This window comes from Botrytis sinoallii (genome assembly GCF_014898435.1).
Source record: "Botrytis sinoallii strain Bc 23 chromosome Unknown BSIN_018, whole genome shotgun sequence".
In the NCBI taxonomy this organism is placed as follows: domain Eukaryota; kingdom Fungi; phylum Ascomycota; class Leotiomycetes; order Helotiales; family Sclerotiniaceae; genus Botrytis; species Botrytis sinoallii.
The window spans coordinates 980,628-1,120,092 of record NW_024066045.1 but is presented as its reverse complement, the minus strand read 5'-3'; the positions used below and the strand labels follow the sequence as shown (position 1 = coordinate 1,120,092).

At 41.0% G+C, this 139,465-nt stretch overlaps 37 protein-coding genes across 37 annotated transcripts; 14 read left to right on the top strand and 23 right to left on the bottom strand.

Annotated features, from left to right (window-relative positions):
• Window positions 1-4,121: 4,121 nt before the first annotated feature.
• EAF02_009220 (uncharacterized protein) lies at window positions 4,122-6,642 on the bottom strand. The gene is made up of 5 exons (XM_038905268.1): window positions 5,675-6,642; window positions 5,202-5,600; window positions 5,053-5,139; window positions 4,584-5,001; window positions 4,122-4,534 (listed from the first exon to the last, which is right to left on the bottom strand). The coding sequence occupies exons 1-5, from the start codon at window positions 5,941-5,943 to the stop codon at window positions 4,193-4,195; spliced, it is 1,515 nt and encodes a 504-aa protein (XP_038755165.1). The 5' UTR covers window positions 5,944-6,642; the 3' UTR covers window positions 4,122-4,192.
• Window positions 6,643-8,479: 1,837 nt separating this feature from the next.
• Window positions 8,480-9,049, top strand: EAF02_009219 (uncharacterized protein; the record flags this gene model as incomplete). Its single annotated transcript, XM_038905267.1, has 1 exon — window positions 8,480-9,049. One exon carries the CDS (start codon window positions 8,480-8,482, stop codon window positions 9,047-9,049), a length of 570 nt encoding a protein of 189 aa, XP_038755164.1.
• A 766-nt stretch (window positions 9,050-9,815) lies between these two features.
• EAF02_009218 (uncharacterized protein) lies at window positions 9,816-10,800 on the bottom strand (the record flags this gene model as incomplete). The annotated part of the gene is made up of 5 exons (XM_038905266.1): window positions 9,816-9,910; window positions 9,975-10,373; window positions 10,450-10,598; window positions 10,675-10,715; window positions 10,789-10,800. 5 exons carry the CDS (start codon window positions 10,798-10,800, stop codon window positions 9,816-9,818), a joined length of 696 nt encoding a protein of 231 aa, XP_038755163.1.
• Window positions 10,801-11,635: 835 nt separating this feature from the next.
• On the bottom strand, window positions 11,636-12,673 carry EAF02_009217 (uncharacterized protein; the record flags this gene model as incomplete). Its single annotated transcript, XM_038905265.1, has 5 exons — window positions 11,636-11,703; window positions 11,758-11,886; window positions 11,941-12,199; window positions 12,260-12,457; window positions 12,542-12,673. 5 exons carry the CDS (start codon window positions 12,671-12,673, stop codon window positions 11,636-11,638), a joined length of 786 nt encoding a protein of 261 aa, XP_038755162.1.
• A 1,184-nt stretch (window positions 12,674-13,857) lies between these two features.
• On the bottom strand, window positions 13,858-15,318 carry EAF02_009216 (uncharacterized protein; the record flags this gene model as incomplete). The annotated part of the gene is made up of 3 exons (XM_038905264.1): window positions 13,858-14,048; window positions 14,106-15,090; window positions 15,217-15,318. 3 exons carry the CDS (start codon window positions 15,316-15,318, stop codon window positions 13,858-13,860), a joined length of 1,278 nt encoding a protein of 425 aa, XP_038755161.1.
• A 6,952-nt stretch (window positions 15,319-22,270) lies between these two features.
• On the bottom strand, window positions 22,271-22,966 carry EAF02_009215 (uncharacterized protein; the record flags this gene model as incomplete). The annotated part of the gene is made up of 1 exon (XM_038905263.1): window positions 22,271-22,966. The coding sequence occupies one exon, from the start codon at window positions 22,964-22,966 to the stop codon at window positions 22,271-22,273; it is 696 nt and encodes a 231-aa protein (XP_038755160.1).
• Window positions 22,967-24,030: 1,064 nt separating this feature from the next.
• On the bottom strand, window positions 24,031-25,591 carry EAF02_009214 (uncharacterized protein; the record flags this gene model as incomplete). The annotated part of the gene is made up of 2 exons (XM_038905262.1): window positions 24,031-25,224; window positions 25,391-25,591. 2 exons carry the CDS (start codon window positions 25,589-25,591, stop codon window positions 24,031-24,033), a joined length of 1,395 nt encoding a protein of 464 aa, XP_038755159.1.
• A 1,011-nt stretch (window positions 25,592-26,602) lies between these two features.
• On the bottom strand, window positions 26,603-28,357 carry EAF02_009213 (uncharacterized protein; the record flags this gene model as incomplete). The annotated part of the gene is made up of 2 exons (XM_038905261.1): window positions 26,603-27,985; window positions 28,208-28,357. 2 exons carry the CDS (start codon window positions 28,355-28,357, stop codon window positions 26,603-26,605), a joined length of 1,533 nt encoding a protein of 510 aa, XP_038755158.1.
• Window positions 28,358-31,576: 3,219 nt separating this feature from the next.
• EAF02_009212 (uncharacterized protein) lies at window positions 31,577-32,362 on the top strand (the record flags this gene model as incomplete). The annotated part of the gene is made up of 1 exon (XM_038905260.1): window positions 31,577-32,362. One exon carries the CDS (start codon window positions 31,577-31,579, stop codon window positions 32,360-32,362), a length of 786 nt encoding a protein of 261 aa, XP_038755157.1.
• Window positions 32,363-32,437: 75 nt separating this feature from the next.
• On the bottom strand, window positions 32,438-34,406 carry EAF02_009211 (uncharacterized protein). Its single transcript, XM_038905259.1, has 5 exons — window positions 34,125-34,406; window positions 33,676-34,026; window positions 33,350-33,624; window positions 33,090-33,293; window positions 32,438-33,044 (listed from the first exon to the last, which is right to left on the bottom strand). The coding sequence occupies exons 1-5, from the start codon at window positions 34,183-34,185 to the stop codon at window positions 32,472-32,474; spliced, it is 1,464 nt and encodes a 487-aa protein (XP_038755156.1). The 5' UTR covers window positions 34,186-34,406; the 3' UTR covers window positions 32,438-32,471.
• Window positions 34,407-35,295: 889 nt separating this feature from the next.
• Window positions 35,296-36,304, bottom strand: EAF02_009210 (uncharacterized protein; the record flags this gene model as incomplete). Its single annotated transcript, XM_038905258.1, has 2 exons — window positions 35,296-36,106; window positions 36,231-36,304. The coding sequence occupies 2 exons, from the start codon at window positions 36,302-36,304 to the stop codon at window positions 35,296-35,298; spliced, it is 885 nt and encodes a 294-aa protein (XP_038755155.1).
• A 1,368-nt stretch (window positions 36,305-37,672) lies between these two features.
• On the top strand, window positions 37,673-38,634 carry EAF02_009209 (uncharacterized protein; the record flags this gene model as incomplete). Its single annotated transcript, XM_038905257.1, has 3 exons — window positions 37,673-37,813; window positions 37,866-38,484; window positions 38,543-38,634. The coding sequence occupies 3 exons, from the start codon at window positions 37,673-37,675 to the stop codon at window positions 38,632-38,634; spliced, it is 852 nt and encodes a 283-aa protein (XP_038755154.1).
• Window positions 38,635-38,941: 307 nt separating this feature from the next.
• On the bottom strand, window positions 38,942-39,727 carry EAF02_009208 (uncharacterized protein; the record flags this gene model as incomplete). Its single annotated transcript, XM_038905256.1, has 4 exons — window positions 38,942-39,228; window positions 39,315-39,520; window positions 39,587-39,603; window positions 39,668-39,727. The coding sequence occupies 4 exons, from the start codon at window positions 39,725-39,727 to the stop codon at window positions 38,942-38,944; spliced, it is 570 nt and encodes a 189-aa protein (XP_038755153.1).
• Window positions 39,728-40,002: 275 nt separating this feature from the next.
• Window positions 40,003-41,123, top strand: EAF02_009207 (uncharacterized protein; the record flags this gene model as incomplete). The annotated part of the gene is made up of 3 exons (XM_038905255.1): window positions 40,003-40,271; window positions 40,326-40,404; window positions 40,458-41,123. The coding sequence occupies 3 exons, from the start codon at window positions 40,003-40,005 to the stop codon at window positions 41,121-41,123; spliced, it is 1,014 nt and encodes a 337-aa protein (XP_038755152.1).
• Window positions 41,124-41,638: 515 nt separating this feature from the next.
• EAF02_009206 (uncharacterized protein) lies at window positions 41,639-45,660 on the top strand (the record flags this gene model as incomplete). Its single annotated transcript, XM_038905254.1, has 3 exons — window positions 41,639-41,835; window positions 41,963-44,918; window positions 44,977-45,660. 3 exons carry the CDS (start codon window positions 41,639-41,641, stop codon window positions 45,658-45,660), a joined length of 3,837 nt encoding a protein of 1,278 aa, XP_038755151.1.
• Window positions 45,661-46,624: 964 nt separating this feature from the next.
• EAF02_009205 (uncharacterized protein) lies at window positions 46,625-47,748 on the bottom strand (the record flags this gene model as incomplete). Its single annotated transcript, XM_038905253.1, has 2 exons — window positions 46,625-47,315; window positions 47,402-47,748. 2 exons carry the CDS (start codon window positions 47,746-47,748, stop codon window positions 46,625-46,627), a joined length of 1,038 nt encoding a protein of 345 aa, XP_038755150.1.
• A 6,539-nt stretch (window positions 47,749-54,287) lies between these two features.
• EAF02_009204 (uncharacterized protein) lies at window positions 54,288-57,393 on the top strand. The gene is made up of 2 exons (XM_038905252.1): window positions 54,288-54,698; window positions 54,855-57,393. The coding sequence occupies exons 1-2, from the start codon at window positions 54,613-54,615 to the stop codon at window positions 56,908-56,910; spliced, it is 2,142 nt and encodes a 713-aa protein (XP_038755149.1). The 5' UTR covers window positions 54,288-54,612; the 3' UTR covers window positions 56,911-57,393.
• Window positions 57,394-58,229: 836 nt separating this feature from the next.
• On the bottom strand, window positions 58,230-60,219 carry EAF02_009203 (uncharacterized protein; the record flags this gene model as incomplete). The annotated part of the gene is made up of 3 exons (XM_038905251.1): window positions 58,230-58,316; window positions 58,386-60,031; window positions 60,078-60,219. The coding sequence occupies 3 exons, from the start codon at window positions 60,217-60,219 to the stop codon at window positions 58,230-58,232; spliced, it is 1,875 nt and encodes a 624-aa protein (XP_038755148.1).
• Window positions 60,220-63,459: 3,240 nt separating this feature from the next.
• On the top strand, window positions 63,460-64,849 carry EAF02_009202 (uncharacterized protein; the record flags this gene model as incomplete). Its single annotated transcript, XM_038905250.1, has 4 exons — window positions 63,460-63,627; window positions 63,696-63,941; window positions 64,021-64,311; window positions 64,403-64,849. The coding sequence occupies 4 exons, from the start codon at window positions 63,460-63,462 to the stop codon at window positions 64,847-64,849; spliced, it is 1,152 nt and encodes a 383-aa protein (XP_038755147.1).
• A 4,355-nt stretch (window positions 64,850-69,204) lies between these two features.
• On the top strand, window positions 69,205-70,335 carry EAF02_009201 (uncharacterized protein; the record flags this gene model as incomplete). Its single annotated transcript, XM_038905249.1, has 1 exon — window positions 69,205-70,335. One exon carries the CDS (start codon window positions 69,205-69,207, stop codon window positions 70,333-70,335), a length of 1,131 nt encoding a protein of 376 aa, XP_038755146.1.
• A 7,981-nt stretch (window positions 70,336-78,316) lies between these two features.
• On the bottom strand, window positions 78,317-80,095 carry EAF02_009200 (uncharacterized protein; the record flags this gene model as incomplete). The annotated part of the gene is made up of 2 exons (XM_038905248.1): window positions 78,317-79,384; window positions 79,439-80,095. 2 exons carry the CDS (start codon window positions 80,093-80,095, stop codon window positions 78,317-78,319), a joined length of 1,725 nt encoding a protein of 574 aa, XP_038755145.1.
• Window positions 80,096-87,143: 7,048 nt separating this feature from the next.
• EAF02_009199 (uncharacterized protein) lies at window positions 87,144-88,025 on the top strand (the record flags this gene model as incomplete). Its single annotated transcript, XM_038905247.1, has 1 exon — window positions 87,144-88,025. The coding sequence occupies one exon, from the start codon at window positions 87,144-87,146 to the stop codon at window positions 88,023-88,025; it is 882 nt and encodes a 293-aa protein (XP_038755144.1).
• A 1,577-nt stretch (window positions 88,026-89,602) lies between these two features.
• EAF02_009198 (uncharacterized protein) lies at window positions 89,603-90,723 on the top strand (the record flags this gene model as incomplete). The annotated part of the gene is made up of 4 exons (XM_038905246.1): window positions 89,603-89,697; window positions 89,753-90,042; window positions 90,098-90,309; window positions 90,379-90,723. 4 exons carry the CDS (start codon window positions 89,603-89,605, stop codon window positions 90,721-90,723), a joined length of 942 nt encoding a protein of 313 aa, XP_038755143.1.
• Window positions 90,724-92,929: 2,206 nt separating this feature from the next.
• On the bottom strand, window positions 92,930-94,214 carry EAF02_009197 (uncharacterized protein; the record flags this gene model as incomplete). Its single annotated transcript, XM_038905245.1, has 2 exons — window positions 92,930-93,757; window positions 93,828-94,214. The coding sequence occupies 2 exons, from the start codon at window positions 94,212-94,214 to the stop codon at window positions 92,930-92,932; spliced, it is 1,215 nt and encodes a 404-aa protein (XP_038755142.1).
• A 1,019-nt stretch (window positions 94,215-95,233) lies between these two features.
• Window positions 95,234-96,994, bottom strand: EAF02_009196 (uncharacterized protein; the record flags this gene model as incomplete). Its single annotated transcript, XM_038905244.1, has 3 exons — window positions 95,234-95,338; window positions 95,404-96,320; window positions 96,370-96,994. 3 exons carry the CDS (start codon window positions 96,992-96,994, stop codon window positions 95,234-95,236), a joined length of 1,647 nt encoding a protein of 548 aa, XP_038755141.1.
• Window positions 96,995-100,410: 3,416 nt separating this feature from the next.
• On the top strand, window positions 100,411-104,805 carry EAF02_009195 (uncharacterized protein). Its single transcript, XM_038905243.1, has 4 exons — window positions 100,411-100,932; window positions 100,983-101,348; window positions 101,447-103,260; window positions 103,316-104,805. Exons 1-4 carry the CDS (start codon window positions 100,531-100,533, stop codon window positions 104,052-104,054), a joined length of 3,321 nt encoding a protein of 1,106 aa, XP_038755140.1. The 5' UTR covers window positions 100,411-100,530; the 3' UTR covers window positions 104,055-104,805.
• A 1,990-nt stretch (window positions 104,806-106,795) lies between these two features.
• EAF02_009194 (uncharacterized protein) lies at window positions 106,796-108,157 on the bottom strand (the record flags this gene model as incomplete). Its single annotated transcript, XM_038905242.1, has 1 exon — window positions 106,796-108,157. The coding sequence occupies one exon, from the start codon at window positions 108,155-108,157 to the stop codon at window positions 106,796-106,798; it is 1,362 nt and encodes a 453-aa protein (XP_038755139.1).
• Window positions 108,158-108,176: 19 nt separating this feature from the next.
• Window positions 108,177-108,425, bottom strand: EAF02_009193 (uncharacterized protein; the record flags this gene model as incomplete). The annotated part of the gene is made up of 2 exons (XM_038905241.1): window positions 108,177-108,192; window positions 108,235-108,425. 2 exons carry the CDS (start codon window positions 108,423-108,425, stop codon window positions 108,177-108,179), a joined length of 207 nt encoding a protein of 68 aa, XP_038755138.1.
• Window positions 108,426-109,724: 1,299 nt separating this feature from the next.
• Window positions 109,725-110,537, bottom strand: EAF02_009192 (uncharacterized protein; the record flags this gene model as incomplete). The annotated part of the gene is made up of 2 exons (XM_038905240.1): window positions 109,725-110,278; window positions 110,423-110,537. 2 exons carry the CDS (start codon window positions 110,535-110,537, stop codon window positions 109,725-109,727), a joined length of 669 nt encoding a protein of 222 aa, XP_038755137.1.
• Window positions 110,538-116,585: 6,048 nt separating this feature from the next.
• On the bottom strand, window positions 116,586-117,414 carry EAF02_009191 (uncharacterized protein; the record flags this gene model as incomplete). Its single annotated transcript, XM_038905239.1, has 2 exons — window positions 116,586-117,257; window positions 117,346-117,414. The coding sequence occupies 2 exons, from the start codon at window positions 117,412-117,414 to the stop codon at window positions 116,586-116,588; spliced, it is 741 nt and encodes a 246-aa protein (XP_038755136.1).
• A 199-nt stretch (window positions 117,415-117,613) lies between these two features.
• EAF02_009190 (uncharacterized protein) lies at window positions 117,614-117,811 on the bottom strand (the record flags this gene model as incomplete). The annotated part of the gene is made up of 1 exon (XM_038905238.1): window positions 117,614-117,811. The coding sequence occupies one exon, from the start codon at window positions 117,809-117,811 to the stop codon at window positions 117,614-117,616; it is 198 nt and encodes a 65-aa protein (XP_038755135.1).
• A 1,927-nt stretch (window positions 117,812-119,738) lies between these two features.
• On the bottom strand, window positions 119,739-120,728 carry EAF02_009189 (uncharacterized protein; the record flags this gene model as incomplete). Its single annotated transcript, XM_038905237.1, has 1 exon — window positions 119,739-120,728. The coding sequence occupies one exon, from the start codon at window positions 120,726-120,728 to the stop codon at window positions 119,739-119,741; it is 990 nt and encodes a 329-aa protein (XP_038755134.1).
• Window positions 120,729-121,315: 587 nt separating this feature from the next.
• On the top strand, window positions 121,316-124,962 carry EAF02_009188 (uncharacterized protein; the record flags this gene model as incomplete). Its single annotated transcript, XM_038905236.1, has 3 exons — window positions 121,316-121,754; window positions 121,812-122,020; window positions 122,071-124,962. The coding sequence occupies 3 exons, from the start codon at window positions 121,316-121,318 to the stop codon at window positions 124,960-124,962; spliced, it is 3,540 nt and encodes a 1,179-aa protein (XP_038755133.1).
• Window positions 124,963-126,613: 1,651 nt separating this feature from the next.
• On the bottom strand, window positions 126,614-129,168 carry EAF02_009187 (uncharacterized protein; the record flags this gene model as incomplete). The annotated part of the gene is made up of 5 exons (XM_038905235.1): window positions 126,614-127,205; window positions 127,264-127,498; window positions 127,552-127,670; window positions 127,759-128,948; window positions 129,055-129,168. The coding sequence occupies 5 exons, from the start codon at window positions 129,166-129,168 to the stop codon at window positions 126,614-126,616; spliced, it is 2,250 nt and encodes a 749-aa protein (XP_038755132.1).
• A 991-nt stretch (window positions 129,169-130,159) lies between these two features.
• On the top strand, window positions 130,160-131,606 carry EAF02_009186 (uncharacterized protein; the record flags this gene model as incomplete). Its single annotated transcript, XM_038905234.1, has 4 exons — window positions 130,160-130,487; window positions 130,575-131,020; window positions 131,071-131,240; window positions 131,291-131,606. 4 exons carry the CDS (start codon window positions 130,160-130,162, stop codon window positions 131,604-131,606), a joined length of 1,260 nt encoding a protein of 419 aa, XP_038755131.1.
• A 3,266-nt stretch (window positions 131,607-134,872) lies between these two features.
• On the top strand, window positions 134,873-136,339 carry EAF02_009185 (uncharacterized protein; the record flags this gene model as incomplete). The annotated part of the gene is made up of 1 exon (XM_038905233.1): window positions 134,873-136,339. One exon carries the CDS (start codon window positions 134,873-134,875, stop codon window positions 136,337-136,339), a length of 1,467 nt encoding a protein of 488 aa, XP_038755130.1.
• Window positions 136,340-136,633: 294 nt separating this feature from the next.
• Window positions 136,634-139,039, bottom strand: EAF02_009184 (uncharacterized protein; the record flags this gene model as incomplete). The annotated part of the gene is made up of 8 exons (XM_038905232.1): window positions 136,634-137,116; window positions 137,216-137,556; window positions 137,624-137,786; window positions 137,840-138,097; window positions 138,188-138,433; window positions 138,487-138,615; window positions 138,672-138,906; window positions 138,993-139,039. The coding sequence occupies 8 exons, from the start codon at window positions 139,037-139,039 to the stop codon at window positions 136,781-136,783; spliced, it is 1,755 nt and encodes a 584-aa protein (XP_038755129.1). The 3' UTR covers window positions 136,634-136,780.
• Window positions 139,040-139,465: the final 426 nt, after the last annotated feature.

Here is a 139,465-nt window from a genome sequence, read left to right as displayed (position 1 = left end):
AAACTAGTTTTATATTTCCGTAACATTCTACCTTCTCGTGGATCTCCTTAATCGACATCATTCGATCTCATCTCGGGAAGCAACCCAGAGCTATCTCGGGATTTATAGCTCTAATTAGTTCTACGGAATCGTTCACTAGGAACTTTGGAAGATGAGATACTTGAGTGTTGCACATCTACGATATCATATAATCTACTGATTAAACTGCATTAGCAGGTGCATGTTGAGAGGTCTCAAAGTGAAGTAATGTAAAGAGTAGAAAAGAAACGAAACTAATTCCAGTAGTTACAACTAGCTTTCGAAGCCGTTCCTGATATTTCCCAATGAGCACTCGAATCAAGGAATATTCTGAAATGTTGCATTTCTTCAATCGGATATTATAAGGCCCGCCCTGGCAAGCCCGTAATTAGTTATCAGATAGCGAACTGGTGTTTGACAATATCTATCTTATTGGTCAAGGGAACTGAGGTCTTGTTTATATTAGAAGATCAAAATAAAGTTGTGACTTTGAAAGAGTTCGAGAATAACTTCGCTCTATAGTCAGAAGATTCATTTAGGTTGATCCAGGTATTCAACAAATCTGCCACTTCTACATTTTACCTTTTTGAGAAGATCATGTATATATGACGTTCAATTACTCCGATAAACCCACCCGAATCGTCGGAAATGTGTACAAAGTAGCCCCGAATACATCCATGATTTATCTCAAACAGGCTTCATAATGTCTTCTTGGGCTTCAATCCCGCACTCTGATGATGTGGGTAATACTTTCCTGAAATTAATATCAGAATCATGGAAATGATTCCTATTTTCGAACATCTTCTTTATTCACACATATCAAACTTTTCAACCAATTTCCGAGACCGCACAAGGATGAGAGAAAATTAAGATGATGGAATCTAATTATCCACTATGTTTTCCTCTTCAAAATGTCTCTTAGTGAACAACGGAAAATACGATTAGGGTATGGTATCATATTTCGAGGCTCAAAAATAAAACCAGGGAATCACAGCCATGTCAGCGAGCGAATGAAATGAGGCGAGGATTCGCTTGTGGATATAATCGGTAACAACATCAAATATATTGAACCAGATGTAACTTTCATTTGAATTGGGAAGATGCGAGTTGAAGGTTTATTTATGTGGAATTTCTACTTCTTTCATGATGATTTAATAGTAATCAGGGCTCACATCAATAATACCATGCACAGATGTCAATTATCTTTGTTTTTATTTTCTTGATTTTGTAGGAAATCGGAGGGTTGTAATGGACTTACTAGTTTCCGCTCATTACCTTCTATTCCTCCTGTATATCGAATCTATCCAGTAAAAGCCTTGTAAGTATTATATATCTGTACTCGGAGCATCGTATGCTTAACGTAGCAAATTCAGCAAATGATAGATTAATACATATCCCAACGCCAGAAGATAATCTTGATAATCAGAACTCTTCTCACTTCAACACTTCTCGGGTCTGCATTTGAGGTTTGTGAGTAGCCCGGATGATTCTCTTGTTTAGCACCAGGGTGTAATTCCAAACTTAGTAGAATGGGATTTCTGGTATCACAACCATCTCCTTCACTCAAAAATCGTCAGGATCAAACCAACGGTCACGGACTGGGTACTAGCTCTTAATATTTGATCAAATCATTCTACAAACGATGGATCGAGTTTGCCGGAAGCGAGTTCGGATCTTAAAGTCTTAGCGGAGACGGGGAGAAACTTGAAAAGAAACCTAGCCGGTTCAGAATGAACGGATTACATTTCTGGAAGAGGAAAATGGATTTCGGGAGTAATACGATAAAACAATCAAACTTATTATATCGAATCTTTGATAAAATTCAACTTCTGGGATGTCTAGAAGTTTTGGATTATAGTAATGACTCGGAACTATTGAGATCCTGTCTTCGACTCATCGTTCAGCATACATCCATTCATCGCATTTCTTCAATTTCACAAAAAAATCCATCTCCATCCCTCCAAAGAACTAATTGCAATCAAAATAACCACATACCAATCTCTCTTCTATTGCAAAAACTCATCCACACATCTATACATTTCTACGCCATCCATACCTTACCACCCCACCCCTTTCTAACCCCAAATATCATCAAATTTAAATCCTCCAGCATCAAAGCAAGTCCCAACCATCTCTTAAATTCGCAATCTAAAATGCATCCATCTCCTTATCTAATTGCAGTTATATATATATATATTGAAACTTCCCAAGCCCGGTTGAGTAATAAATATAACCACTGTATTCTCTCCGCACATGTACAAACTCCCTAACTAATTCTCGAATTTTCAATCTTTAATCTCGATAAAAGACAACCAAAACTAATCAAATACACAAAAAAAAGCTCCTCAACCCCAAACTCCAAACTTCAAACTCCAAACTCCCACCACATCACCATCTCAATCCTCCAAAGCAGCAGATCCCGAATACCATCCCAACTTTATATTTACAATCTAACTTCCAGGTCCATATGTAGTTAACTATATAGTAAATGATTGAGCATAGTGTTGGGGATTTGGTGATGCTTTTCGTTCTATTGTCCGGTCGAGCTAGTCATCTATCTGTATACAAAATTGGATTTATTTCCCTTCTTTAGCTTATTATTATTTATGTTCTATTTACTTATTTACTTACTTTCTTATTCACTTCTATTTATTATCTATTATTCATCATTTATAACACTTACTCCCTATCCCCCTACACCTCTCAAAAATACTCAGTATCTCGTTAGGTTCGCTTCTCACTCTTCGCTAAATCGCCCTCCCCCTCCCCTCTTTTATTTGTTGAATTATGTATATACCATTCTCTCCCCTCCCCTCTCTTTCCCTTCCCTTCCCATCATCCATCATCCTCTCACCCCCCTCTTAAAAACTATCCGAGAACCTTCATTCGACTCACAATCCCAAACTAAAAACCTCAAACTCTAAATATTTCCTTCTAAATTCTAACAACTCTCTCACCTGAAATCGAATTAACTCAATTCAATCTAATTATAAAAATGAAAAAAATCAAGAACTCAGCTTAATCCAACTCAATTCAAACTCTTATACATATCATCACCATCACCATCACCAACACTCCAACACTCCATCATCCATCACTCCATCACTCCATCACTTCACTTCACCACTCCACTACTCTCATCTCATAATCACCATAACTACAATTATTTAAATCTACCTATAAATCTACTTTCCTCTTCACTCCCCTCCTTTCCCTTCTCTTCCATCCCCATCTCCTCTCCCTCTCCCCTCTTCCCATCCCCCATCTCCTCCCTCTCCCCATACCCTCTCACTCCCACCACTCTCACCCTTTCCTCTAACTCTTCCCCCATCTCCCCCATCTTCCCCTCCCTCTCCCTTCATCTCTCACCCTCTATTCCCCTCTCCCTTCATCTCTCACCCCTAAACCAAACCTCTACTTTAACTTTCAATCTACCTATTTATTTATCTCTTTATATATCTCTTTATATATTCATCTATTTATTTATCTATTTATTCTATTTATTAACTTATCTATCTCTTTATATATATATCTATCGATCCATCCACCCATCTACCCACCCACCTATCTTATTTCCATTTCCCAAAATCCACAATCCTACAATTACTATTTATTTACTTACTCATTCAATCAATTATAATTCCATGAACAATACAATACAATACAACATAACACATTCTAACATTATTCCAATTCATCCCCATTATTCTTCCCCATCCTAAGAAAAATTCAAAATCTAAAATCTCAAATCCGAGAATCCTCACATATTACATCTTACAAATCACCCATCTACCCAAGATACACACCCCCCAAATCACAACCACAAAAACAAAATCAGACCAGGAGGAATCATTTTTGTGTTTCTCATCATGAATAATGAACAGTTTAAAAAAAAAGATAATATGCAACATCACATCCTTTACAATCCCATTTCTTTCCCATTCCAATTCCCCATCCCATCCATCCATCCATCCATCCATCCATCCAGCCATCCAGCCATCCATCATTCGATTCCTCTTATCATCACTCTCCATCCATTTCCATTTCCATCCCCAAAATAGGGTTCTCTAAAAACCCTATCCCTTCCCTTCCCCCCCCCTTCCAATATCATTCATGACATGACATGGTTTCCTCAATACATCCTATCCTATCGTTCACCCCTCGATTAATCTTCTCAAGGACTAGCCCAACCTCCTGCAACATCTACCCATTCTGCCAAACAACTTCCTTGTTTGCCTTCTACATCCACAATATCCGTGTCGCATCTACATCTACATCCAACTCCATTTTCCTTGACTGGATCCCAATTGTCCCAGTATTCATCTTCTTCCTTTCGTTTCTTCTCGTCTAATGTTGTCTTTTCAAGATAAGGTTCGCGCGCTCTTTGACGTGCGGGTGCGTTTGCTGGGCAATGTTGAATAGTTGTATGTCTATAGCCAAAATCACGAAAGTAATGAATATCGCGAGGGGCGAGGAGAGCACCAGCGGCTAAAGAATGGATGGGTGCATCACCCCACTGATTTATTGTTAGTCTAATACTGGAAACCTTCAAGATATTAACTTACTCTCTCCATCCAAAATCCACCACTGCGATCCATCATTTGGAAGAAGTCTTCATATTCCTTACTTCTGAACCAACTAAGTCTAGCAATTTCGAAATTCGACCAGAAATGACACATGTTGTACTTTTCTCCTTCCATAGCTTCTGGATCAATTTCTGGCAAAGATGCGCGAGATGGATCGCCTCGAAGAATTTCCTCAGGTAATGGTCTTTTATAAGCTGGATCATCTTCAGGGACCTCTTTGGGCTCCTCAGGAGGAGGCTCGACGAACATTTCCCATAGACCTTGAGATGTAATGTTATTGACTCGTTTATATGCAGATGCGTAACGGAAGATATTTGGAACCGTTTCCTTCAATTCCTTAACGGCAATAGTGAAACCATAAGTCTTATTCGAGTCGATCATCTTAAGGAAAGGATCACTATAAATTTGTTAGCTTGATCTATAGGTGCTCCATGAAAGTAAGACATACTATGTAATATCACAGAAATACTTAATTTCTGGTTCCAGTCGCCAGTACCACTCATATTTAGCCAGAAGCTCATGTTTGTAAAAGAATCTAGTCGCTTGTCAGTATTTCCTCATTTCCCTCAAGCTCATAATTGTGGTTCGTGGGCATACCCTGAATAAAATCTGCACATGGAATGGTAACTTTCCATACCACCATACATAATTGCAGCATCACCTTGTTTTGCAATACCCTCTTTGGCAACCTTGGGATCAATCCATTCTGGGAATCCCCAATGCTTAGGGTCGATGGTTCCAAATTCACATGGCGCACTGGTATAGTTTTGAATAACTTCCTTGAATGTCGAGTTGAATTCTTGATCGTTGAGGAAAACGTAGGGGTAATGATACCATCGATTGAAATGCCTTTCGATTGATTTCACTGATTGAATGACTCCCTCCAATTCCTTATTTCTTGCTAGCACAACGAATGCTGCATTGGCTCTTGGTTGACTGGTATCGGGCTCCGCGCATCCCGTCACGAAGACCTTATCATGTTGTTCACTGATCCTCCTACAATCACACAAAAAGGTTAGTGACCGTGGTCTTTCGAGAGAGAAGAAAGATTGATTGATCCCAAAACATACCTGATAGCTGGTGGTGCTCCAGCTGGCATTAAAATTCCCACACCCGATTTAGGATGGCGAACAAAAAGCACCAAAATCAATACAACGACAATACATGGAAATAATAGAACTACGCCGAGTGGTATCGAAATGCTGGAATTGCCCTTTAATCGAAGCGGCCGCCTGAAAAACGCCAATCTAGATGTGGTTTTTGGCTTCTCCTTCACATCATCCAATGGTAATTGTGTTGATGAAGGCATGCGCTTCATCACCCTCTGAACGAAACTCATGGTGGTTGTGGTTGAGATAGTTGAGGATCCGTTCGTAGACAAAATTTCGAGATAGATAGGGGGAATTTATGTCGACCCCAGGCCGTTAAAAGAAGAGGACACTACCCAGTGTGTGCCGTATCTGGATTAATTGATAATATTACAAAAAGTAATTGGAATAGAGTGTATAATGGAATCTCGAATCGAAATGATTCCAAGGGGGAATTCCTTTGGCAGAGTCGCTATTCCTTTCTCATAAAAAGCGATGATACTTTTTCTAATAACGAGCGACTTGGACCTTGGGTGTCCTCGAAGATAGAAGAAACACTTTTGCGATAACCTCAACGTGTCTATGATTATTTTGAGGAGTTTCTGCCGTCAACATAAAAGAAATAAATCTGTTCTGTTGATGGCGAGAAGAAACTTGAAAATATTATGACATGCAAATTTCCAGAGGAATTCGTTATTGTGAATTGACTGACTGACTGACTGTCTGTCGTGTGTTGCAATGCAATCAATCAATCAATCAATCAATCAATGGATGTGGATGGGCTAGAACGACTTGGGGGATTTAGAGAAAAGGGAAGTGAGATGAGGTGGACTGTGGTTATTTGCGGGTATGGAGTATTTCTGGAAGGGTTTGTTAGGCCAGAGAAGTGTTCAGATTTTGGTGTGTGGTGTGTGGTGTGTGGTGTGTGGTGTGTGGGGTATGTGGGTGTGGGAGTAGGTGTAGGTGTGCCAGTAGATGTGCCGTAGGTGTGGGATTATTGTTTTAGGTTAAGGTTGGAGGAATTGTAGGTAAAAAGTGGAGAGGAAAGTCCTGGGATGGATGAGCGAGGGAGAGAAATGATAGTAGAAGATGTTGGGTGTTGGATATTGGATATTTGATATTCAGATGTTCTATACGAAACGAGACGAGACTGACAAGATTGACAAGATTGACAGGAACTACTTAACAATACTAACAAAACGGATGGAATTGAATCCCGAAGACTGGACGATAGGATAGGTAGGTAGGTAGGTCACTTCAATCTTACTGATATGGTATCATGGAAAGGTTGACTTCTATTACTAGATAGTTAAGTAGGTAGTCAATAATACTTCGTACATGCATCCCAATAGCAGCTCACAAGCAATCACAGAGCAAAATGAATTACGACTAGAAAAAGTAATCCCAATTATTGCCTCTTATCCAAACCCCATTTCGATAACTGTACGTCGGTATCCTCATATGGAAGTTTTGACATAATCAATAACGGATAAATGAATAACGTGGTTTAACACCGAGTACACCATATCACCGAATGCACCACTTCAAAATACACCAAAATTAGCCTTTTCCTAATATTTATATTTTAATAATTAATCAATATTTTTTAAAAAGCAAAAAAGATTTATTAATAAGAAAAGATCTTTTATAAAAATATTAAGTTTTTATATAAAAATATCTGTTATATTCTATAAAAAGTAGAAATTGTCACGATTTTCGTTACAAGAAAACTATCTCTAACGTGGTTTAACACCGAGTGCACCATATCACCGAATGCACCACTTCAAAATACACCAAAATTAGCCTTTTCCTAATATTTGTATTTTAATAATTAATCAATATTTTAAAAAAGCAAAAAGATTTGTTAATAAGAAAAGATCTTTTATAAAAATATTAAGTTTTTATATAAGATATCTGTTATCTTCTATTAAAAAGTGGAAATTGTCACGCTTTTCGTTACAACAAAACTATCTCTATAATAACTACTATATTAATTCAAATTTTTGATAAATAATTAAACATTATAATATTTATATAATTAAATGTTACAATTTCAAAATGTTGAAAAATTATATTATTAAATAAAGAAAGTGCACGGTTACGCACAGACGTATTTTGTATGTAAAATTCGTGGTGCACTCGGTGATATGTGCACTCGGTGTTAAACCACGTTATAAGGATATCTTGGTGGGAAGATTCTTGATAACCTTAGGCATGGATCCATCATTGATATCGATATGTTTGACTCAGTTGTGAGCTTCATAGACACGAGGTAGCTTCGTACTTATACATATCACATACATACAAGATATACAATACGTCCCAAGCGCATAACATAAAATCATTCTAGAACCCCCTTCTTTTCCCATAGCGTACATGATAGATACATCGTCCACCCCAAAAGCCACACACATCAAATCGGAGATTTTCAATCCCATCCCAATCCAGTCATCCATCCTAAAGAAAAGCCAGTTCTCCTTTTCCATCCCAACTACGGAAAAAATGTTACCTATCCCCATTGGCCAATCGTTATACCTTCTTACTAATACAATCAATCATCCTTCAACCCCAACTCCAACTTCAATCTCGACATCCGTACCGTATAAAAACAGCACCAAAGCTATCTCCACCCCGCCGTACAATTTTTTAAAGCTTCGGATCTGTCTGGGGTCTCCCGTCACATATCGATACTGATATCAAAATCAAAAACAATACCCCATCCAACAAGTTAGTCAAAATCCACCATCAAACATCAAACCTCACCCACCACACCAATCCACCCCCACCATGTCAAAAATAACCTCCAAAAACCTCTCCTACGACAGCACCCTCCCCCCCTTCCTCCAACGTCTCCAATCCAACCACGCTTCCACCTCCGACGGGCGCCACGAATTCACCATTTCGCGTCCGCGCAAACCCATAGACGAAGACGCGGAGCGGGAAAGCGAGCCCGTGGTTTTCGACGAGGTGAGCGGCGAGACGTGGAGTAAAGAGGAGTGGGAGAGACGGGAGAAGGAACGGAAAGGAGAAGAAGAAGGGGGGGTGAAGGAAAATGAGGGTGAGAGGGGAGAGGGAGATGAGATGGAAAAGAAAGAGAGTGCGAAGATGGCGGTAGGGATAGGAGGGAGTAAGAAGAGGAAGGTTGGGAAGGTTATTGGAGGGTTGGAGGAGGAGGAAATTGAGATGGGAGAGGAAGAGGAGAAAAGTGATGATAAATCCTCGAGTAAAAAAGATACGGGGACTCAGAAGAAGAGCGAAAGTGGTAAAATTGGAGCTACAGCCACATCAAAGTCAAAACCTAAAGCTGCGGCGAAGAAGGGTAAAAAGATAAAGTTGAGTTTCGGAGATGACGAGTAAGAAGATATAGACTTGGGTATCTTGAAGGAATATTATGGGAGTCATTTGATAAAGCATTTTAGAGGAGCATATGGGGAAAATGGCGTTTGGATTTGGAATGATACCCGGCTATTATTAGTTAGCCAATCTACCTACCTAGGTAGTCCCGCTGGTCTGCAGCATTGATAAGAGAAATACATGGATAGAATCACGTATTCACGTATGAATACCACAAAATCACAACGAAATATACCAGTGTTTTATAAAGATTCCATTCCATTCCTATTCAATTTCCTCCTACCATCCATCCATTCGTTCATCCATTCATTCAATTTTGTCAGTTATGTATCCCGTGAACCACCATGATCTGATCAGATCCACCGTCCCGGTCACTGTGCTTCGTAGAAAAATATTGACCAAGAGCAAGTCATGTAACGCGATCTTCTGCAAGATGGACCTGACGGAATACGCCCACCCGCTCACGCCCTACCGCCTTCCTTCAATGAAGACGAGAAAAAGTAACTAAAAAATGAAGCAATCGAAATGCCATCCTATGCCCGATAATGAAAATTGGAACGCCGTGGAAGTTGGACTTGTGAATGATGAGTCCCCCCTTTGCTTGAGTAAAATGTCTGTGAAAAACGCTTTTCGAAGTAGCTGCCATAATTGAATGCATCCATCAACCATCCATGATCCAATTTCAATACCTACCTAGTATATTGCTTTCCTCCCAAATGTGTGTATTATCGCTAGCTTTCTCCATATTCGTTGAAATATCATCTCCTATCTAGTAACCTTTTCCTTGCGTGGTCTGGACGAAATCCCAAAGCATCTTCACTAATGAGTCTGGTAATGTATACAAATCGACATGGAACTCTCCCACTGCATTATTTGCGTTAGCATTACCCTCTTAGCTTTCATTAATAGCGCCTCGACTCGAACTTACTCTCAACATCATTCTTCGTATATGTTTCCTCGCTCTTATTATCATGAATCATTTGCACCACATGCAAGAGGTCATCCTCCTGCAATTTGACCAATCCTTCTGCCAACTTCTCCATATCTACCTGGCCAGTCCTCTTCCTCTTCTTTCCATCGGCGTCCTTCTTTCTAATGGCTCCATTTTCGTCTCCTGGAACTGGCCCGGTCTCTCTCAATGAATTAATCAGCTCTCGACTTGGGTTTTTGAATGTAATTGGATGTTTAGCTTCATAGCGGCTCTTGGCAAAGTTGAGATCGTGTGCAATGCTATGCTTGCCTCCCGTTGGAGTAGTGAATAAATCGATCGTCATGTCAAATTCTCCCCATCCCTCATTCTCACAGCGGAAAGGAGCCTCAGTAAAAGCTGTGTGGTGGCAAACGTTAAATCGAGAACTTGACAAGCTTCGCGTGCAAGAAAAATTTGTAGCTCGTAAACTTACTTTGGGTTGGATTTGGAAAGGTAGGATGTAGATTGTAAACTGCCTTTGTAAAGCAGGTCGCAGGCCTCTCGTTTCCACTTTCATCTAACATAAAGATTTCGATGTTCCATGATTTCATTGGAAACCCTTCTTGAAGCGCTGGTTTATCTCTGTGGGGTGAGTTTCAGCATGTATTCTCAAGATCCAGTATAAGATTGGTAAATTGAAAGCTAGATCGCGACCTACATGTTGCGCTGCTCTGTGACGAGCTTGATCATTCTTTTAATCTGCGCCGCAGTTAGTAATTACGTTCCAAGTGCTATTGGAGAACTGAAAGCTGAGCATTTTCAAATTACTCACTTCTGCCACCATCTTGACGGTATTTTGATGGTATAAGCTTTGTCGGATTTTCGAATTCTTGATGATGTCGTTCTCAATTGCGACGCGCCTGCAGTTGGCTGATCGTAATTTGAGTGGGGTACTGATACCCTTGCTAGTTCAAGCTCAAGACTATTGAGAATAGAGAATCACGTGTACCTGGAGAAGGAATTTATCAATTCTAGGGATTTGGAAGAGAATCAATATCCAAATCGTCGAAGATTTGAGTGAGTTTTGTTAAGATTTTGAGTACTAGTTGACTTCAGCTTTGTTTGTTCTCTTGATGAAATAAACCTCGAAGCTTATTCACTCAAAATAAGACATTCTCCTCAAGAGTCGAAAGAACGAACACAGTACCTACCTAGCTAGGTATACATTTGTCTATTCTACATCTGCTTCGAACAAATCCAGTCAAAAAAGGTCCATAATACATACAAGTCTCAATGTTCACATCTCAAAATATATACAAAGCAGTAAGTGCTTTGGGGATGAATGAAGGACTGGTATTTTTAGTCTAACTACATGCCATAGTCTCAAAATTGAGTACTAATCGAACCTTCCTATCCTCCATCATCGTCATCATCATCATGATACAATCTTTGGGGAAAACCTGACCACCAGAATGTCTAGGTATCGATTTGTCGATGTTTACAAAAGAGGTTTTCGACAACGTGCGCGTAAATGGTTAACGGGGTATGGAAGAAATGCGGTTTAATGCAAATGTGATCATAAATTCATTCCTTCAGGAAACGTGCTGTGCTGGATTATGCTGTGTCGATTGAGGAGTCGTTTTGGAAAGTTGAAGTAAATACGAGGACCAATCTATCGTTTAGGCCTTGAAGAAAACTTCGTTCTCTTGTTGAGCCTTGATGAAAGCCTCCTTGAAAAGGTTTGCGTCTAGGTAAATGTCAGCTTCCATATAATATTTGTATCTGCGGCATAGATGCTTACTCTCGGAGTTGGCAAAACGGATAGCCAAAGTTTGTGCCTCTGGCTCGCCCTCACTAACATCTGCTGCGGCATTCCAGACCCAACTTCTATCACTACCAACGTTTGGAGACAACTTCATGTCAGGAACAACTTTTAACCGTTAGCCCAAGTTCTATATAATACTGTTCAATGCCGCAAACATACCATAGTGGTTGGCGCAGACCTTCAAAGTCTTGTCTCGTCTCATAACCAATCTGGTCTTTCCGTTCTCCTTGTGCTTCAAGAATCGGACATCACCAGTACCACGCTCCTTCCACTCTTGAGTATCCTTGACGAACTTGAAGAGCTTAGCGCGCATCTTGAAGGTTTGTTCCTCGAGTTCCTCGTTGGTCTTAACATCGACTTTCTCGGTCAAACGAATAACTGGCTCGAAGTGAACATCCTCGGATTCTGGGGCCTCATCCTACGATATGATCAGTTCTCTTCTTGTGTGTGTGTGTGTGTGCATATTGTCCAACAATACCTCTGGGTTCTCCTCAGCAGCGGCGGCCTTTTGTGCCTTGGCAGATCCTGAGTTATCTCCTCGGTCCTCATCCTCTTTCTTCTCCTTCTTGGCTCCACCACCGAACATCGAGAAAACATTATCAGTGATACCAGTAGCAGCAGAAGTGACAGTCGCGGCGGCGGTAGATGCGGCGGCTGTAGCCTGTTCGGTCAAGGTCTGAACATGATTATGGTTAGCAAAGTGTAATGACACCGACGAAACTTCCAGAAAACAATATAAAAAAGGGAATTATCGACATACAGAACCCTCAGCTGGAGTTTCCTTGGCTGACTCCTCCTTTAAAGCTGCTGGCTCGGTGGCGAGCTTAGTCTCAGACTCAACGAGTTTGGGCTCATTGCTGGTGTTGATCTCTTGGTGTGCTGGTTCAGCCATGATGAATCGACTTATTTGGATATTTTGAAGAAAATGTAGAATAAAATCCGCAGGTGTATTTTTTTAATGCAGCTTTACTTGAGAAGCGTTATGGTTGGAAGGTACTTTTGGGGTGGGTAGTAGAAGTGGGAGAATGGAGGGGTCAAAAATCTGAGTTGTCAGGCAAAAATCCTTAAGTAGAGGTGGGTGAGCCCGAAATCAAAACAAACCAGTGTGGCTGAGCGATTTAGTGGGTTAGTGTCATTTTACTACGGTTCAAATCTTAAAATCTGTCATGGGTAAAACCAACAAGATGATTGTTTTTGATTGAATACGGTATGGTAAGCCATTGTGTGAACAAATAAGTGAATATGAAAATTTTACACTCTTTCCACACACAGTACAATATGGTTCAACTGATATCTAAAAGGTACCTAGGTAAGGAAATAGACATAAAAAAGATACCTGACAAATAAGTAGATGGACAAAACTATGTATATGTAAAGTATTAGTCATTTAGATAGACACTGTACTTGATTATGATGCACGGGATCTAGACTTAGCCTTATGGATTAACTGTCGGCCCGAACATCACTCAACCTTTCCTCGACTTGCTTTAACCTTTCAATTCTTGATCTCCACCAGATTTATGCTGTGTGAAGTTCTCTACATCGTAATGTCTGGCAACAAGATTGTCTCAAAGCTGCGGACCTTGTGTAAAATGAATTAATCAACATATATATGTTTGATGACTAGATGTGTCTGTTCCTGTTTGTAAATTCTGAATTCTGGGCATATAGTCTATACATCCAGGCTTGTCGGCACTCACCAATGCTAATTGGGTGAAAGCTTAGAATATATTCATACATACAATGCTATTATGCTACTGACACAAAGCCATTGTGGAGTATTTTCGTGTCAACAGAGACTCTTTTGCTCAATACAAGTTGTAGCCTGGACAGGAGTGCATGAGTAAACACTTGGTGATCTTGAGCCAGCACAATATACTCATCACTTGAGGTCATAAAACGCAGGAAGTTTTTGAAATCATTTTATAGTGGCTGTATTATTCATACGTTCATCTGCTATTAAGGGCTTTCCTGCCTACATGTCCCCGCCACTCATGTCCTGTATCCCATGCATGAAACGAACCTAGCTATCAATCAGAGTGGAGATTCTGTCCGCCATACAAACCAAACTAGCCATCAAAGTATCTCATCTTCTTCATCGTCGTCAGCGAACTTTCTCTTCTTTCGAGAGCCGCCTTCAGCATCAATTGAGCTTGTGCTGGCGGAAAGGGTAGAAGGGGTGGTCGGAAACGATGCAGAGGAGGTACTAGAGGATGTACCAGGTGCAATGGCTTCGCCAATGACTCTGATATCCATTGTCCTCAACGCTAAACCCATATATCAGTATCTATTATAACCATAATTTATTGAACGGTTTGACTTACCGTTCTTCAACTTTGACAACTCCTCGTCGCCCGGGTCTATCTTCGAATCCAGACTATCAAGGTACTCGTTCATCATATTCGCAATACCTACTCTGTCACGTTGGAGATAGAATACAAATGCGTAAAGGATCTTGGCCTGGCTGGTTGTGATGGGGTTTGTACCAAGTTCCACGCTAACATTATGGAGTATAGCTTCGGGGTCTTTCTCTGCCAAAGCAGCGATTTCATAAAATTCTTCATACTCTAGCGTTTGTTCTGGACCAGAAGCCAAAGCTGTTTTGTAGAAGTCATTGTTGAGCTTCCATTTGATCGCCTTATCGTCGACGCCTTTGATTGTACTAGCATCGCTGTCGTTATCGTCTCCGTCGACCAAATCTGTGGTATCTGTAGTCGCCGAAACATTTGATGGCTCAGTGTAATTTGATACGCAACCTTTCCAGTATGCAGGGTCCTTGTGGTTATTGCATGGTGTGCTAGCATCAGCATCAACTTCCATGTCGCCGACTTCATTCGTCAAAGCAGTCTTCCGATTGAGCAGCCAGCTTCGAATCTCTTCACAAGCATGTATGATGTCAAGCAATGGTACACATGCTTCATCCTCTCGTACCAACTCTTCTAGAGAAATGATTCGTCTTGCCACCCTCTCCGCATCATCAAGTCTTGCCTCAATCATCTTCTCATATGTGTTCTTGCTTCCAACACCGACCTCTTGGTTCAAGGTTGTTGTGAGGTGCGCTTGGATTTTTCGAGCAGTGCTGAGATAAACTTGAGCTCTGTGGTACTGACGAAGACCATTTTTAGAGCGTTTGTCAAGCAGCAAGCCGGCCAACGCAAGGTGATCTGGAAGAGATAGCTCTGCGACGAAAGGTGTTGTCGATGCTTTAGAGGAGGAAGCAGATGATGCTTTTGTTGGAACATTTGCGACGGCCTTGGCAGGGTTGAACTCATCCTCTAATTTCAAGATTGACTTGTGTCGGGTTACCATCTATCAAGCAGAGTCAGCATCTACCACAATAGAAGAATGATGAATTGGTAGTCACGATATTAGTCATGTAGAGCGGCGCTCTGAAGCACGACTTGAAGAGGTCATGGGGGATGAGATACAACTTACGGCGTCAATGCAAAGAAAGTGACTACGGCTGGCGACGCCGGGGCGGTGATGTCTCCTATTCATCTCCGCCTCAATAAGTGCGAACTGAGTGCGGGAAGTCATTATAATGACGATTGTCGTATCCCAGGGAGATTCGTAACGTATGATTGTTTGAAAAGTCTGGTAGAAACGAAGCTTTGCCGTTTGATATTGTGCGGAGGAAGTCTGAATTCGACGCAAGGAACTTGGGCGCAAGAAGCTTATCGAGTGTACAGCACGACTGAAGTAACTAAAAGAAGGCCAGTATGTTATAGTAAAGACAAAGTAGTGGTATGATACAGGCAGTCCATCAGTTGATGGATGCAAATGGGATGTTGTGGAAAGGAAGTTCTTGGAAACAAGATCGTGCGCGCAGAACTTATATATCGATCAAGGCGAGGCAAAGCACAGCATCACATGATAAGGCTAAATTCGCTTCCTCCTCCATTCAGGTACCTCCATCGTCCTTGTAAACTCCGGCAATACTGCGGAGGAAGGCCGGAAGTAGACCCGATGAGGATCTGTAGAGAGGTGTAGATAGATAGGGCCTAAATGAGTACAATATTGGAGGTTTACAGATCATTTTGAGCTTGATTAACGTGTGTTTGATGCGTGTATAGATGTAGTTACAATAGAAATGTATCAATTTTGCTTGTCAATCACTCATCGCCCTCCCTTCAGGCTTCTTGGGATCCCTTCCTAACGTAGAGTCTTCCTGTTCTTCTATCTGCTATCTGCTAGAAACCTATCCATTGTGATTACATCTGCTGCGCTGCTTAAGAGTTCCTTGCTAGGATTCTTGCATATCTTGTTTGTATTGCCGTAGGGCCGTCCACCTATTCTCAATCACAGCCCAAATTCTCCTTCATACCCACTTGTACCGCGCCAACAAAGGATTGATTACCCACCTCTCTATATTGGCGAGCTTTCCTCGACTCCTCTCTGCTTCATCATCATCTGCCTCGCGCATTGCGAGCGCTCAATTTGCTTTCGCAGCCTCGTGTGGCACAATCGTAACCCTTCCCATCGACTCCAACCCATTCTTTTGGCTCTACCCTTCTGTTCCTACTGCAACCTAGCCTCTGGGTCTCTTCATTCCCGCCTATTGTTACCCAGCGCCTCGATTTTCCTTCTATGCAGATATACTCCATAGCTCGTGCCCTCCATTGTTGTCATGGGGCCGTCTCCGTTCTCTGTTTACTACAGCACAATATGCTTCGATCCCGATCCTACTTCCAGCAATTGCGACATTAGCAGGTCTCCTAAGAAAAAGCAGCACAGAGTGCGGAAAGCCCATGGATTGTTCACCTACATTAGCAAGTTTAGTCGTGTCTTTATCCTTCAATGCCGAAGACCACAAGGAATCCCATCGGCAGACAAACCACACAACAGTAAACAGCGCACGGCAAAGAGAGTTGTATTTCTGCTATACAGCCATCGTTTCGTCGCCGGTTGTCGGTTATCAGGCTAGTTGAGTTGAGCGGTTATGAAAGACCGACCGATGCGCTCCATTTCCTTCTCCTGATTTCTCCGTGAGCATTCTCTATGCTTTCCTTGATAGTATGCCCCAATTTTTCAAAGAATGTTACTTTCTCCTTTATGATCTACATTCTGCAACTAAAACTAATCTGATCCCCAGTCTTCTTTGTATAGGCACAACGCGATCAACCTCTATGCCTCGAGATCCATGCCCCTACGACGACCACCATAATTCGCAGCATTATACAAACACTACGAATCAAACCCTCTACGTCTTGAAATGTATGCGCTCTAATTGCTATCACCTGCAATTGCACACTGTACAAACGCTTCGAAATGTACCCTCTATCCCTCAAGATCTAAGCTGTTACGAATGTTTTCCCCCATAACCCATACAAATACCCCGAATTAAGCCTCCGAAGCATAGATTGCTAGATATTTATGACTGGTGCCCTCAAAGATTTCACACAAGCGCGTTTCATACCGAGATCTTACCTCCGTGTCTCTAGACTCTGAATCCTTAGGCTCTGCCACCTCTATCCTCGACATTCTCTGTTCACATCATCGATTAATCTGCTGGACCTCGAACGGTATGCCCTCGAAGGATATTTACATTGGCTTTGACCTGCAATAATCTCCATAACAAAAGTACTTCGGGCATCATAGAGAGGAACCGGAACTTAAGCTACTTTTCGGAATATAGAGCCTGGTAGACCTGCCAAATGGCAGGTGCAGGATAGGAACCAAGTACGCGCTCAGGTGGGAGGTAGAGGCTGACGGCACTGGAGCAAAACACATTGATAGATGGGCTTGGTGCTTTAAGTAGTAAAAGGAACTTCAACCATAATGAAGGACTCTATGGTGTTGCTGTAGGCTACAAGGTCAGGTTGGATTAGAATGTTGTTTCATAGCTTCAGGTGGTATTTTTGCAACAAATCAAGAATCACAATGGAATTCTGACTTACATGTTTGATCTAGATACCATGTAGGTGACCGTTGCCATTCAGTGGGACGTAAATATGGCCATTTTGTGTAGTTGAAATAAACCTCAAAAATGTTCAACATAACAGGAATTAGATATTGGAACACAATGTTAGTAAGATACCACAATCATGAGCCTTCTAGAACCATCAATAAGATTATTTTGAAACACTCATACACACTCCTAAACACCCCCATATATCTATAGACATCTCAAAACCATGTAAAATCAACTTAAGGTTCCTCAAATCAACCTTTTCTACTTCCTCAATCATCAATATATATTATTTGGCGTTACATGACATCAATGTCTAGCAAAAGTTCCTTCATTTTTCAACGTAATTACCTTCATTTTATCATCATTGAGTACAGGAAACATCCAGTAAGCCTATGAAGAACATTAAATCAGAGGAAACATGCATATTTCATCAATTAGAACACATTTTAATCTCTTTAGTACATTCTGATGTACATCAAGATAGTTCTAACATCCACCTTAATCTGTCGGTTAGCTACCTCCGAAGTTCTGCCGCCCCTGACGTGTTAAAAGGTTCCCAAAAGTTCATCAACAACATGTCACATGTTCAAATTAAGCAATTTGGGGGCTTTATTTGGGAGACTAGTGATGATGACTATGAAATTTTGCGATTATTTGAATCAGAATGAAAGTTTGACTGCTATTATTTGTAATTTATAGAGAATAGCTTAGAGTAGACGAATTCAAGTGGAAGAAAGCAGGCTATCATTGATTGGGAAAAGAGAAGAACATCAATTGTTCAAGTTTGTGGTATGAATTAGAAATAATTACTATCAGATAAGAGAAATTTTCAATCATGATCTATCTCTCAGTCCTAACGATAAAATTATAGTTAATAAAGTAAAGAGGAGAGCTGTATTTGTAAAAGTTTGAGAGAAATTTAGGAAATCAAAATTCATGAGATTCAAGTCGAAAGACTTTAAATGTCCGACTTTAAAGTGAGAATTAAGAATGAAAGAGGCAAACAAGATAAGACGAGAGTAGAGAAATCTTTTTTAGGATTGAATATTTTATGAGTGTATATGACTAGAATACAACGAACAATTGAAAATTTTGAGGAGTATGAGTAAGAGTACTAGAGTAGGTGGTCGAAGAAGAAAGGATAATAGTTCACATTGTTCTAATGACTATTGAATGCCATCTGAATGAATCAGCAAGGATATAAGTGAGATGACAGTAATATTCTAAGAAAAAGAAGAGGTGTAATCCAAATTTTAAAGAAATACACGTCAAGAATAGGTAATTATCGACTAACTCGTAAAGATTATATGAATATAGAAATATAATTACAGATGAGTGACCTTAGGCATTTGGCAGTACTAAGAGGCTTTTAAATTAGGGGAGTAAAAGTCAAAAAGGAGAAATTCTATATTATTCTACTAGAATTTGTAGATTGAAGTTCTCTAATATGAAGATAATTAGGTGAGATATCTTGAAAGTCTGAGTATAAGGTAGAGATGGCATAGTGAATACTACAATGCTGTCTGACGTCAAATCTAGCGAATTCTAATATCTCAAATAGTTTCCATTTTATTAGGAATAAAAATCAAATTCATCTCTCCTTCAATACTCTTTAGTCCTTTTTCTCTTAGAGGTTTGAGTAGTATGAACAAGGGGTGTAAATAAGGATAATCAGATGATAGTAGCTATTTTCCTAATAAAAGACGAAGACTAGTTAGCCTTAAGAGGAGTTAAGGTATGAATACTCATGTAATACTAAAGGGGTAAGGGGAAAAGTAGTCCAAGTAGTTCAAAGTAGAAATTCTTTAGTACCTTGAACGTTCTTTAATTCAAAGTTTTACTATTGTATTCCACTAATATATATCAGGTGAAACTACATTATCTCACAAATCTCTAACTGACTCTGCTTATTAATTGTATCGAAAGACTTTGAGAAAAAAGGAAAGATATCAGGACTCCCTAATGTCAGAAAGTTTCATCATTCAATGAGAATGGTTCAATCACAAGATAGTATAAGAAAGATTTCTTGAGTGTGTAAAACTGATGGTTTAAATTTGATGATATTAACAACATCATCTTTCTTTTAAACAAAGAGCTGTTACTACGGGTAAGGAATCACACTTACACTTATAGAAGTTCCAAGTATATGAGCGTACAGACAAACTTTCGATTAACAAAGATCAACTTTGCAATCATTTTTCAAGGAAGAGTAAAGAAGGAAGGATATATGTCATTTGATGTGATCCACATAACCTAAATGGCACTGTAGTATAGTCTATGAGAAGACTAGTTCTATGATCATATGCTTATATTAGACTTCTTCATGCATCTAAGAGCCCTCGATGTCGTAGCTAGCTCTTAATACATACAAATTTATATCCATTCTTGTCGTGACAGGCTTCTCATATCTAATCTGAAAGCAGTTTCAAATACGCAACGCATTTATTCCGGACCAGTGCAAAATCTAGGGATCGCGAAATCAACTCAGCTCATTTCGAAAGATAAAGTTGCGCAATATGCTATTTGGTATCAAAATGGGCCAAAACAAAAGGTGCACTATGGACACAAAATTGATGAATGACACCACCCAATTTCATCCATTTCTTCCACTCACATTTCCACCCAAATCCTGCTTCGTTTTGTCATCTCAAATTTCTCAGACCAAATTGATCAAGAAGTGTAACCAACTCAAATCTGGAAAATAATATCATGGAGAATGCCTACCCAAAATCACCCTCAGAACCATGCTCGCACCTTTCTGCTACCCCGACTTTGCCACTGCCATACTCTTACGAAGATTGCTGACCCTAACCAATCTTGGTTCTCGGGTCAAATATTCACTCAAACTCATGTGCATGTATTTTGGACTTTGAGCGCACGGTTTTATTATACTCTGCCCGTGAGAATTACACGAGATGAGTGGTTGTGAAATATAATAATAAGTGTATGGATTGGTGATTGAGCAATAGTAATCACGGCTCATAATTTGTTACAGTGAATCAATCTCGAGTCTTCATACTAGAAGTGAATCGTCTGGAAGTTTCTTAATTCCATCGCAGAAATTTCTATAAAGGCGCTCCCGTATAGCAAGCTGCCACGGCCAAGAATGCTGGTAGAACTCGCCGTTGAGCTGACAGAGCAACCAAGTGAAGCAGGATGATGAACTGCCGACACCTTTCAACGCTGTGATTAATTTTCGAGGATTGGTTCGAGTATAAAGGGTTGACAGTAAGACCAAGCCAGGAATCATTTTCATGTTTCTAAAGCAAGGAGATATAAAAGATTTGGATTCATAGAGGTTGCTCAAAATTTTATAAGAATGTCGAGAAATGGAATTTTGATCCATGATTCGAGGTTTGAGATTCAAAGAGAGATTTCTCACACCATAGATGAGACGAAGTACTACCGCTTCCAAAACTTACAGAGCCTGCAATCTATTAATTTCCTTGAAAAATTCACTTCTATAGCTGGAGATGGTAGCAGCATAATTGATGTTGTCTCTTTTAGATCACCTACCTTTCGTTAATTGAGTGAGACATCTACGACGTTCTTTGAGATAATTGTCAATATAGCTAATGATATTGTGATGGTAGATGGCAATTTCTGACTTTCTACCGAGACGGTGACATCATACCATCGTTCTAAATTGTGGTGAATCATATGTCGCAGATATTTTTCCCGAAATGATGAGTTATGGTCGTAGATTTAGGGTCAATCACTCCCTTTCAAAGCACGTCTTCTTTCTGGAGTACTCCTGCCGGAAAGAAATCTTCCAATACGAGCTTTCAGAGCTTTCGAAAACTCAGAGCACTTCTGAAAGAGTGGTAGAAATCTCAATCTTTCACCTAAGTCCGCAAAAAAGACCTAAAATTGAACAAATTGTTGGGCAGATGATCCAGAGATCTACCAAAACTAAAATAATTTATAAATTCATACACAAATAACTGTGGGTACCTATTGGTAGGAATCTTAATTGCCAAGTCATGTAGAAGTTCAGGGGGAAAGGTTCTCATGGAATCCTGCTTCCAAGAGGCTATTCAGTGCCCATTAGTCCCTCATCTCATTCTAACAGAATGGTTCCGACTTTAAGATCCACAACTTATTCGCTTAACAACACTCCCAACCAAAGCTTTGCAGTACCAAATAATTTTTTAGTCGGCTGAGAACGATTCGGAGGGTACTTAGATCCATTACCCTCGCCCTGTTATTCTTATAGATGATCCAGCACCTCAATAACCAAGGAAGACTCTCCGCTCTCTTCTTGTTCACGCCAAAAGCCTTGGATGAATCGCAGAGGCAGAAATTCGGCAATGTCCAATCCCAAGTCCTGTGGATCTAAAACTGATGTGCTCTTGGGTTAGATTCTGATCATATCACATGTTTCGAAATGCTAGGCCACCACGGGATTACAGTAATTCCCTCCCACGCCCCTTAGACCAGAACGAAGAAAGAACCACGACAACAGTCGCCAAAAGCTTGCAGCAATTGGTTATCATACCTTCCACCAGAAATGTAGTCCACGCGCGGCTCTCATCATCTAGATCTAAAACTCTCAACAATCCTTAGAATATCGACTTATTATTCATCGGGACCCTCTAGATCCTCCATTTCTCGCAATTTTCTATCCTCCGCCCTGCAAATCCTTCCCAAATCCTCAATATTATCAAGATTGACATCTATCAAAGCTTTCCGCAATTTCAAATTGAGTTTCCCATACAAGTCATGAACCATCATCGCTTCGGTCATTTCGAGAACCGCACTTAGTCGTTGAAACTCTTTCCAGAATAGCGTAAATTGCTCATTATCCTTTTGAAATAGATGGCGATAAGCAACCTCAGCGGCTTCTTTTCGATCGGTGTTGCCATATATCTTGTTCAAAGCCTCAAGTATTTGTTCCGCTGTTTGATATCTCTTATCAATATATGCCGAAGGACCACTACCAAGTCGAGAGACAACGTATTCCATACGACTAGCTCCCAAATAATGGTCCATGGCTAATTTTGACTGCATTCTCTTTAGCCAATAATCGAAATCAATCGAATGCTTCGCATGCTCATCGACATCGAAAATGGGAATATGGGGCAAAATTTGTGAATGTCCGGCTACTAGTACCGTTGTGTTTTGTGTCGCGTTTCTTTGACATTCGTCTCGGAGGAATCCAATAACGACGTTCTTTTCATGAAGCTCTGAATTCTTCCTAGCCATTTCGCGCTCGAGAGAATTGACTCTATCCTGCAAGACCTGCGAAGCAGTGACGATCTCTTTGCTGTTCATCTTGGATTTTTTTTTCGTTGTTCGTTCGTCCGTGAAGTTGTCTTGGTCTTGGCAGGTTGATGTTCACGATTGTTGGGGGTTTGCCTCTGAGATGCATAGCATATGGTACTGTAACTCATCGTTTGTCTGTTTGCTCATGTGGAACCCGGTGTCGTACAAATTTACTGCCATGAGTGTAAGATCAATGGTCCATACCTAGGTAACACAAGGTGTCCAGGAATTCAAACTTAAGATTATACCAGAAGTGAATGAGTGATATTGAAAGTGGCTGAATACGGTATTAGATGAATCCGATCTTTAATAGCTTTACTACAACCCACAATGCAAAGTATGCGGAGCGACCATTTGCTTCTCAACCGCTCCGCTAATACCCACCTACACACATCTTACTGTACTTTACCAACTATCCAAAGCCAAGATTTTCCACTCATGAAAATGCTTCAATTATTCTCTCTCCCGAAGTTCCAGTCTGATCAGGAATCCTAGCACATAATAAAAGATTAGTATTCTGCCACCAATGCCCGTCATTTCCCTCAAGCCAAGGCTAGCGCTAAATCGTGTCACTTACAACTACACAGGAACAACCATAATTACAAGAAAAAACTGATCGAACGATATGCAAAGGTAGGTATCGAGTGCCGAATAAATCAGAAGAACATAAAAGTGTATTGTTCCATCGACTGAATATCACTAGTCGAAAGACCGGGATCCCGGTGAAATTGAGCTTCCAAGATACTCCAAAAATATAAATAATCAAAGTCTTGACAGTGTTCAAGTAAACCTTTCTACTCATTTGAGAGATTTACAGGCGCTAATTGTGGTTTCCGACCGGAACCAGACGATATGAGGGAAAATGACTTAAAAAAAAGAACAGCTCATAAATAACGGAAAGTATTAAAATGTTAAGTTGAAGATTAGTATTGCCACCTGTTGCCAATTAAATGCTCACATTCTGAGATATTTAACCTAGCTACATACATGTGAACCTCTTTAAGAAGTGCAATCAATCTGCCACAACAAGATTTTGAATTGTTCTGAATTATCTTGAATGATGAACTACAACTTTACATTGAGAGGCGCCGAGTCAGCGAGGTATCTCGACCAGCTGGAAACATCAGTACATCGCGTTTAGACCACCATTTGGACATCCTCTTTTCGCCAAGGCTCGTGTCACTCATGATGTCAAGGGTATGTATCTTCCGCATCTCTTCTAGAATATCAAATCCCTCATCCGTGAGAAAGAACCGATCTGTTCTACAAGATGACCAGGGTGTTACCCAAATATTTCCATGCTCAGATTGACAATCGCAATATCTTGTCCACCCATATGTTGTAATTGGATCAACAAATGCGTCTGGATCAATCTTTGTCAAGCGCTTCAATGATCCCTCACAATAAAAACTTCGCGCAAGAACGTGCCCGACTGCTCGATATAGATTTTGATCATTCTCACGTAGATGAAGGAGTCTCCGAAGCTCTGCGGTGGCCTCAAACAAGCACACATGGCCGCCGAAGTAGATCAAATTATTCAGATAATCCCTTCGGGTTCTCCACTTCGTGTCTCTTTCTAATCGGTCTAAAGAAACAATGCGTAGAGTTGTATCCGTTGGACCATGAAGCTCAATGTACCTCCAAACGTCGGATATCTGAACCTCCCAAGTCGCTCGTCCAAGAGGAATTGTCAACGAGAGAAGATCTCCGTTGTTCTCTACCATCCACGGCCGAAATTCTTTACCAGAATCGCCATCATTAGCAATTATAATATCCACAGAATAGTTCCAAGATCTGAGCTGATAAATCAGAGGCACAGTCGCAGGAGGTATCACGACCGAAGTCAGCGAATGTAAGGCAGGAAATAAGCTGCCAAGATGGAGGCAATCATCTCTTGAAGATTGTAGGTGGAGATACGGTTTGAATTCGACCCAAAGTAGCTGACTGAAAGGGTCGTTGTCAATCGCGACATTCTGAACTAGTTCCAAGTCTCCTCGCTTAATTTCACGTCGTAGCATTTCGACCAACAGAAATTGACAGTTTGAGATATTTCCGACACCCAGATATAGTATATCGAGTTCGTAGTCAAAGCAAGTGATTTCCGTTGTATTTTCAGGCTCGAAATTGAGTAATTTGTAGACTTCGAGGGCCGTTTTCCTGGATTCTTGACACACATAAAGTGCGATAGGCAGTTCTTCTTCCATCCAGAATTTCCCTTCGACGCAGCAAAATTCAATCACACGGGCCCCTGGTAAGGAGTACCACCACTAAATCAAAATGATCAGTATCGAGATTGTGTTATTTTGGTTAAGAACAAAAAGCAATTTAATGATGCATTTTGTATGATTTGAATATAATCATCCAATTGACTCAAACTATGTACTTACAACTCTCTTACGCAACTCAAATGGCAGCTTCGGAAAGAGATGGAACCTCGCGCTCTTCACGTCTTTTGCATTCTTTAGCGTGAAAGTCTGTCCATAGGTGGCCTTGAAAATATCCAGAACAGACTGGGGGGGGCTTTTTTGGATAAGGAGTTCTTGTGCCATCGTCATTGGGCAAGAAGCATCCACCATCGATATGCGGCTGCTTTGGCCAGGAGGGCACGAATGAGGAAGTGGCACCATTATCCATGATAGTGATTTGAAATTTCTTTGAGACTTTCAAAAGAAAGAAATACTCAAAGGTGAATTTGACGACGGCGCAGAGAAGGATCAAAGAAAGTATTTGAATGTCCTCATCAAATTGTAGAAGAACAATGAGGTTACTCTCAGTTCCTTGAAGGATCCTCGAATCAAGGCAACATTGAAGATAATCGAAACAAGTTCTCTGATGATGGATGTTGCGAAATTGAAAAGCGAAAGTGAAAAGTTCAAATCAAAATGACATTACCTTTGATGGCGCTAGGGTCGCAACTTCCATTTTCGGCAACACATTCAAGTCACGGGGTCAAGCTTGGAATGTATCTTCGTCTCTCAAGGGTAGTAGTATATCACTTCGCTCTCGAAAACTTCAATACACGTGCTCTTTGCCTGATTTCAGAATGCAGCAAACTGTTGACTCCAGTCCATCAGGCCTTTCCAAATCGGTGGAAGTCCAAGTACATCCATCTTCCAATGCACGTGAAAACATATGAAATCATGTGCCCCTAGTGAAGCGTCCGCATAACAACGGATTGCACCTTTCATGCTTTATACTACCACTATTCATTCATACCCCTTTTATTGTAGACCATATATAAAATGGTATATAAGTCACTACCATGTTTCTCCAAACTCAAGTTCATCGTGACAAGCGACCATGAACCCCCAAGAAGCCAACGTAAGAAATAAGATGTGAGCTCCAACTTTCAAAATGAATTCAGAATTCCAACGAGTTAGATTATCAACGCTCCTGAAAGGAGAAAAAATTTCTTCGCAGATGAAGAATCAAATCACTCGTCAACGCAGCAGAATGTGGCTCTGGCAAGCCCTTCTTTTGTGGGTCTAAATGACCGCTTGATTGTCAGAACTTAATTAGGACATTGAACAATACAAGTACTTTATGGACGTTTAAATGGTAATGCTGATTTTGATACCTAAACTAAACAGATACGCTGATGGTCTAACCATATTTTTCGCCCACAAAATCATCGCTATTCAAACTTTACAATGCTGGTAAAAGTACAACCCGAGAGCTCAAACGTGTCCTTGGACCATGACTGAGTCGTAGTGGGTTGCCAGTGGGCCAAAAGATATCTTGAATATGATGTAGTCGTTCCGTGTCCCACATACAATAACCCCAGGATGACCAACAGTCCCGAAAGCAATACGTTTGGGATATCATAAAAAATCTGATGAAGCTGTATGTGAAAGGGGCGCTTGGAAAATCGAGTTGTCCCGCTCTGCTTTCGGGAGAGCGATCATAACAGTCCAGAAATCGAAGGTATTCTGATGTTTCAATTTGGCTTTGCTGATTATTCAAGGCCTGGTCTATCAGATAGTAGTGAATCGTCACTATCTTTGTGAATTGAGTAGACAATATTATGGTGTCTTGTTGTATTGGAATGTCTATAAGAGGAATTTTCGTCTTGGGTCCATTTTGGTTACAAACCTTCCAAAAGAACTCAACACCCTTATTGATAAAAGTTCGATTAAATTCGTTATAATGTTTCCTGAAGTCATCGCAGCTGCCCAACTTGATGTTTCCCGCTTCAAGTATTCTTTTTAAGGTCGATGGAGAACCGTATTGCTGAGCCTGGGAGCTTTTTGCCAAAGAATCTTTGCATTCGTTGATAACACCATTGTATTCTCTTTCCATGTAGTCTTTTACCGAGACTATCTCCTCAAGTTCCCAAAAGCTGAAATGATTAAAGAACGCCTCATAAATTTCTTGACCAACAATTTGACGCCCCCGGATTATTCCGTGTAACCGCTCGTTTAACAAAGTTTGCTCAATGAGATAATAGTCGCCGCGTTTAAAAAGACGGACGTATAGCTCAAGATTATAGAAAGCCCGTTGTATTCGAAGCTCCTCGTGCCTCCCCAACTCGCTCTTCTCATACCTCTCGTGCGTCCACGGATGCAAATTCAAACAAGATTCGAAGAAATCTCGAGTAACAGCTTTTATTATCAAATGGAACTCTGCAATTGAAAGCAGAGTTCTCATATTATAACTGCTTCCATCGTAGGTTGTGGCTCTCGAATCTGTGGAATACTGGTCCATAAACTCGCGCACGTTCTGGAATGCCCCAGTCCATTGGCCTGTCCATCGTATTCTGCGTACTGAATCGCTGGATATGGCAACCGCTTGAAGGAAGATAGGAAGGGTCATTTCATCGACTAGCATTTTGCAGAATACTTCACATTGATATTGATCGTTGATGTAACATTCATGGAAAGATCGAGAGGCGGAGATTAAGGAGTGTAAAGAATCAATGTCTGTCAATTCCCTGAATATTTGACGCATGACCTCGATGGGGAATCGATCAAAAATTTCGACAGGGCCTGTAGCAACTTCTGTTGACGAAAGGAAGTGCAATTTTGTACGCTGTGAAGTTAGAGAAATAGTAGACTTTTTTTAAACATTGAAATAATGCTAAACGTCTGGATCAATATGAACATCCAATCGGAATGCCCGAAGCCTTCTAAAAGATTCAAGCCTTGAGAAAACTCAAATAAGGTTGCACAAGTGACTAAAGGGTTTGATGCTGGATGAGAATAAGGTGTAGATATCGAAATCAACGAGTTTATGAAGCCGGATTGGACTTACATTTGCTGCCATTTCATTGACTGCCAATATACGTCTTTGTACCATTTCCTGCCTGACTTTGGCATGTAGTATTGCCAATTTTTCTTCCTTGAGCCTCTTAGCAGCATCTTCAGGAGATTTTTGGCGACTGCTGTTCTTTTTCTTGGCCATAGTGAAGTGCAGGACTTGAGAAGGAGGTGAAAAGCTCAGGAAAAGAGCCTGAAGGGCATTTTACGAGCAGCAACTCAAAATTGATTCTAATCTGTTGGACTTCTGACTTGGGCTCTAATAAAAATTGATTTTATATTTTGGTGTAGATAAGTATAGCGTCTGATAAAGAATGGAAAAGAATGTATGTAAATTATTGAACCAAGAAAAGAATAAGAAGAGAATGTAGATGAGATCTTGAGGTCCATGAGGAGCAACTTCCATATATAGAATGAGGATGATACAAGCCAAACCTTCGTACAACAATGTCCTAAGGCATTGACAGTTCAGATAAATGACACCCAAATTTGATATCTATCGGAAGGAGAAAAGAACTCAAGGCAAAGTTCAGAACGACATACAACGGCCGTCTTATCTAACCCACCAGTATGAGAACATTGATATGTGTCGATAATGAATGCGAACACTAATCACAATTGATCATGAACTTTCAAGAATGCGCACCTCTTCGACAGCGGGATTTATTTCTCCACTACCAGACACAACGCAAGCCTAATCAAATATGCAATCTTTGTCTTGCATGAGGCGAACAGCGCAGCACTGCTTCACCCAGAACTTGGGGGTTGCGACCACCTCGTCGAGCTTGCGTGAGACATGGCCTCTTCAAGTTCCTTAGCCGGAAATACGCAAACGAGGCCGGTGTAGGGAAGTGCTCGGCTCAAATGTGACTGTAATTCACTCTAATCAAACAAGCAATCTGTATTGAAAGTATCTTCGATCTTCGGGACCGAGAGTTGTGCATTCTTGCCGTTTCGTTGGATTCTTGGTATGTAAAGAGCCCCACCTCTTAACCCAATCTAACCGATATCCCTATATCGTGCACGTCCCTATATCGTGCATGTTTTTAAACTCATTTTATGATAATTTTAATATTTAATAATAAATATATTTAATAAGATATAAAGCTATAAGTTGTTTAAGAGTATAATAAGATATAATAAATTAGAAAAAAAAATTTAAAATTTTTTTATTTAAATCTTGTAGGAATCTTGATTTGTTGGTTTTGTTTTGATTGTATAACTCCTTTTTCTTTTTTTATTATTAATTTATTTATTATTATTATATTAAAAGGCTCTATAGTTTTTTTAGATGTTAGATTTATAGTATATGAATCTTTTTGAAGCTTTAAATCTTTTTTAATAGAAGATTCTATTGATTTACGAGTTTTTTTAATTTCTTCTTTAATATCTTTTGTAAGTTGACGATTCATTTTCTTTTGTGTTATCCTCTCTTTAGCTTTAATCACCTCCTTTTTTTTATAGCTTTTTTATTAGCCTTCTCCTATATTTTAGTTTCCTTTTTCTACTCTATAACAAGCGTTTTCTTTGATTAAAAGATTTTAGTTCTTTTAATCTGAAAGGGGAAATATAAAAAAGTATTATTAATCTCTTTCTTTATAAGGTTTAAATGTTTGAAACAAATCCTTTTCTTTTTTTTTTTTTTTTATCTTTAAAATCTCTTTTAAATCTTTTACTTTATATAATTGAATATTAGTTTTAACTATATTAGTAAAGACAGTTTTAAAAAGTTTCAAAATAATCTCGAGGTTTTGATTTTATCGAAATTCTAATTTAAATCGATATAAAGCTTTTGATATAGATATTAGACGTTAATCACTATAAATAAATAAATAAATAAAGCTTTTGATATATATAGTATTTTAAATTTATTACTTATAAGCTGTATTAATATAAATAATGTAATAACTTTTTTTAGCTTTATACTAGATATAATAACCTCCTTGTTGAGTAAATAAATATTTGCTTTTTCAAAGGATTGTAATATATTATAGGAAATCGTAAATTAAGCCCAAGCTATTTTAAAGATAGCCCAAAAGTTGCATTTCAATATACTAATTAAATCTCCGTTTTTATGTATTCAATTATTGAATTCTATACTATAATTTATCAAAAAAAGAAGGAAGTAGCTTATATCGAATAGTTATAATCGATATATAAAGTGAGGAGGCAGAATCAATAATATAATTTTTAATTCGTTACATTTTGATATAAATTCCATATTAATATAACTAGAATGATTATCTATAATCAATAGCCAATATTCTTTGCCTGCTTTTAAACGTATATAGTGTTAAAAGATTTTTGTAAGTCAATTAAACCCAAAAGTATTAGATAACCACCCATTACTTGAGGTTCCGAAATAAGCTTGATCTTTTATACCCATCTTATTAATCTATATATCTTGTAAATCGTCTGATTCTCTTTTATAGATTAAGGTAGATGGTAGAGCTATATTATCGGTAGCTATATATGCTAAGAAGGTAATAAATTCTTTTAATTTGTTTTGTTTAGCTTTTATAACTCTATCTTTTTTATATATATTAATACTCATTATTCTTTTTATAGCTTTTCTAAGATTGATTAGAAATCCCTTTTCGTTTTAATTGTATATGTTTTTCAATGTAATATTGTATTTTATGATTGTTTTTGCTAACTAAATGGATAAAAGAGAGAGGTTAGCAAAAGCTTTTTTAAATAATATAAATTAATAATAATATAAAATAGTATTAATAAGATTATAAAAGTATTCAAATATATCTATATTATTAATCTTGATATATAAATTATCAATGTAACAAAGATATCAACTTTAAATACAATTTTTATGCTACTTGATGAAATTGATTGTTCAGTTTTTTCCTATAAAGTATTCTTTTATCTTTTTTATTAAATTTCTAATTATAATATTTATAAAAGGTATAGATCTTTATATTAACTTATTAATCTGATTTAATAAAGTCTTTTTTTACTTTAATAAAAGATATTGATATATATCAATATCTTTTATTTTGCAAAAGATGGTTTTGCCTCTATATTGTTTTGAAAGTGTAGTATAATCGATTCTATATAAATAAGCTATCTGAATATATTTAGGATATTCTTGATTTTTAATATAATCTAGTGCAAGCTTTATATAGCTTTCTGAAGATATATTGTCGTGATATTTAGATAATGATATTGATGTTTTTGAAAGCTAAAAAAGTATGCACGATATAGGGACGTGCACGATGTAGGGATATCGGTTAACGTTACACCCCGATTTACTTGATAAAGCAACCAGTGTTGTACATACTTGGTTTTTGATTTGTCTCCCAGCAACCAATCTAAACATTCCAATATCTAATCCGCAAAGACTTCAAATATGGCACCCTCAATCGAATTTCCACCTACGGTATCAGTATCCCTTCCGATCCTAGCCAAAATGATTGATCATTCTCTCCTCCACCCCACCATGACCGATGCCGAAATTGCCACTGGTCTTTCCACCGCCGCCAAATACAAAGTTGCAACTGCTTGCGTTAAACCATATTCTATTGAACAAGCCGTCTCTGCCCTCAAAGGAACTGGTGTAGATGTATGTCCCGTGATTGGATTTCCCGCTGGAAATAGCACTACAGAAGTCAAGGTGTTCGAGGCTACTAAAGCCGCGGAAGCTGGCGGAAAAGAGATAGATATGGTGATTAATATTGGCAAAGCATTAGGGGGAGATTGGGATTATGTTCAAAAAGAAATTCAAGCTATCAATGAGGCTGTGGTGTCTAAGGGTTCGATTTTGAAAGTCATTTTCGAAAACGATTTTCTAACCGATGCGGAGATTGTGAAGTTATGTCATATTTGCAGTGAGGTTGGGGTAGCATTTGCGAAGACTAGTACGGGATATGGATTTGTGAAACAAAGCAATGGGATGTACAATTATCAAGGTGCCACATTACCACATCTTGATCTGATGAGGGAGAATGTAAAGAAAGGTATACAAATCAAGGCGGCTGGCGGAGTGAGGACTTTGGATGATTTGTTAAGAGTTAGGGTATTGGGAGTCACGAGAGTTGGTGCTACTGCTACCGAGGCTATTCTTGAGGAGGCTATGAGAAGAGGAATTGGAGAAGAATTGGTCGAGGTCAATGTTCCTCCGCTTAGTTCAGTATGAAAGAAGTATCGGATTGAAAAGGTTGGTACAGTATTATGGGATTTTTATTCTATGTTGATATTCTCTGTATTGATAATCTTACATTGTCGCCAACAATTATTCTATATTCTCAGATGAAGGAAGGTATTCGCTTCCGCATGTCAACCAATTTCCTCCAGTCAACTCTCTTGCTTGCGCCATTACCTTCCGCTAGATCCATCTGCTTCCATACTGTTTCTATAATACCTCTCACTATCTCCAAATTTCTGATTCTCCTCTCACTCTGCATATCTTCCAAGACATCAAGGATTTGGATTCGTTGCTCGTCAGATACAACTTCACAGGCCGCTATGAATAATGGCCATGGACTTGTACAGATACCGTTCCTAGTCAGAATTTCCAAAGCTTTATTAACTAGATCTTGTATTGTATCGGAGTCGGAAGGTATTGATAGTATTGAATGAAGATATATGAGGGCACCCAGCCGGTAAAGCTCAGCCGTGTTTTCTATTTTCATCTGATCAATCTTGCCGGTAGTGTCATCTTCCATGATTGCCGAGATTTGATGAGCATTTTCGAGTTGTTTTACTAGTCCTCGGGCGAAATCTTGATATTCCCCTTGCCTTTCTGTTATTCCAGAAAGTTCATTGATACAGGATATGCATTCGAGGACTTCTAAAGAACATCCTAGCGAACCGATAATCTGCCAATATCAGCGTCTTTCTTTCAATGCCCGCGCAAAACTTACGATTTTGTTCTCGGGGTTTGCACTCGGAGCTCCCAAAAATGTACTATTTAGAAATTTTCTCTGCCGCCTCCCATGGCTAAAATCTGCCAGGACATCATGATATAAAAGCCAAGTATTCAAGAAATGATCTTTCGTCATTCTCAAGCCAATATCCCTTGCTGCCTTTAAATGCGTAGGCCAGCTTCCATCGGCCCCATCAAAAACCTATCCGGAAGTTAAGAGATGTAAGCTTTTAGTGGTTGGAGCTTAGATATACTTACATCGCCCACACAAAGCATCATACAAGTAGCAAATTGCCCTCGAAGTCCACCATCTCCTCTCTGAATAGATTGTGATAAGAGTCGTATAGCAGAAACTTTGTATTGTACTGCAGCTTCGACCCCCCATAAATGATATGCTGATACTGCAAGGATAGCATATCGAAGACTCAGACATGAAAGGTATCGATCTGCAAGCGCATTCGGGAGTAGGTAATTCCGAAACCCATTTAAACTATCATCAATAGTAGTAATCATGCGAGACAAAACCTCTGTATCTATGAGCTTGTCAATATATTTCCATCATGTGGGGAACCCCCTTGTCTTACAGTAAGATAATAATGTCGCATCCCGTGACCCAAGAGTAGTTTCATATCCATACTTCAGGCTTCTTTGAGGGCTTGTCATATACCGATGTGTTGAATAGCATTCCTGCTGATAACCGGATGCAATCTTTACGTCAACGAAAGTCGAATTTAGAAATTGATATTTTTCACGTGCCGGGAAAGCCAGAAAAGTTTGTTGAGGTAGATGAGCTTCATTCTCCCAAGAATGAACCGGTCTCCGCCCATCACCCGATTCAGGCCAATGAAGTTTTACACCGTAACCTTCACAAAATCGGCCAGTTCTTTTGCAATTATTGCAATGAGGAATACCTTTGTCGCATCCAATTTTCCTGCCTTCATGAACCGTTAGATCGTCAACATCAATGTGGGGGTTACATTGGATGGCGGGGCAATTACGGGGATTGAGAAAATGGTTGGAGATGTGTGCTTACTTTTACACGTCCAGCAGCCTTTGACCGACTTCTTTTCTTTGGATCTTTTGGCAAGAGACATGTCTTGGAATTTGCAACTTTGCACGAACTCGATTTGGATGTACGAAGCGTTGATGTTCCAAGATGTGAGTCACGACTTATGTCATGGTCACGTGAGTTCTTGTTGGAACGGTGTAAATATCACGAATAAATGATGGAAGCATAGAAGCATATAAGGACGATTAAAGATCGGGCAAGAGTAAATTAAGACGGGCTTGATGGTATTTCAGCGGATAAAAGGCACGTAGCCACCATCAGTGAGAATAAAGCATATGTTCTTTGTTCACAGGTAGTCAAACCAACTTACCATTAATATTTCACCCCTTCTGGGAAGCTACCGATCTCCGAACTAGATGTGCAATTATCAGTCAAGATAGAACCTATAAGATAGCACCTAATAAAGCTTATATAACATGATACGGCGCCAACTTGAGCACTCTTGTGTGCTGGTTTACAAATTGAGGGAGAAAGTGGAATTGCATATTGTGACCCCATGTTTGAGTTGAGAAGATCAGTCTTCTCTTCTAGTGTTGTTTGTATTCTCAGAGTCTTAGCCAAAGCTCTGAATGTAATGTAGAAGCAGCGTTGAGGTTGTCTGTTCTTGGTTGTCGATGCAACAAGAGAGGGAGAAGATAACCCGAAAAGCGACAATTCGAGACAATTCCAGAGATTCTTGATCATCCAGAAGGAAAACAAGATTCCAAAATCTATAATTTGATGTTGTGAATATTCAGGAGAAGCGTAAGCAGATTATCACTTTAGCTTAGACCGAGAGCTAATTAAGAAACGTAACACATAGACAGGTTTGATGGGGCTATGTTTTGGAGTTTCCATGGCATAAAAGCAGTATAATAAATAACAGAAATCAAATCAGGATTGAAAATTCATAAATTCTTGTTCGTGTATTTTGTATTGTGTATAAAGTGAACTATTGATACGTGTATAATAGATCCGCTGAACTAGAAAAGTGCACGACAAAGATGATAGCGACAAAACGATCCACGCAGGAGTCTTCATGACCTGGCCAACAAGTGTATCCAAATAGCTTCCCAAAAAACGCCTAACATCTTGTTCGAAACAAAACTGGTATCCAAGCCACCCAAAAAATCTTTTGCTAATCGGAATTCTCAGCTCAGCGTAGGATTCCGTGGAGCAACCCATGCAGGGTATTATGTACAATCTCGTTGGCCTGGTGAACAGCTTTATTGGCTTCATGTACGGCTTTATTTGCATCGTGTACAGCGCCGTCATTCTCGCGGATAACAAGACGCCTCAGAAGACCAGTAAGAAATCCAGGCCCTGCTGTATCATCTTCCACAGCATCTTCAACGGTACCGCGTGGGGCGTCGGTCAAATCATCACCTCTTGTAGTTTCTTGGGCACCATCAACTGCACCGTCGGAAATACCGTTTCCTTCACCATTATGAGTACGATGATGTCCTAAGATATCGCGGGCAGTGGGACCTCCCGCATCATCGCTGCCAATTTCACGCCTTGTAGTACGGCCAAAAATACCACCAGGTGTAGCATCGTCGGCAATATTAAGTGCATCGTCGACAATCTCGCCTTCTTGACTCTTATGACCATGATGACGCCCTAAAACATCGCGGGCAGTAAGACCTCCTGCATCGTCGCCAACAATACCACGCCTTGTAGTACTGAAAGAAACAATGTCGATAACCTCATGCGAATCGCTGAAAAAATTGCTTTCTGCATCCTCGTGGTCATGACGAAGCCTTGAAACATCGCGGGCACTAAGGCCTCCTGTAATACCGTCTAAATTGAGACTTCCTACAGCATCTTCGACAGCATTGTTTCCTGAAGCAATTTTTGTATCCTCGCTTCCTACAGCATTGCCGGCAGTGGTACTTCCTGCAATACTTTTCGTGTTATCATCGGATGTGGAGCCACCGATGAGTCCTCTAGTTCTGAGTTTGGTTGGACTGAAAATTGAATGTTAGCTTTCAAGATAAGAGGATAGAATATCAATTTCATGAAAGAGTAGGATTGGAGGCATGAGAGATGCAATGATCAAGACTGGGTGTTTCTTAAGGGGACTAGACTCACGAGTTAATGGGAGAGGCAAAGGTGGTAGCCCATAAGAAAGAAGCAGCGACGAGAGCCGGCTTGGTGAAATGCATTTTTGGCTTGGTTATGAGAATATATTTGTGTCTTAAAAAGGTGATTAAGTGAGGATTGTGGTTAATGCAAGAAGTCGTTGGATACCCCTCTGATATGGAATGCGGAAGACTTTCACTTGAAGATAAAGATGTTGCTATTGATCAAAATGAAATAGGATGCGTCATGTCTCCTCTTATATATACTGATATATGTTTCAAGACGGCTCAGAACACTCGTTGACATGAACCTTCCAAGGAAGAGAAGATGTCCGAATACGAGACAATTGACTTCGACAGCACCCGGACTACAACGACTCTTGAGCCACTTTGGGACGAGAATGATAAGGTATCAAAGCTTCTAGACTAATGGTGAAAGGTCTCAGACTGCTTCTAATGCAAGAATGGAGAGACTCTCAGTTTCGAATCAAGCTGACATGGAATCCAGCGTAAAGACTGGACTGGGCCATTGATAGCGTTGCTTCCAAACATAAAGCGCATTAATAGCTTATCCCCCGTAGATCGCAGGAGCGAGACTCAATCAGACTTCATAAAAAGGAACCATAAATAGGGGGTAGTCTCGCAAGTGAAATGTTGTAGGAAGAGAGGTTCGAAGACTTTCTCGGTAAAAAATGCCCATTGCCAGGCGGCTGGAGACAAAAAATCAAGCAAAACCCTAAATAGCAAGATGAAAATCTTGAAACAATAAGGTTTTTGGGTCAATTATAAAATATCAATACACAAACCTATATCTTTAGCAATTAGTGATTCCTATCTGCTTCCATTGAAACATTGTCCCTTGTTTTGAAAAACTGGATTTAACTTAATTCATTATCGAAGTGTTAGTGAAGGTTATTGAAAGTTTGAATCATCTCCAATTGTATTATGTCTTAGATAAGGTTGACAACCGAATTGATCTTTCGCTGATCAAGATTATCAAACTTTGACTTTCGATAATTAATAGTTTAATGAGTATTTATAGGTTCGAAGTCTTGACAGTGCCTATCAGATTTAAATTATGATATTCCTCTATCATCGCTTAGGTAGTTTTAGGGTTTGATCAGTTGTTCGTTGCCAGCCTCGATCTCCGAATTTTGAAAAATTATGCTTCTCCTTGTGATCACAACTCTTTGATCTCTTCGATTAGGCGTATATTGACATCTTTCGAGAAATTACAAAGGACCAATAGTGATGTCAACATTCTATAATACATTTTCTGGTGACAGCTTGAGATAGTAAGCGAAAGCATTTAGAGCAAGTCTTTTAGACCAATCTTAATCATGTGACCCGAAATTTTTAGTCCTGCGCTCGTCACGGGATTCTCTTCCTCATCGCTGAGAAGTTTTTCTCTGCCCACTGGAGGTCAAGAGAGCAAGTGCTCAATCCAGAACTATGGACTCTTCAATGATAAATTCACATACAATCTCTGATACGAAAGTATCATCGCAGATAAATCTTCCACCCGATGCAAAATCTATGACTCAAGATGAAATAGATACACACATATTTTTCATGCGTGAAGCTCTTGCTATGGTAATTAATCTAGTCATCTATTTGGTTAGCATCAATGTTGACATATTTCTAGGCAAATCTCGCTCTGAACACCAATGAGACCCCCGTAGGTTGTGTACTCGTTGATCCGATCCTCAAGAAGGTCGTAGCTAGAGGAATGAATGCCACCAACAGGAGTTATAATGGGACAAGACATGCAGAATTTATTGCTATTGACGAATTGCTGTCTTCGATTCCCGATGTTGCACGTGGCGACGCGGATGAAAGTAGGAGCGCGAAAAGAAAGAGGGGGGAGAATGAAAATGAGAGCAACGACGAAAAAGGGGATGGGAGAGAAAATTCAAAGCGTGGGTATGGGCCGGAAGATTTGAAAAATTTGGATCTATATGTCACGATAGAACCTTGTATAATGTGTGCATCATTATTACAACAATTTGGAATACGAAAAGTATGGTATGGGGCGGTAAATGATAAATTTGGAGGGAATGGTGGAGTTTTAAATATTCATGTTGGGAACGGAAAATTTGATAGTAATGACGCCGCCGAAGATGAAGCAAAAGATGGCACGAATCAGACAGTCGAGGAAGAAAGAACGGAGAAACATGAAGGTGATTATGAAGTTAGTGGTGGGTGGTTGCGAGAAGAAGCTATTGTTATTTTGAGGAGATTTTATGTCCAAGAGAATGGAAGAGGTAGGTATTCTGTTTCTATTTCTATTCTTTTGAAGACCTCAAAGCTGATTTGCTACAGCGCCCGAACCCAGAAACAAGAAAGAGAGGATATTGAAATTAGAGGTGGAACCAATGATAGATTCGAGAGTAAAGGGTGATGAAACGGGTTAAATCTGAGATATTTTGGTCTACTGAGTGGCTTCCAAAAGATCGAAGATGGGCGATGTGTGGTTTGGATGCAATAGACAGTCGAGATATACTCCGGGTAGTATATTAGGGAAAGACATAATTCACATTACGCAAAAATCGAATATATAGACGTCATGTAAAACACTCACAATTTCACAACTCAGGCTCGCGACCGAAAATTTAAGCGCATCATTCCAGTTCCCCTATTTACAGTCGCCCTTTTCGAGTTGTTCGATTCCACCCCCAAAAGATATTTTCCCTAAGCGCCGCTTCATCACAATTCGCACTTCTAGTTTGACAATTTCTTTCCCGAACTCTCAGCCTCCAACTCTCTCTCGGCTTGTTGATAATACTTGGCTGTGTCAACTCCATGCTGATTGTGGTTTACCATGTTAAACCAAGGCATAACATGCATCCAGACTCCTGCATATCTTGAATTCCTCGATGCGACTCCCTGGATATATGGTGTAGTTGAGCTTTCCCCATATAAAGACTCTCCCTTCTTAACTTTGTTCACCATTTCTCTCATATCCATTTCTTGCTCACGCTTATTTTCCGTGAAACCGTAGAATCTTACTGTTATTATGAATTAGCACATTTGAACGAGTTTAGATGAAGGCGGGGGAATGAAGCGGAGAAAGCAGATTGATCTAAATACATACGTATAGAGCGTTGGTAAAACATAAAGAAACCAGCTCCAACACCAATAACTCCCGATAATCGCATGATTGGAGCAAACCCTCCTTTTCCAACGAGTGAAGGTGAAATTCGTTCCCACAACAACATCAAACCCGGTCCTGCGGTAGCCGTCGCTGCTCCGACCGCATAGTCCGATGGTCTTGCATAGCCAAGTACTCTTTTGATATGTCTGTATGATACGTATCAGTATTTTTCCCCTCTTCGCGATATCACTGGCGGGGTTTATGGAACGTACGGGTCACTGTCGATGAGCTTGGGAGCAGTTAGCTTGTGTGTTTCTTGCGTAAACTTCGGCAGCAAAGTGACGAGAACTTACAGGATACTCGGTGTTGATTTTCTTTGAAGGCACAAATGGCCTTTGTTCGGTATTCGACATTTTGAAATATGCCAATTGCTTACAATTGGGATTCAACGCACTGGTGAGGTCAATTCTTGATGGAGGTTCGATATCGAAACGCTAAATTGTGCATGGGCCAGGTCAGTATATTTCTGCCTGATTTAAATTGATTTATGCCTTACAATCCGTCGCGTCTTCCCTTATCGTGGACGCGTCTGGTACAACGAATTTGGGTTTCTGTGTGAATTTAGGTTATATTTAAATTCTAAGAAAACGAAAGCTTACTGGCTTTTGATCATTGGTCTACTTATACAATGGACTCTCCACCACCAAGGCCTCTTCCCACCGAGACGCCCAATGCCGGTGGGAATGAATTCGATGATCTAGATGACCTTTTCGATTACGATGCTGGAGATGCAAATGATCCTTTCAGCGACAATTACGTGGTTCCTGGAAGTAAAGAAAAAGAAACAACCAAGACCTCAGAAAGCAATACCAAAAGCGGTGCAGGACTTGGCATTGATGAAGAAATCCAGGTTACCAAAAAGCCTAGAGTCCCTAGAGTGAAACTTGATGAGCACAAGTATGTCCAATTTGTCTGATGGATGGACTTGGAGATACTGACATAGATTTGAAGACTTTTGTCTTCTGCAGGAATACCAAAACTACGGAAAAAAGCGGCAGATCATTTGAAGTTTAAGGGTAAAGGCCATGAGGTATGGATTGTAACAATTTTGTGAATATAAGCTTTATACTTACAAATATATAGTATTCAGATGCAGCTCGTCTCCTTGCGTTCTACCAACTTTGGCTCGATGATCTATTCCCAAAAGCCAAATTTGGTGACGCATTAGCTATGGTCGAAAAGCTGGGTCACAAAAAAATGATACAATCTGCGAGAATGGACTGGATCAATGAAGGGAAAGCTAAGTCATCGGTCTATGAAGATTCCCTATTTGATGAACCAGAACTTCCTCCACGCGATGAAAATGAACGAGAGAAAACAGTCTCGAGGATAGCACCGATATTCGAAAATGCAGCAAGTGAAAGACCCAAAACACCAGTTCCAAATCAAGATCCGGACTTCGATGATATGTATGATTCTACTCCGAAGAATGCGCGACAAAACCCAGCTATACAGTCTACTTCAGTCTTTGGTGGTGCTAACGATAGTATATTTGGTCCTCCGAAAGTTACCACAGCTGGGGATGATGGACCGCCAGACGACGATCTGGAGGCATTACTTGCAGAAGCAGAACAGGACGGGGGCGATGAGGAAATGTTAGATGAAGATCTCGAAGCATTACTTGCCGGAGATAACGAAAATACACATCCTAGTCGACCTGCAAAGCAAGATACAGGAAAATCTAAACAAGCGGAAGATCATGATTTGGATGCTATGGAAGCTATGATGGATATGGATGGGGGATGGTAAACAGGTTGCGGCTGGCGTTAGGGTGTACAATGGCAGCATTATGAGGCGTTGGGATGAACTATTTTGTATGAAACTTTTTAATTCGGAATCATATTCCAATGAGATGATGCTCTTCATAGTCTAAGTGGCCTACTAAATCACTCGATTGTTTGATGTTAATTGAAGTGATTGACAATGGTGGGTCTGGTGTGGTGAACAATTGGCTATGTCATCGAGCCGATTAGGTTGAATTGTATAGAAATGTCAAACATAAGAAAGATTGTAAAACACATCTTCTCTGAACTCCAAAAGGAATTGTTCCAAATGCTCTATAGTATAGATTCCCAAATTAAAATAAATTGGTAACACTATCACTCAACCTTTTTCGCGGGTGAAGTGCAGAGCCCAAAAGCCCAAGAACCCCACCCCCACCATAATTTTGTAAAGCACGTACCTGAGAAGCTGCAGCTTCAAGAGCTACCTACCGGTACTTTACACAGCACTTCCAAGATCTGTGGAAGATCTGTCAGTTAACCATGGCAGAAGGCTTAATCGCAGCTTTAGATCATCTTGATCTCGAAACACAGGATGACTGGATTGACAGTATACTCGATGAGCAACGTCCACCAAAACGCATCAAGCAAAATCGCGACGAGCTTAAACAGGAGCTTGAACAGAAGTACCTGACGCCATCAACAACATTTTCTACAGAATGGTTAAATAAGCTTCAACAGTAAGTCTTATTCTTCCTTCATAACCTTCATACTGGGGTCGCGGTACATCTGTCTGTTTGACAAGATGCGCGAGATAAAAAGTATGGGCAGCTTCTTGGGACATTATTAACATCTATTTTCATTCAGGCGCTGGGACTCAACAGCAAATTATACAGACCTTTTTCAACTCGCTCCAACTCAAACACGTACAATCACACGGTTCACAAGAGAAGGTTTAGAAGGTCGGGTTACAGGTTATAAGGAAGTTACAGTACCAGCAAACAGTGCGACTGCTAAAAACTCTACGTCTTTTATGAGAAAACCAGCAAATAAGGCAGATTTTGTCAGAGGTGCAGCAGGTTTCTTTCCATTCGCACCTGGGGGATTAGATGCTGTAGTGGCTGCGGCTGCTTTGGATGAACAAGCCGGTAAAATCAATGATGCAGTACCTGAAAAAAAGAATCTGGAAAAAATCATAAACTTTGGTGGCGAGGATGGGCTATTAAGCGTACCACCAGGGTTTACTAGGGGGCTAAAGTTTGAGAAGAAGGGAGAAGTTGATGAGAAAGAGGCTGAAGACGTAAAGAATGTCCTAGAGGAAGAACCCGTTGAGGAAGTGTCTGCAAATGGAGCAGATGGCGCCATAAAGGATGAAGCTACTTCGGAAAGCTCAGACGAAGAAGAAGATGATATTGATTCAATGTTGCCAGTCGAGTATCCGGCACTAGAGCCCCACGGTGCACTAGCAGCCTCAAGCGCGAAGAGAAGTGGAAAAGAATGGGCACATATGGTTGATGTCAAGAGAGACATTCCAAATTTCAGAGAATTGGTTCCGGACATGGCAAGAGATTGGCCATTCGAACTGGATACGTTTCAAAAGGAAGCAGTTTATCATTTGGAAAGCGGAGATTCAGTTTTTGTTGCTGCTCATACATCGGCAGGTAAAACAGTAGTGGCAGAATATGCTATTGCTCTTGCCGCCAAGCATATGACCAAGGCAATTTATACATCACCAATCAAAGCATTGAGCAATCAGAAATTCCGAGATTTCCGACAAGTTTTCGACGAAGTTGGTATTCTCACGGGAGATGTGCAGATCAATCCTGAGGCGAGTTGTCTTATCATGACCACAGAGATTTTAAGAAGTATGCTTTACAGGGGAGCTGATTTAATCAGAGATGTGGAATTTGTTATCTTCGATGAAGTACATTACGTTAATGATTTAGAGCGAGGAGTAGTCTGGGAAGAAGTTATCATTATGTTACCAGAACATGTAACATTAATTTTGCTGTCCGCAACTGTCCCAAACACCTACGAATTTGCATCCTGGGTTGGAAGAACTAAAAAGAAAGATATCTATGTCATCTCAACTCCAAAGAGACCAGTTCCACTAGAACATTACCTTTGGGCAGATAAAGGCATTCACAAGATTGTGGATGCAGAAAAGAAATTCATCGAGAAGGGTTGGAAGTCCGCAAACGATGTACTATCTGGAAGAGATAAGGTAAAGGCTCTACCTCCACCAGACTCCTCAAATACTCGTGGAGGAGGAAACCAAAGAGGTAGAGGTCAAGGTCAGAATGCGCGTGGTAGTGCACAACGTGGAGGTGGTCAACAACGCGGAGGAGCACAACAGAGAGGCGGTCGTGGTGGTAGTGGACCACCCCGTGCTAGTCATAACCCAGGGCATATGGGACGTGGTGGTAGACCTGGAGGTCGAACAACAGCTGCCCAAGACAAGACATTATGGGTACACCTAGTTCAATTTCTTAAAAAAGAAAACTTACTCCCAGCATGTATTTTTGTCTTCTCCAAAAAGAGATGCGAAGAGAATGCAGATGCATTGAGTAATCAAGACTTCTGCACAGCGACAGAAAAGAGTGCGATACACATGACAATTGAGAAATCCATTGCTCGGCTCAAACCAGAGGACCGGCAATTACCACAAATCATTCGATTACGAGATTTACTTGGGCGAGGTATTGCTGTTCACCATGGTGGTCTGCTACCTATTGTGAAGGAAATTGTTGAGATGTTATTCGCACAAACTTTGGTGAAAGTGCTTTTCGCCACAGAAACATTTGCTATGGGATTGAATTTGCCAACTCGAACAGTTGTCTTTTCTGGATATCGCAAGCATGATGGACAATCCTTCCGTGATTTATTGCCTGGAGAATATACTCAAATGGCTGGTAGAGCAGGTCGTCGTGGGTTAGATCCTGTGGGTTCGGTTATAATCGTTGCGCCGGGAGGTGGTGAAGCTCCACCCGTTACTGAACTTCGACAAATGATACTCGGAGAACCGTCAAAACTTCGTTCTCAATTCAGATTGACCTACAATATGATACTTAATCTTCTGCGAGTTGAGGCTTTGAAAATTGAGGAGATGATCAAAAGAAGTTTTAGTGAACATGCTACCCAACAACTTCTACCTGAGCATGAAAAGGCGGTCAAAATATCCGAAGCAGACCTGGCCAAGATCACCAGAGAACCTTGCGATATTTGTGAACAAGATTTAGATACTTGTCATGAAGCAACTCAGAGTTATAAGCAACTGACTCGCGATGTTCATATAGGATCACTATCAACTGCTATTGGTCGTCGAATGTTTGTTAAGGGTCGTCTGGTAGTTTACCACAAGGATGGTGTTCGCACACCTGGTATTCTTGTTCGTGACGGTGCTACAGACGTGAATGGCCTATCTATCCATATTCTCGAAATCAGAACAAGACGAGATCAATGGGATACAACTGATTTGTTGCCGTTCGTACCTAAGTTTCGAGGAATGTTTACCAAACTTCCTAATCTTAAGAAGCACATTTCCACCAAGACTTGTTACGTTTCTGTTAATGATTTGGAGTGCGTCACGAATACGATTGTGAAGGGAGTAGTTCCTGACATATACAAAGGTGGGGAACTTTATGAGAGTGCAAAACAGATTCTCTTCAATCTTTGTTCGTCGTGGGAAAGTGATGTATGGGATGAACTGGACTGGTCTAAGATCAAGGTTCTCCAATTGAGGGAAAATCTTGTAAAGCGTTCGGAACAAGCTACCATCACCCAAGAAGCTAATTGCCTAAAATGTCCTTCATTTTTGAAACATGTAGGTGCCCCTTCGAATCCTTGAATCATATAACATGTACTAATAAACTTACCCTCAGTTCGCAATGTGTCATGATCAATGGCTAATCCAAGCCAATATTATTCAACTTCGCCAACTTATGTCTGACAACAATCTTCAACTGTTGCCTGATTACGAACAACGAATCCAAGTCCTCAAAGATCTAGACTTTATCGATGACGCTTCTCGCGTTCAACTCAAGGGAAAGGTCGCTTGCGAGATACACTCCGCAGATGAATTAATCCTGACAGAACTGATTCTTGACAACGTACTATCAGCATATACGCCAGAAGAAATTGTCTCTCTTCTTAGCGCCTTTATTTTCCAAGAAAAAACAACTATCGTCCCAACTCTCCCCAGTTCCTTAGAATCCGGCAAAATCAAAATCCTTGAACTCTCAAAAAAGATAACAGATATGCAAATATTACATCAAGTTATTCAACCAACATCTGAATCCAATGATTTTGAGGCTCATCCTGAGCGTTTTGGACTCATGGAAGTCGTATATGAATGGGCACGCGGAATGAGTTTCAAGAATATTACAATGCTGACAGATGTACTTGAAGGTACAATTGTGAGAGTCATCACGAGATTAGATGAAACCTGCAGGGAGGTCAGAAATGCGGCTAGAATCATTGGTGATCCTGAGTTGTTTCAAAAAATGCAAACCTGTCAAGAGATCATCAAGAGGGATATTACTGCTGTGGCTAGTTTGTACATGTAGATAGGTGGTTTTATGATTATGGATGGGTTGAACGATTTGAGGGGGAAAATACTAGAGCATTGCCTGTACATTACTATACCTATGGAGTTATGAAGTAATGAGGAAATGAATATTTTTTTTTGGATCATTTTGATCATTTCAGATGCACGCATGACCTGCGATTGATGTCTAGACCTGGGTGATCTAGAATTGGGGATGAAAGAGAAATTTCGAGGGTGAATCCTACGCATTGGAAAAGTTTTGTTGCATATCTCATTATTCAATATTCTATTGAGGGCTTGGGGAGAGGGTCGGATTGGTGGAATCGAGAACTTTTGTTCAATTTTATTCATGGTATTTATGGTATTTATGGTTGTTGTGTTTCATCGGATGTGTATCATGATTGTCATTGCATACTGGTATGGTAGTTCAGCACCGTCAGTATGATCTTTCGGAACAGAGGCAATACAGTATAATGATTGATGCCCAATGGCTTATTGTTCTGAAGTCTTAAAGCAAACACAGATACTCATCTCATGTATGACGACGTGTAAGTTCATCTCTGATGTATATATTAAGTAGGTAAATTCTTAGTCCAAAGCACTAAGTGTATCTAATCAAGGATTTCGTTAATGAATTCATATATTCATTTCACCCTCATATTTGTATTTATGTGATATGATGAATATGAGAATAACCATGTATCCGAATGAACGGAAACCATGATGTAACAATTGCAGCGCATGCCGGTGCTTTCTTTCCCTTGTAACCTTCCCCTTTACTAATGCATTCCCCGTACCAGGCCTTTCCAATTCTTATCCCCAAACTCCATGCTTGCGTTTGCAAAGAAATTGAATTCCGTATGATCCCCTATAATTCATGCATGCCATGCTGATATTCCATCCAGTACCTATCCATCGCTTTTCCCATCCAATTCTCCCCTCCTAAAACCCGGTACGTAATCATAAATATTCTCTCTCGATTGTTATTCGTGCCCTAATAATCCCCAATTATCCATCGCTTTCCCTTCCATAACTAAATCATTAACTCCCTCGATCTTTCCTCCCACCCCTTCTAAGTCTAATACCTCGACCCGCTTCATCCACGTTTCTGGCCATATCAAATACACTCCGTGAATATCTCTCATGTGAGCTTGCCACTCTTCATCAAACAGCGTTTCGCGGTTATAGCACGGAACTTGTTCACCACTAGCTTGCGATAACGATTTGCAATAGTCGAGGATGGCGAAACCTTCCGAGGGAGTGATGACGGTCCATTCGAATTTTGTACGGAGAGCATGGGAGCGAAGCGAGGAGAAGGGATCGGAGAGGGCGTGTGCTGAGCCTTGGGCTAGGGAGCGATAGTTGGAGAGGGCTGAGGTACTGTTTGGACTTGGGATGGTGGAGTAGGATAGGCCGCTGGTACTGGATGGGGATCGATGAGAGGAGTATGAATCGTAGCTCGAGGTGGACGTTGTTAAGGGTCGTTGAGCTATACTTGCATAGGGTGAGGATGAGGGAGTAAGGGATGCTGAGGAGTAAGATGAATAAGAAGGTGTGTGTGATGAGTATGTGAGTTGGGGATGTTCGTCCTCCAGTGGTGTAATATTGCCATGTGATGAGTAATGTGACGTGGATCCTGATCTTTCATGTGAAGATTTGTGAGTTGGTACTTCTCTATACGATTGGTTAGCAAATGATGTACAATTTCCATGTGCATAAATTATCAGGGGAGAAAAATCCCCCAAAATAGAAACTCTTACAATCTTCCTCTTCCACTAGCTGCCTCCGCTATCGTCAAATTAAGTCCTTCATTTTTGATATGAACAGAAACGTGTTTCCTCAATTTTGCAGCTGTATCCGTTTCTTTCATACAAAATCCACAAACACTTTCACATTTCGCTATCCTCAATACACCCGTCGTATTCCAAGGGGGATGGGTGTGACCTCTACTACATGTAGTTGGTGGAAGGGAGCTTTCCCTATCCATTCTTCTGGGTAACGAACTCTCTCGTTCTGTTCTTCTCGACTGATGACTAACTGAAGGCTTTATATCGTGTCCTTGACTGTGACTATGGCGAAAGATTCGAGTGTGGATCGTGGTCACCATTTAGACGCTCTGATATGAAGATGTGAATATAATTTGGACCTTGAATCGTGAAATTGTCATGGACTTCTTTTCCCCAAAATTCTAGTAGGTCGTTGTATTCGATGTAGTGGTCTGACGATGATAATGATGATGAATATGATGATGAAGAAAAAGCAAATTAAATCCCGAGAATGCTTTGATGAGAAATGACAAATTTTCCGAGATCGATATATTATGGGAATTCGACTCTTGAATATTGCTTGAACAATGTAAATTCCAAGCGAGCGATGAATGAAGTTGAAGTTTAATTTGCTTAATGTGGTTGAACTCCCGACACTCGTTTCATATAAAAGATGCCAACGTAGATTTGAATGAAACACCGACAGGAAAAGCATCCATTCTTATAAAAATGTGAAGCCTTCAAATTCAAAGTAAATAAATAATGATAGGAAGGAAGTAATAAGCTTAAGAAGATCTTCAAGAAAGGATGATCGATCAGTGGGGATAAGTAGATTATTATTACATGGCAGCTGGTATTATTGTCATTATTCTTATTATTATTTATTTTATTTTCTCAAATGTAATACCTAAATACTTCAATCAAAAGGGTACAAATGTCACTTCATGGCCATGGGACGCCATGGGACGCCAGGGACGGTATGGTAAATTTGCTTAGCTTAGTAGGTATTAGGTTGTGGTTGCGGTTACGGTTTATGCACGTACGATGCGGCGATAGTATTAGGCAGTCTCGAAATCGAAAGCAGAATTACTCTATTGGGAAATAATCGCGAAGTTTGAATTGGGTGTGAACCGGTTTCAGAAGTTGCGATTGGTTGAAAGGGGCTCGAGATGGGGTCACAAATGTTAGACTAATGAACATTTCTGGTGCGAGCGAAGCGAGGAAGCTTGGATGGAAGGGCAATTAGACCGAGCCGCACACGTGGGATGTAGGGTTGGGCGATTTGATGATATATAATATTGTATATTTGTTATTTCAATATATATGTAATATTAGTCAAATCGTATTATATATATAATTAATTATAAGATCTTATAAAATCCTATAAGAATTCTATAAAAGGTTATTTTGAAGTTATTTTGAAAAGAAAATAATTAGTATATAAATTATATGATTAATATTTGATTTTTGGGTCTAATTATATACTAAATTGAAAATTAGAATTTATCAAAAACTTTTTCCAAAAACGATCTATTTTTATTTATCCTGATGGTTTTATTGGCTCAAAAAATATGTGTATAAGTTTGGTATAATATTTTATATACCTCAAAAAGTATGATAACATGAAATTATATAATCGACCCTCAAATTATATAATTCGCCCATCCCAAGTGGGATGGCATGGCAGCGTGGGATTTCAAGCGATGTTGTCACGGGGTGACACTAAGCCCTTTCTGTCCTGTCCTGTCCTGTCCTGTCCTGCTATATATGTGAGAGTAAGGTAGAACTTCCAGTTCTACCTCCTAGTCTTTTGGGCGTTTAGCTCAGCGGTAAAGCTTCTGAATACTCCCAGAAGTGATCCCGTGACATTAGGTAGAACTACCCTTGGTTATAAGTGGAGCTGTGTGGGGGGCCCACTTATAGCTTACAAGCCTTCATTGGTTTGGGGGCTAGCATATATAGATCCTGTCTGCCTGTCTGAATGCCTGAGGCATTAGAATCCAGAATCCTGAAACCTCCTAGTAGGTGATGGTATGGAGACCATACCTTAAGGAGGGGGGTGGTGTCACGGGGTGACACTAAGCCCTTTCTGTCCTGTCCTGTCCTGTCCTGTCCTGCTATATATGTGAGAGTAAGGTAGAACTTCCAGTTCTACCTCCTAGTCTTTTGGGCGTTTAGCTCAGCGGTAAAGCTTCTGAATACTCCCAGAAGTGATCCCGTGACAGATGTGTACCTAGGTATAGTTGGTACCAGTCAGTGCCCTGTGAGTGAAATTGAAGCGGATATGCCTGGGTAAAAAGATGAAAAGTGCCAGAGACTAAGATCGAGATGCGAGACCGAAATGTTAACATAGTGGGGTGAATGGATGAATGGATGAATGGAATCTGGATGCGACGCTTGCGAGTCTAATCGGCATTAGTTTTGGGTGTGGAGACCTATGCTGTTGGAATATGGTAAGTTTGCGAGAAAAAGGAAGAACATTGGAGACTGGTAGGCTAAAGCTATTAGTGGTTCATGGTTCATCTGATTATGTGGTTAATGTACATCTGACATTTTGATACCTAGGCAACTCGCAGAGTATTTTGATATTGTAACAAGTAGAAGCATCAACACAATACAGGTCATGGACAATCACGTAAGCGGTGTTGTCACAGCACGAGACTTCTTACCGTATGGTGTCTATTCATTCGTATTCAAGATCTGATGGGTCTGGGATAGTGTTTTTGCGGTGCTTGATAACGGTCTACGGAGTAGCGACAAACTCCTCCCCGCGGGAACAAACAGGGGGTATCTTCCTCTTTCCGGGGAGAGATGTTCAGTCAATATAAAATTCACAAGAGGTAAATTGTGACGAAACAAATCAAACGAGACAAGGGGGCAACGAGGGATAACGAGCTTGATAATGGAATTTCCGATGGGATAAGTTAAGATACATTAAATGAACTTCGATAAGGTTTACACATGCAAGCATGTTTTGCTACCAGTAAGAGTATATGAGCTACATTCGGACTTTCCTCCTAGGTATCCAACAGGGTGACCATGTGAGGTGACAGATGATCGCCGGGAAGGAAGATGAGATGAGAACGCTGCCACGAATCCACGATTCACTCAAAAGAGTAGAAAGTTACGAAACTAATGTCTATGATCATTCGATAGTTCATTAGCCAAGGTTTATCCATGGGAGTATTTGAAGGAGTCAAGAGTGCAAACAACTAATCAGCAATTCGCGTGCTGAGAAGTCATAATCGCCCTTTGAAACATCGTTGAAGAGAGATACCGAACATAGATTAAAACAAAAGCATTCGCCGATTAATCCTCTTCTAGAATAACGGTTAGAAGGCCGAGGCCACACCCGGGGTCTAAAAGTAATATGGATAAAACCCTAGACTCCGAACTTTAGGCGTACCATGATTATCTTAACCGTGGCACTGGAACACCGAAGGTCTATTTATTATTATATTTTCCTAAGAATTCTCACTGGGATTTCTACCCAAGAACCCCAAACCAAACACCAAAAGTCATACAGCATGCGATACCTAGGTATATTTAGATTTAGACGTGAAAATAGCCTGCACCGGATCAACCACCAAAGATCGAGATGCGATGAGGCTTGCGAGAAACATACATACATACATCGAGATGCTAATGTTTCCACGTCAACATTGACGTCCGAAAGTTAATCAATGGTTGGTTAGAACAATGTGAACCCATGTATTGTGCAACTGTCGTCGACAAATCGCATCTTCACATGGGGGTTTGGGGGAGGTCTAACAAACCGATAGATGTACGATAGCACGCTACGGCACAATCTAATGCATGTCATAATGTCAGAGTGACTAGTGAGCAGTCATTGGACGAGGAGTGAAGAACAGCTGATTTTGAGTCTTTGCAGGCTTCGACAATGCTTACCATTGCAAGCCTTTGCGGCTTATCGTTCCAAATACATATTACTATCACTACCTATATCATTGTTGCTATCGCTACAAAAGAACGGATTTAGAAGGTGGAACACATTGTCTACGAAATTTAGAGTTTTCTCCCCCAAATATAAGCGGGAAGGGGTGTATATTGATTGAAACTTGAAAGCCTCTTCTACATTCTTCTTTTCAGGAGAAGAGCAATGCTCGTTTCCATATTCTCCGGTCCCTCCGATTCGTATCAAGACAGGTGGATAGCTAGTTCCACATGGATGAAAAAAGCGATATACTCAATCAATTCGATTCATATATTGAAAACATTTATATTGCCGAAAGGATTTCTGATGATATCACTTACCTAGTTTATTGAGAAATAAATGAAGTGGAAAGTATATTATATGAAGGCTCATAGATACATACACTCGATGTCTGCAGCAGAATAATGGAGTTCCCGAATTGAGATCGAATATTGAAAGGAGTGTTCTAGAGTCCCAGTTTTCCGTCCTAAGCCTGAGCACACATTTTTCGAACTTCCCCTCACACTTCCAAAACAATCTCGCAAAACAAATAAATCAGAATACGGACGGCACTTCAATCTTGGAGGCACGGGATGGACGGGAGGGTTCATAACTAACTCATCTCTCCACACGTCAAGCAGAGAGAAAAGACATCGGCACACTAAACACACCTGGGGAACGGAAGATGCGATTCGATGACTCTGCGTGGTAGCTACAGCTCCTGACATCGAAGCAATAAGCAACACGACCAATGATTCCCAGACCCTCTACCTTATCACCTCTCTATTCGTCGCCACAAGTGCATCTCGAGACTCGGAATGTGATGATCGCTATGCAAAATTGTCGCTACATAAAGTGGCTGTTTTCTTGCGGAAGAGCGGTATAGTGAATGAGACAATCTCGTCGCGGCTTGCTTTTTGGACGATTCATGAAGCTTTTTGCAACTACTTGGCGCAGGAATGAGCATCGGGTCTAGAATTTGAGGGGCTTTGCTTTATATTGTAGATTGTAATGCCTCGGTGTTTGTTTTCAACTGGTACAACGTCAGATCTTATCTTACTCATTCTCGGTCTGTTGTATAATTCTATGGCCTGCGCAGTGGTGGTAAGTGCTAATCGACCCTTTTTGTAATCTTTTTGTAATGTGAGAAATTTTTGTCTACAACGTGTGATTTTGTTGTAGCATGGCATCGTATTGAAGGGGATTACAACCTGGGGAGCTTTTCTTCTACTTTGATTATAGGGGTAGAATAATGTATGTTTCTAGTCTTTAGGCTTTCCCAGGCTTTTCATAACGTTACATTTTCGGGAGCAACGTTTGAGTTGCGAGGTATTTCTCCAATCTTTCCCCATATCCTTCCCCCTTCATTTCATTCCCGTACGACTCATAGATGTACATCTCGCATCAAATTTACTTTCAATCTACATCTAAACGAAACTCATCTCATGATTCGTCTCCTTCAATATGCATGCTGACATGACAGTCAGCCCTAATCGTTCAGGCCATCAGCATCAGCACATTCTTTCAGCCCTGTGAAAGATTAAATAACCACGTCATACCGATTCTTGCCCGCAATCACAGCTTACAGCATCCTCCTCCCGCGTTTTCTAGCCTCTTTTCAGATAGAGTAGTAGGTCATAAGTAGGTCAAGCAAGATGATGTGGTGCTTACGGTAGTTTTGTGATGCCGGGAGTGAGCGAGCGATATTTCATTAACTTATGAGTGAGGGTATCTTCCACGCCGAAAAGAAAGAGGAATATCGTCGACGGAGATATCCCAGATACCGCCTGATCCTTTCTTCCCTTCAAGTTATGTATCAAGATATGTATCGAGATTCAAGACCAATCCTCATGAATCGTGTGTAAGGATTATTGGACTCGTGCTTGAGCTACGATGGAAGAGGTCAACCGTATCTTGCCCAACCAGCACTCTCATTGGCTTGCAACACAGATCAACGGATTGTAGTAATTGGTACTTGTAAGAAGATCTTCACAAGGTTCAGGCTTAGAGTCGTAAGGTTTGGGATACACAAGGACATAGCTATTGTCTGGCCATTCCTCTTTTTCACCTGGACTAATGGTATGAAGTATCGATGATTAAGGAGAAGGAGATGAGAGACAACGAGAGGAGGGAGGAAGACAGGAGAGGAGAGGAATGGAATTAAAATGGAGATTATGAAGAATCGAAAGAGTGAAAAAAGCAGGAGTACGTACCTACAGACTGCACTACAGTCTACAGACCATAATGCTGCATCCAAGGTTTCCTAGTCTCCTGAGTGAGCACACGATCGAACAATATGATTGGTTCTAAGGGGAAAGGTGCCGAGGTTCTAATAATTTTATCGGTATAGCTGCATGTATAGCTGCATATTTCCTCTAGATACCCAGTATCTTCCTTGAACCCATCGCACCTCGATCCTTCTTTCCATTCTTTCCATTCTATTCTTAAATTTCATTGCAGACAGTGTATATCGCATTTCTTACTCTACAGTCTACCAAGTACTTTTTGGTTACCTTCCTTGACATAAGTTGATCATCTCATCCACTCGTCATACTATACACCAGAGAGGGGATTGTCATTATCATTAACGAATCTGGAGAAATCTCAAGATTTCGGGTGGATGATTTCCCCCTTCATCTCACATTCTCACACATTCTTCAGCGCTTGAGTAAACTACACTCATCTAATACACACATATATACATACATACATACATACATACATAGATACATACAATTTGCATCTCAAGGTCTCAAGTTCTCAAAGTCCCAAAGTCTCAAAGTCTTAAACAATAACTACCTACCTACCTACCTACCTACCTACCTACTTGATATAATTCATGACCATCTCACCGAAATCGTACAACCTCGTGTTCTTGTGTTATAAATTCTGCCTATTCATTCATTCTATTTCAATCATTGGAGATATCTTTAACAATCTTTAATCAATCTGAACTTTGAACTTTGAACTTTGAACTTTGAACTTTGAACTTTGAACTTTGAACTTTGAATTGCTCTGATCTTCCTGATCCGAGCCGATCTTAATATTATTTTATTCATCCCTATGCAATTCTCTCTCTCTCCCACACTCTCTCCTTAACCGCCCATTTTTGACTCTATTATCTGACCATAAGACGAAGAAACCTCCGAATTAATCCTGGACAAATTCCGTCCTGTTGCATTGCGGCGCTGCTCGGAATCGCAAGGGGGATAAAGTATTCTTAGAAAATATTCCCCAAAGAAATGCAGACAAACCTTCGATCAAAACAGTCATGGCAGATGCGACAGAGACTGGCAATAGAGTGAGGCAGCGTCGTGCAAGTCGCCCCAAGGTAAAGACAGGATGTAACAATTGCAAGTAAGTTCCTTGGGGAGTTTCTTTTCTTTTTTCCAAACTATTTTAGCAATTCTGGGGTTCCCGCGTTCCATTTCCCCGCGTCCTTCGCTATTTGATGATGGTGGTAGCAAGACAATCAATCTTTGGCTAATTCACGGAACTTTCTTCATTTGATAGGAATCGAAGAGTGAAATGCGATGAAACGAGACCTGAATGTACAAAATGTGTGAGATCGGGGAGACGATGCGATGGTTACCCAGCGTACAATCCGAGAAATAGACATGCCAATAATACTCTCCCAATTGCTCCTCGACCGAGTAATGCTGGCTTGGAATCGCACTCAATACCATCCCACAACACCATAATAACACCGGCTTTACCTGGTTCGACTGCACTCATTCCTAGGAAAACAGCTCGTATTATCAATAAAGCAAGATCTATCGGTCCAATATCACCTACCACACCATCGATCCTCACACCATCAACCATCAATTCCATCGAAATTGATTCCGAGATCTTTCGACCACCCACTCTCGGTCTTCCATTCGACGCAAAGGAAGGTCAATACTTCCAAGTCTTCCGCACTCATACCGCCAGCGAATTATCTGGATTCTTCGACTCAGAATTCTGGACGCGTAGTGTTCTTCAAGAATCGCATTCTGAAGCATCCATACGTCATGCTGTTGTAGCTCTTGGAGCTCTCTACAAAACATTAGAAAAAGTCGCTGAATCCCCTCCGAGTTCTCCTACCCCTTCTAATCAGGGTACTTCGAGCAGCGATTCTGCACCTACGCATTGGAGTTTCGCTTGGGAACAATATGGAAAAGCAGTTACGCGCATGCGCCAGAGCATCTCGAATAATGAAGTTAGATCTCAACGAACGGTTTTGATTTCGAGCGTGTTATTCACTTGTTTTCAATCGTTTGTGGGGGATCATAAGGCTGCTATTAAACAAGTACAAGTAGGATTGGGAGTGATGGAAAAACAACGCAGGGAAAGAAAGAAACCGTATATTCAGCGCGAGGATGATATTGTGGAGGAAGAGTTGGGACAAATGTTTACACGCATGGCCATTCAAGCCAAATCATACGATATGGCGTTTCATTTTCCAGCTCCATGGGTTATTCGTCTCTCTACCAATCCAAGTATCGCTAATCCTGTAGCATCACAATCCGGACCGCCCTCTCCTTCCACAACCAGCTCTCCTACGAATCTCGATTGGAGATATCACGTTTCTCGAGATCCTAGTTTGGCAAATCCACCCAGTCCATCCGATAGTTCAACTGGCACAACCGCCTCAATCGAAGCACCCATTCCCGAAAGCTTTCCAAACATTCACGAGGCAAGATTAGTACTCGATGCTTTGTGTGAAAGAATAATGAGATATAATGAGGAGCTAGTAGGTTTCTACACCGTATCCAATAATATTCTTCCCGCCTCTATAAAATCCAACGGATACGGTTTCGGTCGTTCTCTCGAACAATGGCAAACAACATTCGCCCCTCTTCTTGCTAAACGCCGTGCGCCTGGTACTTCAAATATTGAAAGGGCGGGTATCATCGTTCTTCAGATGACATGTATCATGACACGAATTCTGGTCTTTACCGCGTTTTCCGCCAACGAAATGGATTTTGATCAATTTCTTCCTATATTCACCGAGATCAACGAATTAGCTAAGGAATTGATCGTGGATGAAGAATTAGCATTGGCACAAGCACGGTGTGGAGCAGGTTGTAAACATGTCACTTCTGGTCCGGGAATTAAAAGGGGCATGCGAACGCCATTTGGAGTTAAGGTTACGAGTTCTTCTCCAAGTCCTGGTCCTGATGGAAAACATTCGCATGAAACCTATTCGCATATTAAACCTTCTTTTGCACTTGATCTTGGTATCATTCCGCCATTATTCGTTGTGGCGACGAAATCGAGAGATAGAAGATTGAGGAGAGAAGCAATTAGTCTTTTAACATCGAGTCATAGGAGAGAAGGGATGTGGGATTCGAGACTTTGTGCGGGAGTTGGAAATTGGATTATGAATGTGGAGGAAGAGGGACTGGATCCATATGTTAAAGGAGAGGAATCGGAAAAGCAAGTGGTGCCGGATGAGAAGAGGGTGATGGTTATGGAAATGTGGTTTAATCTTGAGAGGAGGTGGGCGATGTTGAGGTGTGGAACTAGGGGGGTGAAGAAGGGAGATTTTGATGCGAGGGCGAGGGAAACACCGGTTTCTTGGTAGGGAGGGTGTGGTTTGGTTTGGAGGACATGAGAAATCACGGGGAAATTGGGAACGGAGAACGGAGAAAGAAGTCAAGGAGTGGCGGTTGTATGATAGTGTACATACATGCTTTTCCAAGGCGTCTGGTATGGATTGGATGGGATGGGATCAAATGTATTTGGAAAATCGGGGTTGGGGGTTGGGGGATGGATGGACTGAACTGCATAGCAGGGAAATACATTTGATTAGGATATTGTCCTTTGAGGACGGATGGGGGAGTATTGATGAATGGATATTTATATCTATATCTATATCTATATCTATATTGATTGATAGTCACCTACATAAATGAATCATAGTTGAAGAAATGACATGGAATTGAATAGGGAGAGAATATTTTGTATTGGGTGGGTAGGTAGGTGGGTGGAGTGGGTACGTGGAGTGGAGTGGAAGAAGAGGGATAAGAGGAATAAGAGGAATAAAATGAATGCATGCACAAATGGGTGAATGGATTTGGGTTTGATAAAATGGTATGGCATGGCATGGTATAGCTTTGAAGTTAATCAGTAAGATTTGGATTTTGGATTTTGGTATTTGGTATTTAGGGGGAGGGAGAAGGGGGGAAGGGGTTTAGGTGATGTGGATGGGTGATGGGTGGATTGAGCGGTAATAAGTGGGTGAGTGGATGAATAGTAATGAGTGAGTGAATAGTAATACGTAGTATGTATACCTTCATGATGTATCTAGTTTATGTTGTTATTTGAGTTTAATAAATAATATATAAATAAATATGTAATAAAATATGTAAATAACATTACATAAAAATGTAAATAAATATGGTAAAATCAAATATGTAAATACCTATGTAAATACATATGTAACTAAATATGTAACATCAAATATGTAAAAATATCAAATATTATAATTAATGAGTATTAGATTAGTATTAGTATTCTGAATGTTCTGATATTATGATATTGTGACTATTGTGAGTGTTTTTGATAAAGAAGGGAGGAAGGGCGGAAGGGAGTGATTTTTTTTTTGGATTGGGATTGGGATTTGGAACTCTTTGTTTTTTTTTGGGGGGGGGGGTTTGAGGTTACAAAGGGGGGGAGGAAGTGTGAGAGGAAGTGTGAGAGGAAGTGTGAGAGGAAGTGTGAGAGGAAGTGTGAGAGGAAGTGTGAGAGGAAGTGAGCGAAAGAGAGAGAAGAGGAAACGAAGACTAAAATTTAAATCATCGATAATGGATATTTCATTTCTCTTATTCTTTCATTGATAATATATACTTGGTAGGTTACCTAGTAATCTGTAAATCATCCGTTCAGATTCCAGTCCAGCTCCTAATTTCCATTTCCGTTTCCCATTGCCATTGCCATTGCCATTCCAATTTCCATTCCAATTCCATTCCAATCTCCATATATATCTATCTATCCTTTTCCATAACCCGTCCTTGTAAAATGCAAAAAAACTATATAAAAAAGAAACTCATCAATCACAGAGTATCCCGTCGTCCTCCTTCTCTCTCCTTTATCCGAATCCAAATCTCTCCTCTCTATTTCACTTTCCGCATTACTCCCTCTCCTCTCCTTCTCCTCTTTCTCTTTCTTTCTCAACACCTGCGGACTTTCTTCCCTCCTCACGGGCGGATCCGGCACCGCCGGTTTCCCGATCTTGCGCGGACTATTCGCGATATTCCGTTCGCGCTTGCGGAGACGATCGAATTTTGTGCGGGCATGGAAGAGGGCGTCTGTGATTTTTCGATGGTTGCCTGTTCTGCGGGCGGCTTCCTGGAGCGCGGTCTTGCCGGCTTTATTTTCGAGGAAAAAGAGTTCGTGCGAGATGTTTTTGTGGGCGAGGATTTGCGTCATGGTTTTGGGAGTGGAGAAGAGGGCGGCGTGGTGGAGGATGGAGTTTCCGTCGCGAGTGAGGAGGCTGAGGTTGCGGGTTTTGAGGAGGAGGTAGGTGATGAGGCGGTCGCTGTGAATGGGGATGTCGTGGAGGGATTTGCGGAGGGCAAGGTGCAGGGGGGTTTCGCCGAGGGGTTGGGAGCGCGTGTGGAAATTGGTGGGGGGCATCGCGTCTCCGATTAGCTCGATAATTTGGCAGCCGGAGATGGTGTTGCGGTGGTTTTCGATGAGGTGGTGGAGGCTGGGGAGGGTGAATTGAATGGAGCAGGGGCCTTGGAGATCGAGGAGGTGTCGGATTGCGAGGGGGTTTTCGTCTTTGATACTCTCGGAGAGGACTTGTTTGAATTTTTGGAAGGCGGTGTCTTTGTAATTGCATTTGAGATAGATTTCTTGGAAGAGACCGGATAGACAATGGTCAATGGCTAGATCGAGAGGAGTGGAGCCGATTTGATCTCCGTCGTCGAGGTTTGCTCCAGCTGCTATTAGAGTTTTGGAGAGAGATAAGGATTTACGACATATTGCGAAATGGAGGGGAGCCATGTGGCGATCGTTGAGTAATGAGATAAATCCTGGTCGACTAGTCATTTGAGACACGAGGAAGTTTCCTATTTCATGATGTCCGAAACGGGCAGCCCAATGGAGGAGAGTATCATGATTACCCGTCCCCGTTGATAGTATTTGAAAAACGCTGACTCCATTCTCCAAAAAGTGTTTAACAACTGGAAGTGCTTCATTTGTTCTTGTAGCCAGAAATATTGGCGGGTGTCCTGTTCCATCGGCATTGTAGTTAAGATCTCCACCTTGTGCTTTCACAGCATCAATGATCGGTATCAAAGCCCCTATCTTATATCGAATCAAAGCATGAACCAACACTGATTGATTAAATGAGTTGATAGCCAAAACATCCGCACCCTCTTCAAGTAAAAAATCAATCAATCCATGTTGTTCAGCCGCGACAGCAGAATGTAAAACTGTATTCCCTGCCCAGTCACGTGCATTGATATCGAGACCTTTGGCAATGAACATCTTCAAAAGTCTTTCATGACCAGCTGCGGCTAGGAGATGTAACCAAGTAGCACCATTTCTTTCTCTTCCCCCAAAACGAGTTTGTGCCCATCCCAGCGATCGATTGTTGAAATAATTCATCACATATTCGGATTCCCAATGAGGGGCACAGGCCCATAGACGTCGTTGAGAGACATAACTGCGACCCTCGACTGTAGACCCATATTGACCTTGCTCTCGGTTCTGGTTCGTTATCTACAGCTGGACGAAAGTGACGACGGAAAGCTTTTTGATAGAGAAGGTATGTTAAAATTTTCGCATGGCGTTTGGAGGTCTGGATCAAGGCGTTTAGTGGAGCTCTTCGAAGGTGGTCGCCAATGCATTGGATTATTTCTGGTGGAAGTTGATTGATGTCCATGGTTCAAGGAGGTTTTGTGAACGTATTGATGAAAGGATATTGACACAAGGTAGTAGAATACTGCATCAAGACTTGATTTGATGGATACGTTAAATTACTCCTCGATATCAAAGTAAGAGGGTTTAGAGTACGGTTCTATTTTCAGTGGTTTGCCGTATTGCTTTTTATGTCCATAGTCCGAATCGGATCACTCTTGCTGAAGGTTGAGAGACGATGATTTAGATGTCAGGTGAGTGTGAGTGAGGTATGTTTGGCTTGAAAGGTCAAAGTTTGCCCCTGATTCGGAATAGCAATCAAGTTGAAGGAAAAAGCAAGTTCAATTCGACACTCAGGTGCTTCGAATGTTCATGTGAGGTCGACAATCAGATGTTTTGAGGATTCAATTTTAAATTCGATATTCGATAATCGATAATCGATGATCGAACACTGTTTTATATTAGGCGTGGTTTGGGGGAGGGGGGGGTTCAATATAGAAGAATCAATGACAAATTGACAAGAGACGATATGTATATCAATCAAGAAGGACCTCGGGGGGTAGGTAAGATTGAATGAAGTGAAGTCGGTGTAAAGAAGGAAATATAATGAGGCTGGATATCTATCAAATCGATGTAACTTGCGTAGATATTGAATTGAAGAATTGGAGACCCAAAGTTGTTACAACAAGGCTTTTCCCGTCAAATAATGATTCACTTGGAATGGGGTACTTTGGATCTGGATTGGAATCGAACATATGGCGTGACAATTAATTTCTGGATTCTAGATTTCTAGAGTATCTTGATATATTTCTCAACAATTCTTCTTCATCCCTTTCGTACAAAGTGTAGGTACGTATCATGAAATGTGCTTTTGGTAAGGTTAATCATAAGTATGGATCAATGTAAGGTTGTCGGTATACGTTTGGTAGGTGGTATGCAGTGGGTGGTAGAAGAACAACACATTTCAGCCGAAGGATACCGCATCCGAGAATCTTCTTCCTGTTTGTATGGCACTTGGTGCGTACTAGACATGTATGTAGGTAATATATATGGGATCCGTGTTCTAGAAAAAGAATTGACAACAGAGCAAATATAAATTGTCGAGTCACACGATATGTAACACTTGCATATGCAACATTTGAAGAAGTATGAGGCTCCTCCACGATCTTATTTGTTCAGAGACTGGGTAAGGTTGTCAGAATGGTCATGGCTGCCATGGCTGCCATGGTTGTCATCAATGGTCATACAATCTGTGGGCTAGAATTGGTCGATAGTAGGGATGCTGGAGGGAAGGTAGGGATGAAAGTAATGGGATGGGGTGGATGTGGATGGCTCGGATGATCTGGTGGTCCAATAACTCATCACCATTTTATATAAGAGGAGAAGAGGAGGAAGGCAGCAATAGCCGCGATACACCAGTCGAGAATTTATAGAATCTTTAGGCGAAAAGATAGACAACGACAACAACAAGATGTGAACACGAAACCACCAAGTCATGTCACCGTGATCAACTTATATACCGATTACCTGGAACATTTACATATACACGTTCGCCCACTACAAATGGTTGCGATCAATCTGTGTCTGAGCTATTATCTCTACCTTGTGAATCTATAAAGTTGAGGATTGAGATGTTGGACGGAAAGCCTTATTCTCAATTTAAATCATCAACTGATATATTATGATCAGCCAGACTTAATTTTATTGTTGAGGATACTCTCTGTTCAAGGGTTGCATAGGTAGGCAAGAGTTGAAAATGCTAATCAATTAATTAACATTCAGCTCTGTCCGATCTCAAGGAAGCGTTACACGTCGAGATTGTCGAGACCGTCGAGTTTGAAATCGCTCAAGAGCCCGGATATCCCCAAACATTTATGAACTCGCGCACCTCCAACTATTTATCCTTCACGATGGCCTGCCCTTCTGCCAGGAGAAAATATCTAAGCAGCTTCTCATCTCTGTGTTCTCCTTAGGATTTGGCTGTGCGCGAAAGACGGTCGCAGATGGCGTCCTGTTCAGTGGTACTTTTAAATATGAAGGGTATTTCGAGATGGGTTCGAAGTGAGGTATCGGCATATACATTCGAACGTTTCAAGGCGATTTATCGATCATCTCCTCCAAAACTGGCCTTTATGATGCATTATCAGCAATAATTGCAACGCCAACTGCCAATACCCTCGCAGTGGATTTTCCCTACTTGTCCTCGAATTTGCAAACTCCGACTGCTATCGATACTCCATTATCTGTCGTAGATTTCGAATCTCTGCCATGAATATACAAGGGATATTGCTGGAACGTTTGTCTTTTTCGAGTCGTGGCGGTCGGCTTTGATTAGGCATCGTTATGTTTTTCTGGTGGGTATCTTCTCGGACAAAGTAGAAGAGCTGGTGAAGTTCTCGCCTTCGATTATTTCATTATAATTCTATGAGGCTTCCTGTTCCTTAGCACCTTTCACAGCTTGTGAACAATACTTTGAGGTCTACGGGTATTAACTGTATAGACCTCCCATGAGTATTCTCGCGAATTTATCGGAGTATAGACTTCACCTCACTAGTAGTGACTCTATGAAGCTATTCGTTTTTAGCTATTGGTTCCTGAATATTTGTCATTGCAGATGTTCTAGGCTTCATAGACAGTGAGTGAGAATTTTGAGAGAGATGAGAGTCATAAAGAAGCATGCCTACTTACCGCAAGATTATCTGATATCCATATCCATACTTCCACACGAGTTGAGGTATCGAGGAAATTTCCTAAATAATTCGACTGGTCAATGCTTTGTCATTTCAATCCTTCAATATCAAGAAAGATACGAAGCAAGTTACTTATCCATTACTCGCATCATACTACTTGACTTTTCAAGTAATTGTTGTGCATTTTTCTTGCAATTCTCCTTTGATAGAGAAGCCCTCGTTCTGCTTTGCCCCAACAAAATCATATTCATATACCTACTGCTTCTGACATCTCTAATCTACCCAATAGAATTGGTCGGTTTGTGTTTAGTTTAATTTGATTACTTCTTGATGAGCCTACCTACCTAGGTGATGACAGATTTCAGATTTTTTTAGATTCATTTAGGGTCGAGGTTAGTGGGAGTCTTCACTATAGACCGTTAAACGTCATTCATCATCACCCACATTGATTTTTCCGAATTCGTTTCTTCCCCATGTTGTTTATTGCCATCTTGATAAAGTCGCTCTTCATACTTTGCTTTAACAAGGTATAACATTTAATTCTCCCACTATTCTCCCACTTCATTTACTTTATGATGGCTACCGCATTCGTCAATACCCCGTTCGAACTTCCCGGCTTCGAGACAAATTATTCCATCTCGAATCCACGGTCGAAACCGATCATCCTTACTCCTTTTCTCAGATTATCATCTGAGCTTCAATTCTTCTACCAATCTAAAGAACTGGATGCGGAGCCTTATCTAGTAAGTCTAATTCATGATACGATGATGTTCTGACTAATAAGTTTTTTCTGCTAATACGTTTTTGTAAGAAGATATCCAAGTCGCTCTTTAGACCCTCAGGGAATCCCTATATATATGCACATGAGTTTAGAAAGCTAAGAGATTTTAGGAAACTCAATGTGTTGTCGTACAGTATTTTGAAGTCCCAACGTGAACATATGGAACGCTTGTTATCTCGATGCACCTCGGTCTTGGGTGTACAAATTTGGTCTCCAGATCCTGCGCTGGTTAAAGCCGTGCGCGAAATGTTCTGCTTCTGTATTCACGTGGTTTGCGTAAGTAGTGAACTCTTACCCGATGCGTAGTGACATTCAATTTACAGCACCGGAAAATAAAGCTTATACTTTGTCACAGCAAATGCAATTGTTTGCACGCAGTCCCATATTTGAAGGTCAACCCGGGAGACATTTCTTCGAAATGGTTGGAAGGCTGCGTGAGAAGTCTGATCCTCTGAGTCAAGCATGTCTGAAAATCTTTGAGATGGATTTGTCTCTGATAACTCAGGAAAGCCATGCTACCTCATGTTGCCCAATATGTCAACTTGACCACCAAACCCCACACTACTCGAAACTACTGCACCCAGAAGATGAAGGGGGGGCAGCATTGAAAATTCTACCACCACTTAATGAAATACCACGGCTATCGGTAAGTAATCATCTGCGAATTTCAATCTTTTTTTTTAAAATGCATAATCAAATCATAATGCAGATGCTAACCGGAATAACCATTGCCACAGAAGCCTGATGAATGCGCTATTTGTTACGGACCTAATTATACGCCCGTGGCCACTATACCCTGCGGTCATAAACATACCTGCTTAACATGCATTATTCGATGGACTAAAAGCGAAGAAGAAGCTCCTCCTAATGGATGCCCTTATTGCCGTTCCAAGATCGCTCGCTTGGAACTATTGGTGCCATATCCTCGATTCCAAGTCGAAGAATCTCGAACGAAATCGAAATACTCGCTCGCGAGACCCTTTGCGGAAGCTGAAATGGGTTATGAGGAAATGGAGAAGAGACAGAAAGAGGTAATGGAGGTTGTAACCCTGGTTGGGGCTTGGATCTGGCGGGTTCCGAAAGAGGACAGAAATTTTTTTGTAGCACAGCGAAGGTGGGAACGGAGGCGCTGGAGATTGAGATTGAGAAGGAAAGCTATGGATAACAAGGTCAAAGCTATTTGAATGGGGTGCCGGTAAAGTGAATTCGTCAATTGATAGCAGTGGTTGTGGTGCGCTGGATTGGTGGTACAATAATTGGGGGGATGATTGAGAAGAGAATACAGAGGTGGGCGATTCCAGAGGTATATACAAGTGTGTCATTATAGTGGCTATGTCGATTGTTAAACCGTCGTCATTGGCATCCGTATTGGATAGTTGCATGTTCTTGGGCATATAGATATTGGGTTGGAAGACCTGGTGTCAGGATTTTCTCTTACTTTGTTATGAGAGAAGACGAGAACGCAGAATCTATCCATATTTCTGGAGAATGGTCGACTTTTTTGATAAGTCACTTGCTCGATCGCTTATTTGACTGTGGTGTCTTTTGAAGATGAGCTTTGATTTTTCAAATGCGTATCGGGCGAGGGTCAGGATATTGCTGGAATTGAAGCTTTCATTCGGTATCTTGATGAGAGTGGGAGTTTTGAGGGATATTTTGGGTATGCTAGATATCCCCCAGATAGGGGAGACGAATTCTGGAGGGGTTCTGCAGGGGTTTGTTCGGTGTAGAGAGGGAGAGGTCGATTTGCGTAGGGCCTTGAGATGTGGGATATGTTGGAGATGTCGTTGAGATATGGATGGAAATGTTCTATGGTTGGAGAAGGTCGAGGGTGTGGAGGAGTGGTGATTGTGTGGTGATGACTTTTTGGAGGTGTTTTATCTTGTATTCTGAGCTATCAGTGTGGACACAAGTGGTAGAAGGTGAATATCACCATTTTCGATGCTAGGATATGGAATTATTCGAGAATAATCAGGTTTTAATACATTTGATCCCTCTTTGTAACGAGATACTCTCATCTTATCTCTATGGATGAATCGGTTGTGTTTCTCGGCATGTTATAATAGCTATAGTCTGCCTCCACGGCAGTGGCCCTCGGAGAGCCAGCGGAGCGACACACATCTTACCTCTCTTGTTATGAGTGCAAGCCCCCAAACGCCATTTTTGCTCGCTGCACTGGGAAGATGAATGACTTCATCTTGTAATATATTTGACATAACTCTAATTTAACAACTCCAGGGGTTTTAAAGCGCTTGTGTACTTTGGTACTAATTAACAGGCAGTCGTCACACCCGGACCATTTTTGTACGGTACGGCATGCCAAGACTGTTGAATATACTAGGTAGGTATCTTCTATTAATTTGTTTTCTTCTTTAAAGCTTAATTAATGGTTTGATTCTGCTTTTCTACTTCTGTTGATTGTTGTTCTGTAAACTAGCGACTTTTTTCGTTTTTTTTACATTTGTTAGTCTTTTTCGTTATATTTCTATGAGTTATACTCGTAAATCTATAATTAATAACCTTAATATATAAGCTTTCGTACCCTATAATATACTCAATTTAATAACGTGTTTCCAAAAAAAGCACCTTTTTCGAATATTACCTAGTCGAATTTTTGAAATTGAAAAATCCAATTCAATAAATATAGCTTCAAATTATAAAAACTCTATATCATAATATAAATCTCAATTGATAAATCGATAAACAAAATTTGAATAGATTTAATCAAAAATTTATTGAATTGAAAATAATTAAATAAAAATTCAATTTCGAAAATTCAAAAACCTAAAAACTATATCAAAAATCATAATTTCATTTAATCATCTTCAATCCAATGAATTTTTAATTAAAATAATTCATATTTTATTTTTTTTATTTTATCAATTGAGATTTATATTATAATACAAAGTTTTTTCAATTTGAAGCTATATTAATTGAATTAAAAGCAATTGAATTATTTTAATATGGGATTTAGCAAAAAGTTGATTAGATCAAAAAAAGTCACGTTTTGAACACACGTTATTAAATCGGGTATAACCAACAACAACATCACAATGAAATACACTCCACTCTCTAATTCTATCTTCCTTACAACATTTTGAAATTGTCAACACATCATTCAATCTCAATACTCCTGATCAAGATTGAGATTACGTTGCTAAAGATCTCGCAAACGCCACTTCTCAAGCTTGTATACCTGGGTAGCTGTCTATAGTGCTGATATCGATTGCGATGATGCGCTATTAGGATTTGCTGCTTCTGAGCAACCTACTTTCAAACCTACCTCTACAGATTTTGAGAACACTTGCACATCAACTTGCTTTGACTCTGTAGATGCATTTCTTAAGGGTATTCAAGAGGCATGCACTGCAGATGGTGATGCTGCGCATGAGTATGTAAGAGGAACTCCTTCTGAAGATCTCGTGTCGGTAGAGATTGTTGCCTAAGTATTTTAATATACACTTGCGAGATATGGTTCCAAGTGGGCGTAACTATAGTTTTCATACCGACTCAAGTTTGCTAGCTAATTTGTAGGAATGGTATTTATTGCTATACTACGGAACTTGGTGGGCAGCTGAATTTGCGGATGGATGGAAAAGATTGCAGCAGTGTGGAAAGGCTGTTGAGAGTACAACTTTGAGTTCGGCGATGGCGATGACTACATCCGCAACCTCGATTTCGTATAGTGGAACTAGTACTATAGACTCTGTTTCGAGTACTGGTACGGGCAGTAGCATTTCTTCATCTGCAGTAGTCTGCAGAATATTCATCACCAACTGCAACTAGTGTAACCACAAAATCGGGGGCGCTGAAGATAGGTCATCCTCTGGGACTAACATTCCTAGGAATGTTCTACTCTATGTGTTTCATTCAGCTTTAGAATTTTTGAATCTTTCTCTACCATTTCTTTGTTATTATATGATTTTTCTTAATGCTTGTTGGTGGATTTTTCATATCAGTTATCTAGGTACCCTCAGCAAAAAAAAAAGGTTCTAAGTTTTAGACCACTACGAACATATACACTTATTATCTGATTAATTGCAAATCAGGTATATAGACAAGGTATTGCTAAATTGGTCTGCGATATGTTGGAATCGATTTGTATAAGAAATATGGTCATCTTCGGCGACCACTTTCTGAATCGTATAGTAGTTATATTTTAGATACAACCATGGCCTTATAATATGGGCCTCTAGGAACTAGATGTATCCCAGCTCCAGATGACCTATGTCATTCTCCCTTCACTAGGTGGAGTCTTTAGCAGTGCTCGCAATGAGTAGGTTTCGTACTTTTGCTAAATCTAATTCAAACCGTCAGTTCGAAAAAGACAAACTATTAGATCACTTATGGCCTAATCTATGTAACCCAAGTTTGGATCAAATTACCCATTAATAGATATCTATAATTAGGAAATCGTGGTTAATCATTTGGTAAAATGAAATCCGAATTCGATTTAAAACCCTAAATTGGAAGCTGGAAATTGAAACTAGAATTCAGAATTTATAGAACAATTCAATACATATCCAACCTACGAAACTCTCAGGCTAAAAGCCAGCCTAAATCAATTAATCACGGGTCCCTGTTTCATATTGCAGTCCAGTCTAATTCATGGTTTGCTGAATCCAACTAGGCAGAACAATAATATTCTGCGCATATTAGTAATCAGTAGCTAGTCGAATTTGGAAGTAATTTATTAAAGATTCTACCTACCTATTCTATATTTCGTAATGATCTAATACAATTTTAGGTTTAGATTAATAATGGAATCTATCTAGTATACATCTAAGCTTGAATCAATAGTAGGCCTTAGAAATACCTATAGGTAATCTGCTCTATAGGCATCTATTGTGTAGTCTGAATCCAACCGTATTATCCGGCCCAACCCAACCCATGCTTAAATCAATCCAACTAGGCTGCACAGAGATAATGTACGCCTAGTGATAATCTACAGATAGATATTCTACTATGTAGGTAATTTGATAAAGATTCTACCTATCATACCAATTCTATATCTAATATAGATCTGATATAAACTTTAAGTTGAAATTGATAATAGACTCTTTATATCTAAACTTGAATTAACAATAGGCTTTAGAGCTACCTACAGATAATTCGTTTGGAGTTTTCAATAACTTGCTCTCTAGGTATCTGTTGTGTAGTCTAAATCTTACCGTATCACCCGGCCCACCCATTGCGAGCATTGATCTTTGATTCATGTCGACCAAAGTTTGGCCATATGAGAAATGACCGACCAGCTTCATGGCCCTAGGCAAACAGGTAGTTCCTCTCACAACCATAGCAATGACCGCAATATCGGCGTATTGCAGTCCAATGGCGAACAAGTGCAAAATTCAAGAAGTTCAAAGATATCACTAGTTATAGATTTGCCAACATCTCAGTAGGTATATAAAGCTCTCAAAGTACTAATGAAATACACAATACATACATCATCAGCAAATTCATCAACCGATCTTACAAGAACAAAGTTCCAGTACAATCCTATCATCAAAACAAGTGCAGAGAAGAAATCGATAACAAAATGCCTTCTCATGATACTTACAACAAGGATAGAACAACCGGGAGGTTGAAGAGAGACCTAGAGGGCAAAGGCGAGTACGACGCAGATGGTGACAAGATCACTACATATAGAATTAACAGCAAGAACAAACTTGTACGTTCTATAGATGGGAAACTCGACAAGACTGGGAAACCAGTCACAAAATACAAACATTGCAGAGCGGACAACTATTATCGTCTAGATGTTCATGGGCAGCTTGATCGAGGTCAAGTCGAAAACGCCCGCCGGGTGGTGAATCCAGTCCCGACGACATCTGCTCTTACAGCTGGAATTGAGCAGCAGAGAAAAGCGGACCGGCTCCAAGGAGAGAGAGATCAACGGGTTCGAGCTGCAGAAACTAGAAAATCTACAGGAGGAGGCTCAGGGAGGAGGCAGAGCCCGAGTGGTGGACGAACTCTTAGTCCAGAAGAAATTGCGCGACAAAATCGACGAGATATAGAAGCAACACCACTCTATCATGAAGATGGCCCAGTTCGCGAACGCCAGGATGTCGGCTCCCAGAGTTCATTAGACCTGCCACCGAGCTACGGAAATCATGGAAGGGACTTTAGAGATCTACAAATTGCCGGACCAGCTGCGGGACCTCACCATGCCAATGCCCCGCCTTACTCCTCTAACCCTCTCTCGGCTCCTGGGCCAACTGGTCAGACTCCTAACTTGTCCCAGCGATTACCAAGAGATACCAGACCTCCTTCAAGTTGGGGTGGTAAACACAATCCTAATGCTCCTCCCGGCTATTCAAGTGAAGAGGCTAAGCGTGGAAATGATCTGACCAGTAGCGATGGAAGTCGTCCATATACTAGTGGTTCGGATAACATGTTTGCTATGTCTGGCTTGGAAGACGCATTACCACCATCATCATCATCCAAAGCTAAAGCACCAGCCGGCAAGCTCCCTAAGACAAGACCAGCATCGAGCTCGGATGATTCACCACCAAGGTCCTTCTTACAACACGGTAGAACTGGCGCTCCTAGTTCTAAAAGAAGAGACCCTAGCCGTGATAGAAAACCTAAGGATAAGGGTAAGCAGCCGGCGAAAGCAAGTAGTTCCAAGAGGCACGAATCGTCGTCGGATGATAGATACGGAAGCTGAAAAGTTAAGCGCTTTTTGGGTCAGTAGATTTGTGAAATGGTGATTGGTTGGTTGATTGTTTGTTTGGGTTTTTGGGATGCGACGGAAGGTGGGAGGGGGGAAAGGAACAGTGAGAATGGAGTTGGAGTTAAGTGTCTCATTTTTGAGTTTGTCAGTCTGTTAGTTTATTCGAGTTGATTGATTTAGCTTCCGGGGAACTTTCTGCGTGGGTCTCTCATTTAGTTACATTTGGTTATATCATATGCATAGATGGGGAAGGTTCGGGTAGAAATGTCAATTTGAACACCCATCCTCCCATCCAAGCCATCTCGGGTGTTTCCCCACCATCTCCACTTTTTTGAAAATTTCTTCTCTCTTCTCCCCAGTATCTTTCACCATGCAGAATGATTCTTTGAATTCCATCTGACTTCTCAATATGGATTTAAACGCGCAGTTTATCCTCATTAAAAACTGAACAGCGTTTGTGGTTTAGTGGTAAAATCCATCGTTGCCATCAATCCTTTCTTCTGCAAGAAAAGTTTGAAACAACTTCGATGGGCCCCGGGTTCGATTCCCGGCGAACGCAGCATTTTTGCCATTTTGATAGCTTGGAAGGAAGGATGATGAACACGTTATAAATTTTTGTTTCATTCTCAGATATAATAAGAGATGTGCGGAGATACAGAATGGGATTTTTGCAGAATAGTATCTTTAAACTGTTAGTAGCAGTTTATAGCATTATCAAAATTATTTCATGGGCTTGATCCCAATTATATCCATGGTTTTGAAGGACTGCAGTTTAGACACTTTACATCCACACTGAGGTATACAAGAAGACCGCCGCAGTTTCTGCTTTTGGATAAGCGTCCAAGTTCTTCTGGTCCATGGCTTTTCTTCATATAAGCAAGGAATTCCATGTTGCCTTGGTTGATAATACACTCTCTCGCTTTCTATTCATATTTCGATAACGAACTTCAAGTGAAAGTAAGATTATTCATCCTTTTTAAGGAATATATGTAATCAAGAACAAAACACGATATATACAGCTTCATCAAGTAGCCTAGCGTTCTCAATATCTGAGTCATCCTCTGAAAAAAAAAGAGAGAATCAGATGTATTAGAACAGTCGTTGACAAGTAACCGATCCTTATTTTGCGAATGAAAAGTAGCTCAAGATAGGTATCCAATGACTCAACGCTTATATGATTACCAGAGGATATAATCATATTAGAAATCTTTTAAAAAATCATAAGATCCTCTTGTAGAGAGGCAATAACATGGATATTGTTAATAATATGTTTGTCTGCTCACCATGACTTCGACTTGGCTATCGGTTCTACGAATATACTATCGCAAACTACTTTCAGCAAGCTACGATGTTGAAGATGACTGGGAACGTGGCATATACGACCAAACTATTGCTAATTGCTACCTTAATGTTGAACTGCCTGCTTTGTCCTTGGGAAAATGAAAATCTAGTCATAGAATCACATTCTGCACAACATAATATTCATTTGTCGAACCTTCAGGCTGAATCTGGTCATGCGGTAGTGCCATTGCGTTACATGTGGTTATATACATGGCCACTAGTTTGAAGAAGAGCAAAAACAGCGTTTGACGAAGTATTGAATCGACAAGGGTACTAAGGAGATGAAACGCAAGAAAGAAGGTGAAAATGAAACGAATGCGATATCTCCCTCCAATAAAAAATGTACCGCAAGAAACCTTATTCAAACCAGGGCCTATGTCGTATATCTTCATTACGATCCTTCTCGGTATCAGTGAAAGTGAGAACAGAATGTGAAAACCACGGTAAGCACCGAAGTACAATCTGATATACCACGAGGTCCGCCGACCTAAATTGCTTTACCAGTTACATCGTCATAAGTCATCGTGAAGTTGAAATTCGTTACTCCCTTGTAAATCCCCGTCATGGTAGTAGTCTTGCCCGTGATCTTCGATGTCAACGTCGCAGTAAATGGAATATCCATCACAGTCTGATCCACTGAGCCAATAACTATAAGTTTTTCCGGGTGGGACCTCGAGCGGAACAGACTTGGACCACTGCAATGTTGTTTTGTTGACTTTTCCCCATTTCAGTTCCGTCGGCGCGGTAGCTGATACGCTGACTTTGCCCTCGGCAATACCAGGGACGCCACATTTGAAGTCGGTACTGACGGTTGTGGAGAAGCCGGCTGAGGCATCAAAGCTAGACTGATTTTCCGTGGACCCGCTGATGGTCACCGACATGGTTTGTGTGGTCGAAAGATTGTTGGTGGCGATCTGGCGATCTATCACGAGTGGCGAACGACCAAATGGATTACCTGCTGGTAGGATATAGTTAACAGCGGTAATTTCCATTTCTTCGGTGATGAACTGCCAGTACTGTTCGTCCTTGAGAGAACTGTTGTTGGGTTCATTGTATAGATCCGAGTTGGAGCGGTGCGCATGTTTGAATTAGGACATACGATTTTAAAATGTCGCGAGCGTGTATCGGTGCCTTGGTCGAAGCGAAAGATCTGGATCTGGAGGTTGCTGTCCCGGGGCTGACTGATCCATTCTCCGTGGTCGCTACTGACGATGGCTTCTCCGGTGTTGGCGCTGATGATCATGTACTTTCCGGCATTGTCGTACCGGACGAGCTTCCACCATTGAGCATTGTCAGTCGAGGCTGGGTCAAAGGTGGTGTGCCAAAACCGTCGATCTCCCGAGGGATAGAGGGTAATACATTTGCGGCTTCCTAGGTTGACGATGCGGGTGAGAACATTCTCGGCTGGAATATCAATTTTCTAGTTCGCGTTAGATGGTGTCTTCGAGCGAGAAACTCTGAGTACATTGGGCATACAGTGGCGCTGGTCTACGTAATTCATTTGTTAGTATGGTTGTTTTGTAAACGGACTATGCTTGTATACCATTTTGAAGAGTGGAAATCTCAGCTCTTATACCACAGCGTAAATGTAAAAGTGGGACAATAAGTTTTGAGATTGATAAGAAGACGGCTGAAAAAGCGTTCGTTGAGTTCTCATCAAGGTTAGAAACATACAATTATATAGTTTCGGAAGAAAGAAAGAGGGGATATTGCAGCATACAGAATCTGTGTGCCATCCATCATTTTCATTTCCTTAACATGCGATATTATACAGTAAAGGATGGCCGACATATCCCCCACGGCTGGACGCCAAATGTCTGAAGCGGGATGAATGCAATTCTTGGGCAAGAACACAACCGTAGATAAGCGGCAAGAATGATTACATTATATTTATGTGGCATTTGATGGTTGGTCTATCTTCACAATTTACATCGCATTCAGCTGATCGATACAAGCCATATCTGCTGTGCGCAGCCTACTCTCTGCCGCTCTGCTACATTAGTCATGTAAATACGATCCAAAGCGATGAAGAAAGAGCCTATATTTAAGTCTTTGCCCCGATTATAGAGGTGTTTCACCACACAATCTTCGTATGCGACGTTGAGTTAAGAATAACCGAGAATGTGTGCATAAAGCGGGGGATGATGTCTGATAGTGGATTGGAAGTTGGGGAGGCGGGGGTCGGATGATGTTTTTTGGTCCTACCTCGAAGTCTGAAAGCGTATCTAGATGCAGACATATGCATGGTCAGGATAGATCAGAAGTAAATTGCATAAATTCAATTGTTTGGTAACAATGTCGAAGTCATGAAGACTATTAGAAGTATCGACATAGATAAACATTGATGTTTACATTAGAGTAGAAATGAAATATGGATCACAGGAAGATAGTTCAGCTGTCCACCGACAACAAAAACAAGAGGTATTGCGACATAGAAGAGTGAGGTTGAGGCTCTTGTACTACATTTACGGTAGGTTGGTTGTTTCGGAATAAATTGGCTATCATACTAGCCCACCCTGAGGGGTAAAATAATCACAAGCTTTGAACGTGTAATTTAGGTTGAATGCAGGGAAAGCTCCCAACACCCGAACACGGAAGAACCAAGATCTCGATTAACTCCTTTTCTGTCGAGGCACATTGGATTGCGTCAGGAGGCTTTCGGCTAGTTGAACACCTCCATACTCGCATTACTTGGAATTATGCAACGACTGTCTGTTTGGGTAATTTATTGGGACGATCCGGATAGGAATATTCAAAACCGAATTATTTGACGAATATAATCGATTTATTCAAATTTAGTGAAATTGACGAGTTGATCAAGTACGATTTACTATGATTTTCTTTTAATCGGTTTGGACTGGACTTTAAAGCTTAATCCTGCGGATAGTATGATTCAACTTATTTTGATTGCGTTTAGATGAGTACTTATAAAATCTATGATAGTAACCTGAAATAACCTCATTTCAAGTATTGATATCTCAACTAGTATTATAAATTGTATTTATAATTTGAATTAGTAATAGATGACAGTATTGTTGTCATTAGCAGAGACATATAAGGAGACTCTATCATCCGATAATAACAATTAATCATGTGCAAGAATATCAACAATAACTTTTTATGATTGATGATAAATCCAAAACTACTCAAATCCAACAACAGCAAGTTTCTCCCGGAGTTTGACTCTCAAAGAAGTACTCTAGTACCTCGCGCATGGATAACTTTCTCAGGCCTAAGCAATCAAGTATGGCAGTATAGAATGAGTTCCTCATCTCCTTGAATTAGGACATTTTGATCAATATTTTAATGATATTTCCTTTTAGTCTTTCAAAATCCAGTACATAGAGAGAGAGGAGCAAAAATTACAAGCGAGCAGATTACGCAAACGATTTACTATACAGATAAACCTATATATTTCTCATCTCTAAATAATGGTAAATCTTCTATAAAGGCTCCCTTCTGAGGCCCCTCGAAAACACTTCACCACTGGCAAGTGAACCTGTACAACAACGTTTTCCAGGACTCAAATCATTACTTAAGTCTTTTTTGGTCACAAACTAAGATGAACTACCTACTTCTTGTACTATAGCTAGGTACCAGATATCGAGTCTAAGAATCTGTAATTAGTACATGAATTAACGATAATAGAATGAACCTGGCTGACAACAAAATAGACATGAGAAGTAAACATATTCGATGACAACTTGGCGATAGAGCTGATGTTAAGACAGCGAGATTTTCCAAATCCAAGGAGATATTAGAAATTCTATAAATTACATCAAGTTCCAAGAAACTAACAACTCCTCCATTCCTTTTATCTGCAAGTAACCCTAAAAGCAGAACTGTGATTCCACCCCTAAAAGTACGCCAAGTAATTTTCCTACTACAACTGTTTCACTCCCATCCATCCAAACCCAGATTTTATACCAGCGCTTCAATCTCCATCTTCTCAACACACGCTATCATGTTAAATTCTCAAATCTCATTTCACCATCTAAAAATCAGTACCGGAGTGAATACTATACTCCAAAACTCGGAGACATATTCCCGTCTTCTGATATCCAATTTCTGAAATCGCTGTCTTTGTATAAATACATATTCTCCCTTTCAATCCTAAAGCTCCAACCATAATCTCATAGTCAATATTCGATGAAATGGACCAGCACATGGTATTTGGTATGATATACATAGACTCCCGACTCCCGAATTTTGGGATACAAACACTGAGCTGTGAACTCGTAGTAGGATACATAGTATGAGAAAGAGGTGCAATAGACTTTAGCAATGAAACACGAGGAAATCATCGACAATAAGAAGTACATTCATTATGCGTATAAATTAATGACAATGAAAGTTATCCTATCTCTATTTGCATACGTATCGATTCTCTACAAACTTCGATAAAACCAACTCTCCCTCAGCTCCGAACTCCCGCACATCCTCAGGGCTAATTGCAACATGGCACTTACAAGCGAAAGCTTGTGTATTCTGTGAGATACCCTTTGCATCTATCTTGAAATCAGAATGAGGCGTTTATATCCAGATCTAGGTAGGTATCACCCGGCTAATATCAGTGATACCATAAGGCCAATTAATCTCAAATTAGCAAGCTATCTCCAAGTTCCAACACTATTCTACATACTCAATTCAGACTACCTCGCCTCGTATCGGTACAATCTCTTCTGCTCGTTGCAGAAAACTCAAGATTCGAGAAATGGATATACAAACTACAAACTCCTTTGCGATATGGATACAATAATCAGCTACCCCATCGTAGGAATGTCTATAACCCACAGTCCCACTTGAACTCAAAACTCAAGTTCATGAACTTACCTACAGCAAAGAGAAATAGCACAGCACTAGTACAATTACCTAACCAAACAACCAGAATGCTCACAAAAGTGATAAATATCAATAACCAATAACAGTAGCGAATAAAAATCACAACCACGAATCCTACAACCCACTATTCACAACAACAACCCAACCCACACCCAAGATCCAAACACCCACTACATCTTCATCCCAAACTATCCTAAACTATTCCAAACTATCCCAAGCTATCCCAAGAAAATCCAACACCACAAACCACCCAAGTAAAGTATCAAAACATCAGAGCACAAGATCCAGCAACATAAACCATCATTAACACATCCTATATAAATAATACCCCTGATACCCCTTTTCCAATACAAAAATGATATTTTTATATCACCCCACCCCACCCACACCTTTCCATTCTCAAATCTACTATTCTACTATTCAGATATAAATACACATCTTCTATTCACTCTTGATATATACTCCATCGTCTCTATCCCAAACCAGTATCCTGAAAAGCTTTCTTTCTACACCCCATCCAACCCCAACCCCAGCCCCAGACATATAAATACCCCCCCCCCTAAAAAACTAAAACTAAAACCATCCACCTCATCCACATCAACAGCCCTCCTCACAAGTATCAACTCCGTCCAAAAATACAGCTAACTCCTCGATTCCCCAACTCCCCAACCCTCAACTCCCCAAGCAATAACACAACCCCTAACTCCCAAATCCCTAATCCCACCACCCCACTACTCACAAAAATCCACACAACAAAACTATAAGAATCCCCAAAGCAATAAACAACCTATCCATTCAACAAAAAAAAGAACTTATAAAAGAACTTCGAAAAACCCATTCTCAAATCTCGACAACATTAAATACATAACAAGAACTTCCCTCAAAACCCCAACAAAATACCTCCCCCCCACACCCCTACAAATCCCTCCAAAACTCATTCGCATACCGTGGACCTTTCTTTACCATTTATCAGAATGAAAAGAGGAGTAGATGATGATGAAAATCGAGTATACTCGCTTTACCCATCCCATCCCATCCTTTTCCTGCAACTCGAACTACCCAAACCACCCAAATCACTCTCAACATCTCCCCAAACCACTCTCAACATCTCCCCTACCCAATCCTATCTCCCCTACCCAGCCCTATCATTCCCATCATTCACAAGTTACAAGTTACAAGGTAATCGAAATTGACAAGCAGAGTAGAAATAGATAAATAACGAAAACACCTCTCTCATCAATTGGAAAACTCGACACTTGTCAAAATAATCATTAATAGTAATAACAATAGTAATAACAATAGCAACAACATCAACAACAAACACACCCAACCGCCCCTATAGATCCAAACCACCATGATCAAACACAAAAGTCTCCACCACTACACCGCAAGAATCACATACTCACCCTATTTGACAGGTAGATACCAAACATCTTCGCATCTACTCTGAGTTACTTCATAATATTTTCAATTCATTTATCTACTTTAAAGCTCATCGCTCGTCTCATATCCCCGGAAGATATATCCCCATACTATTCTACGCATAGTGGATTCTCTTCTAAACTTTGTTGAAAATCTAACCCTCATTGAATTCTTCCATCATAAACCCATATCAACCCGTTCATAAACCCTCGCAATGCCCTACCCACCCAAAAGCAAAAGCAAAAATTGAAAATGCGACATTGTTTGGTATATAGCAAGTATGCTCGCATCGCAAAATCTTCATTAAAAAAATAAACTCCCGCTCCAAAATAAATCCATGATATACACCACAATCGTAAAACGCTCAGGATTATTGACCATGAGCACCAGCTTGATCATAAACTACACTTCCCATACCGCCAGCCCCCGAACCACCCATACCAACACCTGCCAAATCTCTCCCTTGACTATCAACCGGAGGGTATCTAGCTCTCAATTCCAAATCATCGAGTGGAATGTGTGATCTAATGTATTTCTCACGACCATCATCATTTGGATTATGATCCCAGCTAGTAAATTTACCAACTTTAAGAGCACTCCAAACAAGTCGTCTTTGACGTTGAGAAAGTAGAACATCATTGGTGATTTTTTCGAAATCCCATTTTGCTGCTGCTTCAGCTTGGAAATCTCTTAAAAATTTGGTGGTTTCTTCGGTCATGAGTGGATGTTTGGTAGGAAGTGATGCAAGATTGACTACTTCCTTAGGATCATCGGCAAGATTATAAAGTTGATCTGGATCTGCTGGACATGTGATGTATTTCCATGGTCCACGTCTAATCATCATCATTGGTGAAATAGTACCTTCACCACAGTACTCCGCAAAAACAGTATCAGATCCACCTGGACGTGATTGAAGATGTGGAAGAAGGGATGAGCCATCCATAGGAAGGCCAGGCCACAATTCGACATTAGCAAGATCTGCCAACGTTGGAAGAATATCCAATGTAGAAACATTCTCGGATACGTGATGAGCATTGAAATATTTTGGATAATGAACGAGAAGAGGAACTCGAACAGATGACTCAAAATAAGACATCTTATACCAAAGACCACGTTCTCCAAGCATATCACCATGATCACCACTGAAAACAATGATAGTGTTGTCATCAAGTCGACAATCCTTCAAGACTTGAAGTAATTTTCCAATGCAATCATCGACATAACTGACTGCTCCATAGTATGCACGTCTAGCTCTCTTGATTTGATCATCTGTGAATTCCTTGCCCCAAAGGTCGCAGACTTTCAACAAGCGCTTGCTGTGTGCATCTAGTTCTTCTTGTGGAATCTTGGTCTCTGGTAGATCAATATCAACACCTTCGTAGAGATCCCAGAACTTCTTTTGGATATTATAAGGATCGTGAGGATGAGTGAGGGAGACCTGAAATGAGACGTTAGTAAAAGTGAAATTTAAAATAGGTGATCCAAAACTTACCGTCATACAGAAAGGTCTAGTATTTGGTCCTTTACGAACATGATCATAAAGGAATTGAGTTGACTTATACATAACCTCCTCATCATAATCCAGTTGGTTGCTTCGCACGCAAATACCAGCTTGTAAAATAGAACTAGCATTGTGATACCATTCCAATCTTTTGTCTGGGTCTTCCCAATTAACTGCCCAACCATAATCTCCGGGATAGATATCGCTCGTCAAACGGCTCTCATAACCATGTAATTGTTCTCCAATGAAATGCATCTTTCCTGCCAATGTAGTTTCATATCCTGCTGCTCGTAGATAATGTGCGTATGTTGGAGTAGAAGGATCGATCGAACTGGCATTGTCGTATGAACCAATTCTGCAAGGCAATTGACCAGTAACCATGGACATTCGAGAAGGTGCGCAAAGTGGCGAAGGGCAGTAGGCGGAATCGAAGACGACGGCATCTTTTGCAAGACCGTCCAGATGTGGTGTTTGGATTTGTGATTTTGGATTGTGCATTTTGAGCAAGGGTGCTGCCAACTGATCTGCCATGATGTATAGAATATTTGGCTTTGAACCTGAAGGCATATTGTTGGCCTGGTTGAAAGGAAAGGCAGCCTTTTTGTCAACCCTAGGGGAAGAAGGAACGGTATTCAAATCTGGAGCCATTGTGATGATGCTACTTAATCTTCTATATTATGAAGAGAAGACTTGATATATTCTGGTGTGAGTTGAGTTTCAATAGAAGTCAACAAAGTATGGGGGAACTTTGTATTGACAGTATGGAGGGGTAAATAAAAGTAAGGTGCAGTACTCTGGGGAAATGATGTGATCAAGAGATCAATGAGTAATGAGATGCAAATTACCAGAAGAGTAGATTGAGCTAGGGGAAGTGGTAAATGTATATATATTCCGTGTGAATGAAGAGGTCGGAAGAAAGAAGGAGAAGGAGAAGGAGGGAGAAGGGTGAATGAAAGAAAAGGAACAGATATATGGAATTGACGGTTGGAAATACCTACCTAGTACCTAGCGGTGAATAATTCAGATGACTGTGAAAGTTTGAGAGTATTGGAAACCTTTACTCAGGTAGATTAGGAAGGGAAGGGAAGAATAGGGAAGGAAAGGAAAGGGAAGGAGTGGTGGGATGGGATGGGATGGGATGGGATGGGATGGTTTCCGTACTTCGTATACCTCCATCTCGATTGGGTAAGTGGTTTCTGTGGATTGGATGGTAGTGGTGGAGTCTTTCTTGAGAGTTTTGGTGTATTTTGGGAATTTGGGGAATTTTGGAAACTTTGGACTTTGGACGCTGGACTGGACTTTGGACTCTCGAGGGGAAAATGTTGCGATTTGGAGCTATCTTGCGTGATAACATTGACGCTAAGCCTATTTGGATCAATGGAACTAATGGATCGGACCCTGCGTGACGGGTTCCCTTGTTATTAGTTTGGCACCGAAGGCCCCTTCCCCCTTCCCCCTTCCCCTGGTCACAATCACAACAAACCTTATCATCAATAATAATATCATGGACGATCTGACAGAATTCAATTTGGTTACTCTCATGCTCTCATGCTCTCATGCGTATGCGCGTGCGATTGACCTTGTATCAGGAAGTTTGAAGCACAGCATCGAGTACGTAATAGAAGCATCTAGGTATTGATGTTCCTTCCACTCCTGTAACACTCATACAAGTTCATGACTGACAACACTCGTCTTGCTCACACAGTCTATTCATGGGTCCGTCAGGTCGAATCACATCGAACAAAGGAAGAGACTCAAACGTTGAGAACACGTTGAAGATCTTTGTATTCGTTTTATTCATCACTCCAAGTCATATATCATCTACTTTGTACGGAATTTTGTTGATTTTCCATGTGATAGTGGATTCATCCATAAATTATGGGTTCTCGCCCGTCTTACTGCCATTCAAAGTTCTCAACGTCTCGAGATACCCACGACACACGATACCTTCATGTTCCCTCGTGTTCTCCCAAAAGTGGAGGGAAATCCTTCGTGAAATTCTGGCTGTGGTAGGTATGATTCCCTTCTACCACGATACGTATGAAATATCTGGTCAATTTGATACGTGTTGTCCATCACTACTCCACCTTCCATGTTATTACCCCAACCTTGGTGCCTCTCCAATGCTCCACCATGGTACTGGGTTACTCTTATCGTGCAATCTGTTCCACGTCTCTTCTATCCGCTTCCCACAAGTGGAACTAAATAATGCCTTCTATTGCCGGTCGCCGGCTTTCCTTCCACCGGGTAGCGGTAAATATACACTTGATGTACTAGGTAGGTCATCAAATCAGACACCTGATATATATAAGCCGCGTGTCAAAAAACAGATGGAGCGAATGCAATGCTTTGTAAAAAGTAACAACCTTAGCACGACTATCAGGTGGCGGTGTGGTAGGCTATTTTCTTCCTGCCGTTTGTTCTTCGAATCTTGTGTCTAGAGGCATTTGATAAAAGCAGCGTACAGTATATTTTTTTCCATGACTAGCTGTACTCGGACTGTGCCAGCCGACCTCCTCTTTTGTTTGACATGATATTTGCTTTTTTCGATCCTAGTCAGGGATTTCTTCAGCCTTGCATGTAATGTGTTAATCCAAGTGGGCTCAATTGACCATTAACATGATCAATGTTCACAAATTCTAGCCTCGCGGATGCAAAGACAAATTCAAGATTCACCTCCATGGCTTCTACTTCCAATCAATTTAGTTGGAAATATCACGCAATTTCCTTCAGGATTCATTGGACAAGATCATTGTATTTTAATAAGCTTCTTTAGTGGAAGGATACTTATTGGAGGCGGGGTAATGACCAAAAAGCACGCGAGCAGTTGAAGATTCAATTCGACAATTCGAACCACTCAATTTTGGAATATTCTATATAATCCGAGCACCTTCCGTGAGCGCAATCGTTTTTAGAGTTCCAAAACTCTCCTCGAGATTTATGCGCGTAAAACGTTACATTCGATGGCGAAAAGGAATCGCTCATTTTTCTCAGCTCGCCATCAGCACCATCAACTGGACAAAAATTCCTGAAATGGTCAACGAATACCACCACGCATATCATCTAATTCATACCATCTTTGGACGCGAAACCGTGGCTGTCAATCGTGGAAGATTGGTTGGGAAAAGTTTCCCTCCCATGAACTTCTTATCGGAAATGCGATATCATCACAAGATATTAGAGATAGGACAACCAATCGGGAGCAATGTGGTAGTCCACAAAATGCTTCGAATACACGATGAATGCCAGATCGAACCATTCATGTGATTACACGACTTTTTATCCAAAGCTTTGATGTCAAAGATGGTAATAATTTCCATACAGGAATTCTTGAATATTTTCAACGTAAATGCTACCTGATTCGGAATCACCAATGGTTTTGTCAATGCATGTCATCGCACAGACTTCAATTCATACCCAAGTAAGAGGAGGTTGGGATATGCACTTCCGTTGAGGATGCATTAGGTTTAAAGAGACGTGGAAATGAAAGATGAGGTCTTGTGACTTTGATGGCTAGTGGCGAGCGCAAGAATCAATAAAGCGGGAAGAACATCATGCTGGATAACCTTTTCAATATTGGATGGGATAACAACACTAAAGCATTGCAATGAACAACACTTCCAAATCTCAAGTTTTCATGCCTGGAGAATGGATATTCAAGGGGTCAAGTTTTCACCGCTGTGTCATAGACAGGGCGACTGATCAAACCGAGTAATGTCAGCATACAGATTACAGCTGCCAAGTCGAGATCTTCAAATAGTTGAGAGCAAATCAGACAATTAGATCACATGCCACTGCATTTCTGGATCGCCTCGAGCATCACCTAGCCGAAACGAATGATTAAGTTCAGGGCGAGTATCACAAACCACAACTCCAAAGCAACTCTTTGTTTCACGAAATTTCTTCTTGTCAGAACATGAATTTGTGATGAGGTCTGCACGCTACTGTAGATTGAACGATGTATGGTTTGCAGTTTATTAATCATCCCTAGTCTAACGATGGGGTCTTGGTATTCCATACACGGATGTAGATCTCACTCTTGGCTACTATGCTTGACTGACTTCCATCATCACCTCTGTCATGATCAACCGAATTCGAGTGTTGTCTCTCGCATGTTTAAACTCGCGTTACACATTCTATGCCGAACATCCTTCTTGCTTACTTGTTTTACGATTCATCGCTGACCGATCTGTTTTTCACAAATTGGCAATATATGTTAGCATTGAATCTTGTTTTCGTGCTCAACACTCTCGTCGTTCACTTCTCGAGAGTCGCGTTTTACTACAATACATAGTTGGCTGAGTGCTTTGAATATACCACTACGGTAAGAGTTCAATAGTTAAGTTCAGTTGTACTACCATTTTAGGGTTTCGACATTACCGAAATATTATCGTGGTAGAGAGTTTGTACTTATGTCTTGAGAGTAAGTGCTTATGGATTCTCAAGAATGTTGCTTAGTACATACTCGGCGACCTCAATTGAGTCTGTTATTTACTGCTTTTATACATCTCAGCTCGTATGGAGAGTAATACTTTTCAGAGTCCAGAGTGATAGTGTCGTCTTTGACAAAAATCGTTTGATCACCGATGTTGGTACTCGTAGTACTCGCAGATGCACTGGGTTGGACAATTTCCATCGCGTATGCATACCACCCATCCGCCATGCAAACTCCATCAGCTACCAGTACTATTCTGGTAGCAACAATATTTCAGGGGAAAATCACAGAGAATTTAGGCGCATAGTGTGTCTTTTTGGGGAGGTGGGTAGTCAAGATGTTTCGCTTCCTAGACTTGAGTTAATAGGCAGATGAAAAGAACAAAGGTCAATAGTGGTTGGCTTTTACTATATGCTGTCTATCTTTGAACGTCATGGTAGTTCCATAGTTATAGGTTGATTGATTGATTGATTGATTGATTTAGTTTAACGTCCCGCTCCAGTCCATGACTATATAAGACGGCTAGGCTCTAAAAGCTTAGCAATGCTAGTGAATATCTACAGTAGATATGATCAATTTTGGGGGAGTAAAAACAAATATTGGGGTGCTCTGCCCGATCTCTGTTCGGAGTGCAAATAGAGATATAATGTCTTCATCCACTGGGACCTTTCCCTCTTCCTTCTTCCCCTACCCCTAATCCTATTAAAGTATCCCGATATCCAATCCTCTTTCAAACTTGGAATCCAATTTGCTATCCCTTCCTTCTATAAGGGGCAAGAGTTATCCCCTCCCGAGTTGCCTCCAGTATAGCAAAGGTCCTCTTGCTAGTGAGATGAAAATAGAAGGCACCACTCTTCTTTTAACTCTATCTCTTTTAAACTAGCCCTTTGTATATCTTCATAAGCTTGATATCCTCCAGCCCTTATTAGATGTGTATAGTCGAAACTGTTGAAAATGGTAGCAGAAATGAATTATATTATAACTACTTTCTAGAATATATTATAATACAAAGTAGGTTCACTACACCTACAAACGCTTTCCCAGCTCACTTGTAATAAAGCTACTAATACTAGGTTTCTATAAAATCTTTTGATTACATTAAATTACCTATTGTATAATTATCTTCAAAAATTCCGGTTAGAATCAAAACTATTCTTTTATGTTTTTATTCCTATTTGTTCCTTAAGTTTATCTAATACCTCCATTATACTCTTTGTCTTATAATATTTGATTATAGATTGATATACATATTTATTCTTTCGAATCATATAGATAGTATCACTATCGCTGTTATTATATACTATACCTCACAGCTAGTAGTTGTTTCGTATTATTTTACCAAATCTCTTCTATACAATAAGGCCGATTATATCTCGCAGGCTTGTTATTTCAAACCCCTAGCCAGGTAGTCCTTTTATAGTATTTCCAATCCACTAATTAAAGCTCTACTTGTAAAATCCATTTTCCTAATGTATAGTTTGTAATCGAAAGTAGAGTGCTAGGAGTGTGTTGTATATGTATATTATAGGATTAGTCTCTACCTGAGATCTTCTGTCACCATAATATTAATCGAGCATTGTCAAGTGTGGCTTGCTAAAAGTATCCTTTCTATACCGGAGCTCCTCTGCCGTCATGCCGCTTCTGTGTATTTGGAGATAAGGTACTAAAAACGTCTCTCCTCCTACTCTATATATACTCCCACCAGCCTCAATAAACACTGTCCTAGCCTTTATATACTTCCTATTACTTCTCTCATTATTTGTAAATATTCGATTTGGTATATTTATAGATTGTATATATTGTTGGATTATGAAAACTTTGTATACTAACGCCCCAAAAATGTTCTGTCGATTTTCGTTTGTCAAGTTAAGGATATCGGCTTTACTTTTAACACAGGCTTTAGTCAGATTCAGTTATATTATAAAAACTTTATTATCCACTATTTCAAGGGCTAGTTTTGTTTTGCAGACGTTCTACTGCGATATACTCTGGCTTTGTTTCTTATACAGATTCGTAAAGGCATGGTTCTGTATCAATTCTGTTTTTATTTTCCTTCCACCATCGAATGGTTTTTATTTTTGTTTTGCTAGTAGTCTTCTATTCCAAGCATCTTTGCGATTATCCTCTAATAATCAGCTACGCGTACCTTCGCTCCCAGTACGGTCTCCGATTAGTGTACAATCACTATCCGGCTTCAGCTGATTCTACTTAGCTCTCCGATCGCATGATCGAAGGTTTGTAGGATATATCACATATAGGTGAGAGTCATCGTATCCCTTTATAGTTATAGGGTTGCCCCAAGAAAATCATATTTGGTACTTCTTGCATCTAAACCTTATGTAGGCGATCTGGATCAATTCCTGTGCAAAATGCATGTTGTTCATCATTCAATTATCACCCACTTCTCTAGATCTTTGGTCAATACTCTATCTTGATTCACATCTCATATTCGTTTCAGATTCATTTCAGCGATTTTTTCTCTCATGAGCGCAATGAATTCCTCGAGCCGACTTGGAACTACTCGAATATACATTAGCACAATTCAATGTTCAATATCGTTATCTGCGTATTCATGCGTATAGTTTATCGCAGAGCGCTTAAACCAAAATCTCCACAGCCAACATTATATTCGTACGAACCCCCAAGCTTTACACTCAAGACTAGAAACGCGGACAAAAAATCCATGAGGATCAAAAGTCTCTAATTACCAGCCTGCCAATGACCAACAAACAAATTATGGGGCCACCAAACAAAATATGAGTGGTTTAATCAATCAAATAAGCGATATTTTAGAGATATCAGGGGAATATTTAAGAGGCCGCGTACTCAATACAGTCCTCTACGCCACATTTGGGTCGTGGATTTGGTACTTTGGACTGAGAAGTTGGTGTGATTGGAGATGAGAAGATAAGTTAGGTGAAAACGGACAGAATTAATAGCTGGGCCAAGAGGGATAAAAATATAGGTTCTGTTGGAAATTAACCTTCATGTAGACCGTTGATTATGAAGAAATGTTTGAAGACATTATTCGGGGAGAGATAATTTTCATAAAGCAGGTTGTCGTCCATATACATGTTTTCCTTTTATTTTCTGTCAAGTCAACGGATCTACTTACTTTTCACATTCATTACAATACCACTTATCGTTCGTTCGTTCGTTCATTCATTCATTTTTGCATTCTTATTCCTTTCTTTCTGTCCTAACCTTACATTCTATAGCACGGGATCGATGAGAACTAGATAAATCATTCTAAAGTTCACCATGAAACATACATTCCCTTCCCTATCACACATCGCTCTCTCCCTTCTCTCCATCTCCATTTCCCTCCCTTTAACTCACGCTGGCGCTCCTCCCAAGATTCCAGGCTTCACTCTAACATGGTCAGACTCCTTTTCCGGCTCCGCAGGTTCCCTCACCTCTTCCTCAAAATGGGAATACGAAACCCCCGCCACAAACCAAAACAATGAAATCCAACACTACACATCATCCCCACAGAATGCTAACCTCTCCGGTTCCTCCACCCTCTACATCACCCCTCTCTATTCCTCCGGAAAATGGACTTCGGCGCGCATAAGCACCTTACAAAGTTGGGGGTGCGCCAACGGCGCCGAAATGATCGTTTCCGCCAGCATCAAAATGGGCAGTAGCGATCCCACGCATCAACAAGGTATCTGGCCCGCCTTCTGGACTCTCGGCGAAAGCTTCCGAAGCGACAACATGTGGCCCGAGTGCGGCGAATGGGATATCATGGAGCAGGTCAACGGGGCATCTGCAAACGTGGGCACGATTCACTACGGCACGGCGTCGTATCCGCTCGCGATCGGATCGCCCAATGCGTGGTTCGATCGCTCCGAGTGGCACACGTACGGCATCCGCATCTCGCGGGTGGGCGACTGGCAGTCGCAGAGTATCACGTGGGAGTTGGATGGGAATGCGTATTTTACGGTGACGGGGGGGATGGTGGGAGATTACAAGAGTTGGGGGAAGTTGGTGGGGGAAAGTTATTTTGTTATTCTGAATGTGGCGGTGGGCGGGTTGTATCCGGGTATGCCGAATGCGTTGACGAAGGGGGGGGTGGGGAGTGGAATGGAGGTGGGGTATGTGGCGGTTTATAATGGGGCTGGGGCGGGGAGTGGTTGGTGATGGGATGGGATGGATGGGATGGGATGGTATATTGGCGAGTGGGTTGGGAGTGGGCAGTGGAGGGCGGGGATTTCTTTGTTTCTTTTTCCTTTCTTTCTGACTCCTCTTTTGATTTGTGGTCTGTGATTTGGATTTGGGTTTGGGTTTATGGACTTTTAGTTTGGTATTGGATTTCCTAGGAGGTGAGAAATGCGTGTTTTTACTATTCTTTCCATATTTTAAATTCTCCATTTCTCCGTTTCTCCATTTCCTGAATCCCCATACTGAAAATTGAGAGCAAATCCGATCTTCACCACACTGTACTCCCCAATCCAGATACCTTGAGCACACTCCTCACCTGTCGATTTGCTAGCAGTCACAGGATTATTTCCATTTCCATTTCCCACGTACACCACTCGACCGATTCTGGAGTGCAGAATGTTCCGGGTGGTGAAAGGGATTTCGTTTCTCACGTCGCACTTTCGCACTTTCTGTTTATCTTCTTGTCTTTGTGTGGATTGTAGATTGGAAATTGGAAATTGGAAATTGTATATCCCGTTGTAGAGTAAAGTGAATGAGAGACTTGTTTTCTTTTACTGAAATATGGAGGGGAGTGGAGTCTGGAATCTGATTTTTGAGAGTGGGGCGAGGGGGGGGGGGGGGTTTCAATAAAAAGACCCTCGAAAAGAAGATAAAATACTCCATCACGAAAAATCGTCAAGGGAGTCTGAGAGGTTGGGCTGTTGATTGTGCTGATTATGTTGATTACTTCTACTTACTTCTACTTACTGGAGAATCGAGATCGAGATTGATTTCTGGCTTTGAAAGGGGGAATGGCGGGATGGTGGTGAAATTTCAGGAGGATTGTTGTCGTTCTTGTTATTGATTTTATTGTAAGGTTGCTAGTAGTAGAGTGCTATGAGAAGAGTGGAAATAGTTTATTGGCTTTTATGATGATGTTGAAAGTAAAGGTGTGTGTATATATGTTATTGATCTGGTATATTTATGTCTCTCATAATTCTTGAGAGTATTTATGAGGAAATGGGAATTGGGAATTGGGTGATGAGTTGCGAGTGGTGAATTTTCGATAGGAGTAGCTGATCTATCGTGATTAATTTCTGTTGAGAAATCACAGCTTGCTAATTAAGTTCTCAGCACCTGGTGCACTAAGAGTAAAAGCCTTAGACATTATCTTTCGGTGAAAACTATGGACAAGTTTTTCCCCACAGTTGCTATGTTCACCTCTACTAGTTATCGATTTGCGAATATGACTTTTTGAATTTGGTTGATAATTTTATTGTTGTTGTTATCGTTGCATTTGTGAATGTTTCTGGGGATTTCTATTCGTTCTTAAAAAAGAGATTATGTGTCGTTGTCTCTTGTTTTAGTCGAGGAACATATGTAGTCGACTAGCCTAGAACTTCTTATATAGTGCCCGCAAGTGCAACATATCTTTTCGTATCCTTCTGTAACCTCCTAGAAGAGTGAAGGGATTGCCAAGGTTTACATGGAATCTGACCCAATCTGTGTTTGATTATCTCGTCAGCTCACACCTCCGAAGCTATCAACATCGTCAGATCGGTGAAATTGAGTGACTGATGTCTTCCCTACTCAATATCGGCCAGAAATTGAAGGGAAAAACTAATACTTATACAGTCAGCAAACAATTGTATGAGTTTGTTTTTCTAGCACAGTATGTTCTATACAATCACTAATTCGATACTTCTGCTGACCAAAATCTCTTGAAGAGATTCGAAAGAACAAAATGTCATTGTTAAGAGTATACGTGGTCACTGGCGACTACAAAATGAAGCAGATGTGCTCAAACGGTTCCAATCTAGAGCACCATCTCTTCGACCGCTGATTGATGAGATTTTTGATCCTCTTGATCCGCTAACTATTGTTCTCAAACATTTAGACAATGATCTCATGACTGAAACTTACAAGAAAAGACTTACAAAGCCTGAACTCAAATTCGTCGCCAGAAGAGTGTTGGAAGCTTTACAAGTTTTGCACGAAGATGGTTACGTTCATACCGGTATGTATCTATGTTCCTTCCTACAATAGAAGTCATGAATTCTAAATATGTGTAGATGTGAAACCGGATAATATCCTCGTGAATCATGGGAACGGCAATGAACGCTTCTCTGAGGCTCAGCTTGCTGATCTTGGAGGTACGGTGTCCGTAAATTCAAAATGGGCAAAGGAGGGCCATATAGTTGGGACATCTTCATGGCGCAGTCCAGAAGTTCTCCTCGGTATGCCGTGGGGGATATCATCTGATATTTGGTCTTTCGGTTGTTCGGTAAGTCATCCCTTTTTCTTTCCGACATTAGAAAACTTCCAATCTTTGTGCTAATCGTACAATTTCTAGATATTGATGCTTATTTACGGCGACCATTATCCATTCAATCCTCGAAATGGGGGTGCTGAAGTCGATGATGATGAGTATGATTTTGGGGTACTGATGAAGCATCACCAGTACTTAGGCCCATTTCCAATTTCATTTGGTGAAATTGCAGACGAGGGGACACAGAACGCGATTGTTTTAGCAATGAAAGCAGTGGCACCTGAGAAAATGAAGCCATTACCCATGATCACGCAGAAGGAGATTCCCAAGGTTGATAATATTTTCCTGCAAAAGATTCTCAAGTTGGATCCCCGCGATCGACCGACTGCAAAGCAGATCTTGGAGGATGAGTGGTGGGAAACTGATTAGAAAAACAACCAATGATGACGGTGCATACATGAGCGCTGGACATGATCACAATTGGCTTGCGGAGAAGTGCTTGGTATTAGGAATAACATCGTCAATAGGATACCCTTCGTGTGACAAACTGGTTAGCTATTATTGTTGCCAGCGAATTCTTCTCATCGTCGACTCCTTAATATTCTAATTCAACTTCATCTTTTTAACATCACCATTGTTATTTATCTATATATCTAATTTCGCCTACCACTTTCCTCTTCCCACTACCTTAGTACTCTCCAATTCCCGTAAAATCCTACCGAAATCCACAAATATTCGTTCCTAAAACTATTCTCTGATGTAAAGACCATCTCATCTCTATTTCCTCATCTGGAAGTATGAGTTCTCTATTTAGATGCTAAGTAGGCGTTTTCTACTCATCTCCACCCATTTTCCCTCGATATTCAAGCCTATCCTATCCGCATCTCGCATTCAGTGAAGTATATAAACTATATTTTCCCCCTCCAAATCAAACGCAAAGTGTAATGTGTACTCAGCAACGTCCACAGATAATGAGCTTCCGATTCGATCCTCCAGTATGTGACTACGATCTTAACGGATTGTGAGATGGTGTGAATTTGAGAGTTTATGCGGGAAACCATCCTGCGGGCGCAGAGGCTTCTGAGCTAAGAAGTTTATAAGAAGTAGAGAGTGATGATGATGATGATAATGGTGACGACAACAACAACAACAATAACAACAACAACAACAACAACAACAACAACAACAACAACAACAACAACAACAACAACAACAATACAACAACAACAATAATAATAATAATAACAACAACAACAATAATAATAACAACAGCGACAATAACAGCAAATCCCCTACCCCACAACAAGCAAGACCACCCTGAACTAATCTCCTCCCAACCCTCTCTACCTCTCCCCAGCAAGAACTTAAAAATCGCCAGCTCTCCAACTAATCCCTCAAATCCCCCTCCGCACATCTACCTCCTCTCCTCACGAGCAGCAGCCTCGACAAGACAAGAAAGTATAATCCTCACAAACTCTACCCACTCTCTTTTATATCTAACAGGATACCGCTAGTACTACTATATAGTATATACCTACTATTCACTACATCTCCCTGTGAATCTTGACCCCTCTATCCCCGTGATCGCACCGTGGCATGCGTGTATTCTAGTTGAACCCATCCAAGATAGTCTCATCACATATTTGGATGGTTATACTTTAGATGGCAATAATGCATCTTGAAGTTACCTAGTATCGCGTGTAATCCTTACTCCCAAAATGTTTCATTTGAATATTCTACCTATCCATTATCTATCCCTTCCACTTCCAACCTCGCATCAAAATCAAAATCAAAATCAAAATCAAAATCAAAATCAAAATCAAAATCAAAATCAAAATCAAAATCAAAATCAAAATCAAAATCAAAATCAAAATCAAAATCAAAATCAAAATCAACATACACAAGCGAACAGAAGAGAAGAGAAGAGAACCGCTATAAACACGCCGTTCACAAACTTCAATTCTCGAACTTCAAATCTCAACTCTCAACTCTCAACATCATCATCATCATCACCATCATCATCATCACCATCATCATCATCACCATCACCATATATACATACCTTAAAGGTATTATTCATACAGTAATTCCTAGTTCATATTAATCTTCATATCCAATCTAGACATCACCCATCCACCCATCCATCCATCCATCCATCCACATTCGACATCTATTTCATTTCGCTCCGCAGCTGTGATTACTGACTTGTGCTTCTCTTACACATAGTACACATTGTATACCTAGGTATATGGTATATGATACATCCAATCCAATCCAATCCAATCCAATCCAATCCAATCCAATCCAATCCAATCCAATCCAATCCAAATCATCAAAACAAAGTAACCTTAAAGCAAACCAAAGCCAACCACACTTGTGACAACATGAGCAACCATACACATTCCCATACCTCAATTTCAATTTCAATTTCAGAACTTACATTACAAGAAGTCACATGCATCATGTAGACGGTATTCAATCTGATTTAATTCATTAAGTAACACATCTATTCATCCACCCCTCCCTCCCTCCCTCCATCCATCCGTCCATGCAATGCGTAAATGCTCCTCTCGATTTGCTGAAATCCATCTAGATATGCCGTACCAGTATACTTCCTTTTCGATTTACAAATCTCTCATTTTGATTTCCTCTTCCTCTTCCCATCGATTTGTTCATCCTCTGCTGCAACATCATCTGCTTTTCTCTTCTTGTCCTTTTTTGATTTTTTCTCTTTCTTACTCTCTACTTCTGGCTCAACCTCCGGCTCAACCTCGATCTCTTCAGCCTCCTTCACTTCCTCCTCAACTTTCTTACTCTTCTTCTCCTTCTTTGTTTTCTTCCCCTCATTATCCTTCACATTACCATCTCTCTTCCTCTTTTTTTCTTTTTTCTCCTCCGCATGCTGAGCCTTTTCCTCCTGAGCCTTCATACCCGCCTCAACCTCCGCTTGCAACTGTGCCTCCATAGCTTGAAAATTAACCTCTTCCTCCTCAATTTTCTTTTCCTTCTCCTTTTCCTCCTCCTCATTCTTCTTTTCTCTCTTTGATTTTCTTCCCGCAAGAGCGTCCTCCGCCTTCCTCTTCTTATCTTTCTTATCTTTCTTATTCAAATCTGCGATTGGAGTCGGTTCTGTATCCACAAAGAAATGCGCACTTGATTCCGTCTCCACCGGCGCACTTGTCGAGGGATCTTTTTTAGATTCTGGAACCGGTGCATCTTCCATTTCTACATCTTCATCTTCATATCCTCCTACTTCTGCTGCATCGGATTCGGAGTCGGAATCGGAAGAGGATGATGAGTCTGAAGAGGAATCAGAACTATCGTTATGACTCTCATTGGTTTTGGTAGTAGCAGTGCCATTTTTCTCCGCCGCGAGACGAGCATCGAGTTGTGGAACAAGAGGTTCGTAACTTGTGCCCAAAACTCCCAATCCCTTTCTATCTTTCATCAAACGAGGAGGTAACTATTTCGCAATCGCATTAGTAAATCCCCATCATACCACATCCCATCCCCTCCCCCGCAGAAAAACTCACCACAAACTGCGCCATCTTCCTCCCACTAACCAACGTATCCCTCCCCCTATCCAGCAGCCCACACAGAATCCTCCACGGCCCCTCCTCATTCAATTCCCACTCCCTCTTCTCCTCCTCACTCAAATTCTTCATCTCGCCCTTCATCGCCTGTTGCACCCTATCTAACGCCTTACAATGCGCCTCTAGCACCCCCAAATGTTTTCGAAAAAGCGCGCCCCATTTCGCATGCACCGAGCGATTCATCAACGGAACCTCAGGTTTATTCGTACGCAGCGGATCTTTATCCCTGGGGAGTTTAGGTTTGCGAACCCGTTGATCCTTGGGGATTTTGGCTTTCTTTTCTTTCTTGGGTTTGGCGACCCGTTCGTTGCTGTCGCTGCGACCCATGATGAGAAGAATTGATGGTGATGGCGAGGTAGAATGGTTTGGAAGGTTTGTTTATGGAAAATGAGATTGTCTTTGCGACATGATATTTTTCGCGGAATATTTGCTACACCGCCTTAGCTTGTATACGGCAGAATGATCTAGAAAATGGAGGAATGAAGGCGGTGTGGATCAGTTTGGTGATGTTAATAAAGGTGTGGAGTAAGTACAGTTTTTGAATCCTTTCAAGAGAATCTTCAATGGTATATACCTACCTACCAGTACCTACGTAAACCACAGAAAGCTAGAACTGGGAACAAGAGATTCAAGACCTGAGCCTCGCTTACTTGTAAATCCTCTCCGTTTTTACAGGAATACCTACTGTTCCTACGAGTTTATACTAAACATATCTTCCAAGATACACACCCCGCGAGCCATCCGTATGATGAACATGCACCGTACAGTAACATGCTCTACGTTACAAGGAGGACGACTAAATACAAAAGGCTAATGAGGAGCAGGAGAGAAATTCAAAAATGAAGGCGAAAAGCTGACATGACCAGTATGGCATAATACCCTCAATGTAATTGACACATATCAATACAAAAACTAAAGCCATTCAAATAAACGTGGAAAATAACATCAAGTGGTATCATTAATTAAATTTATTGGAATATATCATGGTATACGCGTTATTCAACCCGCAGATTCAGACCTTGAATCAAAACGCTTGAGTAAGATGCAGTTTATTCCCTTTTCCTCGTCCCAGCTACCCGATCACTCTCCTCAACCCGAGTCTCATCATCCCTCATACATTCGTATGATGTAAAGTCTGGTAGTAACTCATCCAGAGTAACAAAAAAATCCATATTGTCCAATCCGATAAAGCAACTCCATCGCTATGCATATTACAATATGCGCTTTTTTATCTCTTCGAAAATGCAAAAGTAACATCTACTCCCACTCGCACCCCCATAATTCACCCTCCCATTTCGTAACTCTCATTGAAAATATAACCAAAAGCTTGATAAAAGCATCTCGATTTATGTATACAACTTGGCCATTGAATCCCAACTATCAAGTAAACTTCTCTTCGTCGTAGTATTTTTCAAATCCAAATTGCCCAAACTACACCAATTGTTCACATCCTATTCTCATATTAGCTTGACTTCAACAAAGGAATACAACCGAACAAAATAAGGGGAAAACTTACAATACAACTCAAATATTTGCACCAGCCGCAAGTCTTTCTATAGACATAGAAATTGTTTAAAAGTAAAATAAACACAATGAAGACGAAGACTAAGGCGGCTAATCTCAAAAGTAACCAAGCCCACCAAGCTGGTTTTCTGCCCTTGAAAAATCCCGAAGGATTTTTGAATAAACTGACGATACCACGATCACCTTGGCTCGCTTTGGTAGGGACAGGTGCGTATGGTGGATCTGATTGACCTGTTCGCATTCGTAAAGAATTGGGTGAACGAAGAATCGATAAACCGAGTACAAGACCCATGAGGAATCCTCCAATATGAGAGAAATTATCAAGACCGGGTAAAAGACCTAAGACGAAAGATATGATGATATCGAGCATGATAAAAGCCAATTCTTTCATCGGACTAACACGTTCTTTCCACTTATACAATAAGTCAAGTAGTGTAAGCGCAATGAGGCCAAAAAGAGCTCCTGATGCGCCTGTTGATGATATACCAGTTGCTGCAAAGTTTCCACCTAATATAAATCCAAATATTCCGCTGGAGATATAAACCAAAAAATATCGAATGGGTCCAATTAAAATTTCCATTTCTTTCCCCATAGTCATTTGAAGCAACATATTGAAACCTATGTGGATGATTCCGGCATGAAGGAACATAGGTAAAATGAATCTATACCATTGATCTGGTGTTGCTCCAACTCCTCCAAATCCACACAGATCACTTATTGAACATTCGGCTGACGTTGAACTCGTTGTATTTGGACATGGCCAACTTATGGCACTTAAATCTGGTATGGCGGTCATATTATGCATACAAGGCGTGAACCTTGACCCCATGTTGATAACCACATATGGTGAAGGGCCAATCATAGGATTGAAGGATGGATGAATTTCGATGGGAGAGCCAGTAAGTTGAGCTATCTGATATTAGTATTTCATACTCAAACTCTGTATCAAAATACTTACAATTCTTAACAATCTCCACAATAAATACTATCACTTGTACCAATGTGAGAGTATATGTAACGAAAGGAAAGCCTTTCTTTTTATTAATAAGTGACATAGCCATAGCGTCGCTCATTCTATTCTTCTTGTTATTCCGTAAATGCGAAGGTACTCCCGATTCTCCTGCATCATATACATGATCATTCAAGTTCGAATCATAAATATGATCTGTCGAGGCGTCCTTTGGTGGCACTTGCGGATTTTCTCGTAGAGGTATATCATCATTGGAGTAACCCATTCCATCATAAGGTCTGCCACCACCCCCTTGTGAGTAGTATTGTGAATTTTGTCCTAAGCTATTCGAGCTTTCTTGTCTATGCGGCGGCACATTTGGTGCTGGATATACATGATCATCGAACGGGGCTTCGAATGGTGAGACTGGTGACATTTCGTGAGGTCTAGTCGATCCTACTCGGGATGGAATCGAGCCTTGTCTTGAAGGTACTTGAGAATGGTATGATGGGGGTACTGTGTTTTGTTGAGATTGAACGTCGAATTGACTATGATATGGTTCTGGTGGTTCGGCATGTTGATATTGTTGTTGCTGATGTGAATAAGAAGAGTTGTAATAATCGTTCGACGCCATTATCGATGTTGGATACGGTTTGAATGTATCGATTAACCGTATCTATCGACTTGACACTATTGAGGAATCGTTTGTAAAGGTAGGAATGGTTCGCTCACATAAAAAAAGAAAGTCGAAGTTGCGATCGTCTGAAGATTGTACAAGCCTGAAACAAGAGATCCCCAAGGTCGAAATGCAGGTTCTTGGCTAAATATGTGCAACGAATGTGGAGATTTGACGCTGTCAAAATATCTTAGTGGTGATCAGTTACTATTCATAAGTACTTTGTTTTTGAGTTTCTCTAAAATAGTGTGAGAAGAAGAAAAGTCGACGAATTTGTAGATGCTCGAGAATCTCGTAATGATTTCAGATAGGCTGGGGGTGGATATCATTTATTGATAACTAGCTCACTAGGTAGGTACGATCTTTTTTGCTCTAGAAGCACTGCCTCGACCGAGGGCACTTGAGAAGGTTGTGTAAGGATAGAAGGGAAAGAAAGGCTCGAGAATGGTCAAGCAAGGGACTGGGTGATACCTACTCGTACTAGGTAGGTAGTCGGTAGGTAAGGTTACTCGATCGGAAAAGATTCTGTTTTTGGATTTGTCCCCGTTTCAGAACCAACCATCAAACCAAAGAGGCTTGTACCTGAGCTGCTGTAGGGATTTTTAGCAGCCGAGAACCTTAAAATGGCTCGAATATCGAATTCGTTGAATTATGCGGTGAAGATTTACTTTATTCTTACATTTGGAAGATTTAAGAATTAACTGAGCAAAAGGAATTCATGCTGTCTAAAGTAAGGGTACGTCCGGTGAAATTGTCAAGTCGTGATTATCGTCAAAACGAGGTTTCACATTGCCCTGATTCACAAGCATCGATCCAGTGGGACTCACTTACCAACAAGTTGAAGAATCTAGCTCTCCATACAAAAATACTGATAGGGCTGTACAGAGTGGTGTAAGCTGGTCTTCTATCATTCTAACAGCCAGCAGTAACAGGGCTACGTAACATTTTCGCGTCACTCTTGGCAACTCGACAATTCAGTGGAGAGAGCTACGCAAGTCGGGAGGAATTATGAGTATGGTATCATTTCATCCAATCAAATTGATTAATATGTCGTGTCGATACTTTGTTTCTATTTACATCTTGGAAAGTGGCTGTGAGAAGTAAACAAGGCTGATTGGTTTTCCATGAAGCTCATCCATGAAATTGTTAAAGATCACCTGAATGAGGAAAATTATGGGGAAAAAATATCCATTTAATTTGTTCGCGATCCAGCCCCCAATAGAGATTTTCATGTCCTTTCTTGGGCCCCCGTACCGAATGACATTTCAATAATTGAGCATCATGAGTATCGAAGTAAACTCGTCCGAACTACCTCCATCATCGTATATCGTTGTCATAAAATTCATTGGCTCCTGGAAAACATATCGCGTAGTCGCTGCAGATGTCTAAGGAGGACAATTGTGCAACGTCATTATAGTATCGCTACTGGGTACAATTGAGAATGCGGCGCTGGTGAAGGGGGAAAAATGAGCAATCGAAGTACGTGAGATTCATCTGTAAAACATTTGTTAGTCGAGGTTTCCTGAAGTTTTTCAGTTCAATCTGCTTTCTCCGGGACCAGTCTCGATCGCCATGATCAGATTCCTGCACGGTAGGTACTGTTCGAGGGGGAGTCAATGATAGTCTGAGCCCCGATGTACTCCTTTATGTCTCACTCGTGCGTCGGCTGGGGCGTGCTTGAACGGAAATTGTTCTATCTGAGGGTGATATCGATACATCGCATTGGAGAAATATTCAGGATTCTCTACACTTACATTATAGTGAGATGGAGATGGTAATTCCATACCTCATATCTGCGATCCTACTCCAAGCAGAACTTGTGTTGCCAACGACCGCTCTGCTCACGTCCCCTATTGTAACTCTAAGTTGATCGTTGGAAATCACATTTGATAGGAGGATCCTCCGAATGCTTTGATGAGTGAAAGTGGTTAAACAAGAGAATAGAATATACCCCAACAGACTCATAAATAGAAGAGTAATCGAATTCATAAACAGTTTTTCTCCTGGAGTCAACACATATGCCGAGAATGTAACCTCATATCGGTAGTTCATGAGTCGGATTTGGTGTATTAAGTTGTCTATGAAAGACGCTTGCCTGCAACGCTTTGATGAATCAGGAGAGGAGTATGAGTGTGAAGAATGGGACATATTCATCTTGAAGGAACCGAATGTTTGAAGTTTTATCGAATAGCCAACGAGTTTGTGATGTGTATGATTGGGTGGAATGACTTGATGTCTGGAACAAGATTATTCTGTGCGTATTGAACAATGAGATATTGGTAAACTGCGTTTCCAACGACCTATTGAAATGCTGAAAATAGGATTGCAGGTCGCAATAACACTCAGTCTGTATTATTTTCCCAATATGTAAAGAAATCTCTAGACAATAAATAAGATGCAAAGAAAGATGCCTATATATATAAAGAACGAAGACTTTCTTGGAAAATTGTTGGTCGGGCGACATGGCTCCTCAGATTCTCTCTCTGTGATGTAATCAAGGCAGGACAACACACACATATTCTGTATAGCTTCAAGAAGTTTTGGGATGCTTCCATGTACATATTTCCAGTCATTAAGTTTGATGCATGAATTTCGCTGAATAATAACACTTGTTATTGGGCAACGACCTTCCTCCTAAGCGGAAATGGGAAAAGCTTAGCCTCGAGGCATGGAAATAATAAGAACGACGGTACGGAGCGGTTTCATCGGATGGAGTATATCTTCCAAGTAAAGAAAGATCTGAAAGCGATTCCCGATTTTTGAAGCCAGGATATTCGCATTATGTAACAGTTTTTGTACTCGGGATTTTGATGCTGATACCTGAGCTGTATAACTCGTGTGTTGAGGACAGAGAGATGTATCATGTACGCGTGAAGATATATTCTTCGTCTTCACACTAGGTTTAGTCCATTGCCCGTCTCAATGATATAGTCGCAATGATGTGTGGTGAAATATGGCAGAATATTGAGGGAAGCAAATACTCAATCTGGTAGACTTAACTTATAGATCGTATAGATCGTGTATCAAGAGTGCCCGGGCAACTTGGTCAGGAATGATGTAATGTCAGGTTGTGAAAATGCTGAATACCGGACCCAATCATTGGTATATCGGGTCTTGAAAGAAGATCTCGAAATGCTTTGCATGCAGGTGGTGTTGTATAGATCGTTTGTTGGTTAAAGTTGTATTCACAGGAAAGGGTTACCCTAGTTGATGGTTGCTTTCATCTCATCAAGAAAAGATACGGGTAGGATGGATGCTTCCCTGCTTACTTAATCGTGGCAGCACACCCGCCACCAAGGGAATCTGCTCCCATCCATCCCCGGCCATCCATGTCCACTATAATTTCGACGCGTCCACACCGCGCGAAAAGTAATTGATTGACGCGAACTTTATATTGAAATGCGTCTTCTCAAATCCGAAAACCAAATTCCTATCAGCAATCTTTCCAACTACGTCTTTCCTTTTAGCAGCATAGAAGCTGTAAAATCTTCACAATGGCTCCATCAAGAGTTCCTCAAAAGCGAATCTTAGGTGAAGCAAAGAATATTCAACAAAGCAACATCCCCTCATCTCCTCCAACTGGGGCAAAGAAACGAAAGTTAGAACCAGTTGCATCATCACCAGCAGCAGTGCGATTCAAGAGTTCACAAAATGGTCCAAGAGGAAAGCTGGCTTCTAGCCAGCCTAGTCATTTTGAATCTGAAGTGCTGGAAAAAATGACACAGGATATGGAAAGTTTAAAGAAGAATAATTCTGAAAAAGATCAAGAATGGGCAAGGCCGAGCCTGTCGGACTTCAACCCTGAGGTTGATGATTTAATCTTTCAGCAGATTGAATGTGAAGAAGGTACTTATGATGGAGGAAAGGCGACTGTGAAGTTGTTCGGTGTTACTGAGGTAAAGTTCATATCAATTCCTTTTGAGGCTATAACTAATACCATATTCAGACTGGTCACTCAGTTATGCTGCATGTAAAAGACTTCCTTCACTACCTTTACGTTGCCGCTCCAGTTAGTTTTACACATAAAGATTGTGAACCATACAAGATGTTCCTGGATTCACAAGTTGGAATGCACACGCCTGCTATTAATTCAGTATCGGTTGTACTACGAGAGAATTTATATGGATTTACGGGAAATAAACAGCACGCATACATCAAGATTACAGTTACGGACCCTAAATACATCAACAAAGTTAGGACAACTATCGAGGAGGGTAAAGCAAACTGGAAAGGAATGTGGAGGAATGATGGAAATGGTATTTTGACTTTTGATAGCATTCAATATGTGTTACGATTTATGGTCGATGTCAAGGTGTGTTCCTTTGCTCTTTTCATTTTTAACCTCGTTTTCTCCTTCCATATATCATCCCCTACCACACTCTTATTTTTAACACATCTAATCAATGACAGATTTATGGTATGTCATGGGTTGAAGTTGAAGCAAAGAAATACGAAATAGTTCCAGAACACAATAGACAATCGAATTGTCAAATCGAAGCCGTAATGACATATCGAGACTTAATTGCGCATAAGCCCGAAGGGGAATGGGCGAAAATGGCACCTTTACGTATTCTATCTTTTGACATTGAATGTGCTGGTCGCAAGGGTGTCTTTCCAGAAGCAAATCAGGATCCTGTTATTCAAATTGCTAATATCGTCACTCGATACGGAGAGAAGAAACCATTTGTACGAAATGTCTTCTGTCTTGATACTACTAGTCTGATTGTCAATACACAAATTCACGAATTCAAAAAAGAGGAGACGATGTTATCGAAATGGAGAGACTTTCTTGAAGAGGTAGATCCAGATATCATCATTGGTTATAACATTGCCAATTTCGATTTCCCATATCTCCTGGATCGAGCCGAACACTTGAAGATCAAGAACTTCAGTCAATGGACTCGATTAAAGTCTGTCCACTCTCAAGCTAAAACTACCAACTTCTCCAGCAAGCAAATGGGTAATAGAGATACAAAAGCTACCAATACTAATGGACGACTTCAATTGGACTTATTACAACTTGTTCAGAGAGATCATCAACTTCGAAGTTATACACTCAATTCCGTTTGTGCTCAATTTTTGGGCGAGCAAAAGGAAGATGTTCATCACACTATGATTACGGAATTATTCAATGGAACCCCCGAGTCTAGACGAAGATTGGCTGTATATTGTCTAAAGGATGCTTTTCTACCTCAACGTCTAATGGATAAACTTTCATGTTTAGAAAATTATACGGAAATGGCTAGAGTCACAGGTGTTCCTTTCAATTTTCTTCTATCTCGTGGCCAACAAGTCAAATTCATTAGTCAACTGTTTCGGAAAGCTTTAGAACAGAAATTGGTTATTCCTAATCTATCATCCAACTCATCTGAGGAACAGTACGAAGGTGCCACTGTCATTGAACCTACTAGAGGATATTACAGTGTCCCAATTGCAACCTTGGATTTTGCTTCTCTATACCCAAGTATTATTCAAGCACATAATCTTTGCTATACTACATTACTCAAGAAAGATGTTGTGGAAGCTCTCAAACTTGAGAAGGATGAAGATTATATCGTTACACCAAATGGAGATATGTTCGTCACTACCAAGCAACGAAAGGGTCTTCTGACACAAATTTTGGAAGAATTGTTAACAGCAAGAAAACAAGCTAAAAGAGAACTGGCTGTTGAAACCGATCCTTTCAAGAAGGCTGTGCTCAATGGTCGACAACTTGCCTTGAAAATTAGCGCAAACAGTGTGTACGGTTTGACTGGTGCCACTGTCGGAAAGGTACCTTGTTTACCAATTGCTAGTAGTACCACAAGTTATGGTCGTCAAATGATTGAAAAGACAAAAGCAGAAGTTGAGGCGAAATATACCATCGCTAACGGTTATTCTCATGATGCTCAAGTCATTTATGGTGACACCGATTCAGTCATGGTTAAATTTGGTGTAAAAGAATTGGCAGAGGCAATGAAATTGGGAGAAGAAGCTGCACAATATGTCTCTTCGAAATTCATCAAGCCTATTAAGTTGGAATTCGAAAAAGTTTATTACCCATACCTTCTTATCAATAAGAAGAGATATGCCGGTCTTTACTGGACAAATCCGGATAAGTATGACAAGATGGATACAAAGGGTATTGAAACAGTTCGTCGTGATAATTGTCGGTTGGTTCAAAATGTCATCGAAACAGTACTGAGAATGATCTTGATCGATCAAGATGTTCAAGGAGCACAAGAGTAAGCTTTTATCGCTCCCTGACTGTCCGAGGTTACAACTAACATCCCCGTTTAGCTATGTGAAAGATACCATCTCAGATCTTCTTCAAAACAAAATCGACATGTCAAAACTTGTCATCACCAAAGCCCTCGCAAAAGCCGATTATACCGCCAAACAAGCTCATGTAGAACTAGCTGAGCGTATGAAGAAACGAGATGCAGGATCAGCACCTACATTAGGTGACCGTGTTGCCTATGTCATCATCAAAGGATCTGCTGGAGCCAAGAATTTCGAAAGATCCGAGGATCCCATTTTCGTATTAGAAAACAACGTCCCTATCGACACAAAATATTACCTCGATAACCAACTTGCCAAACCTTTAGGCAGAATCTTCGAACCTATCCTCGGAGAAACGAAAGCCAATTCCCTCTTAGCAGGTGCACATACCCGTGCTATATCTGTCGCAGCTCCTACTATTGGTGGTCTCATGAAATTCGCAAAGAAAACATCAACATGCATGTCCTGCAAAAAACCCCTCGTGAAAGCCCACGAGAAAGATGGTGCAGTATGTACAGATTGTGCTCCTAGATTTGGGGAAATGTATCAAAAACAACTCAATAAAGTATCAGATCTAGAAGTCAGATTTGGGAGGTTATGGACACAGTGTCAGAGGTGTCAGGGAAGTATGCATTGTGAAGTTATTTGTAGTAGTAAGGATTGTCCAATTTTCTACATGAGAATGAAGGCGAAGAAGGATGTCGAGGATGCTGGGAAGGAGTTGGAGAGGTTTGATTTTGATCAGTCGGCTTGGTGATTTGAAGAGCGGGTTTAGATGATGGATGGGCGGTAAACTGAAATATCAAGGTATTGCAGGGTGTTTTTGGGCGTTTAAGCTAGCCATGTATGAGAATATGGATCTTGGACGGAGCTTGATGGGTAATCTATGTATTAATGACTGCCCCTTTTTCACGTATATCAAGCTACAAGAAATGAAGGAGCCGAAACGGATCGGAATGAAATTCATACGGTACTACGTATTTGCATAATTAGGTGTGTCTTACTCAAGCGAGCTCTGAACTGGATAATCCGTGAGGTAAAAATGCTGCCTCGAACGTTTCGCAAACCCTCAAACCGGATTGAAGCACAATCTATTCATTAAGCAAGAGCTGGATTGACGGTGGTGATACAACAAGTCGTGTTGACTGCAATGGCCAAAAGATGCGGAGAGGGGAAGTGAGTCAACCTGTTTGTTGGTATATCAAAGAATAAATCTCATCTTCTATCAGTAGGTTTCGATCAATGTTCGAGTGAAATGATTTGGTCGTTTGCATGCGTGAACGGAAGTACCTGGGTATCTATGCTGATGAGGAGAAATTTGAGGGCATTGATCTCCAAGCCATCTAGGTATCTTACTTTGACTCTCCTTGGTTCGCGAGACGCAGAACCCCTCGCTGTTCGAATAGGGGGTGGGAGATGCATTGATGGATAAGGCTTTGTATCGTTTTGCTGATGGTGGATGGCAAATGATTATGAGTGGATTTGCTGATGGTAGTAGGGGGTTGTGATGTGGAGTTCGAAGTTTGTGGAGGGGGGAAGGGGTGGAGTTGGGGAATCTTGTATGGATATGTGTATATGTATACAGATTTGTTATTCTCGGATTTTGAGAACTGAGAAAGTGAGAACTGAGAGTGGTGATGGGTGAGAAGTGAGTGATGAGGGGTGAGTCAATTGAGTGAGAGGCGAGTATATAAGATAGGCAGCAGATCTGCTTGGGAGGAGTAAAGGCGCGGCAAGCATATATTCTAGCTAGCATGAGTTTGCTGTAAGAGAATGGGATTGTGTGGCAAGGAGAGAGGGTGGATCGAGCGGGAGAGGAGGTATTTTGAAAGTTATCGGGAAGGGGCGGGATGGTAGGGGTTTGTAGACAGTTAGCTAATATATATGATTATTGTCGATATCCTCATCACTGCCAATCTCTATTGACTCTGTGATTGCCTATATCCATATCCATATCTACATCCTCCACCCCCCTCCATAAACAAATCCATCGCTTAACCCTAACTTCGAGAAACAGAACAGCAGAAACGAAACGAAGCGAAGATTAATTATATCATATCGTATCGTATCATATCATGTCACCTTACATCATCTCTTCTGGTATCTATTGTTCCTTCTCCTCACACATAAATACAGTAGGTATACGCATCTCGACTTCAATCTCAAAAACGAGAATTCAAGAACGGTAAAGTCTTGACTAGGCTGGTTGGAATCGCATAGATCTCAATATATTCATTCACTCATAGATAGAACAATATAGATAGCAGTACCTAGATATGTATCAAGACTTCGCATTTCATTTCAATCCCTTCTGATTCCCATCTTCAGCATCACTATTTAGACATCTATCTAACCAGCTCCCTGCCTACCCTCTCCCCCTCTCTCTCTAAACCCCAAACAAATCCATAATATCAATAAATATACCTCTATATATAACCCCAATAACTACTAACCATCTTCTCACATCCCATACATTCTTCACATACAACCTCAACCCCAATCCCAATCCCTCTACTCACCCACTCACCCCAACCCCAAACCTCTCATACAATCCTCAACAATTCTCGCCTTTCCCTTGTCCCTTGTCCCTTGTTCCTATCCCTCTACCTTAAACTTCAAACTCTCTCAATCCCAAATCAAAATAAACCTCCATTTCCATTTCCATTTCCATTTCCAAATCAAATCAAATCAGTCCATTCCATCCCATCCCCAACTCACCCCCCATCTCCTCACCCCCAACCCCAACTCCAACCCCAACCCAATCAAACGATCGACACTAATTTTAGTAACTTCCCCCCACCCCAACACAATAACATTTTATTCATCTCATCTCCTAAATAACCCCAACCCCAAACCCAAACCTAAACATAAACTCCCACGCTACCACACCGTAGAATGTAATTAAATTCACCAATTCTAGGGCTGAAAACTTTATTTCGCAAACTCAATGTTTCCGACCTACACCTCACATACACCTATCTAACTTATGAAAGTTTATATTCCGAGAGTCCTTTTAAGTTTGTGCGTGCGTACGCGCACTGTACTTTTAGTAAACTTTCCAGAATGTCTATTTTAATTATTTTAATTAGGTATTACGAAAGATGCCTACGACATTAAATGCATAATTTATACACTTCCGCAAAGGGAAAAATGAAAGTCATGTGATGTGGTGTGATGTGATATGATATGATATGATTGATATAATATGATATAATCTGACAAAGTGAAGTAGAGTGAATTAATTAACAAAGTAAATAATTGTAAATTTTGGGGGGTTCAGAATAGACACAAAAATGAAGGGTATTCATGCTCTCTGCCAAACTCCAAAAATCAGTCCTGGTATTTAGTGAATAACATGCGAATCCATCCCACGCCATCCCATCTTTATTTGGTCCCCGTCTATATCGGTCATCTCTGCATATTACAACCTCCACCTCGACTTTTTTTTTCATCAAAATCCCCCGCACTTGATTCCAAGTCCCATCCCTCAACCATCCCTTAATTTTTGACCCTATCCACTTGTCCCTTGACCCAACTCAGCTTATCCTTCCACTTTCCTTCACCCCTCTCCTCTCTCTCCAGCTCCCCCATCTCCTCATATCCCCTTGTTCCCCTCTTTTCCTTTGCCGAGAAAGGATTAGACCATCTTGCCGAACCCAGATGCCCAAGCGCTCCTCCAAAGCTAGCTCTTGCCATCGCCTTTTGACTTTCCAAAGTATCTGTTTCGCTCAAGAAACTCGTGGGCCTTAATGAACTCGGTGTAATCTTCCTCGAATTATCTCTCGTCAAATCTCCAGGCGATTGCGGATTAATTTTTGAAAGTCTATTAGTATCGTCGCCCCATGTATCGAATTCAAAATTCGGTAATTGGATCGATGAAAAGGAGGTATCCATATTCAAGTTCGGTTCCGGATCCGCAAAAGGATTACGATGATATTTCATGTTGGCATAATAACTCAATATTCCCTGACTTCCATCCCCACTCTCGATATCGTTTTCCTCTGAATCCTGAATGAGAGACATTCTTCTTTGCGGCCTAACTCCCAACCCCTGAGGCTGTTCACTATCAGTGGTTTCCAATGAATGGATCGATACTCCATCCCCCCAATCCAAGCTCATAGTCGAAGGCGCTCTTATAGTCGATGCTCCTTCTCCTGTTTCCTTTTCGTATCTTTCCATGTCCCTCACGGTTCCTGCCGTTGAGACCGAAGAATTTCTGATTAATGCGGGACGAGGTACCTGAGGAAAAATCGAGTTTCGAATCCCATTCCCCCTAATGCCAGAAAATACTGAGTTTCGGATTCCATTTCCCCTGATGCTAGGAAATACTGAGTTTCGAATTCCACTCCCCTTAGCCCTAGGTATCACACCAGCCCAAGCTTCCATTCCCGGATTCGATTTCTCTCCTATGTCTTTCAACACATCACCTCTCTTCCTTTGCCTTAGAATTCTTCTCCTAACCAAGAATGCCATAACAGCTAGTACCAATAAACTGACAATCACTGTAACACTAACTGTTACTGCCAGAGCCGAGGATGTATGCTGATGTTCTTTCGTCGTGTCTTGATCATTTGAAAGCAGGGATATCGTAGGGTTGTGTGCAGTCCAAGCGGTTGCGTTCAACATGCTTGTTGTTGTACTTGTTATTGTTGTCTCAGGACTTGACCTTGAGGATGAAGCTGGAGATGATGCGGGTGCATATGTTGAAGTGATAGATGTACTACTGGGTTCAGAGGAAGAAGCTGGCGTTGAAATAGAAAGCGTTGATGAAGAGCTAACAGATGCGGCGGTTTGTAATATTAGTGTAGCAGTAGGTGTTGCGCTCGCTGTTGTAATGCCCGTTGATGCTTCTGTCGTCATTGTCGCTGTCTATGATATTTCATGAGTCAATGGCACTATAAAAGGTGATTTAAAACTTACAGTACTTGTCGAATCACCAGTACTTGTGGATTGCAGTGCTGGCTTTGGGTCCTTTGGGGGCTTGGAGGACCGGAGGAGTTTGAATAGAAGGTTCGTCATCATGTCCATCTTCATCTCTCTTATTTGCCCAAACCAACTCAAAATCCTCTTCATATACACCCGCATCTACCAAATCCCCCACTAGCCCTCTTGAATTATGATTGATCATTTTGCAGAAAGATTGTAACCTCAACTTGGTTAGATTCGATTAAGAGGTGAAGAAAACTTAGATCAAGAAAAGACGGTCTTTGAGTTCGTTAAGGTATAATAGCCAAGAATGAGTGTGTGAACAGAAGTACTGAAAGACTGATGTAAGGAAGGATGTCAGCGTGCTGGTAAAGACGACAGCTCAAATCTAGCAAGTATAGGTAAGTTTGACAAGTAGACACACAGTTCAAGCCAAGGCTACCAATGCCTATGTACTTATATCTCGTAGCAAGAAGGTGGAACCATGAAACTCCCCTCAAAAAACACTCGGTCAATGGTTCACCACGAGAATACCCGTGCCTAACAAATGAAAGACAGATGAAATTATTTTGAGATAAGTAGTGAAAAGATCAGCAAAATTATCAGATACCCATTGTCAATTATTCCTTCTGGTCACTTAACCTGACGTGTTGTAGGAAACTTCTTGCAACGAGTATTGCAGGAACTACTTAGATCCGAATAGCTGTATTATACATACTAAAACATTTTCAATCAATATTTGGAGATGAAGAGATTGGTAGAAACATGGAACTGGAACTTGGGGATATGATGGTCATAGCCCAATAAAGTGAAACAGAAGTAAGGTTTCCTAGTTCCACTCCATTGTCCGTGCGAATTGTGGATTTTGGAGAACTTTCCTCTTGTAATGAATGCCTTGTCAGGTTATTGATTGGTTTAGAGTTTTAGTAGAAGAAGGTCTGTGGGTGACGAGAGTTTCCTCAATGTCGCAGATAACATTTGTGGTGAAGAATAGTGCGTGGATTGAGTTATGAACCTGTGATGATCGTCGAATCTTCGCCTTATGGGTGGACTAAAAATCCCTAAGGATCCCTTCATGCAACAATGACATTGCATGTCGGCGGGCTGAGTTCATCATGAAGGGATCCGATGAACGTGACGTGGAGGTGAATAGATGGATAGAGTTCATGCGCGACAGACTGTTGTCAATTCAATTTTCCGAATATCTCAAGTCTGCTCACCGGGTGGTAACGTGTAACTGTATTGTGTAGCAAAATGAGGAGGAGTAGAGCTGAAATAAATGACGCGATCCTTAGAGACCATTTCATATTACTCCGACCAGATATTGAGTGGACGTAGCCCAATCTTCCCATGTATTTTCCGCAAATGAATTCAAACCTCCGAGATCTGATAGATCTACACCAATGCAGCATCATACCTGTTGCACCTTGAACGCCTTGCCCCGTCCAGCTTAGATTCATACAATACCCGTTCCGCCTAGAAAGTATATTCACACTACCCTTCATTTCTTCTTCTCGTCTACCACTTTCTCGTCAATCTTTTTGACCTCTTCCATCTTCTTCTCTCCTCTATTCCATACTTCCCATATTTGTTCCATAATCAGATCGCCATACCCTTTGCCTGCTTCCAGAGCTTCCTTCTCCTTTTGGTCTCTTTTTTCTTTCCAATCTTTCCCTTCGCCACCTAGCCATATTTTTTCCAAAACACCTTCTTTCTCCTCTGCCTGCACCTTTCCAGAAGTTGGTTGGCCAGCGCTTCTCTTTTCTAATACTTCAAGTACACTCTTGCCCTTTGTACCTTCGTCCTGCGATTTAAAAGTCTGCCCCAGAAACTTTCCACTCTCCTCCATTCTTTTCTTTTCTTGTGCTTCTCGCACTCTTCTCTGAGTTTCTTTTGCCTTTTCCGGTAATTCCGTAGTTGAAAAAGACAATACACGACTTTGTATGCGGGTCATCATTGAGACACCGGTATATTCGTAGGCTAAGTGATTACCACCAATAAATGTGGTGGCCATAAGAGCGAAAGTATAGGCATCCATTTTGCGGGGTGGGATAACTGTATGGGGCAAAAAGGTTAGTTTGATACTGAGACTTCGGAATTAATTAGTTGCATTTAGATAGGGAATTGTGAAATGCACAATGTCAGACATCACAATTTAGAATTCCAATTCTAATTCATGAGGATCGAGAAGAGACTTACGCATGACGATTGGACAAACGATGAGGGCTGCGAGAGATGCATTATGGAGGAGAGGGGTAGTTCTTGGATTGGTAGGATCGGGTTGAGTAAATTGAGATGGTTGAGTTGTAGACATCTTGATATTTGAGATATGAATTGATTGTGATTTGCTGGTAGGTTGAGTGTCGTGTCGTATTAAGAAGATGTCGATTCTAATAACACACAATTGAAAGAATACGATGAACCGCAAATTCGCAATGGATACAGGAATAATGACGCTCTAGTTCTAGATAATTTTTGAGGAACCGGAATTAGTGTTATTCCGACAATGATAAGCTCCAGCTACTCGAGGGAGGAGTCGAGTAAACGATGTTTTGCCACAAGTTTTTGCCACAAGTTTTTGCCACAAGTTTTTGCCACAAGTTTTTGTCACAAGTTTGCTGTCGCAAGTTTCCTTTGATCTCGATCTTAATTATCAGATTTAAATGTTATCTTTCCTTTACAATTGTGGTCAATCAAATTAATAAGTATAGCAAGAATGCATGATTGAACAATAGAAACATTGATTATACTCGAGTGTACAGAGAACTCTCAGTTATCAAGACTTGTGGGATTTTGGGAATATATTTTGACTTTACGCAATCACAGACATCTAAATACGATAAGGCACTTTGCCAGAGTGGTTAATGGGTAGCACTCGAATTTCTGTAGCCTCTACAGAATATAAGATATGCTATGTCTTCGGACGCGCAGGTTCAAATCCTGCAGGTGTCGTTTTGTCTCTCATATTTGCTCATTATCAATTCAATTTTTGGTCATTCTTCAATATCTATTTTCTTTTTTATTTTCCTTTCTTCTTCTCTTCCCTCATTTGTTGTGTTTTTGGAGTCGTAAAGAAAAAGAACATGGTAAGATCTTGACTGTCCAGTAAATGGCCCGTTCGTCGATTTAGTTCTCAGCTCCACATTACTTTTTATTTCAACGCTTGGGAAGGAAGTACTGGGTTGACTCTAAAGTCTTCGAGACATTGGAGTAAATACTAAAGAATCATTCTCTATCTTTCCGTTATCCAACATACCTATCTTCAGACCCGAGCGTCAAATACTTTCCTGGCCCTATATAAATGGAGCGGGGATCAATATGAGCTTCACTTACCTGTCAGCGTTTTTGGCGTCGAAATGAAGCGAGAAGAAGTGAATTCAACTATGGCGCAGGTTGATGGCGGCGACATCAATGTTCAACGACTTACCTATGTTTCTGATAATAGCAGAAGGTCAACTTTGTGGGATATAATATTTTGTTAAAGATTTCCCAACAAAAGCCGAATCATACCTCTAAGTTTTTTTTTAAGTTTTTTTTTCTCATTTGCAATTTTCGTCATTGTATTCTTCTTTCATCACTGCTTGCTCTGCAATCTTGTTCGCCCATTTTTCATAAAGCTTCTTAATATTATCTGGCAATCTAGCTGTTGTTTTCGAGATTACAGTCTCCATGTTCACCGTCTTATCAGAGCTCCAATTAACTGCTTAGAGCGTAGTAATGCTCTTGTACTTCTTTGGACCATGTTATAAGGATTAATTTATGAACCTACAGACAAATCAGTTAGAAATGTTCCGCTCTACATACTGTTCGTGTCCCGTCGCCCCACCAGCTGTAAAGCTCAGGGCAGTTAATGTTATCTGCGTCAGATCAGTGGGTTTAAATGGGGCGATTGAACGTGGAGTACTCGAATACTTGCATGCAAGTTGGAGGTCCTACATTCTCTCTGGGGCTTCTTTCTTTCTTTCTGTTGGGAAAAGGAAGGTGTACAAGTAGGTCCGATATATGGATGAACTCGTTCTTTTATAGGTGTCACTGTTGTTATGTATTCACGTGTAAAGGAATCCTTCGCAAGCCTTCCATCGCCTGATGTCTTAGACAAGATACCATGTGCTTTGGGATGTAGCCTCTAGTTTGGCTCCAAGCTTTCTTAAGTTTCTTATTGTTTAGTTTTATTTTCATTAATTTGTGTTATCTCTCCCAAATATGTCATCATATTTGTATTATTTCGACAGTAACCGTCTTTTGTCTATGGAGTACATAATTATGCCCAAAGCTTGCTGCTGCAATTTAAGTCCATGATGTCATCTTTCTTCAAGTAATCCCAATTCTTCCATGTCAAATATTAAGAAGGTTTTTAGTGGATAAACCAATATTCGTTTATGCTTTATACTTATTTAACATTTCAAGCCTGGTATACCTCCAGCAAAAGAAAAGTCGGAAAGTTACTCTAACATAAATTTCAATGGCACGCAACCATAAATCCTTTTCATCATAGGAATTTTGATATTCACATATATCGCTTGATAATTGAGTTTCGTTATCATTTAAAGTATTACAACTTTATTTGTATGAATCTGGCTTCTTTGTTTTTACGGTTATGATTGCTCAACTCAAAAGCAGATTGATCATTTATACTGGTACTTTTTAACTTTACAACAACTAAACTTTTGAGAATCGATAGAATTACTTTCAAGGCATCTTCAACCTGTGCTGTCGTCACACACTATCTATCTATTGTCTCAATTGGTCATATATGCCTTTGGTGTCATGTCTTGTTCTGATAATTGAGATGATCTTGTGCGTTCCCATATTCAACACCACTTGGTTTACATCTTTACTAAATATGTCTATGAGTGCATAGATACACAAACTCTTTAATGTTACTATACTATCCCGCTCTCCAGCAATATCCAGTAGCCCTGGTGAGCCGTAAAGTTTAGAACCTCAGTTGATCCTTATTATTAATTTCTGTCAAGTACTCAGCATGCGAAAAGAAGCAGTGTGTAGATAGTTCCATACGTCAAGCTTGACTTTTGTATCTTGTATATACTTTCATATCTAAAATCTCTCTACGCTACCTGGCTATACAAAATCTTTCTGGAGTGGATCAGGCACGAGGAAAAATGCACAGATCCTGATGTGTATGTTTGACAGGCAGAGTAGCATGAATCCTATGGATGACAATACCGGCTGCCACATCAGGCAGTACCCTTCGAGAAACTTCAAAGATTAGAGTGAAGTCAACGTTTGACGAGGACCCTTTCGGGTTGGTCCGAAGGTAGATATCCGCAAGTCTAGTTTCAAGTGCCTACTGTAGTGCAGGACCAAAGACTTTAGTTATATAACGACATATCCTGGTGTTATATCAGATTAAGCCTCTTTAAATCCTTACGACCATACTGTATTCCAAAAAGAAATAGATCCGTTGAAACTCAAGGTTCTCGTGATGTTACAATCAACCACAATGAAAAGACCAGAGAAGTAGCAATTCCTGCAGGACGATACGCGCATCAATAACTCCGAAAGCACAGTTTAGTACATCACAAATCCCATCAATCCATGTTATACTTCCTAATTTATGAATCTTCTTGATTCTTGCAAATCGCATAGCCATGGATTCGATGAATTCCGACTTGCGAATCGTTATTTACTAATACTTCCAACAACTATTCACATCCAACTACTTACTACCGGTCAATACATTCGAGCCCATGGAAAATCATTCCTTTCATTCCCAGAATTCCACATCAAAGCTAAGGTAATTTGAACTAACATATCGATTACAAATTCTTTCCCAGATTTCCGCACCGCGAATAGCTATCGAACTGTTTTTCATTCATCACTCTCTCATACCATATGGAGAGAAACAATGTCGAGGAAAATCCGGGGTAAGTTCGAGGGAAGGAAGTACTTGGCATCAAGATAGATTTATGATTACTTGTCGTCGCTCTCTTCTTCTTTGTGCTATGTATGCATGTCTTTCGAAGATATAATCTACCACTGATATTGAAATTATACGGCACAGTACAGATATGATAATCAATCATATCTAGCGAAACGGGCTTGAGAATTTTCTGACTTGTAGAAAATATTGTTTGTATATTCATGCTGGTAATTAATCTTCTTTCATCTCAAGTTCCATCTATTTATCTATAATCCTATCTCTAAACTTTCATAACCTCCTATCTCTGAACTTTCATAACCTCCTCCCTCTACACAATTCCCTCACTCATCGCTCACAATCCCCATCTCCATCTTCAGATGCAACACCATATATATATTCGCCACACAATCCCCTCAAAAACTCCCAGCCATCTCCTTTCCTTTACATCATGAAAACTCAATTCTCTTCGTACCACCCCGATATTAACCAAGTTAGTATCTTGCACTCGGATCTTTTGGTTGGGATAGATGATGGATGATTTTATCAACATAACTTATCAACATAACTTCTTTGTAAGTTTACATTGCTCGAATTGGGGCTGTTCTAAGTAAGTAAGTAGGTAAGTAAGCAATCAAGATTCTCTCCCTCCAACATTCCCCTCCAAGTCAGTATCTCCCCCAAGACGCAATCAGCTACCACCTACCTCCCTTCCGTCTCGCTCAACATCAGGAAGTTCTTCATCGGAACTATTGCAAACCACATCACTTTCCTGCTGCTGCTGCTGCATCACAAAGTCATTTTCTTCTTCTTTTGATATATACTCGAGTACTTATCTCTATTTTTTCATTCCCTCTTTGTCTTATATAGTACATTCTTATAGTATATTCTTATTCCCATTTATCCTCAGTCTCGCGATCACATGGATCCCACCATTATCTCGGGATGCATGTCTCCCCAACAGGAAATACATTGATAATTTGATATTGCTGCTTTGTACTATTTGATTTTTACTAATTACTGCTGGGGGAGGGGGGTTGCTGAATAGGGTTTCGGATGTTTGTGTTTGGATATTTGGATATTTATGTGTATATTGATTGTACTAGTTGTGCTGGTGTCGGTACCGGTGCGGAGGAGTTGGGGTTGAGAATTGAGAATTTGAGGAGAGTGAAGGTGGGATTGGATTGATGATTTTGTTTTTGAGTTTGATAAGGAGCTGGGGTAGGATGGGATGGGATGGGCAGCGAAGTGGAGTGATGCTTTTGTATTGGTTGATTTGATTATAGAGTTGGTGGTTTGTTTGAATATAATGGGTTCATAAGTTAGTGATTGTTGGTGAGACTGCATATGAGGACGATGGGGGAGGATAGGGGAGATTTTGTTGGGGGCGGGATAGATCTATGGTTAGAGGGAAGGTTTTGTAGATTTGGCGGGGGGGGGGGGGGGGAGATGAGTTTAGTTTGGTTTGAAGAAGATTAGGATCGATACGTGAATAAGATAGAGTGATAAAGAGAGTCTGATAGATCCGCATGGATATGGAGAGGGGAACTCTATAGAGAAATAGAGAAATAGAGAAACCATCTAAAATAAAAACAGAGATAGAAACGGAAATGAAATCGCATAAATACAACCAACCAACCTCTCGAAAATTTTCTTCAACCATCAAAAACCCAAAACCTCAAATTCAGAAAGTATTTCTAGGACTACATAGTATCTTACATACATTCTTCATTATTATACAATTGAAAAACCCCAATCAGTATTGTATAGGCGCCTCACCTAGTATATACTTTTATATTAATACATCAACAGTAAGTAGGATATTCAAATTTCAATAACTCAGATATATGGACTTCTTCTCTAAATGCTTGTTTGATATTTGATATTTGATATTTGGTACTTGAATCTCTAAGAAAAGAATGACATTCAAAAGAGTGATAGAGATAAATGATTACAGTATTGAAATTTATTGTAGAATCTTGAGAATGAGCTGATATGAGATATTGCTACACTATAAAGGATGGAGGGATAATGATAGTTTTTGTAAGAATAGATGTATACATGGAGTAGAATTACAGGAAATAGTATATGAAAAGTAGAGAACTTTCATTTTTGAGGAAGGAGGGAATCTAAAATCCTTTGAATGAGTATGATGAATCCAATGAGTAAGAACGAAACAATACAAGAAATATCATCACAATTCACAATCAATTTGCAGAAGAAGACTAGAAGTTTTTTTTTTGACCAGCAAGAGCATCAACATTAAGTTTGTAAAGGAGTGGCTATACTAGATACAATATGGAAATGTAAGAGTAGTATATCTCTTTCTTTTTTTCCAACAACCAAGGACAACCCCAATATGTGACAAATGAAAATTCTCCACCGCTCCATCCCATCCCCGATTTCTAATTCCTGATCCTCAACTCCTGGTATGAATCCCGATCTCAACTACCGTATTCCTAAATGATTCTTGCGAAAAATCTAAGCACGGAACTTGGCACCGATGGATCTCTTGGTGGTGGCTGCGGTAGCATTACCGGCAGCACCAGCGGTTGAAGCACCAGCCATTTGGAAAGCGGCGACACCACCGAAAGGACCAGCGCCCGATGGGTTAGCAAGCTTGACCAAGCAGACATTCTCTTGACCACCGACGGATCCAGTGCAGGACATGCCTGCTGGCATGGAGACGGCGATGGGGTAGTCCTCGTTGACGTTCTTGGCACGCTTGACGATACCCATGTTGACGAGAGATCTCATGACGAGGGAACGTTGCTTGGGTGCGGCGATGTTACCCTTGGTACCTGGTACTTGAGTGGTAACCTTGGCTTGGGTACCTTGAGAGAAGGCACCGGTACCAGTTGGGTCGACGATGGCAGAGTATGGTCCAGCTCCATCGGTGGTGACGATGTGGATAGTTCCACTGAGCTGACCTCCATCGGAAACTTGAGGAAGGGTGGAACCGGAAGCAGCCATGACAGCAGTCATGTCAGCCATGGTGTTGGCACCAGCCTTTGTCTTTCCAAGACCATCGGTAGCGGCGTTCTTGCTGTTGAAGACAGTGGTGTCGACCTCAGTTTGCTTGTTGGTTCCGGCACCAGGGATGACGCCACCCTGGATACCGAGACCAGTGGTGTTTCCTCCCATGTCACCAGTCTGAAATAATGAGTTAGTATGAATAATTGGAAGCGCAGATGATGAGAGGAGAATCATCAGATGAGAAGAGAAGAGATAGAGTACTAACCATGACTGCGATCTTGCCATGGGCGGCAACGAGAGGGATGATAGCGGCGACGGCGATAGTATAACGCATATTTGCTGATTTGGGTTGGTTGGTTGGTTTTTAAAGGTTTATTGAAAATTAAAGATTTTAAGATGTATAAAGCGGGATACTAGTCAATAGTATGCGGCTGGAAATGAAAGATAATTGGAAGATTGAAAGAAACTGAAAAACTGTTGATGCTGAGGAGAGAATTGTAAACGGAGGGATATTCAGTTCCTTTAATAGTTTCTCAACCACAGGCAAATCGACTCCAAAGTACTATGATCAGACCAATTTCCATACTACGGGAGATAGTATCCATGGGAAACTTGCCAAGAGCAGTCCAAAGTTCCATACCGGACTCAATGCGAAGAGAAGGAGGACAATGGGAAGCGATGCGCAGTCTGTGCTCAACCTCCGTTCCTGATGCACAGAGCTTATCCGACATATTGTGGATACAAACAATCAAAGGTTCAACCATCTTGTCAGCACAGTAGCAAAATAGTGGAGTAATTGCCACGACCGGATGATAGATAATTCACACTAGATAAAAAGGTCTAAACTCTTTGCCATTGTAACATTGAAGTCCTAACATCCAGGTAAAATGGACCGCCAGTGGGCCTACGAGACAGATTGCGGAGAAGGTATCCAGGAAGTACGATAATTTTTGACTGATGATTTGAATCTTGAGGAGTATCGAAACACGAAATGTTTTCGCCTCAACAGGTCGCATCGGAGTTTGTATGCTTCTTGGCAGATGTAGTCAAACAGGGTCAGGTTTCTTCATATGCTCTTGTCTGTGCACGTTTCCAAAGCCACACTCAACTGAAGGGGTGAAAACACATATGGCTAAGGCTGATTGCATTTGAGACGTTCAAAACATTATGTTGGTTTGAAATATTGTCACTAGACCAATTCCAATAGAAGCAAAGACTGGAGAAAGGACTGCAAGTTTTGAAGTCATACCTTTACAAGTCTACACGCTTAATGATCAAGACTTGCCAGAATCATCAGTAACCTTATTGCACCCGGCAACTCACAACTCTTAAGAGTCATGTTAGCTACAATGCAGGATTTGAATTTTGTTAGACGAGAAGTCGCTCTGAACTGGACTTTGAATACCGGAGGCGGCCCGTCGTATTGCCCCCTTTCCAGCACAGTAGCTTCCAAAATAGTGCTGATGTCGAATTAAGCTTGTTGAATGCTCCCAATCGACCAATCAGTAATTGCTCTGGCGATCAATGTGGAGTTTCGATGGAGCATGGAGAAAGGCCTGGAATTAATCCATGACTCTGTGAGTTTGTGTGAAAAATAACCATGCTTTGCCGGTCGGTATCTGATAATTGGGACCCTTGAAGCAATCATGTAATTGCATATTGTAGATCTTTTCGATGTTCAAACAACAGACCTCTCACAACTGGTCGAAGCTTTCAAAACCTGAATCTCATCAAGTTGCAAACGCTCAAAAGAAGTTAATTTGTGTTTAAAATTGTGTCAAGGTCCAAGGACTTCGCCGCACTGGTAGGTCGGGAGATCTTATTTGATACTGCATTATTGACCATTGCAACAGTTCTTTGCGGCTCATCCCTCTTGTCTAGCAATTGTTTTGTATTCCCTTTGGTCTGAAATCAATGCAAATAAATTATCGGCAAAACAGAAAGTAGCTATTGACAGTAATAATCACGTGCAGATATGGCTTAGTCGAAGAACCATGCTTGATTTGGTCATAGTCGATGTCCTAGAGGTTCGACTGGTGTTTCAGAACATGAGCTTCGGATGGAAATGGATCAATGCTCGGATAGCATTGCCTTCCTTAAATCATCCAGCCGGGTGCAGTGACCAAAACGTTTTATATTGCTTTGTCCCTTGCGATGAGAGACTGACTGTACCCAGGCACCGAACTTCTGTCTCATTACAAGCTTCACAGATGTGCTATGCTTGAGAAAATCTATGGAGAAATATGATGGCTGGTAAGGAAGGCTTTGAGGCTCGGTTAGATTTGCATTAACAATCCCCCCATCATGGTATCAACTTTGTATTGTGTATCTAGATGGATGGTTGTTGTCATAACCAAAAATGATATCTCTTCAAAGTTCAAACGAAGTTCATAGCAAACCCACCATGTTTCTCCTGAGTTCCAATTCCCAAAACGTTTCAAAGGCAGCACACACAGAACTGATTCAATGGTGCTCATCTGGAGACAGGGCTCGAGTTTGCGCGGTAAGAACTTCCTCACATCCTCTCACCATGTCATATATCGGACAAATCCTTCCAAGGTTTCCACCTGTATAAAGGCTTTCGGCACATATGGGCGTGATATATCAGTCAATACTCCCGGTTGCATGAAATCCTCATCCAATTCAAGTCCACCCTATTCATTCGCGGACACACATTAATGAATCTTCTCCAAAGATCTCAGATATACTACATTCTTCTTTGATCATACCACCAATCCATACCCGGCCACTTTCAACAGTTGGCGCCCCAAATTTTACCACTGTACATCCTCTCACTTTGGCAGCGGACCAGAGAATACCTTCATTCCTTTCTTGTTGAAGTCGTCGAAGTCTCCATGATTCTTCTCTCGATAGAATGATTTCGTTGTCTCTCTCTTTCCTATCATCAGAACGAAAATCTCTAGCACCAATTCTGGGAAGTGCAGCAAACTCAGACAAGAAGAATGCAGATAACTTCTCGACCAAAGGACCTTTCAAGATCAATGTACCAAATATACCATTCCCGCGCATTTTATGCCGTAGTAATTTATCTTGGGCCGTTGCTTCATCTCCTTCTAACAAGACATTATCTCTTAGCAGAAGCCTCTTCTTCATATCCTTTCCTATCGACCAAATTTCGTTTCGCCCACTCCATGCGCGTAAATCCCAATTTTCCCCTCTTGCAGTTCTCCCAGCTGAAACCCAATCTAATAAACAAAGAGATCCCCCTTCTTTGAGATTGAACGTTTGTGATTGTTCGTATACACTTGCCGCGAAAGGTTGAACTGGATCGGGTAATAAACAAACAGAAGCACCATCCTCAATGGTAACTTGTAAATGTTGACGTGTAATAACATCACGTGTTGGTGATTTGAATATCTTGGTATGGCCTTGTGTAACGATACTCAACTTTGCATTTGGGTTGACATCTATCTTGAGATGAACTTGATCCCCACCGACAAGACCTCCACCATATGTCAGAAGAAAGACCAGGACGCTCTTTTGTTCAGCTGAAGGGGAAGGAGATATCAGTTTTAGTGGGTATTGGAAAGTCATTCCTGATAGAGCGGAGATTGAATGAGGTAGTAAGTGAACAACCAAATGCCCCTCGCCTGGAGCAGACGATGAAGGGGGGAAAGGAGAGAGCATATTGAGTATTAAGTAAAGCTTTGGTGAAGGATGAAAAGTACGGTGGAAGGAATATGTTGTTATCGTATCATTTTAGAACTGGTAGAATTGGTAGAACTGGTGAATGGATAGTTTTGGATAATTTGACTTCGTACTCGTAGAAAGCAAAGCATCCTTCAAACTGTACAGAGAGAGACGGGGAGAGTAACTTTATCAATTTATTATTATCTTTTCGATAAACAATTTCTCATAACATTTACCCCATTGAAGTGGAGAGAGAAGATAAGACAAGACAAGACAAGACAAGACAAGACAAGACAAGAAAGGCAAGGCAAGGCAAGGTAAAGAAAGCGGGAGGAGCTGGATACATACATACATGGAGACAGGCTGTAACCGTACCTAGGTACATGCTGAAGAGGCTTGGAAATAAGCGTTGGAAGCCTTAAAAAAAGCTGAGTGGCGCTAAATCCAATCAAAAACGTTCAAACGCGATATTCAGTCAATTCTCGCGATACGTCAACATTAATAAATCACAACTTACAACCAAACGCGCCATTTCACCCCAAATTATTCTTTAAATTTCAGCCAAATGCGCAATTAATGCGCTGATGAATGCTCAACGATTGCCACTCATGGAGATCGAAAATGATGTATCAAGTACACCCGTCGTATCTGGTAGAAGGAAATCAGGACGCGCCGTAAAAGCACCCGATAAATTCGTTCCAGATTTACCATCATCAGCAATTCGATCCACAAACGCCAAAAGGAAGAGATCCGATGAAGAAGGAGAAGATGACGCGTCAGAGGAAGAAGAAGTAGAAGTAGAAGAAGAGGATGAGGACGATGAATTAGAGGAAGAAAGTGCGGGGGAAGAAGAATTAAAAGAAGCTCGAAGGAAAGCCAGAACTTCCAAGAAACCTGCAGCAAAGAAACCAAAAATAAATGGCACAGCTTCACATGCCAGAGCGCCAGCTGTAAGATTGCCAAATCGACCCAAGAAAGCAAAGACAGTTGTCGTAGCAGATGAGGATGCTGAAGGACTTTATGGTATGCGCCATGAGCAATTCTGATCCTATTATTAAATCATACTGACTTCTTTTATAGCTGATGTTTATACGAGTGGGCGACCGTCCGATGAGATTGTTTCCAGCTTCCTGGAAAAATATGCACAAAATGGTCCTGGAGCTGTGGCAGAATTGATAAATTTTGTATTGAAGAGTGCTGGTTGCGACCTTGTTGTCAACGAGGATGATGTTAACGATGCAGATAATGTTAATGGGAAGATTGCAGACCTTCAAGATGAACACCAAGCAGTAAGTTTTGCCACATTCTTTGGATTTAACTATGCTTAATTATGTGATAGCAAAACATATCCGATTATCCATTAATCTCACGAGCGAAGAATAGCCACGCCTTTCGTACCTCTTTCCTCGATTTCTTCGACTCTTTAAACAAAACAATGAACGCCTCTGGAGCACTTTATGATGAGGACGAACCATTAATGGAAAGCATATTCCATTGGATGGCTTCCATGTCGTCTTCGAACCTACGACCTTTCAGACATACTGCGACTGCCGTTGCTTTAACTATTGCCACTTCTACCTGTCAAGTCGCGAAGGAACAAATCGAAATTGCTGCAAGAACATTACGTCAACTCGAAGGAGAAAAGAAAAACAAACGACCCAACAAAGGTAGACTGGCAGACTTTGAGAGGAAGGTTCGGGAAGGAGAAGGCAAGAAGGAGATTTTAGAAGAACGATTGAAGGATATTTTCGATACAATTTGGGTTCATAGATATCGAGATGTTGACCCGAAAATCCGGACAGAATGTATTGAAGCACTAGGTCTTTGGATTCATACCCTACCTGGTTATTGGTTCGATGGGCAATATCTACGATATCTGGGATGGATGCTCACAGATTCGGCTTCAACTATGCGACTCGAAGTGGTTAAACAATTACAAAGAATTTTGAAGAATTCTGGCAATGTTTCAAGAATGGGTACATTCATCGAACGATTTAGACCCCGGATTATTGAAATCGCCACAAGAGATTCGGATGCTGCTGTTCGGTCAAATGCAGTTGATTTGGTTGATATACTTCGAAAGGGAGGAATGCTAGAACCAGATGATATTGATGTCATTGGGAAACTCATTTTCGACTCGGAGCCAAAAGTACGCAAAGCTGTTGTAGCATTTTTCGTTGAGAATGTTAAAGATGTTTTCGATGAAAAAATCGAGCAATTGGGCGGCGAAGATGCTTTGGAGGAGATCTTGACAGTTGACGATGATGATTACGATTCGCCTCGTGCTAGTTGGATTAAACTCAAGTGTCTTGCAGAGGTTCTACAAAATTATGATATTTCTGACGAGGATGAGATGCCAAATCAAATAGATCAAGCGACTATCGAACATTATTTAGACCTTTCCGGTGGGGAGTCAAGATTTACCCTTGCGGCTCAAGCATTATACGAAAAGATGCCGGAGCTCAAAGAATGGGAAGTTTTGGCCGGTTACCTACTTCACGATCATTCTTCTAGTCCCAAAGGCAAGGGAACTAATCGAGCATTGAAGGAATGTTTCAAACCAGAAGAGACCGAGGAGATTATTCTGCTAGAGACATTGAATGCAGTGGTCAAGCTTAATCTAAGCCAACTCAGCGAGCCCGAAAAATCACGAGATAAAAACAAGAAGAGAAATGCTAGAGCCGAATCGGCAGAGATCAAAGAGACAACAGCTCGTCATTTAGCAGATATCATTCCAAGATTACTCAAGAAATTTGGAGCTCACCCAAAAACTGCAACCGCCGTCTTACGCTTGGAACATTCTTTGAACCTTGGTGTCTTTCAAGAACTACGACAAGGTTCCACGGGATATGCTAAATTACTCGATGAGATCACTGCTCAATTCAGTGGTCACGCTGACAAGAATGTTCTTACTGAAGCAAGTGCAGCAATATTACATGCGCGAAGTTATGAAGAGTTTGAAGATGTCACAGAAAGCAAACTTCAGACGTTATGGGAGGATACCACAAATATACTCCAAAATATCAACAAAGCTGGTGAAATATCTGTAAGAGGAGATTTCACAGACTCAATTCTTGTAGAGCTTTCAACCAATCTTTCAAAGGTGGAAAAGCTCGCAAGTATTTCCAATTGTGTTGAAATTCTCGAAGCAGAAGTTGATAGTCAAACCCCATCTCCTATTAGTATCATTTTGGACGTTGTTGCAAGAGGTCAACTTGAGGAATCGAATCCAGATATTGATGCTCAAGAGGATGAAATTGTTATATCGGCTATTCGTTCGGCCATGTTTTATTTCATGTGGAAAGTACATTCGTTGACAAGATCAATCTCGTCAGGTGAAGAAATACCAGACGCTGATATCGATTCTCTCAAAGATTGTCAAGAAACGTTCATTCAAAATCTTGTCGCCGCTTTATCTTCTCGAGGCACTCTTGATCCAGTCCGTTTACTTGCAACTGGTACCCTTCTCGATCTTCACGTTTTATTCGCCACTCTACGACCTCAAGCTACTGTCGTTGGACAGAAAGATCCCCAAAATCAATCCGAGAACCTTCAATCCCTTTTCAAACAAATCTCTCCAGAAGCTCAAACGGAACTAACCTCCATCTTTGACCATGCCGAGAAACACTATGCGAAAAAAGCCAAGAAACGTTTAGAAGAACCAGATGATGACGAAGCTCCGGAAGATGAACCCGAAGACTCAGATGACGAAGATGAGGAAATCACAGAAAATGAACGACACAGTGAAACTCTCAAGGCCGAACAACAACTCTGTGAATTGACTGGAAAACTTATCTTGGCTATCCTCGCCAAAGTTATTGATGCCTCGGGACCTATGAAGGGAAAATTACGTAGACGCATTGAGAGGAATAGAAACAGATTGGGTCACAATTTCAAGGAAGTAGTTGCGTATCTTGATGAACCTAAGGAAAAGGTCAAGAAAAGTCATAAGAGCAAGGCTCAACAAGCAGCAGCGGAGGCAGCTGCACAGGCAAAGAAAGAAGCTCTTAGGTTGGAATTGGAGGAAGAAGATGAAGAAGAGGAAGAAGATGATGATCCCTTTGCGGATGCCGAACCAGAAGAGGGATCGAGGGAAGATCTGAAGAGGAGAGAATTAATCGAGGATGTTAGTGGTGACGAAGAAGAAGTCGACGGCGAAGGAGAAGGAGATGCTGACGAGAATGGTGATGTGGCCGATGAGGATGAGGATGAAGATATGTTGGGTGATTGAGAGATCGATTGGGATGTTTGATTGATTTATGACTCTTTTTTCTTCATTCTCATTCTTCGCCTCGACTTTCATCTCATGTTTCCTCCTTTCTCCCGCTTGCGAATATCTCATTTGCACTTGTGTTGCAGCGGCAAAATTACCCACTTCAGTACATTTGTCTATCTGTCTGTCTGTCCATCTATTTCTTGTATGTATGATAGTCATCTCCGGAAAAAAGTCATTTTGTGCTTTTTGATCTGGATCCAGACAGATTCAATTCAATTTCGATTCGATATATGCTCTGGATAGAGGAGAGCACTGGTGGTATGGATTCTCTTGTTTATGTGTTGAAGCTTATTTTTGTTGGAGGGGGGAGGGAGATGGGTAGTGGTAGATGCAATGTTGAGTATGATGTGATGTGATTGGGGTGCGGAGATGAAATGAGATGAGATGAGATGAGGTTTACTGTACTGTGCTGTGCATAGGTGCATACTAGGTAGATACTTGCAGTTGCATATGTGTATGTGTTTAATGAATAGGAATTCTTTTCGATTTGGACGGGGATTTATGTGATGGATGGATGTTGTGGTGATGGTGATGGTGATGGTGTTGAGTGATTTATTTTTATTTTTATTTTTATTTTTATTTTTATTTTTATTTTTATTTTTATTTTTATTTTTATTTTTATTTTTATTTTTATTTTTATTTTTATTTTTATTTTTATTTTTATTTTTATTTTTATTTTTATTTCTATCGTGATGATTTATTCGTGCAGGTAATGTCGTGTATATGTATATACTATACATAACTCGATAGTAAATAAAAACCCAATAGATAATCTTACCTCCAGCTAGATAGTTAAAATAATTCAGGATGAGATATACAGTATATGTATATGTATATGCGAATCATTCAATCGATTTATTCATTTATTAGATTGATGTATTTATAATCTTATCTATCGAGCCTATCTAGATATATATATAGAAAAAAAGAGAAATAAAAATAAAAAGAAAGAAAGAATATATATTTAATTAATTCATTCAATCTTTTTATTTACTCTATAATAGAATATTTATTTAATAATATAATACTACTCTACTCTACTCATATAACGTATGAAACTTCTCAATAAATTCTTTACAAGAAAACCATGGATACGTAGAGTTATAAAATCCTTACGGATCAAATCAATTCTACTCTATGAATTAAGATGAGAGAGAGAGAGAGAGAGAGAGAGAGAGAGAAAGCCATAAGCCGGATGTATGTATGTATGAAGTTGATTTAGTAAATAGACATACTATCCCTTGCAGTATAAATGATTTGATTACCGAGTTCTGTAAATGCCATTCCATTTCATTCCATCCCATTTCATTTCCCATACGTGATAAATTTAAGCCCTCTCCAATCCATCCGTCATTTGTTAATTTCGCGAGAAAGACAAAACGCCTCCGAGGTATCATATTCTCATGCCAGCCCGCTATCCATTCCCACCAACCGTACTCACTGTACCCATGAAACATATCTGACTCGTTTCTCCAATTCCTCTTCCATCGATACTCCATATCCCATCGGCCTTCTTGATACAGAACGAAGTATCTGTCTAGCCTAGCCTAGCCCAGCCTGATCTAGTTTCTCTCACAAAATCATCACCACAATTCTAGATTTCCACTCATTTTTTTAACCTCTCGAATCCCAGCTTCCCCAAATTACCTCCAGCATATTGCATTAATGGTCTTCCCTGCATAGGGAAAGGCCAAAAGAGAGGATTTTCATCTTCCCCTGCCAAACCAATACCGCGCATCATATCCGCCTCATCAACTTGTGTACAAAATTGATTGAGAGAGTTGGGAGAAGGACGAGCTTGTGCATCGAAAGCATCAGGTTCTATTGGTTCTTGGCTATCATCAGGGACTTCAATATTCCACTTTTTAGCCAGATGACGAAGGATATTGCAGGCGCGAGCAGCAAATCCATGACAGCTAGCCATCTCTCTGAGATCTGCAATTCCTTGAGTGACTTTCTCCACACCGGTCTTTGCATTACCAAGTGTTACGAGGTGAGTAATACTTGAGGCGAGGATAAAGTGAGGTACAAAAGAGGGAGTACGCCTCAGCGTGTAAAGTTGAGCGTAGGAGCTGGTGAGGGCAGAAATTGCATCCGCAGCTTGGTTACAAACGTCACGAGGTGAAACTCCCGATCCGATTAGAGAAAGTTTGATGAAGGGGCGGAACAAAAGTAAGATGGCATAGTGATAGTACATACTAGGAACACCTCATTAGCACTTGACTCATGTTACGCACGGCCTACCCTGAGACTTACTGTGAGAATAATACAGATGGTGTGAAGTTGTGTCCTAAACGTAGAGCGGCAGGAATCGAGTCATACCATCGGAGAAACTTGGTATATAATTTGAGCAACGAATTGCTATTGATATTGGAGCCAGGGGCATAGAAAAGATACAAAGATTGGTGAACTAGTTCAGAAAGCTCACAAAAAGTTGCGTATACACTTCTGATATTCGATGGTTGAGTACAATTACGTTCAAGTGGTGCTCCTAGATGTGTCAGCAAGAACATCCCAAAGTTGGTGTGATTATATGGAATTTACCATCATCTGTATATGGAATCCAAGCAGATGCTTCAATTGTATTTACAATTGCTGGTTTTACATTTAACTTGGTAATATGTGAGAACTGAGGTACTCTCCCAATAGTCAATGACCAGGCTCTATATTGTGTTAGTACTTACTCATCAGAACACTCATGGATAAATCCATGCCTAAATTCAATTGATAGAGAATGGAATCCAAACTTACTGGTCTAAAGAGAAGGCTCCCCAAAACGTGGCTAGTCGTACGGCTTGTGATCCCTCTACTGGTTCACTAGGTAATTGCCCCTCTGCTTCAAGATGAAGACCCATCTCAATTGCCAATCGAAGCGATTGCCCTGAAAGATAAATGCTTGCACTGGAGCGACCTCCACTGGCCTCTCTAATTGCCATCAGACCCAATGCTTGAATTGTTGTCAAAGAATGTTGGTCTTTTTCCAATTTAAGCAAACGAGTAGCTTCGGCGAAAAAATGTCCACCAGCAGTACCACTATCGTGAGGATCAGTTCTTGCATTTACATTAGCAGAGAATCGACATCCTAAAGCCAATATCGAATTCACTAGTAGCTCACTACAATGCTCAGTTTTTCCAGTTTTATAATCATGAAGAAAGTGCTCCTTGCTCAACGAAGCAAATGTGGGATATTCCCAACAAAAATAAAGCGCCATAAGATGGTCTACAAATTCAGAATCCGATGTAACTTTGGTCCATGATGCGGGTGGAACGGTTGGACTATCTTCCCGTAACGAACCAATTCCTTGACCGAGAATCGTTTCTTGACCTTGACCTCTAGCATATAGTACTGTACTATTCGGAGTAGAATGATTGGATGCTTCCTCTGGCCAGGTACCCCCAATTGCCGGATGCTCATGATTCTCAGGCAAATTAGCAGGTTCTGTTTGCCAATTCATCAAATCATCACTAGCTACCATACCGGATGATATGTTGTGAGTATCAGGCCATTGATTCCACACTCCTTGCACTTCCCCATGTTGAAATTCGGCAGTTGGTCCTTGTAAACCACTTTTTCCCCATGATGTGAATGGGGCTGTTATGATTCCTCTAACCGGCCTGAGTGCATTTCCGATTGCTTGATGATCGGTAAAACTTGTATATGTCGTGATATTTCCTCCTTCAGCCGATGAAATCTGCGATGGAGCTTTTAAGTTGTCCGCGATGCTTTTCAATCCTTCCCCTTGTCGAAGTCGATCGATTACTTGCGCGGTTTGATCTTGTGAAGCGATAGCAGCAAGCACACGTTCACTTTGTTGTTGATAAGCCTTTAAGTGTTCGATTTCGGATCTCATATTCTCTTTTGATTGACGTACGGGAACTTCGTAAACACATTCGACGTTCTTTTGAGATGCACATCTTGCGCAAGGAGTTTCGCCATCACACTATAGAATAAAAATGTTAGCATTGACAAAAGACACCATTTGAGAACGAACTTGAGTGAAGGCAGCCAAGCTTGAATTGATAGAGATCAATACTGTAAATAGATACCTTTGCACGCTTCTTTCTACATTCTGTGCAAGCATTTGGTGTCACAATACCAAGACCCCGCCGCCTCTTTGGATTGACTGTGTCCTTGTCCTTGTCCTTGTCTCTGTCGTCCATTCTGAATTTCTGTGCGAAGGCAGTGATATTCTTCGTAATTGATGTTGATCTTGATGTTGACCAGAGCGATCAATCGCATGTTCTGTTGCCAAGGTTGTTGAATTCTAAATGAAGAGTCATGAACATTAACATGACCGTGAAAAGAGTTGAAGTTCCGGAACCCTTGAAAGATGATGAATGTAGGGTTTCATTGAAGGGATCAAGTCGTTACCTAGATAGGGAGGTATATTTATTTATGCTTTTCCCCTATAATCTCCTGATTTTGAGAAAGAAAAAAGGTTACTAGTAACTTAAGTACTGGCGCCAGTATTGTTTATTTTGTTTTGAAGAGAGACTACCCAGTCGGTAACAAGTCTTACATACCGGCACCGCAGAACATTGTCCACCTGCATTGTTAGCTATGGCGGGGGTCAACGCCAAATGACGTCATAGGAGATCACAAAAGACAGAATGAAGAGAAAAAAGTCTGAGCACGTCTGGCTGGGCGAATAAAATAATATATTGAATCTCGAGCATTCCATGTCAAGTGGTAGATAAATAGATAAGATCTTACAATTATAGGAAGAGAGTAGTATCTATTATGGACGAGCACAATGTACAGTGTATCCCGGTGGTAGGTAGTGTTCATAGACTACGAGTACACCGCGTGAGTTTCAGAAGTTGACAAAGTTGACAATGAAGAGTGATACAACCCAGCAATAAAAACGCCAGCAAATGCTACCAAGAACATCACGTGAGATCTGATTATGATTGCGATATTGGCACTGCGAGGTCCCCGTTGACAGCATGTTGCCATGAACAGTTCTCCGTAAGATAAGATTACCTAGGGCACGTGCTGAGGTTACCCATTCCATTCTCGAGCTACCTAAGGTAGTATTTCTCATGCTCTCCTCCCCATGCTTCATCCGCTCCCAGGAATCAACACCAACCCAAACAGTCTTCAAGTATATTACTATTCCCAAATTCAATCATTTAACACCACGGTGACAAAATGAATACCATTGAAAAAGACTTGCTTTCACAACCTCGTCATCTGGGTGATCGATTGACTATTCTAAAACCTCTATCGAGAAGAGGTAGAGGTCCAGGATTATTAATCCTAACACCTGAGAGTTACACTTCACGAACGGATCGAAAAACACTTGATCCAGAGCCAATCCAAAAATGGGCAGAAGAAAGTTTTGTTGTTGTGAATGTTACAATTCCCGAGCATGCAATGAAAGCTGGTGATATTGATTTCCAAGCTTACCTGGAGTCGGGTATAAAAGCTTTAAAGTCTTCACCAGAATGTACTGATTCTAATAAATTGGGACTCATTAGTATGTTTCTATGTTGATTTGGTTTGTGTCCATTACAATGCACAGATCATGTATGTTGTGTAGCTGACAATATGTTTTCTCATTTAGTCTATGCTGAAAACTTGGATGAAAATATACACACTGATTCTGTCTTGAATTTGTTACTCGGAGGAGTATTCTCCGTCGCAATCTTCTTCACTAATGATACCAGAAAACTGACTGAAAAAGTTACGCATAAATCTATACCTCCATTGATGGTTCACAGCTCCTCGGCCTTACAAGGTCCTCAAATGAGATCCGAAGATATCTCTCATGTATATGCCACAACAAAGTCGACAAACTTTATCCTCCCTAGTCATAATCACTATGATCCAGGGAACGCGGGAGTGGCACATACAAGAAGTCTTGGTTTCATCAAGAAACACCTAGGTGGACCTATCTTTGATCTTGAAGCCATTTGGGATGAGCATACACTTTATGAATTTGGTGAACGGAATGTTGGGAAAACAATGGGTACTATGGTTGATCAACCATATGTAAATCATATTCCAACAGTACGTGATCTGGTGGCTGCTTTCTCTTTATACTAATACTCTTTCCCTAGATGACTGGTGGAATTGGAAGAGGACCTCTAACAGATTTCTACACCAATCACTTCGTCTTTAATAATCCGGAAGATACGAAGCTCGAACTTGTTAGCCGGACTGTTGGTGTTGATCGAGTTATTGATGAATTCGTTTTCAGTTTTACACATGATAGAGTGATAGATTGGATGTGAGTCACATTCGAAATGTGTAATGAACTTTCAATTAACATTCTGACAGTCTCCCTGGAGTCCCGCCAACTCACAAATATGCACGAATCCCATTCACTTCTGTGGTGAATGTTCGTGGTGATCGTTTATACCATGAACATATTGCCTGGGACCAAGCCACAGCCCTCCGTCAGCTCGGTCTCTTGCCTGAGTATCTTCCATTCCCATATCCTCTTCCCGACGGCCGATTGCCTGCCAAGGGAAAGCGATTCGAATATCGAGTTCCAACCGCTGGTGTAGAAACTGCTCAAAAATTGATTGATGAGAGTAGTGTTGCGAGTAACGGATTATTTGGATTTGACATTCGAGAAGTGGATGATGTATGAAGAAGATCGTGTTCTAATTTGACCGAGATTATCGATTTCAGAAGCTGATTGGCTTCCGATATGCTGTGCATTGTACAGCAAGGGATGTATACCGCAAGGAATCACGTCTATTGAAGTACGATTTTGTTTGAACATCGACGTCTGACTGGAGGTTGCTTCACTGAAGTTCAAATATATGAGGTATTGTTATTGGACTGTCCTCTTGGTGCGATATTTCCTCAAATTCGCCTTTAAATTGATGATCTACCGATTCGGGTTCTGGGACTTCGTATAAACCCATTTTATTAGTCTTTCTCGTGAGAAGTATTAGCGTCGTACTCTTGTTACATAGTAGACTACGATTTGCAAATGATTTTCCTCTTAGCGACAAGTCATCACTTGCACTAGTGGAGTATGATAGTATCTAGAGTCTCTGTTGGTAGAATGTTGTATCCATTCTTCTCTTGTCGCTGTTCTAAGCATTGATGCTTCAACTTTGTTTTCTTCCACCAACTCCAGCTTGACCTTACAGCGCGCAGTTTACTGCTCTGATACCTTATCTTGTGCGGACCCCATTACTTATTGGTTTCTTCTTCAGTCTTTGTTTGTTTCCTTCAACATTGGAGGAACTACACCGCCGTAGAAAATACGGATAAGATCATTAGCCCCCTTTGCAAATCCAGACGCCGACTTTAGATGTCCACGTTTTGAACGCAGGGCCGCTCGATTCTAGATCACGGCTTGCACTCTCCGAAGAAAATCTGGCACGGCGTCGCATCTACCATGGTTGATAACTTAACTTGTGTCTGTGTCTTCTCTAGACCCTTGTTGAAACGCATAGTCACAACCTCTTTGTTAAAGTACTGGTGCATGTCGTCCATCAGGACCTCCATTGGCGAAAATCTTCCGTAAAAAATTCTCCGGTGGTTTAGCTCTTGATCGGGTACCTACGTATACGGGACGGTTGCTGTTTGGCTTGGTACTTTTGCTTATGGTTAACTAGCCATCTTAAGCTGAGGTAGTATGAATGGGGTACCGAAACTCAATGTTGATGGCGGCTGAATTTTCACCGCGAAGCTTCTGTCTTCGATTAATCGAGCAATGATCAAACAATTCAAGTTTTCTTGATATTTTGGCAACCCACCTCAAACTCAGGATAGTTGAGTTACCCTGAGTTGAGATTGATTTTCGTAATCACTATTGAGTAGTGGTTATGCCCAGTTGTTTGACTTTAAATCACTCTTATTTAACAAAATGATATCAGGTAAGAGTTATTGACATCAAGGGTGATTTACTCTAAATAAACCCACCGAGTTGAATGATGAATCACAAGGAAGTATAGAAGATGCTCTCCAATTTAAACACTCAGCAAGTGGAATTACAAAACTGGGAATCCACTAATGATTGCGGCATTCGGGTACTTGATATTCATAGAGTCAAATCTGCTGATCAAAGTCGGCAGGTTGGATTATGATTCAAGAACTGCTTATTTCCATTCAGCCCTCGCGTCATTTTCAGGTCACTCTATGCACAATTTCATAATCATAAATATGCCTTTCTTTTCCAATATATCATCGTCCTCTCTCTTCCTTTCAACTACATACTGGAAGCTTCAAATCTCAAGACAGCGAACTACAAATCACCACACAGTATCCATTATCAAACTACCCAAACCCACAACTCATAATATCAAATAACAAATCCATCACAAATAAAGCGCAACCAACTCATCCAACACACCCGCATCAAAACTCTTCCACTCTCGCGCCTCTACTCCAACTACCACAAAATACAAACTTACATCGTCATCACATCACATCACATCGTGTCACTATGCACATTCATTCCCTTTTACTCTTCTTCACCACCATGCTCTTGGTAATTGTTTCCACTAATACGGTAAATGCACTTTCAACAGGCGGTTTTCAAGTAGTAGATAGCTGTCAAAAACATGATTCGTGTGCAGATGAACAGGGAACGTCGAGGCGATTTAGTGTGAGATTTAGGCGTTGGGAGGGGAAGGGGGAGGGAAAGGAGAAGGGGGATGGTGTGGAGGAGTGAATAGGAGGGGGTGTAAGAGAGGTGGGAAAGGGATTGGGCATAGGGGAGAGAAAGTGTCTGTTGGGGTGAGAGGAGATTAGGAATTCGGATTGAGGATAGGAGAGAGAATTACTAGTGGTCTGTTTGAAAAGCAAACAGTCTTTTTGAGATATAATATGCCATGTGGTGGAGGGATATGCATATGACTTCGGGGGAGGAGAGAGATTCTATTCAATGAGATTTATATGATATCTGGAATATCTACCAAGTATATGATGTATTGATATGATTCAAATTGAGAATTTTGAGGCTCATCATCTATCTCTTCCTATTCCCTAACTCTTTTTTGAATGCTCACAGGTAGAATACTTATCTGCTCTTTCTTATGATTCTCTTTTCATCTATATCTCTCAACTCAAATAATTATATTACTCATCGTCCCCCCGAATAATTCCTCTCAACTCCCTTTACCCATTCCCGCACAAGCAGAAGCCAGGTAAGCATGCAGAATCTCTCGATGAGTATGTCAGGAAAAAGAAGAATAAATTATAGACTAGATAATTCATCAGCATGAAATATAAACTAAAGCTCCAAATCCCATATTCATAAAATACAACCTATATCCTTCATACAATAATCTCTTCCGAAGAATCACGACGGTTATCCTCCCGCTCTGCAGATATACATGCCTCTTACCCGGTCCCAGTACACAGAGAATCTGTCGAACTGTTTTCCTCTTACTTGTTACTCAATGTGTTCAGGCTAAACGAGAGAATCTATTTATCTATCGGTACATATCACTATTCCATGTGAAAATTAAAATCCTGAGATTCGAAAATAACTAAGTATTCAGCTACCGGTACCTCACACATAGTACTTTTACTACCTAGGTAGGCTCGAGGTAGGTATGTACGTATTTATAAGCTTCCATCGGGGATATCAAAACTCGTACTACGAAGTAATCTAATAGAGGGGCAATGAAATGGTCTGTGCGTCGCGGGGCAAAATCACAACCCAGATCAGAAAAAAAAAGATTATCAAGCATTTTCGAAGTCGGAAGAAAATACCATACCCAAATAAATTCGAAAGGATTTGTGAAAATCATCTGGAGAGAAGTTTAAAGTAGAGATAGGTATTGGGATTTTATTTTTTGACTTTTACTTCTACCTCACATTCTGTTTCTTCTTCTTCTTCTTCTTCTTCTTCTTCTATATTCTTTCTAAATCGAAGACATAAATAAACTCACCATGTCCTCCTCCCACCACCCCCAAGACGATGACCGCATCAACGAAGACGAAAACGAAATGTTCGACCCCGCCGACGCCGCGGAAGAAATCATCGACATAGACGGCGACGCTGCCATGGATTCCGGCGACGAAGATCAAGACGCCGACGCGGACGCCGATCAAGAAATGCAAGAGCAAGAAATCCAACTGCAAAACGATTCTTCCGCCCACATGGACGCCCACGGCGACTCCATCTTCTGCATCGCGCAACACCCTCTACGTCCCGAACTCATCGCCACAGGCGGCTCCGACGGCGACGCGGATAATGCTCCGGGCGTGGGATATATATTCGATGCGACGCCGGCGCCAACCCCAGTGTTGCCGGCGAGTTACCAGAGCAATCCCTCGGAGCGGGTGGAGCGGGGGAGTCAGGAGCCGATCTTCAAGTTGGAGGGACACACGGATTCGATCAACGCGCTGGCGTTTTCGCAGCCGGATGGGAAGTTTTTGGTTTCGGGCGGGCTCGATGGGAAGGTTCAGGTGTATGTGACGAATGGGAGCAAGTGGAAGAAATATACCGAGGCGAGGGAGGTCGAGGAGGTTAACTGGTTGCTGGCGTGTCCGTATGCGAAAGCCCCGAATACGTTTGCGTTTGGCGCGAATGATGGGTCGGTGTGGGTGTATACTGTGGATCCGAGTCAGAAGAAGGCCCCGCTGCAGTTGATGCAGAGTTATTTTGCGCACACGGAGAGTTGTACTGCGGGCGCGTGGTCGGCGGATGGGAAGCTGTTGGCGACGGTTAGTGAGGATGGGTCATTGTATGTGTGGGATGTGTTTGGAGAGGCGGCGGCCGCGGGATTAACAGGAGAAGGTGGACAAACGGTTGTGGGCCTCACGGCGCTGGATCAACGTTTTGCGGTTGAGGGGGGCCTTTTCAGCGTGGGAATTGCGCCATCGGGTTCGTTTGTCGCGGCGGGAGGAGCAGGTGGCTCGATTAAAATCGTGGGATTACCTCGTTTACCTGATGCTTCGGGTGCGGGCGCAAGTCCAGGTCAATCCGGACAGATTCTCGCGGATTTGCAAGCCCAGGGTGATGGAATCGAATCGATTGCATTTGCGCAACCCCCTCTAACACTCATGGCTGCCGCAAGCGTGGATGGAAGCATTGCCCTCTTCGACTCCGCGCATCGATTCGCAGTGCGTCGACATATCAAAGAAGCGCACGAGGAGCACGCAGTAGTGAAAGTCGAATTTGTAAAGAACACACAATCTGGCGGATGGCTATTGACCAGTTGCGGGATGGATGGAGTAGTCCGACGATGGGACGCGAGGGGTGGAACGGGAATGGCAAATTCGGGATTGGTGGGCGAGTGGAAGGGACATAGGGGGGATGGCGTGGGGGTCATGGGTTTTGTGCAGGGGGATGGGAATAGAATTGTTACCGCGGGGGATGATGGGATTAGTTTGGTTTTTGAATCGCCTATTTAGGGGTGGGGAATGTGGGAATGTGGGAATATGAGGTGGATGAATGAATGAATGAATGGCATGGATGGATGGATGGATGGATGGATGGCGGAGGAGTTTTCTCATTGCATGAAGTATAGAATTCGTGCACAATAGACATTTTCATTTTACAAAGTAGCAAGCAAGTAAGCAAAGCAAGTAAGCAAGCAAGCGACTATTTATAAATCTCAATAAAAATTTACATCAAAAACCAGCTTAAAAAAAGTCCATGTCACGATATTTACAGACTAGACTTTATTGTTCATTCAATTCAATCCAATTTAGTTCAATTTAAAAATACACGTAAGATTAACTTTCGATACCTACAAAATCAATATCGAACATCCTACTACTTATTATCTGTAATAACCCCCCCTCTTTCTCAAGATCCCAACCTCATAATAACAACCAAAACTACAACCAAAACTACAACTTCGCACCCTTCACCCTCCTCGCCTCCTTCTCCCTATCCCTCAACAACCTCCTCAAAATCTTCCCACTCGGACTCTTCGGAATAACATCAATAAATTCCACACCACCTTTCAACCACTTATGTCTCGCCTTGTGCGTTTCCACCCACTTACAAATATCTCTCTTGATCAGGGCGTCATTTTCTTCAATACCGACGGATGCGGATTTCACCACGTAGGCTTTGGGGATTTCGCCGGCCGAGGGGTCCGGGATGGGGATGACGGCGCAGTCGGCGATGGAGGGGTGCGAGAGGAGGTGCGATTCGAGTTCGGCGGGGGCGACTTGGAGGCCCTGGGTGGGGGTGTTAGGTGGGGGGTTTAAGAGGGGAGAGGGGAAAGAGGGAGGGGGAGATGGTGGAAAATTTTTTAGGGGAGGGAAGGGTTGGCTTACCTTTACTTTAATAAGTTCCTTAATCCTATCCACGATAAAAACATGTTCATGTCCGGCCGGACTGACACGGATCTCAGCTTCATCACCCGTGCGCATCCATCTACCATTTCCATCTGTATCGGGGATAAACGTTTCGTGATTCGCTTTTTCATTATTGAGATAGCCGAGCACGACGGATTTGGATTGGACGACCAATTCACCCGGTTGGTTCAGCCCCGTGACTTCGATGCCTTCTGGATTGACGAGTTTTGCGCGCACGCCGGAGATGAGGGATCCGCAGGAGCCGAGCCAGAGATCTTTGGCTGATGACATGCAGATGACGGTGGAGGTTTCGGTTAAGCCTGGGAGGGGAGGATGTTAGATTTTGGTGTGTTTTGATGGGGAGGGGAGAGGGGTAGGAGTATATACCATAGCCTTGTTGAATAACCCATTTGGGATAGATTTTTTGAAGCTCTTCTGCGGTTTCTATACCGAGAGGTGCGGCTCCGGTGAAGATACCTCGCACTGAACTCATATCATATTTGGAGCAGATGGATTGATTGTTTACAAGCTGGATAATAATGGGAGGGACCTAATGATCATCAGATTTTGATTTGCAATAAATTTCATATGGAGAATACTTACGAGAAAGAGACCTCGAATTTTATAGGTTTGGATACTGTTTAGGAATAATTTGAGCTCGAATTTGGGAAGCACAATTATTTCATCTCCACGATAAGTTGTTCCTTGAGCCACGACGACTAGACCATAAATATGGCTTAGAGGAAGAAGACCCAAGCCGACTTCTGTATCAGTTTCCCATTGATCTCTATAATCTTTCTCGTACGCTTTGAGTTGTAGGATATTGGACATAACATTTTGGTGGCTGATCATGACTCCTTTCTGATATTTTGTTAGCCATGTTTGGGAGGATTCGCGCTTCCCGGGATTACTTTGAGAATTGTCTCAATTGATGCAGGGAAAATAACTTACGGGTAACCCTGAAGTTCCACTTGAGTAACACAAGTATGCTGTTTGTCGAGCTGCTTGTCCCTTCTCCATTCTCAATGGCTCTAATTTTGGGAGCTTTCCTCCTGCGGAAATCAAATCATCTGCAGTCTTGAATGGTACTTTCTTGCCTCCAGTCAACATCTCTGGCATATCTAAAATATAGATTTTATCATTTTGAATTCCGGCTCCTTTGGCAGCTTGTAAAGCAGTCTCGAGTAAAGGTATACACTATTTTCGAATTAGTTCCGTATTTCGAATTCTCGTGACGCCTGAATTCTTACCGTGAAAAGTGCTTGAGCCCCTGCAGACTTCAATTGAAATTCCAATTCTGGAGCAGAATATTGAGCATTTGCAGGTGAAGCCACTCCCCCCAATTCATGAACTGCATATGCCAATGTCATGAAATCGATCTGAGATTATTATTAGTCCCCCGAATGCGTTTGTATATTTGAACGGATCTTCCTACAGTATTGAGAGAAAATATTCCCATTACTTTGTCCCATTCTGTTCCCGTATTTGGTTGCCATCCTAATTCTTTTGATAAAGCTCTTGCTAAATGTTCGACCCGTTGCACTTGTTCCGAAGCTGTATATGTTTTTCCTGTGACGCCGCATGTGAATGGATTGCGAGATGATTTGAGAGGTCTTCTGCCGTGTTTCTCATTGAGCATGAATTGACTGATTGGTATATCATCCGGATATCTGTTTGCGAGAATTGTTAGCTATACATTCTGAGGTAAACATAGGCGAGGAGGAAGCTTCATAATTGAAGGAATTGAAGTTTACACATACTCAAGGGATCATTGGGAACCCATGCTGGAGGTGTGAAAACCATGATGATGGATTTATTGTTTGATAAGCTCTGAAATCAAGCAAGGATGTTTGCGCCGTTGGTAGATAACCCTCAAGTTTGGCAAAAAGAAATCAAGAAATTTTTGCAGATGAACAAATCAAAGGATGGTATATATGAATTGAAGATATACAAGATGAAACAATAACTGTGTATAAATATTGACTATCTCAAAAAAGACAGAGGGAATCCAAATGAAAGAGTTGAAGTCAATCTATCATAAATGAAGACTAGGTATATGTAGGTACCTAGTAGATACTTGAAGCTGGTGATTCGTTGAAAAGCCACGGTACAACACTGCCACTACGAGCATTGCTAAGAAATGCGGGGTTTGGGGAATACTTCAATATAAGTACAAATACCGGTTACTGTACGGGTAACTGACCGAAAACCGAGGCCCCCCTGAGTGAG

Excerpts from the sequence above, each read along its gene's own strand:
- EAF02_009220 (XM_038905268.1), bottom strand. The coding sequence starts at position 5,943 with ATGAGTTTCGTTCAGAGGGTGATGAAGCGCATGCCTTCATCAACACAA. Across the intron at positions 5,002-5,052 it reads TATTTCTGTGATATTACATA|TGATCCTTTCCTTAAGATGA; the intron begins GTATGTCTTACT and ends ACAAATTTATAG. Across the intron at positions 4,535-4,583 it reads GTGGATTTTGGATGGAGAGA|TGGGGTGATGCACCCATCCA; the intron begins GTAAGTTAATAT and ends ACAATAAATCAG.
- EAF02_009211 (XM_038905259.1), bottom strand. The coding sequence starts at position 34,185 with ATGTCTCTTGCCAAAAGATCCAAAGAAAAGAAGTCGGTCAAAGGCTGC. Across the intron at positions 33,625-33,675 it reads TGCGACATTATTATCTTACT|ATACAGAGGTTTTGTCTCGC; the intron begins GTAAGACAAGGG and ends ACAAGCTCATAG. Across the intron at positions 33,045-33,089 it reads CAAACCCCGAGAACAAAATC|ATTATCGGTTCGCTAGGATG; the intron begins GTAAGTTTTGCG and ends TGATATTGGCAG.
- EAF02_009204 (XM_038905252.1), top strand. The coding sequence starts at position 54,613 with ATGGCAGATGCGACAGAGACTGGCAATAGAGTGAGGCAGCGTCGTGCA. Across the intron at positions 54,699-54,854 it reads ACAGGATGTAACAATTGCAA|GAATCGAAGAGTGAAATGCG; the intron begins GTAAGTTCCTTG and ends TTCATTTGATAG.
- EAF02_009195 (XM_038905243.1), top strand. The coding sequence starts at position 100,531 with ATGGCTCCATCAAGAGTTCCTCAAAAGCGAATCTTAGGTGAAGCAAAG. Across the intron at positions 100,933-100,982 it reads AGTTGTTCGGTGTTACTGAG|ACTGGTCACTCAGTTATGCT; the intron begins GTAAAGTTCATA and ends TACCATATTCAG. Across the intron at positions 103,261-103,315 it reads GATGTTCAAGGAGCACAAGA|CTATGTGAAAGATACCATCT; the intron begins GTAAGCTTTTAT and ends ATCCCCGTTTAG.